Below are 144,179 nucleotides of genomic sequence, written 5' to 3' on the forward strand. Positions count from 1 at the left end.
CCATTGTTGCTAGTTTGACATGCCTGATGTAGAGCAGCATTCTAAAAATGCTTGTGTTTTTTTAAAGGCAGCCATGAGCCAACATTAAATGAATTGTTGCTGCAGTTGTAGGAGGGGGTTAATTATAAAATGTGACATTATAAAATAACCCCAGTGTGAAATCTACAGGGCTAGAATTCCTTGTAGATTATCAAAACTAAAAGTCATGTAATAAAACCAGACAATTCATTGTTGGAAGAATTGGGCAGAAAGACTGAAATATTGATCAACGCATTCTATAAGAACAACAACAAAAAAAAGGATTGTCAGAGCAGTACACTCAGGATTGTACTGTTATTTACAGGTAAGGAACAGTGCTCATAATATACAAATCAATGTATCGAAATTAAGCTTGCTCCTGTCACTGAAATTTAGACAGACAGAATCCCACCTTTAATATTTTAACAAATACCTTGAGGTGGCAAACATATCCAACACACGTTTTATTTTCTCCACAATGACAACAACCTTTTGAGGTGAGTTGGGCTGAGAGAGAGTGGCTGGCCCAAAATCATCCAACTGGCCTTCATGGCTAAGGCAGGACTAGAACTCACCAACTCCCAATTTCTAACCTGGTGCCTTAACCACTAGATCCAACTGGTTCTCATAGTCAACACTTGCTTCTGTTGCTTGAGTCTGTTAGAGCCATGGTGGCACAGCGGTTAGAATGCAGCATTGCAGGCTAACTCACAACTCACTGCCAGGAGTTCAATTCCTTCCATCTTCATTGGCTCAAGGTTTATTCAACCTCCCAACCTTCCAAGGTCGGTAAAATGAGGGCCCAGATGGGTGGGGGTAACAGGCTGACATTTGTAAACTGCTCAGAGAGTGATGTAAAGCACTATGAAGTAGTATATACAGGGCTTTTTTCCTCATAGAACGCTCAGAACGGAGTTCCGGCACCTTTTTTGGATGGAACCTTGTAGGGTAGGCAAGGCGGGTTGTATGACATATGTGAGTTCCGGCACCTTTTTCTTTTACAAAAAAAGCACTGAGTATATAACTTATAAGTCTAGGTGCTATTGTTACCCTAATATATGGCTCCTCTTTGGGGGTTGCCAATGCTCACTTCCTTAGAGCCTTGCTCTAAGCCTGAGTGCCTATTGCCTTGCAGCTTGCCAATCCAGGTTCACGAAGGTTACCACCTTCAACACTGAATTAGGAAAGACTCAGATTTTTAAGGAAAAGAATAATAAGGCTCTGCTGCCTGCCTGCCTCCCCACCCATTACAGCAAGTGGAGATATATTAAAAATAGGAGCACCAATCTCGGCAAAGATGTGTGTTTTATTATTCCAAGCTGCCTGCTGATAGCTATCTGTGTTGTTCCCTGCTCGCACCACCATAGATCATTTTGTTTCTTTGCTCTCTTTTGCAGGCTTGCAGCTGTCTCCGAAGGTGCCTGCGTTTCCATTTACCTTCATGAGTCTTTTGTTTCTTTCTTTTTTGTTGTTGTTGTAATATGGCTCTTCTTTCTGACACCTGAATTCCAGACAACCATCCCCAAGCAGGCTACATTTCATCTCGAGCTATAAAGTATCTCTGATGCTTCTGATGATAGTGCAGTTGAGTAATCCTTTGCACAAGGCAAGCTGGAGCTGTAGATTCCAGCTGAGGAAAGTAATACAAAATGGTAAAAAAAAAAAAAAAGCCAAAGACATCGTGAATGTCAGGGCTTGCTGGCAATTGCAGACTGTGGAATATGGCTTTGTTTTTGTTTTATTATCTCTTGCTGTAACTGTAGTTTGGTGTTACAGATCAGCTGACAAGAAAGATTTACTTCTTTTGGGGTGCTTCCCTTCCCCCTCCCTTTGTATTTGATATGAAAGCTCGCTTATCTCTAATGAAAACAAGCTTCTTAAATGCGCTACTGTCTTCCAGTCAAACATTGCACCAAATGGATTCTAGAAGCAAGGAATGAGACAGAAAATACCTTCCCTTCTCCTCCAATAGGAAGTAAAAAGACCCAATAATAGATGAGATTTCTTGTTACTCTAGTCTTATGACAAGAAACTGGAGAGAACCCTGTTAACATTTCTTTAAAACTAATACTCCCCAAATTCCACTTCCTTAAATAGTCTTTCTTGGAGCACTTCAGGTTTCTGTGATAGATTTTTTTATCTTTTAAATATCCCCAGGAGCTAAAAGCAAGACGAGTATTATTTTAAAGCACAATTTGTTCCTTTCTTGGAGAAACACTGCAGATTTATTTGTTTAGCTAGGGCAGCCTCTCAGTATCTCAAGTAATTGCTCGTAAATTACGGCATCATTTTTTAAAAAAAAGAGAGAGAAAGAGGGCTAAAACTTGGAGGGCCTTTGGTGATGAACTCTAAACATTTTGCAAATGTTGTTTACTTAAATTAGAGATCTGCCAACAGCGGAGAACTTCAGAAATATAATGGGCTTGACTGCTGCATGCCTATGTTTAAAAAGAAAAAAAGGTCCTTATGTTATTTTGTGAACTCAGTTACAAATTAGTTTGCCAAGAACAGTAGTGTGGGAAGTCAGCACTCCCCACCCCAGGGAAAGAAATATTTTGGGGAATATTAAAAATCAGATTATTATATTTCTCCAAAGGATCTTAAAGGCAGACCCCCCTGCCCCCCAAGTCTCTCTGTCCCAAACAGAAACCAGGTCTGCAGAAATGCAGATGTGATAATCATGTCAGAAAGATTGGAGCCAGGAAGCTGGGATTAGAAAGACAAAGATCCCTAGAATCAACAATCCCTCACACCAAAAAAATCCAACACTCATCAGCCCCAGCCCCAGGGAAACAGGATATCATCTTTGGGACATAATAGGATTAACCCACCACCATCAGAATAACAGAAAGGCACACTCAGACTCAGGTCAAAGTTCATGCCACAGGAACGACTCCAAACAAAAGCTCAAGAAGGTATAAAAACCCACCACTCCCTACTACATGTGGCCAGTTTTTCCAGAGCCATCTTTCTGTCTGGCTCTCCTCTTCAATAAACTACAACTGTTATGTATGCAGGCATCTGCATAGCAACAGCCATCAGGGGGCGTTGGCCTGGACAGTTTCGGCGGGAAACCTAGGGCCAACCCCATTGGCTGTTAGCTTACCTGGCCAGGTATATAAGGAGGCCAGGTAGCCCTCATTCCTCAGTTCACTTCCCCTTCCAATAAAGAGCTGAACTCACACACCGGCTGGCGTCTCTCTTGCGTCGGACCCACTACACAATAACAACCTTCTTTCTAAAGATGTCTCCATGTTGTTTATTCCTAGCTTGAACTGGACCCCGATGAAGATTTTTCTTTCGACAGTAGCATGGACACTAATCTGTCCTTTAATAATGCTGGGTGTTCAAAAAATGTTTGGCCAAGTGGGCCAGAACTTTCAGCAAGGCCGACTCTTGATGAAATTCAATAAAAAAAATGTTAATTTATTATGCTGCCCAATTCCCAGTGACTCTGGGCAATTGCAGCAAGGACTGCATTATACGTTAATGTTCACTTTTGTTTTTTTAAAGCAAGCATTCTGTTTTATTATATGTATAGCGGTATTATTAAAAACAGGAGCATGGGAGTCGACAATTTTGTTTTTGCTAGGAGAGTAATTATGCACCTGAGCACATGCAGGGTGCCTTTTTCTTTTTCTTTTCCCTTGAGCAAATGCACTTTATCCTATCCTTTGCCCACTGAATGAAGACTGGAAACATTGAACAAAGTGCTAAATCCAAAATCTAGGATCAGGGTTTACCTGGAAATGAAATTAAGGAATAGTATTTTTATGAGCACATTCTCAGCTGTCTCTCTGTGTGTGTGTGGGGTGGTGGTGGTGTCTTCATTTAGAACTGACATTATAGGATCCTTCACACAATTCATTCCTTGCTGTGTTCTGCCCCTCCCCCAATTCCTCAGCATTTCTTCATTCCAGCAGCCTCAGTTAAATAGAGTTAGACTTTGTTGCAAACTTCACACTAAAATAATACTGTTTGTAAATATACTGGAAATCACTATGAGACACTTTATCAGCCTTGCTGTGTTTTGTTCTTTAGTGTTATATGAAATTTAAAGGTCATGTCTGAGAGTGATGGGCACCAGTGGCTTCTACTAATGGGGGGCAAATAAAGTCAAAATGGCTGCCACAGTGGTATGATCAAAGTTCTGCCTTTTTGCACAAGCACCAACATCAAACACCAAAAGGCAGAACTTTGATCATACCACTGTGGCAGCCATTTTGACTTTATTTGCCCCCATTAGTAGAAGCCACTGGTGCCCATCACTCTCAGACATGACCTTTAAATTTCATATAACACTTCAGAGCAAAACACAGTAAGAATGATAAAGCGTCTCATAGTGATTTCCAGTATATTTACAAACAATATTTTTTTAGTGCGAAGTTTCAGTTGATTGCATGGCTGTGACTTCCATCTTGACTTGATGAATACTATGTCAAAAGTCTTATACTTGAAACTGTCACTTCATATACCTCATTCTCCCATTAGCTGTTGCAGTTTCAAAAAACAAAAACAAAACTCCAAACCAATACCATTCTGATGAATATGAAATACTACTATTTTAGGTACGATGACTGACAGTGTATACTTTCTCAGATTCTGGAACTTCAGGAAATGAAGTTTCAGGGTATGAAACACTGAGTTCAAATTACATGTATTTGTATCTTTGTTACCTGCTGCTTATTAGGAATCTGTGATGTTTCCCTTGGATGACTCCCCAGACTCCTCCTCAGATGTCAGCTCAGTGGAGGATGAGGCTGTTCCTGGCACATCAGGAGCTGAATTGATTGATGGCTCTGAATGGCCTTCCGGAAGAGATTTGGAGGAGGCTTCAGCTGGGGAAAGTTTGCAGTGGCAGACAGCCAGTGAAGAGGAGGAAGAACTGCCTTCTGCACCTGATCCGAGAACACAGAGGGCAGAGAAAAGGAAGGAGCAGCAGAGGTCAGCCAGACTACTTGAGAGGAGAAAGCCACACCCATCTTGATGGGCTGCACCAGTAAGCTGGCTATTTATAACAACAGAAAGATGAAGGTGTTGCTGAGAACATCTTTGTTTTCTAGCTGTGTGTTTTTGGTCATCGTGTTTCCTGCTTGACTCTGGATTGGCACTGTTTGGAATTGATTTGTGCCTTGTAGAGTCTGGACTTTTCTTGCCTTGTGAGCTCTCTTATGTGTGGATTTTAAGTTTGTCTGGTGGAGTTATTTTGTTTGAGCAACTTTCCATTGCTTTGTGGACTGTTAGGCCATTGTTCTGTGGACTAATCTAGGCCTGCTCATGGCTGAACTTAATTGGGACAGTTCTGAGTTTCGGTGAAGGGAATTGCTGGGGAATATTAATAAACCATAGGGGTGTGTGCGTGTGTGTGTGGCAGCACAGTATCAGATGCAGATGGATGGCACTAACAGTGGCCTGAAGGAATTAAAGTCTTCCTGTCTTGCTAAGATATGTGTTTGCTTCCTTTGCACTTCTGTTTGCAAAGGTAAATTAGGCAGATCAATTAAATTGAATAAAAGAAATTAAACCAATTAAAGCAAATAATAAAAAAGGAACCTTAGGCAAGCAAAAAGTAAATCAAATGAAGCTTAATTAAAGTATTACAAATCAGAGTTTAATTTCTCAAAGGATAAAAAGCAATATTATTATATGAATATTGGTGAAGAGATCAGAACTTTCCAATGGTATCACTGAGCTGCAAAAACCCTATTTATGTCATGGTTAAAGCAAGCCGTTTGTGGATTAGAGCGCTTGTTACATGAAAACAAAATGAAACCATTCTCACCAACACTGACAAGGCAACCCGTAGAATACAAACTGAGAGCAAATCCCACTCCTTAATAGCACTGATGATATTTCCTAGTTTGAGTAATGAAACATCTTCAAAAAAACAACCAAGCTCAGAAAGCACCAAGAATCCCTCAAAATAAGGCCTACCTTTTTCCTCCAGATTTTAAAAATCAAGAGATGAACTGGTGACCTTCCAGATGTTGTTGATCTACAATTTGAGTAATTTGTCACTATCAGTCATTAGATCAGGGGTGTCAAACTGCCGGCCTGCAGGCTGGATGCATCATGTGGAAGCTGCACCCACCCCATTGCAGGCAATGGCAAAACCGTCCCAATGTGTCTCGCGATGTCATGTGATGTCATGAGTTTAACATGTCTGCATTAGATTCCTGGGAGTTGTTCAGCAAAAGCTGAAGAGGTGGCCACAGATTCCTCATTCCTGATTTTGAGTTGTACAACTCCAAGTTGATATCATTGAATAAAGGCATTTTTCATCAACATTTAAAATTAGATGTACATATTTCTTTAACCATTTGTGAACTTTAAATGAAATATAAATGTAACATCCATAGAAGCTATAAAGTCAATTAAGAATATTACTACCTATGAATGTCAGAAGAAGCCAGGAGCAGAAATTGGGTGAGGACCATACCGATAGCTTGGGATTAAAGATATAGTTTCTGAATCTTCCTTCTTAGCCCCTGGGGCAATTTTGTATAAACATGTATATTAAACTTTGGTGGGTTTTTTGTTGAACATGATACTGCTATTAGAACACCTCTGATCTGTGATCCCTATCCCATTCCATCAGAAAACATAAGGAGAACATTTAGTATGAAAAGTATAGTATTTATGAAAAGCAGTGATATTTTGCCAGTCCATGGTGCTAGCTCCCCAACTGATTTTTAAAAACCCAAAGTACTCAGAAAGTGGGAGGGCTATATAGGAAAGCAATGACATTGCCTGAAATTCATTTAAAATTGAATTAATTAAGGATAACATTCCAAACTAATGAGCTAGAGAGCAAGTAATCTTTGCAAAGTGAGCTTAACGATCAAGTTGTTTGAAGAGAGTTCTTATTGCTGAAATCAACACTGATTTCTACATCTTTGTGTGGAAGAAATCCTTTGTTCAATTAAATTTACTCTTAGCAGTTAAGACGCTGGGCTTGTCGACTGGAAGATCGGCAGTTCAAAACCCAAGTATTAAAACCCAAGTATGATGGGGTGAGCTCCTGTTCCTGCCCCAGCTCCTGCCAACCTAGCAGTTTGAAAGCATGCAAATGCAAGTATATAACAGCTGTCCATGTGCCTCAGTGTATAATCATGCCAGCCACATGACCACAGAAGAATCTTTGGAAAATCGCTGGCTCCCTCAGCTAAGAAACGCACACACCTATAGTTGGACATGACTGGTCAGGGGAAACCTTTACCTTTTTAAGGCACTCATATCATGCAATGTAAAGGTTTTGAAGAGGCTAGGTAGGTCAGGAGTCTTCAAACGTGGCCCTTTTATGACTTGTGGACTTCAACTCCCAGAATTCCTCAGCCAACATGCTTAGTTCAGGAATTGTGGGAGTTGAAGTCCACAAGTCATAAAAGGGCCACGTTTGAAGACCCCTGGGCTAGATTGTATTGGAAATTCAACGCATCTGTAATGTTTGGAATATATCCTTAATAGAAAAAATGTACAAACTTAAAAACCTTGTGTGGCAATCTGAAAGCCGCCATCAGTCATACTTTTCTTATCTGCTGAAACACTGTCAAGCTTATGTTTGAAGTGTGTGTGTGTGTGTGTGTGTGTGTGTGTGTGTGTGTGTGTGTGTGTAGGGATTTCTCACTCAAGGAATTTGCTATTTAATATCCATTTTAAGATTTAAACAAACAGATGTGGAAGACTAAAGTCAGATTTCACCCTGATGGCAATTTTGGAATGACAACTATAGCTAAATATTAGACAGGAAGGCAGAAAAAGCCTCGTCAATCTCACTAAAACTATTGCGGGTCCACTGAGCTCTCAGCTAATGAGCCAACTGGTTCAAAGCTTTATAATCATACTTGAACGTTGTCTATTCTCTCAGCAGGCTCAGCAACTACTTTGGATGGGCTGAGTTGCTATCCTATCATTCCTCCTTGACTTGAGAGAAGGAAAAGCCTGCCTATTTGGCTGCCTAAAGCACAGGTCACACAATTCGGGGTATGCTCACACATGTATGCTACATGCTTACACAATTTGGGGTATGTGTGAAAAAATGTTTGTTTTGCATCTCAGTTGAGAACTTTTAACCATCTGCAAGAAGTATTACCCTTTTAACTGTAGCAATCATCAATTAAAATCATTATTCATCTATATATGATATTTGTCCTTTGGTTCATTCATTCCTTTTGTTGAGAGGTGTAAATCTGGAGGGACAAGAAGATTTGAAGGAGGGTTCAAAGTAAGAGTGGGAAGCTTCAGTCAGGTACAGGCCAATGAAAGTGGCCTTCTTATGGCCCCAGAGTTGTTTGGTGCTGGATATCCTGCCTTGCATTGTTCCCCATTATGTAACCTTCAGGCAATTACTCAAAATATGACATACAGTATGTAAACTTCCTGCAAGGACTGCCTCTGACAGTTTCTTGCTTCAAAAAGTAAAAGGAATTTAGCTGATTATGGGGTTTATTTTACATACAAGTAGGTGGGCAGGGCAAAGACCAGACAAAAATAGATGTGATTAAAATGTAATCAATTAAATTAGCGACCCCCCCAAGACTTTTGGGCACCGTGGACCAGTTCCATGGAGAGAGGGTTTTTCCGTGGACTGGAGGGGTATGTGGTTTCATATGTGGTCTGCACCCCACGGATGGGGCTTTGCTTGTTTACGTGGCTCAGTTTCTGGTATGCCACGGACTGGTACCAATTCATGGACCAGGGGTTGGGGACCCCTGAATTAAATGCAGGATATTGGATTAATTAATCTTTAGTTAGGAAATTTCAGAGGATCTTCAACATTTGCATCCAAAGCTTGAATGGTAAATTTATATTGTTCTAAGTTTGTTGTTGGATGGTAGGAGAAAAACCCATTCTCCCACAGTGATACCTTCTGCCAAAATGATCATGTTCACATAGGAGATAAGTATCTGCAAGTTGGAGATTTCCCTTACACGCAGCACCCATTACTGGGAGAGCACTTTAGAAAACAACAAGGACTACTTTTTAGGACATATGAACAAACGCTCCATTAACCAAGATTGTGATACTGTGAGGATAATTTAGAGCTCATATTTTAGAGATCACAACAAGGTTGAGTTTGCTCTGATATGATCTTTAATACAACAGCATCTGTCTGACGTTAGTGGAGAAATATCAGAAAAATGATTTTTTTTGATTAAGTGGGCCAACTTACAATAGGTTCATTGCCTTCCCTTACATTATTGTCAACAGTATTTTTTTCTCTGTGTAATCACATTAAAGCTAATAAAAGTTTTGATACTACGAATTAGTTTCAATACAATAGAAATTTATATTTATTTTTGTGGGAGAGGGGATCAGTAATGCCTAGAGGATTGCAACTGCCTATTAATTGAATTTTCTGATTTTTGCTGGGAAACCCAAAACTTTGCTCATGTATACTCAATAGGGAAGTGCTGAAGATTTTCAGAAATTATAAATTCCGAAATATATTGTCTATTTTACTATTATAAGCTATTGATCAACCTAAATTACTGAAGTTTTTTGGAAAGTGTAAATCCTGAAATACATTACTCTAAGATAAAGTGATCAGCTTTGAGAGTGGTTAATGAAACTCTTCCTTGATTAATGGGAGCAACTAAAGAGACGTTTGCTTAAAATATTGAATGTACTTTGAGATTTCTATAAATCAGGAAAAAGTAAGCAAATCTATCTCATTTGTTCCTATTGAAGTGCTAGGTCAGGTTTATCTAGCAATATTAAAAGTTATTAAACATACACCAGTATCTGTCAATCCATATGTAGTGTGTAGCTTATTTCTAGGCTTAAATTATTTTGCTCTGCACATCAGATTACCGTATTTTCCGGCGTATAAGATGACTGGGCGTATAAGACGACCCCCCAACTTTTGAGATGATTTTCAAGATTTTTCGTCTTATACACCGGAAAATCAGCGAGCCCGGGAAGGCACGCCCTCCCCTCTCACTGTGGAGGAAGCAGGGCAGGCTGGCGTCTAGCGGGAGCTGGCAGGGCAGTCCTGCGCTCTTCCCTCTTGAGGCAGCATCGCTCCCCGGCTCCTAAGGAGTCCTCGGGGATGCTGCCTCAAGAGGGAAGAGCATCAGGCGGGAGCCGGCAGGGCAGTCCTGCACATGCGCGCACTCCCCGGCTGCTAAGGAGTGCTCCTTAACAGCCGGGGAGCGCGCACGTGCGCAGGACTGCCCTGCCGGCTCCCGCCAGACGCCAGCCTGCCCTGCTTCCTCCACAGTGAGAGGGGAGGGCATGCCTTCCCGGGCTCACTGATTTTCCGGCGTATAAGACGACTGGGCGTATAAGACGACCACCCAACTTTTGAGATAATTTTCATGGGTTAAAAAGTCATCTTATACACCGGAAAATACGGTAATAAAGAAAGTGAATCAGTGAAGAGTTCCTTACAGTCCTTTGGGAACACCAAAAGTTTGCATCTTTATGCTCTTCATAGGGCTATTAAATAATACTTTGTTGTCTTTTTGACAATACTTTTAACCTGACCCATTTATAAGAAGCTATAATAATCTGCTTGATCAGCACCATTATAATAATTTGTAGCTTTAAATAGCTTTATTAATAAATATGTTTTATTGATTTTTCAATTTCATATATTTAGGAACATCGGTATGAAACATATTAAAGCTATGGAAGCAATGAACTTCATTTTGCCCTGTAATGTAATTTTTATACAAATGCAGTTAAGAGTTTTACAGTAACATTTGTGATCAATGATATTTCTTCAGGTAAATGTAATAAAATATACAAAGCCTATTAAGACATGCAATGTATTTGTGTACATCCTTTTCTTCCTAGGCTCAGTTAAACCTTTATTTTAGTCATAGACCTGCACGAGGGGGATCAGATGCAACTTCCTAGACTAGTCTCTCCTTGCTACCTTCTCTTCCACTCTTTATCTCAGACTCACCAGAGATCCTTCCTCAAACACTTTCCAAACTCTCAGAACCAGCCTCAAAATTGCCCCAATACAACAGTTGTAAGAACTCAAGATGAGCTAATCATAACTTACCACCATTCTTCCCAGCTGCCCAGTAAGGAAATACTGAGGTTGATCTCCACTCTGGTTTGCCAGTGTGACTTTATAATAGTAAAGGAGTAGATCTGCTGAACCATCTCAATCCCTGTTAAAGCATCTTCATTATGGAGCAGAGTTTATGACACATCTTTTCATTTTAACGTACCTTCCACTGAAAACAATATGATGGGACATTAACACTAGCACTAGCACTTTGACTTAAATACCAATTCACAGTGCTTCGCAGCGCTTTCTAAGAGCCAGCCTATTGCCCCCAACAATCTGGACCCTCATTTTACTGACCTTAGAAGAATGGAAGGCTGAGTCAACCTTGAGCTGGCCAGAATCAAACTCCTGGCAGTGAGCAGAGAGTTAGCCTGCAATATTGCATTCTAACTACTGTGTCACCACATCTCCTAGCTTATGTAGGTTATATGGATATAAGTAAGCATTTGGAGGATCAAATTTGGTTTCTTATTCAGTATTGCCAAAGTCAGTGATGCAATTCATCCCCATCCCTAGCATTCTTCTTTTGAGGATCATGTACAGCACTTTCTGTCGTATGTAGAAACACAACCACTGATAGCTGACAGTGAGAAAAAGTACATCTCTGGGGCAGATGCACTTCATCTGCAGCAAGATAGTTGCTGAATTTTGTTAGTAGCATGGCATTTCTACTTTAACCCTCTGCCAAAGAGTGGATCTAAAGTAGTGGTGTCCTGGAGGTAGCTAAATTTTCCTAATTTTGTGAGCTCGTTTATAGCAGAGATAAACCTCTTGAATCCGTTGTTCCATGGCTAGCAAGCAGTAGTGGCAACGAAGCCAGTGGAGACATTTCTTAAACATTTAGCAACACACTACTAATGAGACAACTTTTCAGATGTGTAAACCTCAACTCCCAGAACTCCCCAGCCAGCTGTTGTACAATTCCAATCAAATGCAGAGTTAACCCTCTTGAGCTTGATGCATCTCTGGATGATCTTAGAGACTTCAGGTGAACAGCCAGTGAGCCAATTGCACGACAGAATCATTTACAAAAACCCCCAAATACTGTGGATTTAATAATACTTCTACTTAAGGGCATTTAATTTAGTTTTAGTTCATCATAGATTCATTCCACTGCAGTTTGATTGACTCTAACATGGCTATCAAAGGCTAAGTGGTATATGGTGTACAGCTCATTTCTTCAGCACAATAACTCACTGTTTTAACCACAAAGTGAAGTATTTGCACTGGGACTATAAGATTGTGAAGTAGCCATTAAAACCTGGAATCTTATCACAAACAGAGGAACATAAATTACAATACCTGTTAGCTTAAAATGTGATTATGCTTATTACTATTTAATCAATCAGGGATTTATTGCTTCTCTCACATCCCATTCCATTTACAGGCACATAGACAAGAGGCAAGATTAAATAACAAAACCTGGTGTGCTTTATTAGCATTTGCCTTGGCAGAATTTAATGTGTTTCATTTAAAGCCTTTATGAGTAGGTCTAATGCATTCTTTTTCTTTTAAAGACCCTATAACTCCTTGCATCAGGGTGGAGTTGGGGTGACTGATTGGAACTGAGTTTTTACTAACTGGATGCCCTTCCTGACACCTACATGGAGTTCACAGCAGATATGTTTTCTTTGTCCAAAGAGAAAGGATCAAACTCATAGCCTCCTGATTGTGAGGCAAGGGCTCCAGCTCTAGGCCACCACTCTTCTCTGAGTAGGTCTAAAATGGATAAGAGCAGAAATTTTCTGGAGGTAATCATCCTAGTTAACTCCATTGTCCATAAGAGTGAGCATGCAGGAAGACCCTTGGAACTAATAGTAGCTAGCATCATGCCCAGAAGATGTTTTCACCCAATTTTGACTATCAGTCCATTTTCTATATGTCCTCACTTGAAGAATTTTGCAAAGTAATATTTCAAAAGAGCTGTTTAGGGGAGTGAGGAAATCTCATTCTATCTGCCAGCTACTGTAGATTCACTTCTTAATAGAGCTGGCAAAAAAATGCCCTTTCAAAATCCTGTAGCAAGTTTGAGTGAACAATTCCTCTTAAGTTGCTCCACAGCAGTGAAAAAAATTTCAACCATTTCTCAAGAGTAGATCTCTCCTTTAACAGGAACTGTTTACTTATCCATCGATCAAGCTTTCAGACACCAAAACAAGCATCAAGCTCACCTGGGCATCCCAGGGTTCAGATGTAAATCTGTGTATTGTTCACATATTGATTATGACCCCACGCCCATGGGGGCTTATTGGAATTGTTAAAAGGGAAATATTGATTTCTCCTATGAATGCTAACTTGAACTGATCTTGGAAGAGGAATGAGGGTCCCCAAAATCCACTTTTTCTCAGTGTTGTGTGGAATTGCAGTCTTACCACTTTCTATCATTTCTGAACCTAGTAGCAGCAGTGCTGAAAAAAAACCCCTTCATGGGTTGTGTTTCCTCATGCTGTCTTCCCTTGAGCATTGTTGTTGTTGTTAACTGCGAAGTCGTGTCCGACCCATCGCGACCCTATGGACAACATTCCTCCAGGCCTTCCTGTCCTCCCCCATCTTCTGGAGTCCATTTAGGCTCACGCCTACTGCTTCAGTGACTCCATCCAGCCACCTCATTCTCTGTCGTCCCCTTCTTCTATTGCCCTCGATCTTTCCCAGCATCAGGCTCTTCTCGAGTGAGTCCTTCCTTCTCATTAGGTGGCCAAAGTATTTGAGTTTTAGCTTCAGGATCTGGCCTTCTAAAGAGCAGTCAGGGTTGATCTCCTCTAGGACTGACCGGTTTGATCGCCTTACAGTCCAAGGGACTCGCAGGAGTCTTCTCCAGCATGGTAGAGTTCAAATAGCTGGATAAATGTTTGCACAATGAAAGGTAGGATATTCACATCCCACTCATCAGCTACCTCATGATTAAATAAAGTTAAGCACCCCACCTGTGGGAGCTTTTCCTCTCCTTTGAAAGTATGTCTGAGGCAAATTCTTGTTCATCAAAGTGAATGAGAATTATAGAAAAATTCAGGAACATTCTCTGCCTGGTCCTAGGCTTTAATAACAATAATATTGTAATTGTGAAATGCCTAAGATGGCTGGTTAAGTTGAGGCCTGCATATCGAAGAGAGGAGAAAGAACAGTGGGAGCCCAAATCCTACATGACATTATGAAGTACCCACTTTATTGGATAGAACTGAGAATTCTTGTTCTGAACTGAAGCCTCCAGGCAAAAACTGGGATTAAAATTGCAGCTTTCTTACAGCAACAACAACCATATGCAATGAGACAAAATCTTAGCCTAATTGCTGCCTACTGGTACCTCTGACTTGTGGGGATTTGTTTTGGGATAGTTTTGGCAGGGTTTTTTTTCTCATAGAACGCTCAGAACGGAGTTCCGGCACCTTTTTTGGATGGAACCTTGTAGGGTAGGCAAGGCGGGTTGTATGACATGTGTGAGTTCCGGCACCTTTTTCTTTTACAAAAAAAGCACTAAGTTTTGGAGATAGCACTTGCTGCTTTTGGTATTTAACCTCTACTACTACCAATAGTACTCTTCTCTACTGCTTGTTTGTTAGTAGCTGCTTTTTAATTTTGTATTTAATTGAATTTTATAGTGTTTGTTCTATTGAGCTTTGGTTATGTAGAGTGTCAACAATGGCATGAATTAAAATGTGGGTGCCATCTGGAGCATTATAAATTGAAAGATGTGGTTGATGTGGTGTTAGATTTTTTTATTTGAAAAAAATAAATATATATATGTTTTCTGAGGTTTTCGCGGGTGTTCGTATGTGGATCTTTGGTTATTCGGGTTTTTCCCCGCGTAGAACTAAAGGTGTAGGCGCAAGGTTGCGCCTACACCTTTAGTTCTACGCGGGGAAAAACCCGAATAACCAAAGATCCATATATATATATATATATATATATATATATATATATATATATATATATATATATATATATATATATATATATATTGGGTGTGTGTGTGTGTGTGTGAAAGCTGAGAAACATTCTTGTTATAGAAATAAAATAAGCCATAGGTGTTTCCCACTCCTTTTCTATGAAGAATTGTGGAAAGTTCAAGTGCAGTTGTGGGAATAATAGACTAATCAGGAATTAAGGATGTAGTTGTTGATTTTTTAATGAAATGGCAAAGATGTCTCTTTGATGCAGGCTCATCCCAGAATCCTTTGCAATGTGCCTTCTGGGGTGCATATATTTGCACATATATCACAGGCACTTCCCTATAGAAGACTTTTTATGGACTGTATCCAAAACAGCCCTTCTGTCAGGTTCCAAAAACCAGAAAAGGCATGCCGAATTTCTTCTAAGCAATATACTCGGAAAACTCCTAGGGAGGAGTTATTTTGACTTTCTTTGTCCCAACCAACCTATCTAAACTTTGCTGTCTCCTGTTCCTCTTCAATGCAGCCCCTCCCTCCTGGGAATTCCTTCACACCTTCCATATTTAAAAGGCTTCTGATCCACGGATATTCCAATTTATAACAGAAAAAATATTTGCTAATATCCCTTCCAACCTATAGATGCCTGTACATGAATACCAAAGAAAGTAGAACTTAGGTCTGCAAAAAAATGGAAGAAATGTGAAATGGTAAAACTAGCCTCCTACTTTGTTTCAGTGGGAATCTTCCTTCAGGCCAGGGCTTTTTTCCTCATAGAACGCTCAGAACGGAGTTCCGGCACCTTTTTTGGATGGAACCTTGTAGGGTAGGCAAGGCGGGTTGTATGACATGTGTGAGTTCCGGCACCTTTTTCTTTTACAAAAAAAGCACTGCTCCAGGCAAATTCTCCAGTCCCCACCTTCTGTACATGGAAGCGCTCCTTCCATTGTAGAAAGCCACCTTTACAAAAGTTTTGTCTCCATGCTTAGCTGGAGAGTCCGTTGTACTAGCAATGGATTATTCCAGGGAGCGGAAACAATCTACCACTGGAGCAATAGATGGAAAATGAGAATGTCTGCTAAAGCCAACTTCACTCCCTCAAACAGAGTATATGAATAAAAATAGTATCTATAAAATATTCATATAAAGATGTAGCCAAGATGAGAATTTCAGGAAACTGCAGTTTCAGTTCCTGGCCACAGATAGTCTAGGAATTCTTCCACCTCAGTAGAGTCACTGCTATGTATATCTCACAAAGTCATCATGGCAATGGTCTTTGGAAAAGGCTGAGACAATTTATGCTAAGGAATACTTTCAAAAATTCAAATGCTTCAGAAGTTCAGGAGCTCACAGGAGCTCACAGGAAATTAATGCTTATGATCCTCCAATGCAGATCAGACCCCTCTATGGAAAAAGAAATGCCAGATGTTCAAGCTGGTTTGAGAGAAAGCAAAGGAACATAAGACATTATTGTTGATAGACGTTGGATAGCAAAAAGAAGCCAGAATGCATTTCATTTGATTATAGAAAGACCTTAAATTGTGTCAATGTATCAGGTTGTGCAAAATGCACAGAAAGATGGGAATCCCAGAGCATCTCGTAGTTCTTATGAGAAACTTATATACATGTCAAGAAGCCACAATACAAACCAAATATGATGAAACAAACTGCCTGCAGGTTTGCAAGGGAATTTGATAAGACTGTGTAGTTTTCTCTGTTTATTTTTCCTTGCCATATATGTTATAGCTATGTCTCTAAAGTACGCTTTAGCTGTATCCCATACATTTTGTACTGTTGTATCTTCCTTTTTATTTTCTTTGAAGAAAAATTTCATTTCTTTTTTCGCTAACTCTATGAATTCTTTTTTTAAATATGGATTGATTTAAAGTCCATCTTGGTCTTTTTTGCATTCCTTTCCTGGTCACTTTCAGAGGATTATGATTTGCCCATGTGCCTATTTCTATCTCAATATCCTGTATGTTCATTCTCACATCAGCAGTCATCCAAATCATATCAATCCTTGACCAAGACTTTTGACTATTTGAATAAAAGTTGTATTTCAATTTTTGTGGATTAATCTCCCTCCAGATGTCTTGGATTCCAATTTCCTTCGCCATATCAAAAAATGTCTTAGGTAACCTTGTTCTTCCAGTTTTTCCTGTTTTATTACTTTTATAATCAATTTTTCCATCTATTATTGCGTTGAAATCTCCTAGTAGGCAGATATTTTGGTACTCCATTTCTATTATTTTTCTATGTAAGTTTTTTTTTCTTGATTGTTGTTTGGTGGGTAAATTGCCACTAACAGTATTTGCTTTTGTTACAGATGTATTTCTACCATTAAGATTCTTCCTTCTTTATCTGAATATGCCAATTTAGAAGCTATTGTCTCTTAATATATACAGAGACCCTTCTTTTTTTCTGATGCATTGATGCATAGTAAAGTTTCCCAATTTTTGGGTATTCCAATAATTTATGATGTTCTTTTATATGTGTTTCTTGTAGTCAAATTATATCTAGATTCAATTTCTGTAACTTCCTTACAGAATTCCGTGGGGAATTTAGTCCATTTATATTTACTGAAAAGATTCCGTTTTCTTTCAGAGAAAACAGCAATATGTATTATTAAAAGAAAAATTTGGAAAGTTAGAATTGATAAGGCTGTGTAGGATCAGTGTGGTTTTAAAATTGGAGGAAAAAATATCAATAACCTATGACATGATAAATATACCATTCTGAGAGCTAAAGATGAAAAAGATCTGTAAACTCTAGTAATAAAATTCAAAGATCACAAAAGGGGAAAAATGTGACTAAGATTAAACGTAAAGACCAAACTAATGACAACAGGTACTAGCCTTAAAAATCACAATAAAGATATTAAAGGGTGGATAGTTTCTGCCTTTTGAGATCAACCATCAACAGTACAGGGTAAAGCAGTCAAAAAATATCCTGCAGACTAGCACTTGTTACAGCAGTCTTGAAGGCCTTAGGAAAGATATTTATATGTCGTGATGAGTTTATGACCCTTTATGGAAGCAAAAGTGGGACTTTGAAGAAGCAAGATAAGTAAAATATCCACACCTTTACTCTTTAGTGCTGGAAAGACTCTTAAGAATACAATAGACAGCGCGAAGAACAAACCGATGAATCATTGAACAAAACAACCCAGAGTTGTCCCTCAAGGCCCAAATAACCAAGCTCCAATTATCCTACTTTGGTCCCATTTTGCATAAACTTAGCTTTGTGGAGAAGGCACAAATGCTAGGAAAGGTAAAAGATGACCAGCAACAAAGTAGATGGACACATTTACAGTGGCGATGAGTAAAACATTGGGAGTCCTGAAAGAACAGGTTAGAGATAGATCACCACAGAGAAAATCTATCTATATGGTCATGAGGATCTGAAAACAACTTGATGACACATAATTAATCAGTAATGAATCTGTCGAAGCAGAATGGAAAACTCCCAGCTCCAAACCACAGCAAGAGTCTGGATTATAAAATTAATGGAGCTCACTGAAATAGGAAATCTGGCTGATTTGGTCAAGAAAACCCCCCCCAATAAAGATGCTTTTTTAAAGACCAGAACTTTTATATGGACTTTATATGGACTTTTTGCTGAAAGGAAAGACCAAGCTGATAATTTATACATTTGGCAATTAAAAAGGTTTAAATAGGGAGAAGAAAGACTAAGATGGCAATTCGAAAGACAGAAGAAGGGTAGTGAAAATTCTATATTTCCTTTTTTCTTTCTTTACTTCATCTTTTCTTTTTCTTATATTTTCTTTTCATTTTTATGCTTTTATTATAGTGTAAAATTCTAACAAAACATGTTTCCTTTAAAAAAAAGCACTCATCTCCAGTAAAGGCCAGCAGTACCCAAGGCCAACCAGATTATGAAGAAAAAATGGAGAGCAAACCTCTCCCTTACTACAATAACACGACACTAAATGAAATAACTAAGAAGTTGCTATTCTCTCTTGATTGTCCCAAATTAACTGCTTGAAGCACCTCTATTGCTGTACCGAATGACAGGCCTGGCCCTGCTATAGCTTCAGTTATATTGTTCTCCCAACTTTTTCTATACCCTGCACACCTAGAATGCTTCTGATACATTCTCGCTCCCCTTGTAAAAGTTCAAAATAATGGCAACGAATTATGCATATACACTATAATTTTGAAAACCCAAGTTTTTGTACCCCCTGGAATATTGTCTCGCACCCCCAGTTGGGAACCCGTTCTATATATATCCTTAGTATCCTTTCTTCTTCCTTTCTACCAGGCAGAGCAGTATTTGAAGCATAGTAACTACTAGCAACATACTGTTGCTCTTCATATTACAACATATATGTGATGTGACAAATTAAAGATTAAATTAAGGAGCCTTAGAATGGTATCAGGAGCTCAAAAACCTATTAGGAGTTGGATTTGGAGGGATAACTTTCAAGTCAGCATCAGTTTCTGGAGACTGCCTGGACAAGTCCCTGCAGTTTTCTTGACAAGGTTTAGAAATGTTTTGACATTGCTTCCTTCTAAGAGCTGAGAATGAATGACTGGCCCAAAGTCACCCAGTTGGCTTTGTGCCTAAGATGGGACTGGAGTTCACAGTCTCCCAGTTTCTAGTCTGCGGCCTTCACCATTACACCAAACTAGCTCTCCATTTTGAGTTTGTCAATTCAATATTTTTAGTATGGAAGAGAGCCTTCTTATGCAAAGTTGCAATGACCAAAAGGTTCATTAAAAAATATAGAGTGTTTAGAAATCAGTTGTAGTTGTTTTGGCAATAGTAGGGAAGTAGTTTGCCCTTGATTTTACCAGGCTGTTGTTTTTTTTAACTTTGCAGTCTAGCTTTCCACTTTTGAATTTTGTGGTAATTTTCCATCCCAGCTGTTACGTACTGAGCTTTTTGGGGTTTAATCACGTGTGCTGCTGGAGAACTAATGGTTCTCCAGCAACCCAGACAGGACGTCTCCAGTCCTGGCAGCAGTTAATGTGGCGGGAATAATGAGTTCAATCTGATTGGTTGTTCAGAGCATGTGGACTATATATATTGTGCAATGTTACCTTAAAGCCTCAGTACAGTACAGGCTGAGTTACAATAAAGCTATGATTCTTCTGTACTCATCTGCCTGGCATCTTTCCTGCTCTTCAGAACTCACAACACAACACCATCCCTGGCCCTGTTTAACTTCTAAAACCAGACAAGGTTCCCGAGGTTAATTCTTAGAAGCCCCCAGCTGCAATCACTAATCCAGTTTTTTGCATGCTGGCTGGGGAATTCTGGGAGTTGAAGTTCACAGAGCTTAAAGTGCCCAAATTTGAGATACTAATGTGTTCTCTTGGGCAATTTCGGCTTCCCTATTCTGAATAAGATATTAACAAGCAGCTGAGTTTCTTTAAAGACTATGTTTTTTATTTTTATTTTAAATCATTACACTTAGAATTTCAACTAACAATTGGCATGGAACTTATTTCTATGCCTGAACGTATGGTGGTTTTGTCTCTCTGGATAATAGCTTGTAATGCTTCATTTGAATTATGGATTAACTAAGCTATCAGCACGTGACTGCTCATACTTTTTTCTTTTCAAAATTTCTCAACTGAATTACTTCAGAAGCACTGATGCACATTTCAAATCTTTGAGATCTGAAACATTTCTATGATAACAATTAACTCCAATTTATTTAACCCCAATACTAAACACTCCAGAGAAATATTAGACAAATTCAAACTCATCGCTCTGGGAAATGTTATGCTGAATGACCAATCTGTTTATCTCTGTAATCTTTTTTTATAGACAAATGTCTCCAAAGCTTAAACTGTCACATTTCCAATTAACAAAGATTTTTTTTCCAAAACTGTATTACATTTTTTAGAAAAGTATAAAATACAAACAAGCAAAGAAAAAAGTTAAAAGAAAGGGAGATGTTAGGGGAAAAGCAAAATTGGGAGTGCAAACTAAAGGGAAAAAAGCTACCTAAAATCTAAAAATCAATGACACATTGAACTAGAATGAACCATAACAAACAGTATAGACAAACATTTAATAAAGAAATCCCTGATCTAAGGATGAAGTTCATTGGCCTCCTCAAGGTAAGTTTTTTAAAAGTTGTATATTAGATTTCTTATTTTGGTGTTACAAGAAACCTATACAGGTTGAAAAGTATTTACACACCAGTTATATTTTCTTTCTTATATTTTATTGTTGTTTTTTTTAAAAATAGAACAAAGAAATTCTGTTGGCCTCATTAGAAAATTCCTTTAATTTACTAAACAGTCATAAATTACATAGATTAGAGTTTACTGTGAAAAAAAATATCTCATACTGGAGCTTTAATTTGGTGAAACTTCGCCATTCATTTCAACACACTGAAATGTCTCATGAATAGCTGCCTCCTTGCAAGGAGTTGACAATAGAAGTATCTGTCTCTTATGAATTCAAAAATGATGTTTATTACAAATAAGAAAAAGAAAGAATAAAACTTTCTTTTAGCTTCAGGTAATCAGATGCCCCAAACAATTTTAGTTGGACGGTAGCAAGTCTCCTGGTTTTATTTAGAATGTTTGCCTCCTTTCTGCTCTTCCAGGTCTCTTTTTTTTTATTCCACCTTCATTATTTTAGGCGGCAAACATACCCGATATTCCTTCCTCCTCCTATTTGCCCCCTCCCCATAATAACCCTGTGAGGTGGATTGGGCTGAGAAAGAGTGTCTGGCCCAAAATCACCTAGCTGGCTTTCATTTCTAATGCAGGACTAGAACTCACCATCTCCTGATGTGTAGCCTAGTGCCTAGTGATCTTGGCTCTGATTCAGCAGCCTTCCTCACTTTCAGCCCCAGAGAAGATTAGTTTTGCTCTTACTAGAGTTCCTTCTCTCTGGAGCACCACTTAGTTCTCTGCTTCTCTGAAAAGCTAACTCAGCAAAATTGTGTGGCTGCTTCCAGGCTCCATCTTGCCTACTTTTTTCAGCCATCTCTCAGTCATCCAGGCCTTCTTTCTCTTTGGTCCCTCTCTGGTAATTGGTTTCCTTTTGCATCTCTGGGCCATCTTCCAGAAATCTTCCTCCCTTTGCCAAACCACAAAGGGCTACCTAAGCAAGACTGAACTTGTTTTCCTGTTCCTGGATTAAGTGTTCCAAGCCCTTGCTGTTAATCCTGTGGTAGCTGGGCTGAACAAATCTAGTGAAAGGGGGTGGCAGTGGTTGCCTAACAATGTCTGTGTCTGCTTTCTTATTCACTACAAGGATGCTTTTTATTTTTAGTTTGTGGGACTTCTGCCTGTGTGTTATGCACACACAGAAGTCCCTAAATAATAGTTGTTGTGTAGCCAGTTCTTTGCAAGCAATAATGGAAGGTTGCAAACAGGAACATGCTTTATTGAAGTCAAGTAGAACAGAATTGAAACAGTGGCTGCCGCGCAGCTACTTACATAGTTGGCCACTAGGCAGCAGCCAATAGTTTTAAAAGAACCCATTCCTGCCCCAAATCTACCAATGATCTTCTTGGAGACAAGAAGTCTGGCTTAGTCAGTGACCGTTACACAGACACACCATTGAGCAACCTTTAAGCAGCATTTAAACAGACACATTAATCAGTACGAAGTAAAAATCCCAATACATTGCAAATTGCCTTTGAAGGATTGTGTTGCTCAAGCTGTCTAAGTGTTGCTTAAACTGCACAACCCAAATCTCATGTGGTCATATATTTGCATACTCATCCAATCTTCTCACAAGCAGATTAGGAAGATTATGTATCTATCATTCCCTTGATAGCGACTGGCAATCACAGAGTTGAAAAACACACAAAGGTTGGAGGTAATCTATAGAAATGGGTATCAGCAAGAAAAAAATGATATTTTTTTTAAACAGACATCAGGAAGAGCCTTGGCTAATATCATATTAAAAACAACTACTAATTTCAAGAAATGAAAAAAGGAAAGAGGAAAAGGTGTAGCTGAATAATAGGAAACATGAGCTCTTTAAGTTCAAGGAACAACTGCAGACTTTTTTAGGCAGGACCAGAAAAGTCATTGGCCATATGTCTTCATGTTGAAGTCAGAATTACTGTAAAAAAAGGGAGGAATTTTCTTTATAATTGGAGACAGGAATCCTATGCGGATACATAGGATTGTATGATACACCAAAGGCGTGATGGAGCAGTGGTTAGAACACAGCATTGCAGGCTAACTCTGCCCACTGTCAGGAGTTTGGTTCTGGCTGGCTCAAGGTTGATTCAACCTTCTGTCTTTCCGAGGTCGGTAAAATGAGAACCCAGATTGTTGGGGGCAATATGCTCTCTGTAAACCACTCAGCTGTAAAGCACTGTGAAGTGCTATATAAGTCTAAGTGCTATTGCTACAGTTGATTCCCTTTGACCATCTTTCTTGTTACTATCAAAGCGGCATTGTCGAGCATCTGACCACTATTGATATCTTCCAGGTAGAGATATAGCAGGTCCCAACTCTTCCTCCTTTTTTTTACACGCATGCATTGAATGTTTGAGAAGGTTTATAAAAATAGTCCTCAGACTTTTATATGCTTTGAATACCCGTCGGTCTGTCTGTCTCTCTTATAAAGGAAAGAAAATCATAGTGATCAACAATGAATCCTTCCCCCTTTTCTCAATGAAAGAAAGAAATGCTAGCAACAGCACAAGATCATTAAATTACAATTCTTGCTATTCAATTTAGTTTAGTTCTATATTTTCACATCAAAGAATGGTTTCCTAGTAGTTCAAGGATCTTTGGAACCTATATGGGAAAAAAAGAGGTATGTAGCACACAGGTGTTCCAAGCAGAAAGTCCTAAATTCCATGCCTGGCTCTTCCAGGTACTAGGAGATAAAGCCTTCATATTTTTCAAGTGAAATAAGCCTCTGCCCTGTGATTTAGTGGAGTCATACATTTGACTCTCTTCATTCTTTCTGACAAGAAAAGTCAGAAAGACTCGACAGAACTGGCTGCTCTTGAAAGCCTGGGCTACATTATACCTTCATTCTAGGGACAATCTTGTGTACTCTTGCTTTGCGCACCCCCTCTCCCTATCCAGCTATTATGCCAGCTTTCTAGCATTTTTAAGAGAAGAGAGGATTAATACCATGCCAGACTTTTCTTTTTTCTTATTTTTAACCTAGAAAAAAGAGTCCACATTTGAACAGGTGAGTCAGTTTTTGACTACATTTTTTGTGCTGTCTAAAAAGGACAACTGCTGAACTGACTGGCAATTGCCTAAACTTGCAAAAATAAATGTGGCAGTTGCTACAGGATGCTTTCCTGCAAAGATTAAACCAGGTAATTTAGACTTTGCCTAGTCTCAGATGAGTTTTAAAATAGATTCAAAATGGTTTATTCAGATGAAAAACACAGTGGTCTGAAATGCCCCATTAGAAATCTCTTCAAAAAGAAATTGTTTTTTGTAAACAATTATGAAAACTATATGATAGTACAATTAGTACTATCTAAGTTTTTATACTCTTGTAACATAAAGGATTAATGAAAGAAAACATTGTACCTTTAATGGGCTAAAATGTCTGTTAATCTGTTATTCATTTGTTTCTTATCTTCCTATTAAATGGGAAGAAAATGGAGAGTAGTGAGATCAGTTTAATAATTTCAAGATAAAATGGATTTCTATAGCGGCAATGATAGCAATATGGGCAGCATGGAATATAAAATGATTAGAATGAGTTGTATGAGGAGAGAGTAAATCCATTTCACAAAGTGTGTTATCTAGTTCAAAGCAGCCACCCGTGAGTATCTTAGTGCGGTCTTTTACCCACTATCAATAGATCAAGCTCCTCAGTAGATATGCAAAAGAACGCCTTTTTGTGATAGATATAAGAATAAAAAGATCTGTTTATAATGTGTTCTTAAATGGGATTTTCTGTAAAATATTAGGAGAGGGTATAAACACAAATGCTTTAGCTGAGTCAAAAAAGAAAATTAAAAATAAGAAACATATGGAATTATAAAGAAAGAAAAGTCAAACGAAACAGAAGTTTACAGGACATATCTTCACAGATATACAAAAGCTACATAAGCATTTCAGAAATGATAGCCACTTGTCATTATAGCATTAGCTAATGTACCTCGTTTAGTAGTTCTTTTATAGGTTGCTAATAACATTAGCTCTGCAGACTGTTGAATACTTGGGTCCATATGTTTATCTTCCCTATTCCAAAGAATGAACTTGGTTGTATAAAATCTCCACTTAAAGGAAATATTGCAGAGAACTTTACACCTGAAGTCAGTTATAATGTTCATCTCTTCTACTGATGTGTATGTGTGTTTGTGTGTATGCATACAGTTTGATCTAGTGGTTACGGCACCAGACTGGAAAACAAGAGACCATGAGTTCAATGCCATGAAAGTCGGATGGGTGACTTTGGGCTAGTCAATCTCTCTCACCCCAACCCACCTTAAAAGATTATTGTTGTGGGGAAAATAAGAGGGGGAAGTATGTTGGATATATTCATCACCTTTAGTTATTTGGTAAAATAATAAATGTAGGAAACAAACAAACAAATAAACAACAGAGATGAACATCCATATGAGACTTGTTTCTGCCAACTAAATCTCCAAACTCAAGTGCAGTTTAGGGTCACTCATTCACCCACTCACAGTGTTGCTCTTGTAAGCCCCCCTTCCTTTCTACCTGGGTTTTCCAGATAGGCGCTGCTAGAGCAGAAATAATTAAGGACACATCCAAATCACTTTGAACTTAACACTAAGGCACAGCATTCTTTGAGATACAAGGATACCAAAAGAATTTTAAGTACCAAACTTTAATGGATACAGTGTACATTTATTTATTTATTTTATTTTATTTTAATTCCATTTATATCCCGCCCTTCTCCGAAGACTCAGGGCGGCTTACAAGCTTAGCATTTGCTCTTTTTCATACATACACACCTCATCCACCAACCACTAGCTAGAGGAATAGGAGTGCCAAGTATGGATCCAAAGATGACTCAAGAGTTGGGGGTGGGGCTTCAGGATCCCTTTTCGTTTCCCAAAGTTTTTGTTTTGTTGATTAGTATGTTGTTGTTGTTAGCTGCAAAGTCGTGTCTGACCCATCACAACCCCATGGACAACGTTCCTCCAGGTTCCTCCATTAGTATGTACTCAGGCCCAATTTCCTTTGTTTGATTCAGGTTATATTTATCCTTTTGTTCCTTAATTAGTTGTTTCCTTCTTTTCCATCTTCCTAAAGGGATATTTTACACAAGATTCCAAGCTTTTTGTCTTCTCTAATTATGTTTCTGCTTCATCTTTAGTTATGGCAGCTTCAGCACCACCTCACAAAGTCATTTTACCAGTTTAACCCAACAAATAGGAACACTTTCTTTGAATTATATGTCTGTGTGCTTTATACTTTATGCCACTAAACTGTACCAATAAAGGACTGTAATTTTTCAATGGGATCAGCAATTGAATGAATGGGAGATGCTATTAGGATAAAGTAAATATTGGGTGTTTAAACTTAAAAAAATAGTTTTGTCATGCCTCTCGGAATATTGTCAGAAGAAAGAAAAAAACACAATGCTTATTTTTTAAAAAGAGAGATATGGGACTCAGCTGCACTTCCACAGGAAACTATGCAGCTTGTAGCAATATAATACTTTCAATGATAAAGGAAAGAAATCCTGTATGCACTCAGCATTTTGTTTAACATGTATTATTCTTTCAGGTGTAGATGTATTTAAAGGGTTGTGACCATAGATGAAAAGCTAAATGTACTTTATTAATCAAAAGTGGAATGGGCTACAACAAGAAACAACAATACAATCATAGAGCAAGATAATTTTGTAATCATATGCATATTTGCTGCAAAGGAAATAGGAAGCTTGTTTCTATTTCTTTTTTTCTTTCTGTGTTTTTCTTTCTCCTTTAATTCTGTGTTGGTTTTTATTTGCTCTTTAAAACATTTAATAAAATTTATGTAAAATAGTAAGAAACAACAACGAAAAATGTAATAAAAAAGAAATTAGATTAAAGAGGCCATTTGTTTAATAAAAGCTGTAACAAATATGGCTGTCACAAGTACAACTCCGTGAACAAAAGAACGTCTCACAAAAATTTAATAGCATAATAAAGTACTATAGAAGTGAAGGTAGTTCAAGCTGAAGAACGAGATGATTGCAGCTGTTTGATAGAGAACAAGCAAATGTGGCAAATATTACCATCTGGTAGAGAGATTGGAGTAATCAGGGACTAGCAAAGTGTGGCCTATTTCCTGCTGACTGCTGGGAAGGAAGATGCAGCACTCCAGGGTGTATGCTGTCTTGTCCAAAGGCTGAAATGCAAGGCCTCGGTTTTGAAGTTTATGAATCTTGGATGAGATGGCAGGCCTACTCTGTGGCAGCCACTGTATTATGGAATATGTTACCCTTCACAGAGGCTCAAATACATCTTGTAGTAAGAACTATGGTGAAAAATCTATCTGATCCCTCTTTCATGTTTGCTACCCTGTGTCATTTGGCTATATAAATTTGAAAAATAAATAAATGTGTCAATATATGTTATATTTCTTAATTCGTTTTTAATTTTTATGTCATTTCTGATTTGTTTGTTGTATGTGTTCAGAGTTGTAAGTTTTGAGCAATTAATGAATGTAGTAAATGAATAAATAACTAATGTGGGTTTTCTTTGTGGAATAATTTGTATAGCAATATTATCCTGAAACAATAAATGCTATGGCTTTTTAGCCTAATTTGCTATTCAGAAAACCCACAAGAAATTATAACCATACTCTTCTTTCCTTTTAACTTATTTTATGTGGTTACATTTTTACTTAACTGATTTAAAAGTAGAAAAAACAAAAATTTAATAATTCTCAGATAATTTCAGTTTAATTTCTAAAATAGTCATGCATATATCACAACTGGACTGTAGTGTTTTGGATTTTGTATTGACTTATTTATGTTTTTAATTTATATAGTTTTCTTTTTTTATGATTGTAAGTCCAGAGTTACTTTGAGTAAGATTGGCGGCCCATAAATTTTATAAACAAATAATAAAGTGTTACACATCTTTCCTTCGAATACTTCAGATATTTTGTTCTAGAGTTTTAAGTTAACTTCAGCTTCATTTCTTCAAAAGTTAGAGACAATGAAACAATAATGTTAATATCTATTAGTATTTGCAAAATACTGTTTCAAATATGGGCTTTGTTGGGGGTTGGAAAAGAAATAAGCTGATAGAATGCCAGTTAGTTGTCTCTCTGCAAGGTCTTTGGGAAAGCATAATTTTTAAGCATTGTGTTAAGTATTCAGTTCTTACAGGCATTGAGTGAGATGCTTTATTGAGCGTCTAGACATAACAGAAGCAAGTTACCAACTGCTGTGCAGCTTTTATACGCTTGGCCACTAGGCGGTGACCAATAGATTTAAAATGGCGCCCAAACCTACTAACCTTCCCGCCCAAACCTACTAACAGGCTGGAGACAACAAGTCTAACTCAGCCAGCAACCGTTATATAATACACAAGAAATAGGTCAGACATTTAGCAAACAGTTATACATAAAGCAGTGAGTTAACAAGTAATGCCAATACATTACACATTGGAAGTCCTTTTAAATTCCACAGTATGGATATCTATGTATCTAGCCTATTGGAGAATCTAGTTTTTCTTATATCTATGGTCCAAACTTGGCCTTGATAGTGTATTTCAACCTGGATAATCTACCGTATTTTCCGGCGTATAAGACGACCCGGCGTATAAGACGACCCCTGACTTTTGAGAAGATTTTTTAAGGTTTTTCGTCTTATACGCTGGAAAATACTTACATGCCAGTTGCCAAGTGTCCAACACAAGCCCGATTCAGATTCAGCCCCGTCTGATGCAAATGGTGCAAAGCCACGCACTCTTCCAGGCCAGACTCTGCAAACAGCGCGCCAGAAGCCGCAACCACCGCGGGAACTCTGAGTCCCCGCCTTTCGGCAGCCTGCACAGCCAAGCGTGTTTCGGCTTTGAGATAGCATTTGCAGACGGAGCAGCCGCCGCGTCTGGAACAAAGCCCCGCCCAGGAGACGGTTGGGCAGGCGGGCCCGGAAGATGGGCTAGAGAGCCGGGCTTGGGGCGGCCATGCCGAGGCCGGCTGGCGAGGGCCGCTGCATGGTCTGCGGGCAAGAGGGGCGCCAAGTACCGCTGTTCCGCACTCCGTGACCAGGCAAGCGATTCTTCTGGTCGGCGTGGGTCAGGCGGTGCCTCGGCAGGAGCAAAGGTGCTCCCTTCCTACTGTCTCTCGCGGCCTATGGGCGCGACATTCAGCGGGGCCCCTCTTTGCAGCACGCCGCACGGGCCTCACCCGTCTCCCCATGGACACGCCTCCTTCGCTACGGGAGCCACCCCCGCCATCCCTGCACGCCACAGACGCAGGCCCACCTCGACTCGTCGTGAGCCTGTTTTCCGTGCGTCGGCTGGTTCTTCTGACCGTCCGACGCCGCGTCCGTCCCTCCAGCGATCGCTGGCCTGGCTCGGAGGCAGGGGAGGCTCGCAAAGAGGAGGCTTCTCCCTCCCGTCCAAACCCCGGTGGTGACGGCGACAGCGGTGGCTCATCTCCAAGCCGTTCCATCCCCTCCCCCGATCCGATGAGTGATTGACACACCGATGCCTGGCAGCTGGCCAGCGCGCGCACGTGCAGGACAACTCTGCCAGGTCTCGCCCGGTGCCAGCGGGCTCCGCGGCGTCCTTGACCGGGACCGGACCCATCTGGGCTGCAGTGCCTAGACGCGGTGTGGGCTGGGAAGTTTGGCGGCAACATGCTGGCTGGGAGGCGGCTTCGGAGCGCATTGCCGGGAACTGCAGATCAGAGAGGTGAATAATATTTTCCGGCGTATAAGACGACCCGGCGTATAAGACGACCCCCCAACTTTTGAGACGATTTTCATGGGTTAAAAAGTCATCTTATACGCCGGAAAATACGGTAGCAGAAATTCCACACACCATAACCTGGTCACTTATCTTGTGCAGGTTGTATATTAAATCTAGTTCACATTTCTGCTGAACTGATTATCAGGGCATTAAAGGGAATAATCTGATAAAAAGCAATATTCTCAAAATTTCAATAAAAGTTCAATTTTTTTTACTGAATTCTTCAGTTCATGTATAATGTCTATCTGTACTGAGTTTCACATTAGTTTCATTTGTATTTGTTTGGTTTTCCTCTCCTAACAAAATTCTAGCTGGAAAACTAGTCAAAGAAAAAAAAATCCGGGTACCATTCTACTTGGTTGTAAAGCTATGAATCAATCCTCAGACTTTCATTGGAGTTGCAAGGGGCAGGAAGTAGCAATGTTCATTTCAGACTGAATGTCAAAGTTCCAGCAAGCAATCCACATCCAGCATCAAGATATAAAGAGTTTGATCTAGAGATCAAGGAATTTACAGAGGGAAGCACAAGATACATAGCTTCCAGTAAACCTGCTACTGAATTTATTCCAACAAGAAATCTATCTTCTGAGGCATCCTTAAACACTCACATCTTCTGCCCTATGCAGTGGGTGCCATTAAAGCTCTGCAGCTTTACTTCCTAGTGTTCAGTTCTGCAAAACCTCAGCTCTTATTGGGGACATTCTCTTTGCCTCCAATTTTAAATCAGTATCATTTGCTATGGTCTCCAATTGGTTATTCACTCACTAGCCCTGGCTGTCATTTCTGGCTTGTCAATTTCTCAGGCTAATCCTTTCAAAAAAAAAAAAGAATCTGTTTATCTGCACCCTGATGGTGGCTTTACATTTATAGCCCTCACCTGCATTTATTTTCACCTTAAGTTTTAATATTTACATTGGTTTCAGAAACGTGAGCTTCAAAAAAACTGTAAATAGTGAAGTACAAAAATACTACAGCGCCACCACCAAAAAAGCCATGATTAAACGGTGAAAAAAATGAAATCTAAATATATTGCTATTATTAAAATAAATGAAAAGCGACAAAAATACAAACACCGTAATTGAGAAGATATAAAGATCTATATAAGAATGACAGTGATGTGAAGTTGGAATCCTTAAGCTTATCATTAAATTTAGATCATAGGGAGATATAACTTATGTTCTGCTGCTTCAGGGCAAGAAATGACAAATCACAGGTACATTGGCTAAGCAATTATAAAAAAAATGGCAAAAGCCTATAATTTGCTTTCTGTGGTGGTCCATCTTTTTATTATATTCTCAAGCTTGCTTATTTTGTCTTTATAAATACTGTAGAACAATACGGTCATGCATTCTATTCCCCCTTCAAGGGATGCTAATATTTCTGACAGGCTGAACAGATAGTATACACTTTTAGAAAAATACCCAAGTACAGCAAGCAGGATAACTCTATTGCTAACATCCCGAAGCAAGTGAAATTGCAGAGGTGACTAGGTGCCTAATAAGTATAAATGTTTCCTATTGTCCCCTCCACATACTTGCAAGGCTCCTGAGTAGAGAGTGGATTAACCAGGGCTTTTTTTCTCATAGAACACTCAGAACGGAGTTCCGGCACCTTTTTTGGATGGAACCTTGTAGGGTAGTCAAGGTGGTTTGTATGACATGTGTGAGTTCCGGCACCTTTTTCTTTTACAAAAAAAAGCACTGGGATTAACAAATATCAAATTCTTGATAATTTTGTAGGACACTGGAATTAATGTTCTTTTGCTTCAGCCTGGAGAACTGGCATATAAATGCTTTCTATAAAGTATTGTAGGAATGTATCCATTTGAAACATCATGAGAAATTGGTATGAGAAACAAAGAAAGAAAATGAATAAATAATTCCAATTTCACTTCTCAACTAGTTTAAGTGTTCACATTAGCTTGAGGCTGAAACAAGTGTGAAATGGTTTTGGAGCTTAACCATTTTTTCCAACTTTCTTTCCATAAAGTCTGTTGGTTGAGCAGGCTTCATCATCTGGGGCTTATTCTGTGTAGCCCACCAACTATCGCCTGTTGCAAATTGTCACTTTCAGAATGACCTCTGAATCCAAGGCTTTGTTATAAACCCAAGAAGTGAATGGATTTTACCACCCGTCCACATAAAAGTTCACTTATGGGTACCCCAAACATTTTTCATTTCAGCAGTATGGTTTATGAAGGAGATGTTATGTTATTGCTATGAATGGGGAGAATCAAAAATCCCTTCAGCAAATCAAACAATGATGGACTAGCAGATCTAAATACATTCTGCTAACTCCATTATTAAATGGAAGCACATAAGTGTTTCTATTTGAACTATCATGAATGAATATGATAGAACATAGTAAGAGAGCAGTAGAACAGCATAACCACGGCACCCTTAGGTAACTGATGAGGGCTCAGTATGGTCCTAAGGTAATGCCGATGTTTGTCCTGGCCTCATCCACACTATATGATGAGTGCCTACAAGGTACAAGATATGGTGCTATTTCAAAGGGACAGTATGTTGGAATTAGGAAATTTAAAACAAATGTTTTAGAGTTGCCTGTCATCATGGCCATGCAGGAACTTCAGTCTGAAGTCAGTTCTGCACATCTAAGATTCATTTGGTAGGGGAATAGAATGGACAGAGCAGACTCAACTTTGAATATGACCTGTTCTTTAGCCAATTCAGGTATTATGCATGCAGTATATAGGAACAGTTTTGCAACAGTCAATGCAGTCAGTTGCAGGAGAACATTGGTAATGAATACAGCTTGCCTTAAGTAACATTTAACTACCCTGCAGCATTTCCAGACTCAAATTTCTATGTAGTGAAGATAAATTAAATCAAGATCAATAAGATAAATTAAATACATCAATAAGATAAATTAAATCACCCTAGAAGGTCAACTTGTACAGGGTAGAATGAAAAAAATGCCTCTATAGCTTTAGCTTAAATATGGATATTTTAATAAATGAAATGAGAAAATCCCTGAGATGAATTATTCAGTTAATGGCATTTACATCTCCACATAATTACTGCCTTTCTCTGAATATTACTGCCAATGATGACAAGCTTTTTAAAGCTGTCCTAAAAGAAGTCCACACTTTGTCTTTCCAGCCAGTACATTTCACCTCTTTATTTGGGTTAAGTAGATGCCCATGAAGCTATATCTTCACTTTTGGGAAACGATGGAAGTTGTATGATGTCAATCAGGACCATATGGTGGATGGGATAAGATAGTGTGATACAACTCTTGGGTGGCTTATGTTGTGTGAGACCTAGTGTTGCCATGTTGCATCAAAATGTCTTATGCTTCTAAGCAGCTCTGTGCTGCTGAGAGTTGGTTTTGAAGTTTCATCTGTGAAACTTGTCATAGTCACCCACTTTGTTCTAGATTAGGGGTCTCCAACCCCCGGCCTGTGGACCGGTACCAGGCCACAGCATGCCAGCAACTGGTCTGCACAAACAAGCAAAGCCCCATCCATGGGATGCAGGCAGCACACAAAACTGGTCTGTGGAAAAACCGTTCCCCTTGGAACCGGTCCCTGGTGCCCAAAAGGTCGTGGACCTCTGCTCTAGATCACCCAAATCAGCTCTTTCCAGGTCTCTTTACATTTGGATCCAGCAACACATAGTGCTCACATTACCACAGTCATCACCATAAACCACCTACGTTTGATGATGAATTTCAGTAGAAGGAACTCCTTCAGCAGTCAAAAATTCAGCCATGGACAATTGCTTAAAGTGCACAGATGAGCACTTAACTGTAGGCCTCAGTTTCACAAATAATAGCAACATAGTCTTTTTTCACAGGGACGTCTTGCTAACTGATATTGGAGAACAGAAACTAAAGTAGGCCTCAGAGTTTATAGTTCATTTGTAGTGCCATCTATTGATGACTGTCTTACAACATAGGAGGCATTATTTTTCATTTGACTCTCTCCATAACATTCATTTTTAATCATGCTTTAAACATATATTCCATTTATTTCAGCTTAAAGGAAACAGAGTACCAAAATCACAGTGTAATTGTAGCACGTACATTGAAGCAGTTTAAAAACACAAACACACAACCACCCTGTAGAAAACAGTGTTTATTGAGTGCTTAAATTTTGTCTCAAGGTGATATAGACCAAAATACTTTTCAGATAGGTATCCTACTTTTTCCTCCTAAGTAGGTTACTGCTTTAATTCCTAATCCATTTTGCATTGTAGAAATTTATCATTTCCAAAACTCCAGAGTGCTTCATAAATTTTAGCCCATTTCTTTGGATAGAGGTGTAATTGTAAAATGAAATCAGGTTTTGTTAAGAAGTTACGTTCAGAATACTTAAAAGATCATTAAAGCAAAGAACCCATTGCACATTTTGCATTGGCTTATTCATTTTGTATCATTATTTCCAGCGCTTGGGATTATAGTGTATTTTACAATTTTGGAATTGCTTTATGAGAATTTTATTGTAGGAAAGTTTTAATAATTAAGATTTCAGGCTATATATATATATATATATATATATATATATATATCCTCTTGTTCACGTAAATCCTAAATTTAGTTGATCCCAACTTTTTGTATCCCAATAGGCATCATTTTACTATAACTGTCTGTACTGTCTGTCCGTAATTGCTTCTTTGAGTTCTTTTAAGCTCCTGCTTCTGTCACTGGGGATAGTATTCATCTACTGTACCGTATCCTCTTCTGGCTTCTTTTTTTGACTGCCTTTGCTTTTGAACTTGGTGGAGTATATCTCTGTTGACAGCATGTAAAGCTAACATAAGAGCTTATCTCAAAAGGGATACCTTTTTTGATAATTAGGTGAAGGCCCAGAGAAGGGAAGAATACACAGTTGGGCAAATAATGAAAGCATCATTGCAGCGCATGCTCTGCCTCTTTCTTACATGTGTTATGACTTTGCACACATATACAAATGAGGTGGAGCTTGTCTTGTAATGCTGGGATGTTGCTTTTGATGAAAAGCTTTGATTCTATGATGCCTCTGATACTACAGCATTCCACGCATAATTATTCAGAAGCAACATCCTACAATTTTAATGCATTTCAATACAGACTAAGCAGAATGCATCTATCTCTGGTGTTATTCCATTATTTCCTCTTTCATTCATGTCTGACTTCAAGAAAGCAATGAATGAAAATCAAAGTCTTGTGCAGCCTAAGCCTTGTGGATATGTCAATAGATATGAGAAAAGCAGAAATAGTCAAAATCTAGATTTTCTTTTTTTTTTAATTTTGCTAAAGGTGATTGCCTCCTGCAGTGGCAATCTCTTTTCTACCTCATAGAGTCCTAAAATTACTACACTGGATTTCCAGTGGAATCTGGATATTACAGAAAAAATAGGAACTTCCTCTGTTACTGCACCTACATTATGGAGCTGCATTCCATGGAGATACAGATGGCCCCAATCCTGTTGACTTTTCACAAGATGTTAAAGATCTGGAATTCGTACATTTTGGCATTTGGCCTGCAAGATTTAATGAGGCTTATTGGTTGGTTGTTAGTTGTTTCAGTGACTAAAAAAAATGATTTTTTTTCAATTCCAGGCATTTGGTGTTTGTGTGTGTGTTTGTGTGTATGTGTTTTATGAACTGTATTTTGTTCTTGGGTTTTCATTGATTGTTAGCTGCCTAGAGTCACTGCAGTGAGATGGGAAATTATAAAAAAATGTAGAATGAATGGGTGAATAAATAAACGTTATGCCACAGAATCATAGAGTTGGAAAAGACGTTATAGGTGATCTAATCCAGCCCACTGCTCAGTGCAGGGCATCTGATAGATGACCACACTCCCTCTGTGTTGATCTCATAGATATAGCATATTTTTAAATGAGTTTCAATGTTGTGGCTTAGAAATAGAGAGCTAACTTGCTATTACTATGCAGCTAAAAGTGGTAAAAAAACAATAAGGGACTGTGAAGAGCTTTAAAGTGGGAAGTGGCTGTCAAAATGGCAAAATTCACTTGACATGAGCAAGTGTAAAGTGATGCACTTTGGTGCCTAAAATCCTAACAACTCATACAGAGCTAGCAATAACTGAAAAGGCAAAAGATCTTGGACTAAAGCTAAACAGTTCAATGAAGGTGTTGTCACAGTGTTAATCCACTGTAAAAAAAAAAGGCTACAGCACATTAGGGATAATAGGAAATGATATTGAAAATAGAGATACCAATATCTTCGTGCCCTTATATAAATCAATGTTGCGATGGAATACCGGGTGCAGTTTTGGTCATTACACATCAGAAAGGATATAGCGTACATTATATTTTGGGTTGTTATATTTCACCCATAAAATATATGTTTTAAAAAAGGATATAATGGAGCTAGAGAAAGTAAAAAAAGGCAACTTTGTTTTTGATCAAAAGGTTGATCAAAAAACCTTTTTAATCAAAAGGTTACAGCAGCTTCTCTATGAAGAAAGGTTGCAATACTTGGGGACTTTTAATCTAGGAAAAAAATGATTGAGAGGAGACATTATTTGGGGGTGTAGAAAATTATATCTACTGTGTATAAAGCGAACAAGAAGAAGCTATTTTCTCATTCCTAATTTACTGGAACCAGAGGTCACACAATGAAATTGATTCTTGAAAGAATCATGACAGAAAAAAGGATTATTTTTTTTAACACAACATGTAATTAAACTCTGGAATTCACTATCACAAAATGTGGTGCTGACTACCAGCTTGGCTGCTTTGGAAAAAAGTTGGCCTAATCCATGGAAGCCATGGGGATTCATGGCTATTGTTGTGTCCGGTTGGTCGACGGATAACACGGAGATGGTTCAGGGTTTAGACTGTTTATTCTAGCTGCACGTGGTAGAACTGAACTCACATGGCCCTGTGTTGCTTATATGTCCGGCAAGTGCCGGACGCTAGCCAACCACCCGACTGGAATCTCCCACCTTGCCTCAGGCACCCAACCCGGTGTCCAGGAATTCCCGCCGGCTGGATTAGCCAATCACAAGGCTGTGCAATTGTGTACAGAACAGCTATTAGCCTTGATGGGGAGTATGACTGCCTCTGAAGGCCATCTGATGAGAGATAGTAGGCTTCCTTGGGCAGTTGGATGGACAGTATGAGGACAGACTGCTGGATGAGATGGGCCAGCAGTCAGATCCAGCAGAGCACTGCTTATGGATTTACATTCTTAATTCGTATTGAAGTACTGTTGCCTAGCTGATAATAGTTTCAAACAGGGGTCTCTTCTTGAATGCTGGATATCGAAACGGGGACCTACTTACCAGAGGTAAACCACATGTTCTGGACCTAAATTACAGCTCAAATAATTTGAGTTGTGTTATTTGGTTAAGAGAACATAATGTCCATTTCTCTCTCATAAAGCAACAGTTTCTCATTATTCCTGGGGAAAATATCAATGTCAGACTCTGCTTGTGCATTTGCTAGATACCATTTCCTTGCTTTGCCCCCCCTCCCCCCACTTCCCCTGAGTTTTTCTTGTCCAATATGAACTTCTCTGGCTTTCCTCACTAACCTCTATCTCTTCTTACCTATCTGTCATTTTACCTAGCAGCTACTGCTCCCGTTGCTACTGAGCTCTAAAGTAAGTCCCGATGAAGTGTCACTCCTAAGACTGTAGCTCAGCTCTCATGATTCACAGGCAAGAGCGATTGGTTACAGATGAAACTAAGAGATACAATATACTGGCGTATTTTTTCCCCATTAACTGACAAGCAGGGAGAAGAATGGGATTGCAACATTCATGATTATCACCTTCACCTTGAGAAAGAGCCATTCTACTCTAGACTGTTTTATTTGCAAATGTTTTCCTAGCTGAGGTTCAAAATCTATGTGCCACTATTCAAGAAAAAAAAAGAAGCAAAAGGATTTGAAAATTAAACAACAGCAAGAACTCAGTCGTTCAGTCTGTCAATCCAGTCAATCAATTGTCCTTCTGCTATTGTTTGTCATTTGTTTTCCTTTCACAGGGAGTTTCTGCACCTTTGTTAAATAGCTGGAAATACCACCCTAAAGGTCTCCTTTTTGCTTTATCTACTAGAAAAGGGCTACTGAAGTTCGTAATCAGGACTGTGTGAAAGATTCACAGAAAAGATAATCTGAAGCCATGATCTGTTGATTCTATAAAAGAATCATCTTATTTCTTTATATAGTCACAGTCACTCATGCGCTCGTGACCTCCCGTTTAGACTACTGCAACACTCTCTACATGGGGCTGCCCTTGAAGACCACTCGGAGGCTTCAGCTGGGGCAGAATGCGGCCACGCGAGTTGTGATGGGGGTTTCCCGATACTCCCATGTAACACTTCTACTCCACGAGCTGCATTGGCTCCCGGTTGCCCTCCAGGTGAGATTCAAGGTGCTGGTGATTACCTATAAAGTCCTAAATGGCTTGGGTCCGGGATATCTGAGGGAACACCTGCTGCCGGCATCAAGCTCCCTTCGTCCTGTGCGCTCCCACAGGGAGGGTCTTCTCAGGGTGCCACCGGTAAGAGATTGCCGGCGGGTAACACCCAGGGGGCACCTGCCCTTTGGAACCAGCTGCCAGTGGAGCTGAGGACTGCCCCCGACCTCCGTTCATTCCGCCGGGGCCTGAAGACCTGGCTATTCGAGCTCTCTGGCCCAGGCTGAGGATTAACCTTATTTTAACTGGGGTTTTATTTAGACAGGGACACATATAATTTCTTTTAAAATTTGTTTTTAACTTTTGTATTTTGGTTTTTTAATCACCCTGTAAACCGCCCTGAGTCCTTCGGGAAAGGGCGGTATATAAATGTAATAAAATAAATAAAATAAAATAAATATGATATACAAAATACTTGCAAATTCCAGAAAACTTGATGTGATTTTCCAGATGATTGAAAACGTTAACCTTCTCTGATTTTTTTAACTATCCAGACAGTCTAATGCAGTTTAGTATATTTTATAAATTCATTTAATAATATATTAGTATTTTCTAATACTGCTAACCTTGGCATTCCTGCAGATTGACTGCCTAAACTGAATGCTTGGGATCTGCTATACAATTATTCTTGCAATTATTATTGCCTTCCTTTTGTGGAAATATGTAAATAATATTTTTATTCCATTCTCATAACTGAAAGCATTGTGCGTATTTGTAGCCCAAGGTAAGAGTTACTTTGCTAAGACAAGCTCATAATAAATTTCAACAGCTAGTTCACTGGCTGCACTATTCAAGACCTTAGCACTGGGGGTGTGTCTTTATGCAGGAGAAAAACCTTGTATATTTATTTATTAAATTTATTTGCCGCCTATCTTGTTTCAGAGCAACTTGGAGAGCGTACAGCATTAAAAAACCGTTATGAGAAGAAGCTGCCTTATGGCAGGTCAGGCTATTGCTTCATCTACTCAGTACCTTTCTCCAGTGGAAAGTCGGTGGATTTTGCACAGTGTGATAAGTCACCATTTGCTCTATGGAACAAGAAAGAACTGAGGTCACCTTAAGACATGAACTCTGCTTTTGTATATTAAAACACAAACCATGGCTTACAAGAATATGCACAACTTTCACACTTGTGAGATTCTTTTATTATAGCCCTTACGATAAAGTAATATTTTTCCTGTTTGGTCTACTTGGGAGGCTGACATCAATCTTGCAAGTCTAAAACTACAAATCCCCTGCTGTCTCTTGTTACTACCTGATTAGTTAGAGCAGATTCTTCCTAATTTTCTTTATCTACCCATTACTTGGTTGAGGTCTCCTTCCTGTTTTATCTGATTGTTCTCAAGGGCTAGGCAGCATCTCTTCCCCTCATCTTCCAGGTCATTGTCACATTCCATTATAGTAATATAAGCCTCCCTCATCTACAATCAAATCATGAATTAGGTGGGATGTATTGCAAATCACTCTAGCATTAAGCAGCAGCAACCAGAGATCAGGGCCACTAAAATTCCAGAAACCAGGAGTCTTCGGATCATGCACAGAAGATTGATATTAAATACAGGGTATGTCTTCCCTGCGAACAGCTTGCTCCCTGTCTACCACCATTCCTCCCTGTGCCCTTCACCACTACAATGCCCTCCCCTGTCATCTCTCCCCATTCCCTATATGGCTCCTCCCCTCCCTCCAAGCCTCAGGGCACTGGGAACCATCTGCATCCAACTTTACAATCTAGGTGTCAACGCTGCTAACATCGGATGTTTTCACATTGACAACAGATGGAGATGCAACCATTTTCTCCTTTTGCTTTTGCTTAGAGTTAGAGCTAGATGATGCTGGGGGCAGGACTGTGCATGAGAGTTTAGCTAGACATAACAATACTGAACCTAGTGTGAGAAACAAGGTTATTGCAATAAGAGATGATAAAGAATTGGCAGGCTGGAGAGCTAGAGGGGAAGGCTGCATTTCAAACTAAATGGGGAATGTGATTTATGACTGTTAATTGGGGGAGGGAATTGTGCTTTGATACTATGTGCTCAGGGGAGGGGAACTCAAGTTTTTGGCTTCGATTATGTTAGTGCCGATGCTATGCCACTCAAATGAAGATTCTCTAAGGTAAATAATGCCTTGAAGTTCTTTGGAGAGTTTCATCTGTCGGAACCATGACACTAGGCAGACAGGGTCTGTGCAGATTTTGGTGCTTCTGGCAAACATTCAGCATGTCCATTACATTTTTCTAATATTTGTTTTATTTCTATAAAAATAGTAAAGTTTTACAGTTCTCATTATTCATGGAGAAGTCAGTGTGTATGAGTTGGGTGGCTGTATAAATTTGTTTAATAAATAAATATTATGGAATTTATCAATAAATAACATCAGCTGGTGGATCACGACAAGGTTCAGAAATCAAATATAGTCAGGCATAGTGGGAGACTACTAGGGAATCCTAGAACTATAGGCAACATAACATAAACATAAAATAAAATAAAATTCCAGAAATCAAAAACCCTACCTTGTCAATTAGAGGATTCTTGGGAACAGAATGGGATGTGGCATATGGGCTTGGAAGTAATCAAAATACAGTGAAAATGGAAGGCTTGTTCTGGGTGAGGGTAGCATACTTTTACCAAAACCAAGTCACCACTGGGGAATTAGGGAGGAATCTTAAGACAGTCTATATATATTTACATACAGTATGCCATTTAGAATGGGAATCTTTTTAAAAAAACATATTTTGGATTCAACTCATTATTATGCAGCTCATGATGAACTATGCAAAATCAGATTTTTATTTTAAAACATTCAGAAACACTTATTATATTGCAAAACATTTTTCCATCTCAAATATCACAAAAGGTTTTAACCTTCAACAGCATTTAGTTTTAATGGCATACATGAAAGAGAGTGACATTACACTTCAAAGCTGCTGAGATGATGCATTTGCAATCATAGTGTCATAGAGAGATCTATAAACAACAGTGAGGAGACTTAAAGTGCTTCTGCATTTCCCCCCATTTTTCAATCACAGTTCCACTTTCAGTAATAGCCATCTCTGGGAACAACCCATCATTGGAAGGCCATGGCAACTTTATGCTATAGTATGAATGGAGGGTTAAATTCAGTATTTGCCTATCTTCCTTCAACAACAACAATAATAACCACCACAAATACTGAGATGAATATTATAGTGAGATCAAAGCAAGATGCTGCATACAATTACTTGGAGGTAAGTCTCACTGAAATCAATGGAGCAAATTTTTGAATAAATATCAAAATTATGCAATCTAAATGTCTATCGAGATTCTCAGTCATCCAGGTCATGGTTGTCCCAAAGATACTTTTTCAAAAGGCAACTGGACTGTTTAATTTCTCATCCAAGAAGATTCTTCAGTTCTGACTGGATGGTGAAGGGTGAAAGGAATTATATTCCTTGCAGCCATCTGATTGTTAGCACTCTTTCTGAGAGTCATTGAGGCCACTTGGAGGTTTATTCTGCAATCTAGGATCAACTTTTAGACAAGCAATTGACTTTAACCTATGTCAGCGCAGCTCATTTGAAGATGTAAATTAAGTATATGCTTCATCTTTTCCTGCTCACACCAACAGAATGCTAGAATTTAGCCCAAGATACCGATTAAGACAGGGGTCTTCAAACTTGGCCCTTTTATGACTTTTATGACTTGGCCCTTTTATGACGCTGGCTGAGGAATTCTGGGAGTTGAAGTCCACAAGTCATGAAAGGGCCAAGTTTGAAGACCCCTGGTCTAGAATCTCTCCAAATTAGTTGGAAAGTTATAGCTTCAGTTTGGCAAGATTTTTCTGTTAGATGGAAGCTAATAAAGGATTGAGAGGGACGCGGTGGCTCAGTGGGTTAGGACGCTGAGCTTGTCGATCAGAAGGTTGGCAGTTTGGCGGGTCGAATCCCAAGTGCCGCGTAACAGAGTGAGCGCCTGTTACTTGTCCCAGCTTCTGCCAACCTAGCAGTTCGAAAGCACGTAAAAAATGCAAGTAGAAAAATAGGGACCGCTCCGGTGGGAAGGTAACAGCGTTCCGTGCGCCTTTGGTGTCTAGTCATGCCGGCCACATGACCACGGAGACGTCCTCGGACAAGCGCTGGCTCTTCGGCTTTGAAACGGAGATGAGCACCGGCCCCTAGAGTCGGAAATGACTAGCATGCATGTGCGGGGGAACCTTTACCTTTAATAAAGGATTGAACTGTCATTTCTCTAGGTTTGGACCTGATATGAACGCTGTACAATTAACATTCATTTTGAAGATTCTCCTTTGAAGGAAAACAAGTGACAGAGTGCACTAAATCAGATAGAAAGTTTGTGCTAATTTTCTATTAGAAACTGTTCAGTGGCTACTTCTTGCCCTTGTAGATACTATTATATCAATGAAGCATCATAAAGGGGAAAGGAACAAATAACTAGCATATGTTGTGACATCACAGCATAGACTCTACACCCTTTGAGCTTGCATCGGGACATCTCACACAAGTTGGTAAGGAGAAGAACTTGCATTGTGATGTCAGAATGTACGTTTCACTGTTTTGACAAAAGCTCTGTTTTTGTAGTTCTACAGGGTATAAAAGAGCCTTTGTAGTTCTACAGGGTATAAAAGAGCCTTTGTAGTTCTACAGGGTATAAAAGAGCCTTGGTGGAGCAGTGGGCTAATGCCTCCTTAAGTAACACCAGCTGCCTGCAATTAGTGCAGGTTCTCATCCCACCAGGCTCAAGGTTGACTCAGCCTTCCATCCTTCCGAGGTAGGTTAAATGAGGACCCAGATTGTTGGGGGCAATAAGCTGACTTTGTAAAAATGCCGCTTGGGGGGGCCTGAAAGCCCTAATAAGCAGGTATATACATAGAATGAAGGCTATTGCTAAGCACATTGTGCTTTAGATTGTAAGCCGCCCTGAGTCTTCGGAAAAGGGCGGGATATAAATGGGATTTTAAAAAAAAGATGGAGGAGAAAATTGCAAAGGGCTTGATAACAAGGAAAGGATAAGGTTTGTCCATCACAATCCTCACCACTATTCTGCCAAAACTTTTCCTGGGATTGCCCCACTTTCTTTCTGTGTTTAGGGGTGACTGAGTGTAGCTCTTCTACCTAGGTCAGGTAATTAAACTCATCAGAGGTATATTTCACAGAGTAGAGAAATTAATTCTGTACTGATGGTGTAATTCAGAAATTAACTTGCACTTTCATTTTAAATGTGTCATTGTTAATCATTTTTTTAAAGCTCACTTCAGATTTGGGCATGATTAACTTGAAAAGCTGAAACTGTCTCTTGTTCTCTTTCAGACCTTTTGAGTCTTGAGCTCCAAAGAACTATCAAGGAAACTAACCTCTCTTAGTTTTGAATTGGGCAATGCAATAAATACAAAGCCACTAGTATATAAAGGCAGAGCAAAACCCACTCCCTTCTAGCACTGATGACGTTACCTAGTTTGATAATTAAACATCTGCAAGAAAAAAACCAAACTCTGAGAGACCAAGGGCCTCACGGTTATGTGGTTCCTTTACCTTGGCAAAGCCTGAACCCTGATTAAAAGACACATAGATAATTATCATTCAGTTCCTGTCACTGATCATACAATATATACATATACAAGATGGTGTAAATCAGCATAAAATATATCTAAACCTAAAATGGTAAAAGAAATTGATTTTAAAATTGAGAAACTGCTTACTGTCTTATCAAGGGACTGTGATACATTTTTCTTCTCTGAGTCTACAGATCATTCCACAACATTCTCAGTCTTTCTTTTTGTCTCTTGGGACCTGAAACAAAAAGTGGTTTGTCCACATCATAGAAACTCTGGCAAGACTTCAGTACTAGAGTGTTGTATATCTTTACAAATACTTAATTTAGGAGGATGTGTGCTATCAATCAACATCCCAGACCCTCCAAGATAAACTCTCTTTTACAGTTTCCAAAATAAACTGCTTTTGGTAAGGGCTTTGCAACTTGTCACTGTGAAAATTCTTCTGAAATTGGGATGTGTTCTTCTATTGAATAGCTAATCTGCTGGCTTCAAGGAAAATGGATTCTATACACATAATGACTCAGAACCAGTTACATATCTAATCCATGATTTTATTCATGTCCATTATCCTCCATTTAATATTGGCTCTGATGCTTTCTAACCTTAATGAAAATTACTTGATCTAGAAATTATCTGACCAGGAAAATGAGGTATTTACTATTTACTATTAACTCCTCATCTTCTCTTTAAACTCTGTGACTCACATAATAGTAGCATTTTACGATGAACATACTAGTACAATTTTGGGGTGAAAAGCTCATTGTGGCAGTGCACACAAACAATATGCACAGACCTGCATATACAACCCATGCCAAATAACAATAGTACATAGCGTGATGCTTCATTTCTTCGGGTAGCATGTACTCAGTCTTTTATATGAATATGTGTAAGTAAATATCACCAAACTCAGCAGAGCTTACAAAGGATGACATAAGTTCAACTGGAGAAGCATGCAAAACTTTAAAGAAAGATTTTTGTTCAGCCAGAATGCAGCCTTTCAACATTAGAGAAGAAAGACAAACAATTATGTGTACTCTGTTTGAAAGTGTAAGCCACCTTCCGTGCTCAAGTCAAACAAAAATACAGCATACCCATTAAATTACAAAAATACTACAGTTTCCACTGAATCTGGGTAACTGCTGGCATTTCTGAAATTACATAATTAGAAATGCCCATCTGACTGAACCATCAGATCTCCTGGAGTTACTCTGATCACAGCAATTTCTTTCTGTTTTGCAGGGGTCACCCAGCAGGGAGTAGCCTGCAAGCAAGATCTTTTATCCAAAAAGTATTTAAGAAGTATGCATCCTAAAGCAAAGAAAAACCTGAAAAATGGCAACCAGAAGCCTCTGGGAAAGGGGCTGGATTTTACCGAGGAGCTACACAAAGAAAGCCTGTTAGTGGGAAATGGCAGTGAAGGAGAAAGAAGTGATCACTGGGGAAGCAACATGAATGGGGAATAGGCTTTAAAACAACTAATAATGTTAAGGGAATAGCAATGAAAACAAGAAAAACATCCACAAAGCACTCAGTGGGGGAAAATAGCAGTGGGGAGAAAATGGCTATGAGCGGGGAAAATAACAGCCACTGGAGGAATAGCACCTGATGGGGATAGAGCACATTTAAGAAGAGGGAATAGCCATGAAGAATCCCTGGAGGCTAATGATGGAACACTATGAACATTGCAGTGTTTAGGGATGAGGGCAAGTCTGGGGTCTGCCCACTCCAAGCCTTTTTCTTGGCTTCAGAAGCAAGTTTGGGCAAGCAGGATGCTGGTGGGCAAGCCTTGGTTGGGGAGTCAGGAGTTCAGCAGCAGGAAAAGGAGGACGTAAAAGGAAAAGGGGGACTGAAAAGTCAACCTGTGAGTAAGTGAAGGAAAAAGGAGGAGAAAGCTGAAAGCTACACAGATAAGGCAAGGCGATCAAACCGGTCAGTCCTAGAGGAGATCAACCCTGACTGCTCTTTAGAAGGCCAGATCCTGAAGTTGAAACTCAAATACTTTGGCCACCTAATGAGAAGGAAGGACTCACTGGAGAAGAGCCTAATGCTGGGAAAGATTGAGGGCAATAGAAGAAGGGGACGACAGAGAATGAGGGGGCTGGATGGAGTCACTGAAGCAGTAGGCGTGAGCTTAAATGGACTCCAGAAGATGGTAGAGGACAGGAAGGCCTGGAGGAATGTTGTCCATGGGGTCGCGATGGGTCGGACACGACTTCGCAGCTAACAACAACAACACACAGATAATTGGATAATTGGGGGGGGGGAGAAGAAGGAGAACCAAAGCATCAGGTGGTGGTGCTTTCCTACTCATCAAAGTCTTGAGTTAATGATGGTGGATAGAACTTCCAGCAGCTCACTGAAAGATGGAAAGAAGGGAAGGGGTCCTATCAATGTTGCTCACCAGTGCTTTGGGGCTGGCTTACTTTTGAAGCCAGCCTTCCTCGGGAGCTGGGCATTCAAAGCAATTCAGGGATGGACATTGGAATATTCTTGCTATGCAGTTGATTAAGCAAGATCACCTGTTTTTTCCAGGCTTCCCTGATCCAGACCACACACTGGAGGGACTAAGCTCAGCTCCCAGAAGTCAAAACAGCATTTGACTAGATCCAATTGACTCCCTTCTGTGGTGATTGATAGTAAATACTCAAAATTTCCCTTCCATGAATGATTTTGCCCTTGTGACTCCAATGCCATAGGGGAGGTGCAGATGTCCTGTTGCTGTTTTTTCCCCCTATTTGACCTTGCACAATGTACTAATTTGGAATAATGAATGGTATCTCTCCTACATTCTAGCAAATCATAAAATCACTGTTACCCATATGTAGTCAAATTTTGTTTTGCTTCTGTCAGGATGAAAGTTAGCCCTTTGAGGCAGACCAGATTAGGAACCGAGGTTATTGATGCTAATTCTATTTATCTTGCAAGTCTGAATGTACCTCCCTCTCCCTCCCCTCTTCCTAAAATCACATAAGTTTAACCAGCTTTGACCAATTGACCAAATCAATCAAACCAATTAAAAACTGATTTGAAAACCATGCACTTGAAGAAAGTGTCATACAATATATGCATATCAGAAGTACTTTCTCCTCTGAATTTGAGAAAACAGGACTTCTTTTCTCTCTTAGTGCCACCCACCCACAGTTCATTTCAAACAATTACAAACTCGTGTAAAAATCTACCACTACTTGATGTTTATTGATGGCTTTTTGACTGATTTTTAAGTCAAGCCAAATACCAAATATATGGTATTACAGAATACAACTTACAAATGCTGTATATATTAGATGAACACCTGAGTCCATCTAGTTTCCCGATAACCTGATTATCTCAAGCAGAAATTGACATAAGTGTAGGTGGCTGGTACAGTCCATGAAGATGTCATATGCATCATGAGATCGTTGTGCTAATGATATAAATTATGAATCTGTGTCACTTGCATCATGATGCAAATGACACATGCTGCCTAATTAATGTCATTAATGCAATCATGTCCAGATAAATGGGGAGTTAGTTGCTGACCCCCACTGATTCTCATGGGCATATATGAATTCCTTGAAGAATCTAAGCAATTTGTTCCCATGGTTTTCTTATGCAGACAAGTGAAAGCCAGCTACCTTCAGGTTTATTATTAAGACCGACAGTCACAGAGAATTTCTTATTTAATCAAAACATGAAAAGAACACTCCAGTATATAAGCCCAGATACTGACTAAATGATTAAAATTTGATTAGAAGAATGGAAGAGAAAAAAAAATAGCCACTCAGAATCATTGAAAGTTGGGCAGTCATTATTAGGGTTCATCACACAGTCAGCCAGATGTTCAGAGTGGATTTGGCATTTCCATCAACCATTATTGCTCTTTGCACAGTCACCCAAATGTATGATTATTATAATATTAAGTTCATCACACAGTCAGCCAGATGTTCAGACAGGTTTTGGACATTTTTGTCTACTTATCAAGTCTTTTCTAAGGACCTGGGATAGGCAGATCTGGATGTTTGATGGCGTTACAGACATCATCACAGGATGGAAGCTGTTCTGGGTAAAGCCGCCTTTTGCAATTGACTGATGGTGAATTTGTCAATGCCAATGGTATTCAAGTGGTGCTCCAGTTGTTTTGGGATTGGACCCCAGGCCCAGTGGTGGGATTCAAATATGTGAACAACCAGTTCTCTGTGTGGATGCCACTTTTTGGAAGTCCATTCTGGGCCTGGGCAACAAAAAATTAGCTACCAGTTCTGCTGAAGTGGTGTGAACCAGCTGAATCCCACCACTGCCCAGCCCCCTATTACTATTGATTGGTCACATAGTCAGATGGTTAGATTGGATTTGGCATTTTTACTGAGTCCTTCCCAAGGGTCTGAGATAGATGGATGTGGATGCTTGATGGCATTAAGATATCATTACAGAATGTAAGCTGTTAACAATAACAACAACAACAACAACAACAACAACAATAAACAGCATACATCAAAATGAAATGTTCCAAGTAAAGTTTCCTTTTTCAATTGACTGATGATTATTTTTATCAGTGCTGATGGTGTTAAAGTGGTGCTTCAGGTGTTTTAAGATTGATCTTCTCCGATTCTTTGTCTCATTATTTTGGATGGGGCAAGAAGAGAGAGAAAAGTTCACTTCTTACTTACTTGCTTGTATGGAGAACATGCTTTTATGAAAACATGGAATTTCTCTAAACTATGAATTAGTAACACTATGTGAGAACAGAATCTTTTATGGAAGCTATTCTTCAATTTGTTTTAGTTTTCATTTTATATGCTGTTTTCTTCCTTGGTACGTATTGATATTAACTTTAATTTTATAGCAGAATACTAAATAATGATAGAAAAGAAGTCACATATATAATTAGCTTTACTGATATTCTTTGGAGTGTGGGATTCCCTAATCTGCCCTATTCTGAGATCCTGAATAAAGGTCAAGGCCTTACCTTTCCTACATTTACACAATGTAGACTTAATTGGTCTATAATAAAGTTAGTCAGAAATAACCCATGTTTACAACCCAGTGTTAGAAAAACCTTAGGAGAAACAAACATAAAAAATGTTTTGTCATTGCCTTTCAAAAATGCTTTTCAGTAAGATAAAGAAATCAAAGCAATAGCAATAGCACTTAGACTTATATACCACTTCACAAGGCTTTACAGCCCTCTCTGAGTGGTTTACAGAGTCAGTATATTGCCCCAACAATCTGGGTCCTCATTTTACCTACTTCAGAAGAGTGGAAGGCTGAGTCAACCTCGAGCCAGTGAGGATCGAACCCCAAAGAGTAAGCTTCCAGTTTTAGATTATTAATGTAGCATTGTTAGCTAATGATTTGGCACTATGAGTCAGTTTTGGCACATCTGGATCAGTATGCCAGAAGCATAATCAAAGACCAATTTTATCCCATCCATACTGGTGTTGTTCTCTGAAAACTAGGACATCACATTTTTACACTACCTTAAAAGCCAAGCTATTTTTGCTCATCTACTGTACTCCAAACATGTACTGATAGTTGGCTTTGAACACATTGATTAAGCATAATATTCACAGGCACACATGAAAAATGAATAAGTATGAACATGAAGGCATAACTAATTTGTTCATTTCTTGATCATCTACAAGTTTTAAACACAAGGATATATAAAACTAATTCTAAGAATGGGAAATTGGAAGACATAGTAAGATTAGAGATTTGGCTGTTAGAAAATTATTTCTGTTGAATATATTCCAACAATATATATTCTGGGCTGGTTTCATAGAAGACAAAATGAAATCAGTTTTATTAGCTCATCAGATCTTACTCAATAAGAACATTAAGAATGTGTAAAGAAAATAAAATCAAAAAAATCTTTAGGATAATTTGAAATCTAATAAATACAATGTGTTATCTCAAAAGTGGTTATGGTATACATTTTCTTTTAAATCTACTTGAGCAAGTTTTGTAATTAACCCTACAGTAAGAATAATTCATACATGATACTAACAGTGGCTATAAATGGCAGCATATTATTTCAAATCATTTAAAATTCTGTGGGTGAGGTTATAATCCAATTGATACATATTACCACATCTGTGGATAATTCCCACTTTGGGGTTGATTATTTGACGCGGGATTTGGAAATACTAGTCTTCAGTAATTAACATTATTATAGCATTGTTTCTTGTTTCCCTAGGACTTATAAAATCCTGGAACAGAAGTTAGCTGAGTTTAAATTGTTGGTTGCTAGATTTAGAAAAGCAAAGCATTTGGGGGGAGATGAAATGGATACTGAAAAATTAACATAACAGGAATATAGCTTTATTCACACTGAACTTCATATGATAATTTTTTTTCACACTATATTTATGGGAAAGTACTTTTGAAGAAAATATTAAATATAGATATTTGAGCATATCTTTTTAAAGTTTATAAATGATGTATATATTTGCATACTCTGCAGATTATTTTGTGGTTGAATGAGTGATGGGTTGGTGTATGAATGTTTTTATATTCTTTGCTTTTTTATTTTTATTGAAAAGTTTTATAAAAGTTACAATATTATCCCATCCCCAACCCACCCCTAAACCCCCTCCCCCTCCCCCACTTCCCAAAGCTGATTACAGGGTTACAAATAAATAATAATCATAATCTAACTAACATTTGTTAAGGAATTTGTTGTGCAGAGATCTCCTTGTGCTATCAAAGAGTTGCACAGACAAGGAAGGGTACTGAGAGCAGCAAGAGTCACACAAGAGTACACTGAGTTGTAAAAGCAAAAACTATTTTACTTTGAGGTGGTGTAAGAACAAAAATGCACAGTCAAAAATAAACAGTCCAGGTCATAAACAAAAGCAACAGTCCAAGGAGTAATCCAAACTACAAAGTCTTCTTACCGGTCCAGAGGTCAATACACAGTTCAGGTAACAGAGCAAAAACAGTAATAGTAGAGAGCAGTGAATTCAGAGAGAGAGAGAAGCTACATTACTAGCTTCCTCTTATGGCCATGAGAACACTTACACACCCATTGGCCAATTAACTTCTTAAAGACACAGCATTATGGTTAATATATTTTCAACCCAACATTGTAGGCTAACACCATATGCCTAACAACATTAACCAACTATATACAGTAAATAACCAAATACATAATGCACTTTAACCGGCCTATAACATAATTACAAACAATCTAAAAGTATCCAACTTATACTAATACAATAATAATACCATATAATATATATATTATTATCACTAATAATAAAAAAGAAAAAAGAAAAATTTCCAGTATAATAAATTATAATAATCTAAACTTTACTCATAAGCTAAATGGAACTTTTTAGTCCCATATTTTTTCTGAATATAATCAATCCATCTTCTCCAAACCGAAATGTATCTTTCTTGTGAATGATCCTTCAAATAAGCAGAAATCTTAGCCATTTCTGCTAAATTTGACACTTTAAGCATCCATTCCTCTATAGTAGGCAGGCAATCCTTCTTCCAATATCGCCCTACCAATAACCTTGCAGCTGTTATCAAATTCAACATCAAGTTAATTTCTTTAGTATCACAATCTGTAATAACACCCAATAAAAATAATTGTGGGGTAAACTATCTTTCTCTTAAAAATCTTTTGGATGTTCCACCAAATTTTAATCCAAAAAGCTTTTATATTTCTACAAGTCCACCAAATATGAAAATAAGTCCAAACTACTACATCTCCAACATTTGGGCTGTAAATTGGAATACATACAAGACAGTTTTTTAGGATCCAAATGCCATCTATAAAACATTTTATAAAAATTTTCTCTTAAATTTTGGGCTTGAGTAAATGTTACATTTCTAACCCAAATTACTTCCCATACATCCAATGGGATTGGTTCTTGAATATTTTGAGCCCACTTTACCATGCAATCTTTCACTAATTCCATTTCTGAATCCAACTCTATTAAAGCATTATAAATTCTCTTTATATGCGCTCGAGTTTGATCTTTAATCTGTTTTACCAAATTTTCATCCATCAGTGTCAAACCAACCTTCTGATCTAACTTCCACCTAGCTTGCAATTGAGTATACTGGAACCAAGACTGTACAATATTTTCTTGTTTTAACTCAGCTAACGACCTTAATTGCCAATCATTCCCTACCAATCTAAGTAATTGCTTATAAGAAATCATATCCAAGTTCACACCCATAGATACACCCTCTATTGCGTGTCCAGGAATCCCCCAAATTGGTATTTTATAATTCAACTTATAATAATACTTTTTCCAAACACGCAATAAAGCACTTCTTAAAATATGAAATTTAAAAGCCTTGTCAACTTTTTTTTATCATAAATCAAATATGCATGCCACCCATATAATAAGTCCCATCCCTCAAGATGAAGTATACTTTTATTTGTTAAATTAAACCACCGCATCATAATATAATTTCAAATTAGGCACCTTAAGTCCTCCTCTTTCCCGAGCGTCTTGTAAAATCTTAAGTTTAACTCTCGGTTTTTTCCCCGCCCAAATAAATTTATTAATACCCTTCTGCCAATCATCCAAATTAGCATCCTTTTTCAAAATAGGTATCATTTGAAACAAAAAGAGAAACTTTGGTAAAACATTCATTTTAACAGCTGCAATTTTTCCCAACAAAGATAATTGTAATTTTTTCCAATTATTTAAATCCTTTTGTACTTCTAACCATAACATCTCATAATTATTCTTATATAATTTCACATTAGAAGCTGTAATATATACTCCCAAATATTTAACCTTTTTCACTATTTCATAACCTGTCAATTTTACTAACATTTCCTTTCCATTCATGGCCATATTTTTAGATAATATTTTAGTCTTATTATTATTTACCTTAAAACCCAAAACTTTCCCATATTGAATTATAATTTCCATCAAATCTATAAACGATTGAATCGGTTGAGATAATGTAACAACCAAGTCATCCGCAAATGCTCTTAACCTATAATCATTCTGCTTTATTTTTATTCTCTTTATTTTAGTTGATTCCCGAATTTTAATCAATAAAATCTCCAATGTTAAGACAAACAGTAGTGGTGACAGGGGACACCCCTGTCTCGTACCTTTTTCAATTTTAAATGCATCTGTTAGTGCCCCATTAATTATAATTTGTGCCAATTGTTGTTGATATATGGCCCTAATAGATTGCAAAAATTTATCCCCAAAATTCATCTTATCCACAACTTTCAATAGAAATTGCCAATTCAACTGATCAAAAGCTTTTTCAGCATCCAAAAATATCAATACCGCAGGGACTTGGTTGTTCTTATCCAAATATTCAATTAAGTTAACTATTTGTCTTACATTATATTTCATATATCTTCCAGTTATAAATCCAGACTGATCAGTATGAACTATTTGTTTCAAGACTTGCATTAATCTATTTGCCAATATTTTTGCAAAAAATCTTATAGTCTGTGTTTAAAAGCGATATAAGTCTATAATTCTTAGGCTGAGTAAGATCTTGATCTTCCTTTGGGATCAACGATATAAAAGCCCTTCTCCAGGATGGAGGCACTTCCCCTCCACCCTGGATATTATTAAATAATTCCTTTAAAGGTTCTACCATCTCTGTAAGTAAGGTTTTATAATAAATTGCTGTTAAGCCATCTGTACCAGGAGCCTTACCCACTTTTAACTGTTTAATTGCTAATATAATTTCCTCAGAAGTAATTAAACGATTCATCCTTTCCCGTTGTTCATATGAAAGCATAGGAATATGCGATTCCTGTAAATATTTATCTATATCTAAGGCTATATTTATCTATATCTAAGAAATTAAAAGACGCTTGCTCCTCGGGAGGAAAGCCATGGCAAATCTAGACAGCACACTAAAAAGCAGAGACATCACCCTGTCAGCAAAAGTGCGTATAGTCAAGGCTATGGTCTTCCCAGTTACAATGTATGGCAGTGAAAGTTGGACCATAAGAAAGGCTGAGCGCAGAAGAATTGAGGCCTTTGAACTCTGGTGCTGGAGAAGACTCCTGCGAGTCCCTTGGACTGCAAGGCGATCAAACCGGTCAGTCCTAGAGGAGATCAACCCTGACTGCTCTTTAGAAGGCCAGATCCTGAAGCTAAAACTCAAATACTTTGGCCACCTAATGAGGAGGAAGGACTCACTGGAGAAGAGCCTAATGCTGGGAAAGATTGAGGGCAATAGAAGAAGGGGACGACAGAGAATGAGGTGGCTGGATGGAGTCACTGAAGCAGTAGGCGTGAGTTTAGATGGACTCCAGAAGATGGTAGAGGACAGGAAAGCCTGGAGGAACATTGTCCATAGGGTCGCGATGGGTCGGACACGACTTCGCAACTAACAACAACAACAACAAAGGCTTGTATATTCTCGCTAGCATATAACTTTACATAAAAATCCAAAAAACCCTTTTTAATTAAATAATAATAATAATAATAATAATAATAATAATAATAATAATAATAATAATAATAATAATAATAATAATAATAATATGATTTCTATACCGTCCTTCTCCCGAAGGACTCAGGGTGGTGTACAGGGCAAATACAATAAAAATACAGTGTATAAAAGTTAAAAAAGAATTAAATAATGCAGCCCAATTACAATAAAATTAATACAATAATATTAAAATACCCCAAACCCATCAGACCAGGCCGGCTTGTTCAAATAAGTATGTTTTTAGGTCACGGTGGAAGGAGCGAAGGTCGGGAGCCATCCGGAGCTCAACCGGTAAACGGTTCCAAAGGTCTGGAGCACCCACAGAGAATGCCCTCCCCCTGGGGGTTGCCAGTCGACACTCTTTGAGCGACGGCACCCTAAGGAGGCCCTCTCTGTGGGAGCACACTGGACGAAGGGAAGTTGATGCTGGCAACAGGTGCTCCTGTAAGTAATCCGGACCCATGCCATTTAGGGCTTTATAGGTCATTACCAGCACCTTGAATCTTACCCAGAGGGCAACCAGAAGCCAATGCAGTTCTCAGAGTAGAGGTGTTACATGGGAGTATCGGGAAACCCCCACCACCACTCGCGCGGCTGTATTCTGCACCAGCTGAAGCCTCCGAGTAGTCCTCAAGGACAGCCCCATGTAGAGAGCATTGCAATAGTCCAAACAGGAGGTTACGAGCGCATGAGTGACTGTATGCAATGCATCCCGGTCCAGATAGGGCCGCAACTGGTGCACCAGGCGAACCTGGGCGAAGGCCCCCCTAGTCACAGCTTCTATATGATCTTCCAAGGAGAGCTGTGAGTCTAGGAGGACACCCAAGTTGCGAGCCCTATCTACGGGGGGGAATATCTCACCCCCCATGATTAGAGATGGAATAATCTGAATTTCCCAAGATGCCGGCACGTACAGCCACTCAGTCTTGTCGGGGTTGAGCCGAAGCCTGTTCCTCCCCATCCAGACCTGAACCGCCTCCAGGCAACGGGACATCACATCGAGGGCATCACTGGGGTGGTTTGGGGTAGAGATGAAAAGCTGGGTATCATCAGCATATTGATGATACCCAACCCCAAAACCACGAATGATCTCACCCAGCGGCTTCATATAGATGTTGAACAGGAGAGGCGAGAGGACCGACCCCTGAGGAACTCCACAAACGAAAGGCCTCGAGGCCGACCTCTGCCCTCCTGCCAACACCGACTGTGAACATCCCAGGAGGTAGGAGGAGAACCACTGTAAAACGGTGCCTCCCACTCCCAACCCTCTGAGATGCTGCAGTAAGATACCATGGTCGATGGTATCAAAAGCCGTTGAGAGATCTAATAGGACTAGAACAGAGGAACAACCCCTGTCCCGAGCCCCCCAGAGATCATTCACCAGCGCGACAAATGCCATCTCCGTGCTGTGCCCGGGCCTGAAGCCCGATTGGTACGGGTCCAGATAATCAGCTTCCTCCAGGAACAAAGGAAGCTGATGCGCCACCACGCTCTCAACAACCTTCGCAAGAAAGCGAAGGTTGGAGACCGGACGATAGTTGTTTAAAACAGCTGGGTCCAGGGCAGGCTTCTTGAGGAGGGGTCTCACCACCGCCTCCTTCAAGGCGGCAGGAAAACTGCCCTCACTCAAAGAAGCAGTTATCACTGCCTGAAGCCAGCCTCGTGTCCCCTCCCGAGCCACATAAACCAGCCAGGAGGGGCACGGGTCCAATAAACACGTGGTGGAGCTCACCTTCCCCATAATTCTGTCCACCTCTTCCAGAGTCACAGGATGGAACTCCTCCCAGATGACATCACCAAGACCGCCCATGTCCTCACCGTCAGACTCTGCCCAGAGTCCAAACCGGTCCGGATCCGAGCGATTTTGTCTGACAGATGTTGGTTAAACTCCTTGGCATGACCCTGCAAGCGCTCCTCCCTCACCTCCTGATTAAGGAGGGAACGGGTCACCCTAAACAGGGCGGCCGGGTGATTATCTGCGGACACGATGAGGGTAGCAAAGGAGTTAGACCTTGCCATCCTCATCGCCGCAAGATAAGACCTCAAAGAGGACCTTAGTCACAATCGGTAGGATTCAGACCGGCTGGACCTCCAACAGCTCTCTAGGCCCCGTCTCTGACGCTTCATCTCCCGGAGCTCCATGGAAAACCACGGAGCCCACTGGGATCTGCACCGGGTCAGGGGCCACATGGGTACAACTTGGTCGAGTGCCTCCATGGCTGTCTTTTTCCAGGCTTCCACTAAGGCATCGGCCGAGCTGTGAGCAAAGGCGGCAGGTGGGGACCCCAGCGCCACCTGGAACCGCTCAGGGTCCATTAAGCGCCTAGGGCAGAACCATCTTGTTGGTTCAACAACCCCATGATGGGGAGTGGCAAATTTTGTTGATATGTTTCTTTACCCTTATATTCTATTTTCTCTATAGTACGTAACTTCTGTTTTTTCCTTAATTGATAAGCTAGCCACCTACCAGGCTTATTTGCATTACAAAAAGTATTATGTTTCGCATATCACAAATTAGTTGCAACCTGATCCGCCATTAACATATTAAATTGCTCTTTCAACAAATTTATTGAAATCCTTAGTCTCTTGTCTGATGGATTCAAAATAAAAGCTTTCTCCTTCAATTTAATCTCTTCTTCCAATTCTTTATGTTTTTGCATCTGCTTACACCTATGACCATTATTCATATGAATCAAAATCCCCCTCATATAAGCTTTTCTAGCATCCCAAACCATTTCAATCGGTGTTCCTTTATGCATGTTCAAAACAAAAAACTCTTTCAAATAATCTTTACATTTCTCTGAAAGTACAACATATCTAAATAGATTTTCATTCAATCTCCAAGATCTTCTGATCCCATCTTCCCTAAGTAGCTCCATCCATACAGGACTATGATCCGACAATGTTCTAGGAAAAATCTTGACATTCTTGACCTTGGAAATTAGATCACCAGTAATAAAAAAAATCAATTCTGGAAAACTATTGATGCCTGTCTGAAAAAAAAAGTAAAATCTCTGTCCTCCAAGTTTCGCTCTCGCCAAATATCTCTTAATTCCAAGTCATCTTTCAAATAAAAAAAAACTTTAGGCAATCTAGAATAATTAGGAGAGTTTTTAGAAGATCCCTTCTTGTCCTTGCTTGAATCCAAAACACTGTTCCAATCACCCATCAAAATAACAGATTTATAATCCAATTGAGTTAATTTATCATGTAAAAACTTATAAAACTTTCTTTGCTGTTGATTAAGAGCATATAATCCAATAATAAGAATTTTCTTGCCTTGTAACAATAATTCAATAATAACATATCTTCCCTGTGGATCAGACTCAATTAATGTAGCAGATAAGTCTCTTCTTAGATAAATAACCACCCCACTCTTTTTATCTGGAGCAGATGCTATAAAGTGTAATCCCAACTGGGAATTAATCAAGTACTTTTGATCTTTTGCAAAAATATGAGTTTCTTGTAAACAAACAATATCATTTTTATGTTGTTTCAGGTAGTGAAATTCTTTCTTTTTTGTGGTGAATTCAAGCCATTAACATTCCACGTTAGAAACTTTATTGCCATTCTTAGCGACCTGGAGCCTCTGGAACACCACCTGAAGATCCGCAGTTGGTCTCTTCGGTCGCGCCCCTCCCACCGGCTCTGTAGTAACAGGGCCTTGTATCATAGGCCCAGAGTCCATCTTCTGTTTCAATTGCTCCTTTTCTTTACGTTTATGCGCAGCACGCGTCATTCTCTGTTCTTTTGGATCACCCTTTAACAGCAAACTCTGTTCAGTAGATTCAGCCAATTGTGCCTCTCCAACAAACTCTGATGTTGCCCCTTCAACTTGTTGTTTATCTTCCAAAGTCTCTTCTGTTCTTTTAAGTAGTGGAGATGGTGGTGAACCTGCTTTCAGGACATAGGTATAAAAATCTTTTGCCTTTGCAATCGTATTAAGTCTATATCGTGTCCCTGCATAGTTTACCACTATTCCAATAGGTATCTCCCATCTGAACTGAATCTGTCGGTTTTTAAGCTCATCAGACAAAAAAACAAAATTCTTCCTTTTTCTCAACATTTTAGGAGGTATTTCTTTCAGAATTATGATATATTGACCTGCAATTTGAAATCTCTGTTGATAGAAGGCCTGGATGGTTGCATTTCGAAGTGACCTCTTAGAAAAATAAATCACCACATCTCTAGGTAAAATTTCTGCCTCGCAATCCAGGAATTGACCCTGAAAATTTTATCCACCTCCCTTGATAACTCCTTAGGATCCCATCCCAAGATGAGAGCAATAACTTTAATCACCTCCTCTTGTAAATCCTCTTGAGGGTTTTCTTTCAACCCCCTTATTGTCAAAGCAAATTCCATGTCTCTATATTGTGAAATAATCACCTCATCCTCAGTTTTATCAATTTTATTTTCTGCTTTAGCAATTCTATTTTCAAGTTTTTCACTATTTTCCACAACCTCATCCACACGATCATCTAAACGTTCAATATGTGCAGCCCTTGAAGTGCAAGCAAAATGTCTTCTCTCATCTCTCTATTTTTACACTAAAGAAGATCAGCCACCTCTTCCTTTATTTGTTGAGTCGTTTGTTGTGCTTGAAGCTTCAAAGCATCCTGCAGGTCTTTAAGTGTAAATGCTGGTGGTGGAGGAGAGGGTGGAGGGGATCTGGACTTTGAAGTGGATTGCGTTGCAGACTGTGTTACGGGAGAGGAAATTAAAGTTTTAGAAACAACAGGAATTGCTTGCCGTCTTGAAGCCATTTTCAAACTTGCTACAATTCACTTTCTCTTATCACTTTCACTTTCCCTCTGCACTTCAGGATAAAGATAAAATCAAAAAAAAAAGGAAAAAAGAGGAACCTTTAATAATTTTTTTACACTCTAAAATCCAATGTATTGTTTAAACTTTAACAGAATCCTCACACTTTATTCTTTCAAAGAAAAAGAAAAAACATTTCGGCGCCATCTTTTCTCTTTCGAAGTCAAATTTGTGTATGGTGAAGATTAAAGCACCCTGAGTTAAAGTTTTAAACACTTGCAAATTTACTCCTCCTGGTCAGCTCTGTGTGTTTTAAGATCAATCATAAATCACTATAATCCGCAGATGTGAATGCAGCATCTGGCTTCGCCCCTGCTTCGGAGCAAAGGTGTCCTTTACTCAGAGAAAGCCTCGGGCTCCGTGGGAGCTCTCACCCTCCAACCCCCAGATATTTCTGGGAGGTCTTGGGGAGCAGAATATTTTTTCAAATGAAAATAATATACCAACTCTGAAATAGAATGAATTCAAAACTGAAAACAAAACCAGCCTGCTTTCAACATTGTTGTTGTTAGTTGCAAAGTCATGTCGGAACCATCATGATCCTGTGGACAACGTTCCTCCAGGACTTCCTGTCCTCTACAATCTTCTGGAGACCATTTAGGCTCACGCCTACTGCTTCAGTGACTTCATCCAGCCACCTCATTCTCTGTCGTGACCTTCTTCTATTGCCTTCACCCTTTCCCAGAATTAGCCTCTTCTCCAGTGAATCCTTCCTTCTCATTAGGTGGCCAAAGTATTTGAGTTTTAACTTCAGGATCTGGCCTTCTAAAGAGCAGTCAGGGTTGATGTCCTCCAGGACTGACCGGTTTGATCACCTTGCAGTCCAAGGGACTCACAGGAGTCTTCTCCAGCACCATAGTTCAAAGGCCTCAATTCTTTGGTGTTCAGGATTTCTTATGGTCCAACTTTCACAGCCATACATTGCAACTGGGAAGACCATAGCTGTTGTGGCCCCGACCCCCAAGCCTGTCCTATTTGAGGAAGAGGACTCTGAGGATGATGGAGAGGAACTGGCAAGGCCTCCCTCTCCGGGACCCTCCCCTCTGGCTAGGCCTCCATCTCCATCTGAAGGCCGACAGGAGCAGCCTGTGATTAGCCAGGCTGGGAGTGAGCCAGAGCAGCTGCAGCAGATGGAGCTGCAGCAGATGGAGGGCAGCGGAGATGAATCATGGCTAGATCCCCAAGAACAGCGCAGAGCCAAGTGTGTACAGCAGCGTAGGAAGAGTAGGAGGGTCAGGGATTAGCTGAGTCACTGAGCCACACCCCACAAGGTACAAAAGGGGGTGTGGCTGCTCTCAGGACTTTGTGACAAACAATAATTTAATCAAATTCTGGTCACATCTTCGGAAGTCTGTTGGACTTATTACCTGTTTGAAACCCTGGCCTGAATTCTTGACAACGCTTCTGTACTTCTGTTTCTGGACTGTTTGCTTGGACTCATTTTGAGTAATGGTTTGGAAGTTATCTCATTCCAGTGGACGCTTGAGGTAATTAGCATATTTTGGCTGACTGTTTGTATTTTGCTGCCAAGGCCTTATCAGAAGGCAATTACTAAAGCCTGAGGAATTAACCCTTGCTAGTCGTGCCTGCTTGTCTGTCTGTTTGTACCCGGGGGGGGGGGGAAACAGAACAATAGCTTTGACTATACGCACTTTTGTTGACAGGGTGATGTCTCTGCTTTTTAGTGTGCTGTCTAGATTTGCCATGGCTTTCCTCCCCAGGAGCAAGCATCTTTTAATTTCTTGGCTGCGGTCCCCATCTATGGTGATCTTGGAGCCCAGGAAAATAAAATATGTCACTAGCTCCATTTCTTCCCCATTTATTTGTCAGGAATTGAGAGGGCTGGATGCTATGATCTTGGTTTTCTTAATGTTCAGTTTCAACCCAACTTTTGCACTCTCCTTCTTCACTCCTAACAAGAGGCTCTTTAGTTCCTCTTCACTTTCTGCCATTAGAGTGGTATCATCTGCATATTTTAGGTTGTTGATGTTTCTTCTGGCAATCTTAATTCCAACTTTTGATTCATCTAGCCCTGCCTTTCTCATGATGTGCTCTGCATATAAGTTAAATAGGCAAGGCAACAGTATACAGCCTTGCCGGACTCCTTTCCCAATCTTGAACCAATCAGTGGTTCCGTGTCCAGTTCTCACTGTTGCTTCTTGACCCACATATAGGTTTCTCAAGAGACAAATAAGATGGTCTGATATTCCCATCTCTTTAAGAACTTGCCACAGTTTGTTGTGATTCACACAATCAAAGGCTTTTGCATAGTCAATGAAGCAGAAGTAGATATTTTTCTGGAACTCACTAGCTTTCTCCATGATCCAGCGTATGTTGGCAATTTGATCTCTAGTTCCTCTGCCTCTTCGAAATCCTGCCTGTACTACTGGTAGTTCTCGATCCACATACTGCTGGAGTCTAGCTTGTAGGATTTTAAGCATAACTTTACTGGCATGTGAAATGAGTGCAATGGTGTAATAATTTGAACATTCTTTGGCACTGCCTTTCTTTGGAATTGGAATGTAAACTGATCTTTTCCAATCCTGTGGCCACTGTTGAGTTTTCCAAATTTGTTGGCAAATTGAGTGTAGCACTTTTACTGCATCGTCTTTTAAGATTTTGAATAGCTCAGCTGGAATACTGTCACCTCCATTAGCTTTGTTGTTGCTCAGCTTTTCTAAGGCCCACTTCACTTCATATTCTAGGATGTCTGGCTCGAGGTCAGTAACCCCCTCATCATGGTTATCAGGGACATTAAGCTCGTTCTTGTATAGTTCTTCTGTGTAATTTTGCCACCTCTTCTTAATCTCTTCTGCCTCTGTTAGGTCCCTGCCATTTTGGTCCTTTATCATGCCAATTTTTGCATGAAACGTTCCCTTCATCTCTCCCGTTTTCTTGAAGAGATCTCTGGTCCTCCCTATTCTATTGTTTTCTTCTATTTCTTTGCACTGTTCATTTAAGAAGGCATTCTTATCTCTTCTAGCTAGCTTCTCTCCTTTCTATTTGCAAAGCTTCCTCAGACAACCATTTTGCTTTCTTGCATTTCTTTTTCTTTGGGATGGTTTTAGTTGCTACCTCTTGTATAATGTTGTGAACCTCCATCCATAGTTCTTCAGGCACTCTGTCTATCTGATCTAGTTCCTTAAATCTATTTGTCACCTCTGTTGTATATTCATCAGGGATATGATTTAATTCATACCTGAATGGCCTAGTGCTTTTCCCTACTTTCTTCAGTTTAAGCCTAAATTTTGCAACGAGAAGCTCATGGTCTGAGCCACAGTCAGTTCCTGGTCTTGTTTTTACTGACTGTATAGAGCTTCTCCATCTTTGGCTGCAGAGCACATAGTCAATCTGATTTCTGTGTTGACCATCTGGTGATGTCCATGTGCAGAGCTGTCTCTTGGGTTGTTGGAAAAGACTGTTTGCTATGACCATCGTATTCTCTTGACAAAATTCTGTCAGCCTGTGCCCTGCTTCATTTTGTACTCCAAGGCCAAACTTGCCTGTTATTCCAGTTATCTTTTGGTTTCCTACTTTAGCATTCCAATCCCCCATGATGATAAGGACATCATTCTTTGGTGTTAGTTCTATAAGGTGCTGTAGGGCTTCATAGAACCGGTCAATTTCATCCTCTTCAGCACTGGTGGTTGGGGCATAGACTTGGACTACTGTGATATTGAATGGTTTGCCTTGGATTTGAACTGAGATCATTCTGTCAGTTTGGGGATTTTTATTCCAATATTGCTTTTCCTACTCTTTTATTGACTCCATTTCTTCTGAGGGATTCTTGCCCGCAGTAGTATACCTGATGGTCATCTGAATTAAATTCACCCATTCCTGTCCATTTTAGTTCGCTGATTCCTAACATGTCGATGTTTAGTCTTGTCATCTTTTGTTTGATCATGTCCAGCTTTCCTTGATTCATGGATCTTACATTCCAGGTTCCTATGGAGAAAAAATCTTTACAGCATCGGACTTTCCATTCATCACCAGATACATCCACAGCTGAGCGTCCTTTCGGCTTTAGCCCAGTCACTTCATTCTTTCTGGTGCTACTAGTATAGCCCTCTGCTCTTCCCCAGCAGCATATTGGACGCCTTCTGACCTGAGGGGCTCATCTTCCAGTGTCATATCTTTTTGCTTTTTGGTACTGTCCATGGGGTTTTCATGGCAAAGATACTGGAGTGGGTTGCCATTTCCTTCTCCAGTGGATCACGTTTTGTCAGAACTCTCTGCTGTGACCTGTCCGTCTTGGGTGGCCCTGCACGGCATAGCTCATAGTTTCATTGAATTACACAAGCCCCTTCGCCACGACAAGGCAGTAATCCATGAAGGGGCTTTTAACATTAAAATCTCTGCAAATAACAGCATACTGCAAATATCTGGGTCATTTATTTTTCTCATTAAGAAATTACTCTGATTGGAAAAAGTGAAACAAATTTGGAGATGATAAAAAGGAAACCATATATAGGTTTGTCCAAGGTAGTAGAACCCTAATTTAAACTGGATTTTTAGACTTCCGAGCAATTTTCCATATGAATGATAATACTTTTATCTTGGAAGTTTTTGATTAAAAGTAAAAAGAAAAGGATGGAAAAATTGAAGATTTACTTTTGCAAAAACATATGCTTTTGCTTTTGCAAGTTATTTTTTTAAATAACTCTGTTGTTATGTGAACTGCACTGGTTGCTGGTTTGTTTATGGGTCTAATTCAAGATATTGGTCATTACCTTTAAAGTCCTTAATGGCACACATTCAGGGTATCTGAGGAGCCATCTCATCCCAAAGATATTGGCCTGCCCCACTCACTCCAGTGGAAGAGACCTACATCCGATCCTATGTGCCAAATAATTTTGACTGGTGGGCAGTGGTGGGATTCAGCTGGTTCGCACCACTTCAACAGAACCTGTAGCTAATTTTTTGTTACCCAGGCCCAGAATGCACTTCTGGAAGTGGCATCCACACAGAGAACTGTTTGTTCACATATTTGAATCCCACCACTGCAGGTGGGGTCCAGGAGAAGAGTCTTTTGATGGCCTCTGTCCTTTGGGATATTCTACAGTTCAAGATGAGATTGGCCCCCAACCCCCTGACCTTTCAGAAGAACTTTAAAATATGACTCTGCTGGCTGGCCTGGGGCTGCAATAGGGGCCTTCTATGCTGGGGTGGCTGATGGAATAGAGAGAAGATTCCCTATCCCATGCTGCCTAACCTCTTCATTTTTAGTTTCTTATTTAATCTTAATTTTAATCATTTTGTGTTATTTTTTTACCTTTTTATCATTTTGTAAGCTGCCTGGAGTCACTGTAACAGTGAGATATGTAGCATGTAAATTTAATTAATAAATAAAAATAGTAAAATATTTTTTGGTCATAAAGGAGTTGACAGTTCCCAGAAATTGAACCTACTCCTATTATGGAGAGCAATAGTATGTTGTTTGCTATAAGTTCCTTTTTATTCTAGTTCAGACCTGAGTCCAAGATGATGTTAATGAACAGTCAGTTCATCCTTGTATTACTGTCTCCTCCTAAATGAGCAACACAAGCAGTATCAAACCTGTCAATCACCCGGGAAGCTGGGAAGAGATGAACAAGTTCTTCTATTAGAAACAGTTTTGTAATACCCATTACCACTAGATTAAATGGCTTTTTCTAGACAGGGCCTAAACAACTGTTTAAGACACCTAACATTTTTCTCCCTTGTAAGAACTAAACTTGGTCAAAAATAGCCCAAAGACCATTTGGGATTCCACTGAAACTTGTATTTCCTGAAGGATATTGGGAAATGAGCAATATAACTTTGGTGAAAAGACAAGCCAGCTTTCCAATGAAGAATATACATACAGTATTTCTGGCTACAAGTGGAACCTTGTCTGTTGAGGAAAAATCTCCAGTAAATTCACTTGGACCTCTTTGTAGGTTAATGGGTGTAGATTTCAGAGTTAACATTTTTAGAAGAAAATGCATTCCTCCGGTTCCCTGCCAGAACAACAGCTAAGCAAATGGAAGAGGATTGGCACAGGCTCTTGCCCCTCATATTATGAAATATGTCATTACAAAAATCTCACATAGATCCCCTGTCATAGTCTAAGAAATATTGCTGGAAAATAAAGATGGTTGTATCAATGTCATATACATTTGTTCTTATGTCCATTCTATACTCTTTCCCTGCTGAATAGCTTCATTGACAGTCGATTTGGTATAAAAGTTATGGCATCAGGCTAGAAAATGGGAGATCATGAGTTCTAGTTCTGCCTTATCCACATAGCCAGATGGGTTATCTTGGTCCAGTCACACTCTCTCACTCCAGGAAAGAGATAATGGCAAATCTGAAAAACCTTGCCAAGAAAACTGCAGGGAGTTGTCCAGGCAGTCTCTGAGAATCAGAGAATCAACTGAATAGAATAAACATAACTCTTGTTAGATTTATATCCTGCTTTTATCTTGTACAACCCAATGAGATGTATATGGTATTTCCTTGTGCCTTCTATTTTCCTCGTAACAATAATCTTGGTATGCTTTTGCGAACTGAGAACAGGATAAAAAAATTCAGTGAAGAAGAATTCTCCAATAATAGTTATTATTTTTAGAATTAAGGTTATGTTACCTATGTAGGACTTTGTGCTTTTTATAGGTTATTACAATCCTTCTGACAATTGCTGTCAGTTCCTTTAAGCATCTTTTTCAGATGAAAAGCCCGGCACATATCAAATATATAATATTAATAATAAAGCTAATGTTTGCTCTGGGAGATGCCAATCAAACTATGTGAAAAACAGTGCAAACAAAATTCTAAGGCACTCTTTTATCAGTTAATATTATTAAATAAAAAGCGCATATCAGTAGAATTTCTTCCATCGATCAAAGTTGCTCCAATATTTTATAAACATTCCCTTAGATCTTTTTGTTTACTGTGTTATCGGAGCAAGACCAAACAATTAGTGGCCTTGGATAAACTAATGTTTATGTTTGATAAAGCAGGACCAATCAATTCTCTTCAAAAGATGCTGCTATTTTTGCTAAGAATGATGGAATAAATAAAATCTGTTCTATTTCACTGTGCCCTTGAGGCCTGACTTTGTAATGGTTTCTTCTCCCTTTCTTTTTTTTTTTTTGGGGGGGGTAAAGTTTAAAATTTGAAGGCAAAAAATGGTGGAGCAGCACTGTTCACACAATTAAGTTGAACTTACTTTATTGTATGAGGCAGCAGAGATGGGGTCATTTCTATTAATCTTCTAAATGAACAAATTGATACCAGAGTGACAGGCCATTTGACCAGATTCTTACAATGCCCCCTGGATCAAGCACAAACACAAGATGAGCAGCATATAAATTTAATAAATAATAAAATCATCATCACCATCACCATCAGAGAGAGTCTCCAGAAGGAAAACAACAACAAATGAACATGAACAAGAGAGGCAATACTTGGCTTAGCAATAGCACTTGTGAGAAAAATCTGGGGGTCATGGTAGACCCCAGAATAAGCATGAATCAGCAATTTGCCACAGCTGGCAAAGCAACTAGAGCAATTTGGGATTGCATCAACAAAGGCAGAACATCAAAATCATGGGAAGTGATAGCATGCTTATGCTGCACTGGTCAGCCCGTACCCAGAATATTGTGTCCAGTTCTGGTTGCCACAATACAAAAAGGATGCTGAAGATCTGAAAATGATGCAGAGAAGAGCCAGAAAGATGGCGAAGTGGCTAAATCCTACAAAGAGGAGATAAAGGCACTTGGTACGTTTAGCCCACGGGTCGGCAACCCGCGGCTCCGGAGCCGCATGCGGCTCTTTGAGCCGTCCCCTGCGGCTCCCAGCCGCCCGGTGCGCGCGCACCTCTTCGAACGGGCAGTGGTGCGCGCACACCTCTCCAAATGGAGAGTGGCACCGCCCGTTTGGAGAGGTGCGCGCGCACCTCTCCGAATGGGTGCAGGTGCGCGCGCACCTCCCCAAACCTTTGGAGAGGTGCGCGCGGACCTCCGCGCGAATGGGCGGCGGTGCCGCTCGTTGGGAAAGCTGCCGCGGCCCGTTTGCAGGCTGCCGAAAGCGGCAGCTCTGCAAACGGGCCATGGCAGCTTTCCCAACAAGTGGCGCCGCTGCCCATTCCGAGAGGTGCGCACGCACCTCTCCAAACGAGTGGAGGTGCGCGCGCACCTCCCCAAACCTTTGGAGAGGTGCGCGCGGACCTCCGTGCAAACGGGCAGCAGCGCCGCTCATTGGGAAAGCTGCCGCGGCCCGTTTGCACCTCTCCGAACGAGCGGAGGTGCGCGCGCACCTCCCCAAAACTCCGCGTGAACGGGCAGCGGCGCCGCTGTTAAGTGGTGAGAGGGCAGATGAAAGAAAGCATGCTGTATTCTCATCTTCGCCGTTTCAAAATCCCTGAATCTCTCTTCTTCCACCGACCCCCCCCGCCCCCGGGCACGCCAAAGAAACCAAACAGAGCCAAATCAGAACCTCGTTAAAACGGGATAGAAAACCAAAAAAGTCCCAAAAAGTTGAAACGATTCGCCTTTTAAAAGACACACGTTCCTCAAGCCCAGCTTTAAAGCGGTCTCAGCCTCACCGAGTATATCGGGGGACGCTCTCTCCCCTCCCTCTTGTGTGAATCCTTTATCATCAGGACGCGATTACATGCGAGTCGTTCGAGGCGGGCAAAAAAAAAACAAACCCGACGCGGCCTCGGGACGGTGAGGCCGGTCCAAAGCTGACAGGTCGGCTCCCTCAACCCTGTAACGCAATCAAGGGGAAGCAGGAGATCATAAAGGCTGCGGTCCTACATTGCTCAGTCGACCCAAAGCCCTATCAACCATTTTATGGCTGGCGACGAGCGGGAACGCAGCTGGAGCGTGGAAAGCAGCTTTGCAACTGACAAAAATATTCCCCAGTAACCGAAGCGCCATGAACTGCAGTCCCCGACACTATTAACATGCAACCAGTGTGGGTGCAACTACTGCCCTTCCCCCTCTCCCCACCCCGTATCGCGGATCTCTTTTCCTTGGCGGAGTTATCTTGGGAGTCGCTGCAAGCAGCAAATCTTTTTAAGATGTTTCTGACAGAGGCTTGAGAGTGGGGATGGGGAGAGGAACTACACCTGGGGTGTTGGGAATTATTTTCTCCTTTATTCAGAATTACGGATCCATTTACTTCCAGATCAGTGGTGCCACCGCCGTTGCCATGACAGCAGGAGGGGCAGGGCCTCCGCGATTTACAACCCCCCCCTTCCCCACCCAAACGAGCAGCCCCGGGAAAGTGGCTTCGGGACTTCTTTTTCTTGCTTCTAAGCATAGGCACCAATCTGGGAAAAGTAACGCGCGCGTCTTTCTCGTCTCCCGCCACGCCTCCCATTGGCGTCTGCTACGGCATACATAGGAAAAGCGAAGTTAGCTGGGGCGGTTCCCCGCGGCGGAGAGATTCTTGAACGGGATTCTTGAACCCGCGGTCCATCTTGGCTCCTCTCGGGGAGGGGGGAGGCGGCTGTGTAGCCAGCACCATGGACGAGGCCTACGACGTGATCGTGCTGGGCACCGGCTTGACCGTGAGTCCTTCGGAGCCACTCACCCTGCCTCTTCCTCTCCCCATCCCGGCATCTTCCACCCCTTGCGCCCCTCCATGCAATTTTGCATTCCTTTCCCTCCGGCTCCTGCATCCATGTCCGTCATCAGCAAACCATCACACATTAAAAAAAATGGCAACCGCGTGCGTCCTCGCATGCACAAGAAAAACCCGTTTTGCACATGCGCAAAATGTTTTTTGCGCATGCGCATGCATGGACGCACGCATGCGGCTCCCAGTTTCTTTTATGTGTCATGGAACCGGTTCCCAGTGGCTCATTACCTTTTTTAGGTTGCCGACCCCTGGTTTAGCCCAAAGAAGGGAGGGCTAAAGGAAGACATGAGATGGTCTTCTAATACATGAAGAGATGTCAAGGGGAGAAGGTGTAGATTTATGCTCCACAGAACGTGAAGGTAAAATAAGAACCAATGGGTAGAAGCTTTACAATGAGAGATCTAATCTTGAAATAAGGAGGAATCTCCTGACTCTGAGAACTATTAAGAAGTGGACCAGCATGTCTCCTGAACTCATTGATGCTCTATCCCTTAATGGTTCAAGGTAAAATTGGGCAGATGGTCTGGAGATTCCTGCGCTAGGCAGGGGGCTGGAGTAGAAGAACTCCGAGTCCCTTCCAATCTATGATTTTACATCATTCTATGAATGCCTCACAGAGGGCCTTTCCCACTCTCACATAAATGCATGCATACACACACACACACACACACACACACATCTTTGCATCATTTTTTTTTTGCTGTATCCTCATGATATTTTCATCATCTTGTCCCCAGTTTACGCTCTTTGTTGCATTGGTTTTAAAGTAGTATAGGTAGTCTGAAACTTACAATCACTAGTTTTATGACCATTCAGAGTTTATTTATTTAAATTTATATACTGCCCTATTCCCGTAGGACTCAGGGCGGTTTTCAGGGAAAATTAAAAGTTAAAATACATCACATACAATTAAAAACGATTAAAACTAAGATTAAATTAATCCCTGAACTTAACTAAAACCCCATTAATTAAATAATTAAAACCCCTCAGTCTGGGCCAAACAAGGGCCTTGGAACAGGTGCCGCATGACTCCTAAAACACTTTCAGCTATTGTAGATTGTCGCATTCCTGATGGTCCCAGGATTGCATCTTGGACACTTGTTTGCCTTTATGACCTGTTTCAGCATACTGCAGTCACATGATGATGATTTGTAACATTTTTGTGGGTATTTAAGAAAAACTGTTATTCAGAAGAAGGAGTTCACTTAACGACTGAGCAGTGGTTCACTTAATAACTGTCACAAAAGTGTCAATAAAACAGGTGAAGTGACATGAGTGCCTTTATGTCCGAATTTCTGGTCCCACTTGTGGACATAAGTCGAGAACTACCTGTATTTTTTTCTTTATTCTGAAACCATCCTAGAACACCCTCAAAATGTGTAAAATCGTGCAGGTCACACATTCCTTGAATGGAAGTGAACTGATTGCAGTATCTGGCAACATAGACAACAGTGACAGGGAAGGGGTTAGCAACAAGGAATAGTCAATTTTATGTTGGTATAGTATTCTCCTAACTTATCTGCTAGGGAAAGGCCCCAAACTCTACTTCTATCAATAGTGTTTTTTAAAAGTTTATATGTCCTCCAATTTTCAAATTTATTGTTTTTTTTTTCTAAATTTCATGTTCCAGTATCCAGTAAGTTTAGATTGGAATGCTTGCTGCTTTTTTTCACTGGAACTTCGGTGATTTCTTTTTTATTTTATTCTTTTAAGGATATCATTTTTGTTTGTTGGATTAATAGTGTATTATATGTCACATAAAATAAGTACCCCTGGCATATTTGTTAATTTCATTTAGAAGCATACCAATTTTTATGTTACCCAAAACAATAAGGATTTATTTCATTTGTGTACTATTTTTTTTCTTTCCAGGGAACTTTGAATGGTGTATGAGAGTAAACCCAATAAGACAATTTAGATGGGGATAACTTTAAGAATAAGTCTTACAGAACTCAGTAGGATACATTTTAGAAGGAACATGCCTCAACTAGAATATGTCGCACAGCAGAATAGTATTATGTATACTGACCAAGTTATATTGATCCAGTTAATAGATATGTGCAGTGCTTTAGATCTAACAGCCCCCAAAACTGACCAAGGTCAGGTTTCTTTACTTTGCTTCAGGGCCTGTCTCTCTAATACAGTCTGTCTGGGAAAACATAGTATTTATATTGTTTTGATATATTATGAACCACCTGGAATTGTTTGGAGTTTGGTGGCATGAATGGAATGGAATAGAATAGAATAGAATAGAATAGAATAGAATAGAATAGAATAGAATAGAATAGAATAGAACAGAATAGAATAGAATCTACACTGTAAAGTTTTATACCACAGATAGTGAGGGTTTAACTGACTCATTACTCCACACAAAAATGTCTCACCACAGAGAAATCTAAATCTGAAGGGAAAACATTCTACCATTGTTGTCACATTTGGGGAAAAAACGTAATTTAGCTGTGTGGTACCAAGAATCATTTAAATTGCATTTCTCCACCAGCCTGAAAATAGAGGAAGTTGTATGACCAGAAGAAAAGAAGGGAACCTATTGTCTGATTAAAATCAGACTAATTCTAGAAAGCTCTCTGAGAGCTGTCCATCAATTACCAAAAGGTTCCACCTTAGGCCCAGTCCTCTTCAATATCTTCATAAATGACTTAGATGAGGGAATAGAAGCGGAACTCATCAAATCTGCAAATGACAATAATAATAATAATAATAATAATAATAATAATAATAATAATAATAATAATAATAATAATAATAATAAAAAAGTTGGAAAGGGACCTTGGAGGTCATCTAGTCGAACCCCTTGCTCAGGCAGGAAACCCTATACCATTTCAGGCAAATGGCTGTCCAGTCTCTTCTTAAAAACTTCCACTGTTGGAACATTCATCACTTCTGGAGGCAGGTTGTTCCACTGGTTAATTGTTCTAACTGTCAGGAAGTTTCTCCTTAGTTCTAGGTTGCTTCTCTCCTTGACTAGTTGTCAGGAATAGCCAACACCCCAAAAGACAAGTTCAGGATCCAAAAGGTTCTCGACAGACTTGAACAACGGGCCCTATCTAACAACATGAAATTCAATGTGGAAAAAAGCAAGGTTTTACACCTAGAGAGGAAAACCAAAGGTACAAGTACAGATTAGGAGAAACCTGGCTCAAAAACAGTAACTGTGAGAGGGACCTTGGAGTCCTAGTGGATGATCATTTAAACATGAGCCAGCAGTATGCAGTAGCAGCCAAAATAGCTAATACAATCCTTGGTTGTGTAAACAGAGGCACAGAATCAAAATCACATGATGTATTACCACTTTATAAATCCTCAGTAAGACCATCCCTCGAATACTGCATCTGGTCACCGCTTTACAAAAAATATGTTGAGACTTTGGAAAAAAAAGTGCAAAGAAGAGCAACTAAGATGATTAAAAGCCTGGAGACAAAAACATATGAAGAATGGTTGCAGGCATTGGGCATGGCTAGTCTAGACAAAAGAAGGACTAGGGGTGACATGATAGCAGTATTCCAGTATTTGAGGGGTTGCCACAAAGAAGAGGAGTCAACTTGTTTTCCAAAGCACCAACCTGGAAATAAAGAGAAACTTTCTAACAGAACAATTAACCAGTGGAACAGCTTGCCTTCAGATGTTGTAGGTGCTGCATCACTGGTTTTTAAGAAAAGACTGGATAGCCACCTGCCTGAAATGGTATAGGGTCTCCTGCTTGAGCAGGGGGCTGGACTAGTAGACCTCCAAGGTCCCTTCCAGCTCTATTCTGATTCTGATCAGAATTCAGATGCTTGGCAAACTAATGAAATAAAAATTGCTAGGGTTTTGTTTGCACCTATGCGACCTCTTCTCCAGTTTGTTAATAACTTTCTTTTTAAAAAGCCATAACTAACATTTTCAAAACAAGCAGATATTTTTTTTCCAGTTCCAAAAGGCCAAAGGATATAAGACACAATACATGCAATTATGATTTTTTTTGTAAAAATAAAATATAGACACAGACCTAGCTTTAATATGTGATTGTGAGATAATTAGAAAATAAAATACAGAGATGCAAAAAGCAAAAGATAAATAGAAACATTTGAGTTCAAGGAAATATGCTTCACATGGAGTAAAAAATCAACTTGCAGCTGAGGCACAAGGATTACTTTCATTTATCTTTAGGGCTCAAAGCTCACTCAGAATTTTGGGTGAGAGGCCTTGAATTTAATTGTAAGTCAGGATATCAAAACTGTAAGAAGTTTAACCTGTTTCATTATAAAGTAAATTCAATGCAAAGATTGTGAACCTCAGTGTTCTCAATTATAAATGATTTTTAAAACCACTGAAACAATCTTGCTAAATATTCAATTGGCTTGAAAATTAGAGTGATCAATGAAGTCTGGCAATAATTTATTTCTAAGATTTCATTTTTGCTTTTCTGATTGTAGAAAGCATATTGTCACAATAAACATCTCATAAAACCAGTTTAGCACTTAATTTAGCTTTGACTAAAAGGGCAGGTTGTGAAAAGGATGGTGAAATCAGAAATAAGGAGATTTACACAATTCCTGAAGAAAGACAATCCATAGTTTAAAAATAAATAAATAAATAAATAAATAAATAAACAACAATGAAAGTCCTCATCTGTGAGCCTGAGAAAATGACTTCATAAAATGAGGATATCTTTAAGAGGCTCACTCCAGCTCACTGTAACATCAGTATTAATGCTTATATCAAGAGAAGCAATACTTCAGAAAGTCAGGCCCCAAATCTTAGGTTAAAATTAACACCTTAAATTAAATCTGGAAAGTGATTAGCAATTAATTATCACTGTGATTCCCATCAGATTTTATTCACTTTTTTATTGGATGACTACATTTATACTTCATAAATGTTCTGATTAACCTCTAGGAACCAGACTAGAAAAAGTAATATTCAGCACCATTTCAAACAAATTAGACCAGGGGTGTCAAACTCAATTTCATTGAGGGCCGCATCAGCATTGCGGTTGCCCTCAGGGGGCTGGGTGGGTATGGCCAGGGTGGGTGTGGCCTACTGGGTGGGCATGGCTAGAGTGCGTGTGGCCTACTGGGTGGGCGTGGCCAGCTCTACATGGTTCACATCAAGGGTGCCTATGGGGGCCTGGGCAGGAGTGGGACAGATCTGGGGGTCTCTGGAAGAAGGAGGGTCTCTGGGCCAGGGCCAAGGCAGTGGGGGCTGTTCCCTCACTGTTTCCAGGATGGCTTCACGGGCTGCATGAAACCACTTCGTGGGCCACATCTGGTCCCCGGGCCTTGTGTTTGACATGTCTGAATTAGAACAATAAAATTAATAAATATTTGGATGTCATACGTATGCAAAACTATACAGCAACTATTTAAGTAAAACAGTTTAAAATTTTACCCCAATATAGTACTTAATCAGGATTTTTTTAAATATTGAGAATAACATATACTTCTTAGCAAACACAGTCTTTTGCTGATATATTCTACATCAGGAGTCCTCAACCTTGGCAACTTTAAAACTTGTGGACTTCAACTCCCAGAATTCCTCAGCCAGCTTTGAGGACCCCTGTTCTATATTGTGGAAAATAAGCCTCTATTGTTTTTTAAAGCACTTGTACAAGGAATCAAGATATAGAACAAGAAAAAAAACCCTATAAAATTAGTAAAATGTTAATAAGGCACATGCCCTTTTTTTTACTTTATACATACCTACGCTGAGTTTTGAAAAGTTGTAAGTTTTCAGATTGGCCCAATGTATACTTATGCAATGAAAAGAACAGTGAGATTGCCAAGAGCACTGAATTCTTCCTCCCCAAACACTTTAAGCATTTACAATGAAGGGTGTTCACATCGATCAAATCTTGTTCCCTGTGAATTTTCTGCATTGTCTGCATGTATTTGCTCACATTAAAAAACCAACTTTAAAAAAAACCAACAACAAAAGCTTTAAAATCTACAACATTTGTCATAAATGTAAATACACATACATAATGCGCTATTCCTTTTTGGCCTAAGGAACATTTATAAATCACAGGAAAAAAGGGGAAGAAGTAGAAAGTAAAACACATGAAAAACAGGAATTAAAAGCAGTCAGTGTTGGTGGAAGGTGGAGGTTGAGCCCTTGCCCGCCCCCCCACCCTTTTCTGTGAGACTTATTGCTCTCCCCACTCCTACTTAACATATCTATGAAGCTGCTGGCTGATATTATTAGATGTATCATCGTTATGCTGATTCTACTCAGTTGTATATCTCGGGGCCCAACAAGTAATGCTGTGAAGGTTCTGTGGCTGTGGGGATTGGAATGGGGAAGAATAGGCATCGGTTCAATCCTAGGAATGTGGTATGACTTTGGATTTTAGGGCCTCCTGGGTCAGGTGATCAAATATCTTTATTTCTAGATGGGGGCTACACTATACCATGCAGAATTTGTATAGAGTAGATTCACAGCTCTTGTTCGAGGTGTGACAGTTGTGGCCAAGGAGACTTTTCCCCAGCTTCATTTTATGTGTCAACTGTGCCCTTTTTTACATTAGGAGGTGCTCTGTATGGTCGCTTGTGTTTTGGTCAGCTGATGTCAGCTGAGATCTAACTGAGAAACCTGTTAGAACCTTGTAGTTTTAATACTACTTTTATTAGAATAGCAATAAATAATAGACTCTTGCAAGTCCCCTTGCCTATTCTCAAATAAAAGGACTACATTTCAGGTTTACATATGTGTGCGACAGCACTTCTCATACGTGTTTTTTTTTTGCAGAGTATTATTTCTTTTCTTATTTTGAGCCATGCATTGGGCCCTCTTATGGAAAGATTAATTAAAATGCATAATTAAAATGTATAACTCAGATAACATTCTAAGTAGCAAAGAAGGAATCTTCCATAGTTACTGTACTGCTTTCTATGCCAAGTTCTATACTGTTTGGGGCATATAGTGTATTTGCATTTCCACTGTCTTTCCCATTTTAAATCTTACAGATATTATCAGGTGCAAAACTAATATTAGCCAGATGTGCAGATAGTATCACTCACCTGATGGAAAGGATTTTTTTTTATTACAGAAAATAATAATAATAGTATGCCCCAATAAAAATGCCTGCCTAAGGTCTATGGAGATTGTCAGTGATCCAAGTCACGATTGCCCCAAAGGTGCTTTTTCAAGAGGCAACTGGATTTTCTTGTTTTTCTTTGAAGAGGTTTTGCTTCTCATCCAAGAAGCTTCTTAATGAGAAGCAAAATGTCTTCAAAGAAAAACAAAGTCCAGCTGCCTCTTTAAAAAAAGCACCTTTGCGACTGCCTGCCTAACGGTTTTTTCTCCTTCACAATAATCAATTCCAATCACTCACCTGATGGAAAGGATTTTTTTTTTATTACAGAAAATATAATATTTAAAGAATTAAGAAATATGTTTCCAAACAACATGGAGTGGAAGGGAAATTATTTTGAATAGAAACTGGACAAATAGGCAAGTAAAATCTAGAAAGTTAAATACACAAATTGTACAATTCTTCAGTAATAGGTAATAGAATCTTTCCCCATTCAGCTACACCATTTTCTTGATACTTTTTTTTTAAAAAAAATAATAATAATAAAACACAAAACATTGATCACTGACACCCATTTTCTTTTATCTTCCAAAAGATAGAAAACCTATCAGGTTGGTGTTATTATGGTTAAAATATGATTGGGAAGAAAAATTGATTCCTGCCCTTTGCTTTTTATTGTAATTTACAGTTTGAAACATTTCATTACCTTCCCAGAGAAGCAATTCTTTACTATTATTTCTGCTTCTATTTTATGCCACAAATCACTACAGTCTATACATAAGAGATGGCCAATAAGCTTTCGTGAGTGTATTCATTTGTGTGGACATATATGGATTTTTCAAGAGATGAAAAATTATCCAGTAATTTTCTTGCTGTGCACTTGGTGTGTGCTGTTCATTTAACATTCTATATTAAAAATTATAAGACTGTGTATTAGAAAATATGTTATTAATAATCCATATTTAGAAGTTTTCTATGAGAAATCTAATATAAATGAACAGAAAGCATTAAAACATTTGTGGAAAAAAATCAATTGGATTAGAAAATTATTTCCAATTTGGAGGAGGAAATAAAATAGGCCAAAGTACACCAGTTGCAGCGAAGTCTCCCTTTCCTTTTTTTAAAAAAAAGTAATGTATATTTTTGACTTCTTTCTAAATGTCAATTTTGTGGCTGGATTATGGAGTGCTGTAATCTGATCCTGAAACATCCGACAGTGCATAGAAGAATTTCTGAAGTGTTTCTATTGGAAAATATGGCATCTTATGCTCCTCCATTGAAGTCTTTTCACAAATAGGTCATAAAGCCATAAATATATTTATATTTCTAGTTTGTCTAATTCACTTATCACAGATATAGTGTTATCATCTAGGTACCTCAGATGTTTTAATGTGCTAGGGCAGGGATCCCCAACCCCCGCTCCGTGGACCAGTACCGGGCCTCAGCATGCCAGCAACTGCTCTACACAAACAAGCAAAGCCCCATCTCTGGGATGCAGGCAGCACACAAAACCACGCTCTCTCCGGTCCATGGAAACACCTTTCTCCACAGAACGGTCTCTGGTGCCCAGAAGGTTGGGGACCTCTGTGCCCTTAGGGCATTAGAGGGAAGAAAATGGTGAAAAAAAATTGTATGAGTAAGAGTCATTTGTTCTGGATTTTATTGCATTATATCCCTCTATTTTTTCAGGAGCTCAAGGCAACATATATAGTGTTCCTTTCTTAAACTACAAACTTGTGAGGTAGATTAGGCTGAAAGAGAGTGAGTGACTGACCCAAAGTCATTTACTGAAATTCCATGGCTAAGGAGAGATCAGACGTTGGGTCTTTTTTCTCCCACTTCAACAATGTAACCACTATGGCACATTTTGTAGCAGATGCTATTGGATGTGACTCCCTTCCTATGCTCAGATAGCAGAGTGGACCCATTGTGAAAACTTACATTAGGAGCCTTGGGAAGACCATAGCCTTGACTATACGCACTTTTGTTGACAGGGTGATGTCTCTGCTTTTTAGTGTGCTGTCTAGATTTGCCATGGCTTTCCTCCCAAGGAGCAAGCGTCTTTTAATTTCTTGGCTACAGTCCCCATCTGCAGTGATCTTGGAGCCCAGGAAAATAAAATCTTTCACTACCTCCATTTCTTCCCCATCTATTTGCCAGGAATTGAGAGGGCCAGATGCCATGATCTTGGTTTTTTTAATGTTAAGTTTCAACCCAACTTTTGCACTATACTTCTTTACCTGCAACAAGAGGCTCTTTAGTTCTTCTTCACTTTCTGCCATTAGAGTGGTATCATCTGCATATCTAAGGTTGTTGATATTTCTTCCAGCAATCTTAATTCCAACTTTTGAACCAATCAGTGGTTCCGTGTCCAGTTCTCACTGTCTTTAAGAACTTGCCAGTTTGAGTTTTCCAAATTTGCTGGCAAATTGAGTAATCCATGAAGGGGTTGTCCACCCTAGACAAGTTCAAATCACCAGGACCAGATGGATTACACCCCAAGGTTCTGAAGGAACTGGCAGATGTGATCTCAGAACTATTGAACTCGAAAAGTTAGAATATTGTGCAAAAGTTCATTTATTTCAATAATGCAGCTTAAAAGGGGAAACTAATATATGAGATAGACTCATTACATGCAAAGCAAGATAGTTCAAGCCATGATTTGTCATAATTGTGATGATTATGGCTTACAACTCATGAAAACCCCAAATCCACAATCTCAGAAAATTAGAATATTACATGCAATCAATAAAACAAGGAGTCTACATAGAACAATATTGGACCTCTGAAAAGTATAAGAATATATATGTACTCAGTACTTGGTCTGGGCCCCTTTTGCAGCAATTACTGCCTCAATGCGGCGTGGCATGGAAGCTATCAGCCTGTGGCACTGCTGAGGTGTTATGGAAGACCAGGATGCTTCAATAGCGGCCTTTAGCTCTTCTGCATTGTTCGGTCTCATGTCTCTCATCTTTCTCTTGGCAATGCCCCATAAATTCTCTATGAGGTTCAGGTCAGGCGAGTTTGCTGACCAATCATGCACAGTAATCCCATGGTCATTGAACCAGGTTTTGGTGCTTTTGGCAGTGTGGGCAGGTGCCAAGTCCTGCTGGAAAATGAAGTCAGCATCCCCATAAAGCTCATCTGCAGAAGGAAGCATGAAGTGCTCCAAAATCTCCTGGTAGACGGCTGCGTTGACCCTGGACTTAATGAAGCACAGTGGACCAACACCAGCAGATGACATGGCTCCCCAAATCAACACAGACTGTGGAAACTTCACACTGGACTTCAAGCATCTTGCAGTGTGTGCCTCTCCATTCTTCCTCCAGACTCTGGGTCCTTGGTTTCCAAATGAGATGCAAAAGTTGATCTCATCAGAAAAGAGGACTTTGGACCACTGAGCAACAGACCAGGTCTGTTTTTCTTTAGCCCAGGTAAGACGCTTCTGACGTTGTTTGTTGTTCAGGAGCGGCTTGACAAGAGGAATACGACATTTGAAGCCCATGAACAGGATCCGTCTGTGTGTGGTGGCTCTTGATGCACTGACTCCAGCCTCAGTCCACTCCTTGTGAAAGTCCCCAACACTTTTGAATGGCCTTTTCCTGACAATCCTCTCCAGGCTGCGGTCATCCCTGCTGCTTGTGCACCTTTTTCTTCCACACTTTTCCCTTCCACATAACTTTCTATTAATGTGCTTTGATACAGCACTTTGGGAACATCCAACTTCTTTTGCAATTACCTTTTGAGGCTTTCCCTCCTTATGGAGGGTGTCAGTGATGGTTTTCTGCACAACTGTCAGGTCAGCAGTCTTCCCCATGATTGTGATTCCTACTGAACCAGACTGAGAGACCATTTAAAAGCTCAGGAACCCTTTGCAGGTGTTATGGCTTAATTAGCTGATTAGAGTGGGACACTTTGAGTTTAGAATATTGCACCTTTTCACAATATTCTAATTTTCTGAGATTGTGGATTTGGGGTTGTCATGAGCTGTAAGCCATAATCATCATAATTATGACAAATCACGGCTTGAACTATCTTGCTTTGCATGTAATGAGTCTATCTCATATATTAGTTTCCCCTTTTAAGTTGCATTACTGAAATAAATGAACTTTTGCACGATATTCTAATTTTTTGAGTTTCACCTGTGTATCTTTCAAAGATCCTGGAGCACTGGGGAACTACCAGAGGACTGGAAAAGAACTGATGTAGTTCACATCTTCAAAAAGGGGAAAAAATGGATCCAGGAAGCTACAGGTCTATCAGCTTCATCTCAATAGCTGAGAAGATTCTGGAAAAGATAATCAAGCAACGAATCAGCGAACACCTAGAGGCAAACAAAGTCATTACAAAAGCCAACTTGGGTTTGTCAAAAACAGATCATATGAGACAAATCTTATTGCATTCTTTGACCAAGTGACAAAATTAGTGGAACAGAGGAATACCGTGGATATAATTTACTTGGACTTCAGTAAGGCATTTGATAAAGTAGACCACAACCTACTACACAATAAGATAGAAAAATGTGAGTTAGACATCACCACCAGATGGATTCGTAGCTGGCTGACCAGCCATAGTCAGTGTGTGGTCCTCTATGGAACTGCATCTACATGGAGGAAAGAGTGTAGTGGGGAGCCCCAGGGCTCTGTTCTGGGCCCAGTGCTCTTCAACATCTTCATCAATGATTTGGATGAGGGGATACATGGGGAAGTCATCAACTTTGCAGATGATACCAAGCTGGCAGGAATAGCCAGCACTCCAGAAGATAGGCTTAAGATAGAGAAGGATCTTGACAGAATTGAACATTGGGTGCTATCTAACAAAATTAAATTCAGTGGGGAAAAAAGTAAGGTTCTACATTTAGGCAAGAAAAACCAAATGCACAGGTATAGTACCACAGGTGGTACCTTGCTCAATAGTAGTAAGTATGAGAGGGATCTCGGAGTCCTAGTGGACAATCACTTAAATATGAACCAGCATACGATTAGGGACTGGAGGCTAAAATATATAAGGAACGGTTGCTGGAATTGGGTATGTGTAGTTTAATGAAGCAGGGGACCTGGTGGCTCAGTGGGTTAAGATGCTGAGCTTGTCGATCAGAAGGTCGACAGTTTGACAGGTCAAATCCCGAGTGCCATGTAACAGAGTGAGCGCCTGTTACTCGTCCCAGCTTCTGCCAACCTAGCAGTTCGAAAGCACGTAAAAATGCAAGCGATATCTATCTATCACTAGAAGAAGTGAACTATTGCAGGGGACAAGTGAACATACTTTTTCTCGGTCTAGGGGATGTTCTTTGCCGAGCCACATATTCTTTCATTGAAATTATGTTTGAAGAGCTTTTAGGATGTCTGATGTCCCAGGCCTTTATATTGTTGCAACCAAAGTAGAGACCCTTATGTTTATTCAGATCAGGAACTGACAATCAGACACCCAGGGGCAACCTGAAGCTTTGGAGTGGGCCTCTTGGCAATCCTCCTCATTTAGTGCTCAAAGTGAGGCAAACCCAGTGGTGGGATTCAAATATGTGAGCATCCGGTTCTCTGTGTAGATGCTGCTTCCGGAAGTCCATTCTGGGCATGGGCAACAAAAAATTAGCTACCAGTTCTGCCGAAGTGGTGCGAACTGGCTGAATCCCATCACTGGGCAAACGCCAGGAAAAGAGTCCCCCTGCTGTCTCCCTCCCTCCCCTCTCTTGCATGCTTAAGACAAAAATGGACAAATGAAAAATACACAGGAGGCTCTATGAATTTAATAAGCACAGATGACTTGTATACGTATGAAGCTAAACTTCTGGAATAATTTGCTAATTGTTTTGCTTATGGAAGGTATGTCTTGTCTTCAAATGCCTCTCTTTGTGATAAAAGAGTGCGTATTTGTACCATATTTATGTCTGCATCTAAATGTAGAGGATTATGAACAGTTATCTACAAAAATATGCAAAGGTTAAAAAAAGATATAGCAGAATGTACAGTAATATACTAAATTGGCCAGAAGTAAATACAATATTTATTGTAATTATTCTTTTAATAAATGTACTGTATGTCTGTCCTGCCTGCTTTGCTCTGTCACGCTTTTTCTCAATGTAGTCCTTAGTTTGTCATAGAAATATGAATATGGTCTTCAGATTCCTCAAATTCAGGAAAAAAGATGTGCAACCTGGAACTCTAGAAATATATCTCAGCACCCTCTAGAAGAGGGGTGTCAAACTTGGCACGTCATGTGATGTGTTGCAACATATCACAACTTTTTCCCCCTTGCTGGAGCTGGGATGGGTGCGGCTTCTGCGCGACGCATCTGGCCCGTGGGCCAGCAGCTTGACACCCCTGCTCTAGAAAAAGTTGGGTGAAGCCCCAAAAGCCTTTCAAAAATGTTCATAAAATGCAACTTTTAAATTAGGCTGAACAGGAACTGCTATATATCTAAGGAGGATTCATATCAATTGCATTTCATTAATTTTAGTCTTTATCCTACTTTTTCCTACTGCTTCGTTTGGTCCTACATCTTTGAGGGACCGTTGCCAGAAAGAAATTCTCTGCTATGCAGACCAGTTTACGATGCCATTTAAAACCTAGAACAAACGTAAAATGTTGAAACAACAAAAACAAACTTACGAATCCATAAAACAAATGGAAGGGCTTACAACTCACAAGGGAACAGGGAATCCATATAATACCATTTATTTCTATTCTTCCCTTTGGAGGGCATAATTAGCTGATGCTTCACTTGAAGCTCATTGGCCTGGTTTGCATGAAAGGTCACACACTGAAACAAAAACACTTAAATCAACTCCAGGAATCAATAACTATCTGATAGTGGTTCTTTGTCAAATGCTGGGCGCATACAATGATTGTATTTATAGCAATAGGATATAAGCTACTGTACATCAATATAAATAAAGAGAGACATTGTGGTAAGTGGTTAAGGTACTAGACCACAATGGAATGCCTCAGCTTCAAGTCCATCTTTATCCACAAAAGCTGATTGGGTGATTTTGAATCGGTCACCTCTCTCAGCTCACTCTACCTGAGAGTAGACATTAGGTTGTTGTTGTTGTGGAGATAAAAAGACCCCCCCACACATACTTAAAAAAACACACAACAAACCTGACATAGGATCCAAATCTGCTTTGGAGTGAAGCCTGAAGCTTACTGAGCTACGAATTCCAGAAGCTCCAGCAGTCTGGTACATGGTGAAATACTGGAAATTATACTTCAGTATTCCCTGGAGTAGCACAGAATTTGACAGAGGAGAATATTTGTAGCTCAGGGTTGAATTGTGGGGTCTCTGTTGCTCTCTGAACTTGTTTTTTTTCTTGCAGACCTTTAATCAGTGCACTGATAATGTTTCCTAGTTTGAGCATGAAACATCTGTAAGAAAACCAAGCTTCAGAAAGCATCTGAAGGACCCCAAAAAACTTGACACCTGGGTGTGCCTGAAAGCACTGAACTTTCATTGCTATCCATGATCCGGGATGACTCTAGGCTGAGACCAAGTAGGCACCACTCTAGGGGCATCAATTTTTAAGGGGTGCCAAAATGGAAAAAGGCTTCCAAAAAGGCAGTAAAAGAAACAAAAATTAGTAAAAGCAAGCGCCCGCTAGTGGATTAAATAAAATTTTGCAGAATTGTTGTCCTATGACAACTTGCGCTGATGTAATTAAAATTACTTACGTGAATTGAGGGGAAATGTCCGCCTTCCCCCCCAAAAAGGGGGGGAGAAACAAAAAAGTTGGGCTGAAAATGTTATGTGTAAAGCTCAAAAACCTGAAGGAAAAGAGAAACAAGAGAGCCCCTTTTGAAAGTTTTAACAAAATTAGAAGACGAGCCAAACCATAAGGGGATGGTGGTGGTGCCAGAATATTATCTTGTGTAGGACGGCAAAATATCTAATGCTGGTCCTGTCCATGATTTCACATCCAAGCATATATTCCAGTGTTTATCCACCTCAGCTATTTCAGGGTGATCGGACTACAACTCCCAGATGAAAAGTCTGGGAAATGAAGTCCACTCATTTTAAAATGGCTGAAAAACACTGGTCTGTTCCTTATAGTTTGGAATGATTATTGTCCATTAAACAGCTGCTAGAGCTATAAAGCCTAATGGTGTTTGATGGGCTTTTAAAAACAAAACAAAACCAAACCAAACCAGGCAAATTTAGAACTATATAACTGAGCTTTCCTACCTTATCCTCTTTTTAAAAGCTCCTTCTTTCCCCAATTTTCCTAATGGCAGACTGTTCTCTGGGCAATACATGAGAACAAATGTCGTGGATCTCCTGTACGTGAGAGTGGAATGAGGGAGAAATACGAAAGAGCTAAAAATGATGAATCTCCTCTTGAAAGAAGAGGGTCGCGATGAGAGACTTTCTGTAGTGTTGGCAACCGGGGGAAATGCTTCCTAAGTAGACACAACAATATTGAATCTGTCGCTTTCATTTTAACAGAGCAACTATCATCACTGTAGGAGCAAACAGAAAAATAGCTGGGCTTACTTTTTTTAACTTTTTTTCTTTTAAGAGTAATTCTTTCTTTTTGCTAGGCTTGCTTCGAATGAAACAATATTAGACTGTAAGGTGATGGGCCCTTAAACCTTTTGCTGAAGTGACCTGGTTACATGCTCTAAAATCTGCTTTAAAGGCTCTTGTAGCATTTAAGTTTTTTTAAAAAAAATCTACTGTTTTTTGAATATAGCTGAAATCAGCACAAAAAAGGGGGAAAAGCCACTTCTTTATTAGCCCCAGGAAAAAGTAATTCCCCCCCCCAATACTACACTGATGCTCAGAAAACAGGGCAGTGATCATTTGTTGATTTTCCTTTTCTACATTCACAGGTGGATGGGTGGTCAATCAAGCAATACACTCTTATCTGCTCAAAAGTCCTCTTTGCTCCATTCCTCCTTTCTTTCCTGAAGAACAGAACTGCTGAGCAAGGACATATTGCCACAGTGGCCAGACTTACCCATCACATTAAGTCATGGCTTTCTTAATCCATACTTTGATGGATAATTCAGAAATAATTGGGTTCACACATAGTTTGCATTTCAACTGGGTTTTTCCCAGTTGCAATGTATGGCTGTGAAAGTTGGACCATAAGAAAGGCTGATACTTAGCATATGTTTGCATAAGATTGCTATATGTAATACCCTGTATTCTGCTTTGGGAAGTCCGGGGGGGGGAGGGAAGGGGGGAGGGTTGATGGGGGGGTTATTATTAAAATTTTGGAAAACTTTTCAATAATAAAAAAAGAAAGGCTGAGCGCCAAAGAATTGAGGCCTTTGAACTATAGTGCTGGAGAAGACTCCTGCGAGTCCCTTGGACTGCAAGGCGATCAAACCGGTCAGTCCTAGAGGAATCAACCCTGACTGCTCTTTAGAAGGCCAGATCCTGAAGTTGAAACTCAAATACTTTGGCCACCTAATGAAAAGGAAGAACTCACTGGAGAAGAGCCTAATGCTGGGAAAGACTGAGGGCAATAGAAGAAGGGGACGACAGAGAATCAGGTGGCTGAATGGAGTCACTGAAGCAGTAGGCGTGAGCTTAAATGGACTTCAGAAGATGGCAGAGGACAGGAAGGCCTGGAGGAACATTGTCCATGGGATTGTGATGGGTCAGACATGACTTCGCAACTAGCGACAACAACAACATAGTTTGCAAAACACATAGTGCATTGATTATATAGCATGCTACAGAGAATTCTTGTCTTACAACCATAGTGGAGTCTGCCCATCAAGATTGTCAGTTGTGACAATTGTAAAATAGGTTATCCACATGACCAATCTGATTTTCGATCTTTTTTGTAATGGTTGCTAAGTGAGCTATTGATTTGCTCTGGTCCAGCTTTGCCAAAAACTGCTAGTAAATGCTGGTTTTCAGCAAAATCATTGTAAAATGCAATCACGTGACTACGGGATGCTGCAAATGGCCATAAATGCAGGCCAGTTGCTGAGCACTCAACATGAGTTCACATGTCATAACTCTAAAACTGGATTATAACTATCTCTGGTGAGATCCATCATAAATCTGAATGGTTGCTAAGCATTTGGTCATGCATTGAGAATGCCAAAATTAGACAAAGCAAGTTATGATTCTCATCATGAAGTTAATGGATGGGTTACAACTATCTAATATTTAACTATTGTTCATTAGTTATTATATTTTCTTTAATGATGGAATGGCACAATGCAATAAACATGACTAATGTATAATTCTTGCCCACCACTCAAATTAATACAAAACAGTATATACTTGGAGAGAATGTGTCCAAAAAATATACTAACAAGCGTCTAACTAATAAACAAGTGTTTAGAAGAAAATGTCAACCAGTTTGAACATGTAATGTAATTTATATGAGAAAGTTTCTGTGGGGCCTGACATTTGGTATATCCTATATAACAGAAACTTGCATATATTTTTTTTTAAAAAATGCATTTTTAAAAAAAAAGATTCATACAAGATTTAATGCAATTTATGTATTTATTTTATTTATATCCCACCTTTATTATTTTTATAAATAGCTCAGGGCAGCAAGTATCTAATATTCCTTCCACTTCCTATTTTCGCCACAACAACAACAACACTGAGAGGTGAGTTAGGTTTAGAGCAGGCATGGCAAACTGCCGGCCCACGGGCTGGATGCATCACGATGAAACCGCGCCCTCCTCATTGCCGGCAATGGGGAAAAAGTCATGATACGTCACACGACGTCACATGATGTCGCAAGTTTGACATGCCTGGCTTAGAGAAAGGGACTGTCCGAAGGTCATCCAGTCTGCTTTCATGTCTAAGACAGAACTAGAATTCACGTCTCCCATTTTCTAGCCTGATCACTTAACCTCTAGACTAAACCGGATCTAAATGAAAATGAAATAATAACTCAATACATGCATATTGTCTTCATACATCCTGACTTGGGCTTATACAATTGCTTTCTATTAAAAGCCAGTTTTATGACAATAAATAGGGATTAATACAGAGTGAAGTAAAATCCTGTTATATAATATTATTTAGCTGGGAGAAGAAGAAAAAAGTATCCCTTAACTTAAACTCACCTATTCATTTGTAGGAGAGGGTTAGGACGCTTCCTCCTCATAGCTCAGTTAATCCTGAAGTCGTCTGAAAAGCATCTATTTCTTGAATTTCTCAACCACCAATCTTCAAAAATGATACTGATTGATTAGCTGCCATCCAAAGGGTAATATTTTTAATGACCACACGGATAGACTTTCTTCAGGGTGGATCTGGCCCCTCAGTGGTCTGCTCATTGCTGTTGTAATTGAATCCATTCTCTTACTGCTGGTCATCTTTTTTCTTTTTCTCTTTTCACTTTTCTCAGCATTTTGGATTTCTCTGGGGAGCTGGATCTTTGCATATGTCTAAAATGTCCAGGAATGTTATAACTAAGCCTGGTCATTTGTGTCTCAAGAATTCTGGATCAATTTGTTCTATGATCTATTGGTTTGTTTTCCTGGTTATCCATTCAAGAGCCTTCTCCGACCCCAAAGTACAAATGTATCAAGTCAGCCCTCCGGGATAAACCAGACAGGAAACACAACTAAATGAGCTAGTATTCTAATTCTACTATATTCGCCTGCTGCACCAGTTGCGACCCTATTTGGACCAAGATGCCCTACGCACAGTCACTCATGCTCTCGTTACCTCCCGGTTAGACTACTGCAACGCTCTCTACATGGGACTGCCCTTGAGGACCACTCGGAGGCTTCAGCTGGTGCAAAATGCAGCTGCGTGAGTAGTAATGGGAGTTTCCCGATACTCTCATGTGACACCTCTTCTCTGCAATCTGCATTGGCTTCCAATTCTCCTCTGGGTGAGATTCAAGGTGCTGGTGATGACCTATAAAAGCCCTAAATGGCATGGGTCCGGATTATCTCAGGGAGCACCTACTGCCAGCATCAGCCTCCCAGCATCCTGTGCACTTCTTAGGATTCCGCTGGTTAGGGAATGCTGACGGATGGTTCCAAGGGGGAGGGCATTCTCTGTGGGCACGCCTGCCCTATGGAATAAACTGCCGGTAGAACTTTGGACTGCCCCAGACCTTCGCTTGTTTCGCTGGGACCTTAAAACCTGGTTGTTTGATCTTGCTGGCCTGGACTGAGGGGGTTTTATTTTTATTTTAATTTTAATTTTAATTTGTTTAATTGTGGGCTAGTCTTATTTAATTCTATTTTAAAGTGTACTTATTTGTATTGTTTTAACTCGCCCTGTAAACCGCCCTGAGTCCTTCAGGAATAGGGCGGTATATAAAATCAATAAAATAAATAAATAAATAAATAAATAAATAAATAAATAAATAAATAAATAAATAAATATTGTAGTAGAATTAGAATACTATAGCTACATTAACAGAGTCTTGCAAATCTGAAGGTACAAACCTTCACCACCATTTTTAACTGCTAGATCAGTTAGGATGGGTCCTATCTAGGTTTCTACTTTTGACTATTAAGCGACTCTAGGCTTCCCTTCTCTTGCCTATTGTTTCCTAGGTAGCATCTCTTTCCCTCATCACCTTCAAGGTCATCCACACATTCCATTGCAATACTTATTATTATCCTGCTTCTTTAAAGTCCAATTTTAGCATCCATAGAGTGTCACAGGGAAAACCATTTTTTGTACAATTCTAATCTTTGTAGGCAGACACGTCACAACATTTGAGTATTTCCTTGAATACCTTCATTTCTACTCTGCATGTGCTGGTTTATGGCATATTTATTTTCTCTAAATTCTGGTTCACTGGTAAAGGCAGCAAATAATCCTGTCCTTATATTTTAATGCTAAGGCAGATAAGGGCAACAGTCTCCCCTATCTTCCAAGTGAACCAAACCCTAACCAATACTTTCAAAAAATGTCAAGCTGCTCTTTCAAATAGTGATAAATCCATATAGGAAAGGAACCAATGAAACACTTCAATACTTCAGAAAGTGCCAGAAGCTCTCCAAAAGCTACACCAGGAGTCCAATCATTTGTGATATCCAAACCAAAATAACCATGGAGGATAGTACCTAGCAACCACAGGAGAGGGTGTGTGTGTGTCTGCAGTAGCATAAAGTGGCCAATAAGAACTGGATAGTTTCAAGCACCTGACCACGCCATCAACCACTGTGTTAACAAAGTTTCTAAGATCATGTCTATATGTTGGGAGAAAGCGAAAACACTACAATAAAACTGGAACAGCTCAATATGACCTTAAGTTGTCTCTGCAATTAAGTGGTCTCTATGTGTGAAATGCACATAAAGCCCACTGGGGACAGTTTTCAGAGGATTTGTTGTTGAGGGCTCTAGAAAATCTGGCTGCTGTAACAATTTAAAGAGGGATGCTTTGGAATTCAGAAAAAAAACCTTTCTAGTGCTTTGCACAGTCCTGATAGTTAATCCTATCAGTTTATGTACTGGGTAAGCCAAGCAAAAACATCCATTTTATAGGCTGTTCAAGCAACATTATATTGATTATTAATATAGTACAGTAAGATGGCAGTTTACTGCTGATATGAAGTGCTGGTATCTGATGTGGATTACTCATGACTTACCCAGGATTTTGTTGATTTACTGCCCACTCCATTGGCAGTCTTCCTGCCTGAACTGTGAGAAGTGATCCTAGTTTTGGTGCTGAGGACTCCTAGAAAGATGGTGTTAGAGACTTTCAATATCTATGTTGGAATTACCAAGCTTAAAGCAATTAAAGATTTCATAAAAGTGCATTTACCAACTTGTTATTGAACAAACATCCAGATATATTCTGGGTTTGGACTATATTTGTACTGAACAAGAGGATGTGGTTTGAAACTGGATTTTATTTTTAGTACCTCATCATGGTCATATCACTTCATGTTGGGATTAGGTTTATAACATTTATTCCTCTATGTAGGGTAAAGGACCAATTAGGTTAAATATTCTCAATGGATTAAAGAGATCCTTGGGGGAATCTCCCATCTAATGTGAAACTCATATGTGCTCATGTCAAAGCCTTGATTATTGTACAGAGTTTGGTGATCTCTCACACAATTGATGCAATCTCTAAGAGTGCTTTTTTGCACTATACAGATGTCATTAAGCTCTTTGGTATACTCTTAAAATAAGTGAAGTGCAACCAACTAGTCAACGACTAAAAAAACCGGTGGAGGAAAACACAACCATTTGTCTGAAATGGTATAGGGTTTCCTGCCTGAGTAGGAGGTTGGACTAGAAGACCTCCAAGGTCCCTTCCAACTACTGCTACTACTACTACTACTACTTCTTCTTCTTCCTCTTCTTCTTCTTCTTGTTCTTCTTCTTCTTGTTCTTCTTGTTCTTCTTGTTCTTCTTCTTCTTCTTCTTCTTCTTCTTCTTCTTCTTCTTATTATTATTATTATTATTATTATTATTATTATTATTATTATTGTTATTATTTCTGAAATTTGATGGGGAATATTTTTCTTCTTTCAGGTGTGGATGTATCTGGTGGTGAAAGGAAAGTCGGATGCTGTAAAGATTTTTTCTCCATAGGAACCTGGAATGTAAGATCCATGAATCAAGGAAAGCTGGACATGGTCAAACAAAAGATGACAAGACTAAACATCGACATGTTAGGAATCAGCGAACTAAAATGGACAGGAATGGGTGAATTTAATTCAGATGACCATCAGGTATACTACTGCGGGCAAGAATCCCTCAGAAGAAATGGAGTAGCCTTCATAGTCAATAAAAGAGTAGGAAAAGCAATATTGGAATAAAAATCCCCAAACTGACAGAATGATCTCAGTTCAAATCCAAGGCAAACCACTCAATATCACAGTAGTCCAAGTCTATGCCCCAACCACCAGTGCTGAAGAGGATGAAATTGACCGGTTCTATGAAGCCCTACAGCACCTTATAGAACTAACACCAAAGAATGATGTCCTTATCATCATGGGGGATTGGAATGCTAAAGTAGGAAACCAAAAGATAACTGGAATAACAGGCAAGTTTGGCCTTGGAGTACAAAATGAAGCAGGGCACCTGCTGATAGAATTTTGTCAAGAGAATACGATGGTCGTAGCAAACACTCTCTTCCAACAACCCAAGAGACGGCTATACACATGGACATCAGCAGATGGTCAACACAGAAATCAGATTGACTATGTGCTCTGGAGCCAAAGATGGAGAAGCTCTATAAAGTCAGTAAAAACAAGACCAGGAGCTGACTGTGGCTCAGACCATGAGCTTCTCATTACAAAGTTTAGGTTTAAACTGAAGAAAGTAGGGAAACACACTAGGCCACTCAGGTATGAATTAAATCATATCCCTGTTGAATATACAGTAGAGGTGTCAAATAGATTTAAGGAATTAGATCTGATAGACAGAGTGCCTGAAGAACTATGGACAGAGGTTCACAACATTGTACAACAGGTAGCAACCAAAACCATCCCAAAGAAAAAGAAATGCAAGAAAGCAAAATGGCTGTCTGAGGAAACTTTGCAAATAGCTGAGGAAAGGAGGGAAGCGAAAGGCAAGGGAGAAAAAGAAAGATACACCCAATTGAATGCAGAATTCCAGAGAATAGCTAGAAGAGATAAGAATGCCTTCTTAAATGAACAGTGCAAAGAAATAGAAGAAAATAATAGAATAGGGAGGACCAGAGATCTTTTCAAGAAAATTGGAGAGATGAAGGGAACGTTTCATGCAAAAATGGGCATGATAAAGGACCAAAATGGCAGGGACCTAACAGAGGCAGAAGAGATTAAGAAGAGGTGGCCAAATTACACAGAAGAACTATACAAGAATGAGCTTAATGTCCCTGATAATCACAATGAGGTGGACACTGACCTCGAGCCAGACATCCTAGAATGTGAAGTGAAGTGGGCCTTAGAAAAGCTGAGCAACAACAAAGCTAGTGGAGGTGACAGTATTCCAGCTGAGCTTAAAAGACGATGCAGTAAAAGTGCTACACTCAATTTGCCAACAAATTTGGAAAACTCAACAGTGGCCACAGTATTGGAAAAGATCAGTTTACATTCCAATTCCAAAGAAAGGCAGTGCCAAAGAATGTTCAAACTATCGCACTATTGCACTCATTTCTCATGCTAGTAAAGTTATGCTTAAAATCCTACAAGGTAGACTCCAGCAGTATGTGGATGGAGAACTACCAGAAGTACAGGCAGGATTTCAAAGAGGCAGAGGAACTAGAGCTCAAATTGGCAACATACGCTGGATCATGGAGAAAGCTAGAGAGTTCCAGAAAAACATCTACTTCTGCTTCAATGGCTATGCTAAAGCCTTTGATTGTGTGGATCATAACAAACTGTGGCAAGTTCTTAAAGACATGGGAATATTAGACCATCTTATTTGTCTCTTGAGAAACCTATATGTGGGCCAAGAAGCAACAGTGAGAACTGGACACGGAACCACTGATTGGTTCAAAATTGGGAGAGGAGTCCGGCAAGGCTGTATACTGTTGCCCTGTCTATTTAACTTATATGCAGAGCACATCATGAGAAAGGCAGGGCTAGATGAATCAAAAGTTGGAATTAAGATTGCCAGAAGAAATATCAACAACCTAAGATATGCAGATGATACCACTCTAATGGCAGAAAGTGAAGAAGAACTAAAGAGCCTCTTGTTGCGAGTGAAGAAGGAGAGTGCAAAAGTTGGGTTGAAACTTAACATTAAGAAAACCAAGATCATGGCATCCAGCCCTCTCAATTCCTGGCAAATAGATGGGGAAGAAATGGAGGCAGTGACAGATTTTATTTTCCTGGGCTCCAAGATCACCGCAGATGGGGACTGTAGCCAAGAAATTAAAAGACGCTTGCTCCTGGGGAGGAAAGCCATGGCAAATCTAGACAGCACACTAAAAAGCAGAGACATCACCCTGTCAACAAAAGTGCGTATAGTTAAGGCTATGGTCTTCCCAGTTGCAATGTATGGCAGTGAAAGCTGGACCATAAAAAAGGCTGAGCGCCAAAGAATTGAGGCCTTTGAACTATGGTGCTGGAGAAGACTCCTGCGAGTCCCTTGGAGTGCAAGGCAATCAAACCGGTCAGTTCTAGAGGAGATCAACCCTGACTGCTCTTTAGAAGGCCATATCCTGAAGTTGAAACTCAAATACTTTGGCCACTTAATGAGAAGGAAGGACTCACTGGAGAAAAGCTTAATGCTGGGAAAGATTGAGGGCAATAGAAGAAAGGGATGACAGAAAATGAGGTGGCTGGATGGAGTCATTGAAGCAGTAGGCATGAGCTTAAATGGACTCCAGAAGATGGTAAAGGACAGGAATGCCTGGAGGAACATTGTCCATAGGGTCGCGATGGGTCGTACACGACTTCACAGCTAACAACAACAAGAACAACATTTTTCTTCTTGACCATTTTATCATTTCTCTTGTACAGATTTTCTGAGTGGTTTGGAGATCTATCCCATTACATAGCTATGACATATGGTTAACAACTAGAGTATAAAATCAGTCAAGCCTGTCATGACTTAGATTGCAGCCTTAGAAATATGCAGAAGTATCTAGGACATTGTCTGATCTGATTCTGTTGGATGACTTTTAAAGCCTGAAGTCATGGAGTTTACAATGTGTTCTTTGAACACGTGACTTACAGCCCCAGACTCTCTTGACACTCACCTAGATTAGGAAAGTCTTCCACCTAGTTCTCAAGAATGCTGGTGTCTAAAAAAGAGTAACAAAAGACTGATGTGTGAATTGGACTTGGTTGTTTACTCAGGAACAGCCAATTGAAGGAGGCTACATCTTGTTGAGGCCAATTATGCTTTGGTAGGATGAAAGGTGGTTAGAATTTAGGTTGCAACTCTGGATTGTTATCCTATAATGCCTAACTGCCAAGATTTTTCTTAGAATTTGATTCAGTTTGTTTTCATATCCTCAGTCTCTTAATATTCTTGAAACAGTTTCTGTGGTGTGTTTCAGAGGTCCCCAACCTTGTGGGCACCAGGGACCAGTTCCATGGAGAAAGATTTTTCCATGGATCAGAGAGTGCGTGGTTTTGTGTGCTGCCTGCATTCTTCAGATGAGGCTTTGCTTGTTTGTGGAGACCAGTTGCCGGCATGCTGTGGCCCAGTACCGGTCCACAGATTGAGGTTTGGGGACCCCTGGTGTATCTGATTATATGTACACAAAATCTTAAACAAGATAAGCCCTGCTACTCTTCAAGCCAGAACATTGCCCCCATTAGTTCAAAGACATCTTCACTGCTGACTACAGACTCTCCAACCTTACTGCGTTTTCCCCCAGCACTACCTGGAGATGGTTTGGACTGAATTTGTTTGCTACTGACATGGGTTTAAGTATTTTGAGAAACAATTCTTTGGCAAAAAGAAGAATAGAATAAATGTCATCTGACAATATATAGCAAATGAATATCCATTCTGTTTCTCAGCTGTAGACTATTAACAAAATAATTGCAAGTTTTGGAATATGCATGATAAAAATATATACCTACTTTCAGTGCATTATCTAAATTGTTTATCTACTGACTGATGCCAATACATCAGTAGGTAACAACAACATTTTGTCTTCCATTTTTCAATAACACCAATCACCACAGATTTATATTAGGGTAGAACATGTTTAGAATTGCAAGACGCAGGGACAAAGATTTGGATTTTATTGTCTTCTGTTGAATTCACTGTGGTTCAGGATGGGTCATGGCAGCACATATAAACATTTCATCAATAGCACAGACATGTGCCTAACACAACCAAGTCCCGTCACAGGCCAAGGTGTTGTATTACCACAATACTGTACTAGTCAAAGTACTCAGCTGCTGATCTGACTGAGGCAGTGTCATCCCTGTATAAATCAACTTTAAATTGTCTTTGGCTCAAGCAAACCAGTGAAAAGGGCTAGAGGCTCATTCCTTATTCTATCATTAAATAAGGAACAATACACCTTTTTGCCTTAATCTCACCGGGGAGATTATTGAAATAAATCAAAACCCATGAAGCCATCTGAAGAACAAGAAGATAAATAACACTGCTTTGATATATGCTTGGCTATTCCATTCTGTTTCAGCTTGGTTTAGATGAAAAGCAATTGGTGTAACATTTGCAAAATGACTCATGGCTGCAGGCTATCACTGGCATTCCAGGCCCAGCTGTCAGTGACATGAACCACAGTAAAAGAAAACCCTGATCATTTCTTCAAAAAGCTTTCCTGTACCTATGGAAAAGGCTGGGTAGCAGTCTCAGATAAGAGAGGCAGGCCATTTGATCATTTATTTTCATGAGAAACACTTGAAATGTCCTTACTGCAGCCCCCAAAGAGTCACACCAACAGTATGACAATGCACAAATGCTAAAAAACTGCAAAATGATACACTGCGATCTCAGAACGGTTTTTATTTCTCCTGCAGTAATCTAAATCTGTGATGAATACAGCATTTAAAAAGCAAACTGAACCAAAGCTGCCTGGGTTACTGGTGCCTAGGGATGTTGTTTCTATAAGTAGAATAGTTTTTAGTACAAACTCTGGAACCTTTTAAAAAAACAAAAAACAAAAACACCACTCTTCTTCCTCTTTGCTCATAATGCCTATACAGCTACGTGACTAGCATGAAAGTTGAAGCTGAATTGCATATCCTGGTTTTTAAAGCAGTGATGGAAAACCATTTGGGCTCAATGAGTCAAAAATTGGGAAAATGCCTAACCTGCCTCTGCTAGACTGTCACCTCTCTCCCCAACAAAAGAGAATAAATTCTTTACATATTAATGTTTAAAAGAAACAATACAGTTCAATCATGTGTGGGATCCCCAAGATCTGTTGTATGCTGCTCACCTTCAGGCGATATTCTGTTCACAGAACCTTGCGGCCTACCTGAGGCTGCTCTGGGTCACATGAGGCTCTTCCACAGGCTCTGGAGCCTCCAAAAACCATGTGAAGGCACACCCCATTCTCACATGATTTTCAGAGTTTCAGAGGTCAAGCAAGAGCACAATCCTCTCACAGAATTTCTGGAGGCTCCCGAGGCTATTGAGAGCACAACCTGTTCCCACATGGCCTCCACAGCCTCTGAAAATTATCCGGAAGTACGCCCCATTCTCACATAATTTTTGAGCCCTGGAGGCTGCGTAAGAGCATGGCACTCTCAGAAAACTTCTGGAGGGTCAGGAAGACTCACACAAGCACACCCCATTCTGCCTGTCCCACACAGCCTCTGTGAGAACAGGGTATGCTTTTGAGAATAATTGTTGTCAGGTGTTGGTGAACACAGGCATGTCATCCAAAAAGTCATAGTGTGTCACCTTTGACATGTATGTCATAGGTCTGTCCTCATTGCTTTAGAGACACACCTTACACCACATGACTAGCATGAACCAAAAACAATTTAGGCATTATTTAAGAACAGCAAAACAGAAAGTTTTCTAGTAATGGTTCCCAAGATCACTCTAAGGAACATACATATAAAGTGAAAATGGATGCAGCTAGGCACTTTGGTGTGCTGAGCAAAGTGCTAACAACATGTCAGGGCTAACATGGCATTACATTATGTTGTTGCTCAGCCAATATCAAAATAGCATAATTTGTTAGGGATTAATATGTTCTTCAAAGCTACCTCCACAGTAGAGGGAATTCTTCAACCTCTCAGGCATTATGGATGCTCTCAGCCCAGGCTACAGTCAGAGAAATGACTAGGAGTACTTCACTGTAGAGAGAATGTGAATTCTCCCTCCTAGGCTTTTATTAGATTTTTATACCACCTTTATTATTTTTATAAAATAACTTAAGGTAATGAAATACCTAATACTCTTTCCCCTTCCTGTTTTCCCCACAACCACAACCTTGTGAGGTAGATTGGGCTAAGAGACAATCCCACCTAGCAAGGATTCAAGCCAAATTTTCTTGAGCTTTTTATGAGTATGTATTTTCACACTTCTCTCTCTCTTGTCATCAGAGAGGCCCAAGAGCACCGCACTCTACATTCTCTGTTTATCATTTGAAGAGGAATGAAAAATGGGAGGGGGAAATGATAGTCATGTGACAATGAGATGGCTGCCCTATAAATGTAATAGATAAATAGCTATATGATAGCTATATGATAGATAGACAGCCAGACAGACAGACAGATAGATAGATAGATAGATAGATAGATAGATAGATAGATAGATAGATAGAGTTGAAAGAAAAATCTTCATCAGGGTCCAGTCCAAGCTGGGAATAAACAAAATGGAGACTGCTTTAGAAAGAAGGTTGTAGTTTATTGAAGAGCAAAACCACAAGACACGAGGCTCTGGATCAACTGACCACATATTGCTGGGTGTGGTGGGTTTTTATACCTTCTTGAGCTTTTGTGTTTGGAGTTGTTCTTCCTGTTCCTGTGGCATGAACTTTGACCTGAGCTTTTGAGCATGTCTTTTTTGGTATTTTGATGGTGGTGGATTAATCCTACTATGTCCTGAAGGTCATGTCTCTAGAGTTTGGGTGGGTATGTAGATTTTAGGGCTCTTTGTCTTTCTAATCTCATCAGCTTCTAGCTTCCTGGCTCCAACCGTTCTGAATAGAATTATCAAATTTTTAGTATTTCCTTCTCTGGTGGGGCGGGGCTGACTTCCCATGATAGCTAGCTGGATGGATGGATGGATGGATGGATGGATGGACGGACAGACAGACAGACAGACAGACAGACAGACAGACAGACAGACAGACAGACAGACAGACAGACAGACAGACAGAAATGCAAGTCAGTTTCTTTGCCCAGCGGGATACCAAGCAGAATATCATGGAGAATTCTTGCTTTCAATGCTTGCTGCATTTCCATCAGTGGTGGGATTCAGAACGGACTTCCGGAAGTGGCATCCACACAGATTGTTCACATATTTGAATCCCACCACTGATTTTCATCCCACCGTTTCTCCAGTAGCAACAATGACTTAATAGAGTATGCTGAGTGGAAGTTTCTGCTGTTGCACACCAGGTTTGGAAACATGAAAACATCCACCATCAAAAACTTAATCATAGTTAATTTTTTGACTAAATTGGGCAAAACTATGAAAATTACCTCTCTTAGCTTTGTCTTCCAAGTTTCTTTATTGCATGAATCAAGGGGATTTATGCTTCTGAAGTCAAATCCAGAAGTAATTGAATAAAACTATACTGTGCTTATTTCATTTCATCTTACAGTACACACACACACACACACACGTGTGTGTGGGTATACACACACACACACACACTTTAACATGAAATGAAATAAGCACAGTATAGCTTTATTTGCTATACTCCCCGTGTGCCATCTCCCACCCTCCAGAAACAATTTAGGAATGGGATCATTCCGCAAAACTATGTAATATTGAAAACCTGTATTTTCTGCAATAAGATTAGGTTTACTACTAGCAAAATCTTCACTGACATCTGAAATACAATACTGTGTATAATGTATTTACAAAGATTTAATCCAGCAGCTGCCATTTAGTTTAAACTGTCAGCTTGCAGACCCATAATACTGTTTCCTTTAGTCATTTTTAATAAAGCTGGGGCACATATTGTGAACATTTTATGGTTTTCATGATCCCCAGAGTCAAACAAAGAGAATTATATACATAAATGCTATACTGATTCAAAATTTCATGTGGCTTAGTTAGCTAAATTTAGCATACTGTACAAACACCAGCTTCATCTGCCTCTCTCCCCAAAATCCTAAAACTACAACTGCTTTTATTCCCTGACCTCAGTCCCCAGTTTCTTCCAGAAGAGCTAAACCAAAGTCCAACAGGTGCATGTCACACTCCAATGGGGATGGACCTTGTAGGTGCCATGACTGCATTTTTCCTTATAGGCAGTCCTTGGCTTGCAATCATAATTAGGACCAGAATTTCTGCTGCTAAACAGGGCAGTTATTAAGTAAGTCACACCCAATTTTATGACCTCTTTGTAATTGTGGTTAAACAAATAACTGAAGTTGTTAAGTGAATAATGTGGTTATTAAGTGAATCTGGCTTCCCCCATTGTCTTTGCAATGGCAATCACATGACCATGGGTTGCTGCAACCATTGCAAATCCATGCCAGTTGCCAAGTGCTCCAATTTTGATCATGTGACTGTGGGGAGAGCCACCCCGAATTGTCCCATTCTGCTGTGGGGATGTTATGATAGTTTGTAAGCATTAGGACTGGTTGTAAGTCATTTTTTCAGTGCCATTGTAACTTCAAACAGCTGCTAAATGAATAGTTGTAGGATGACTGTAACAAGCAGTGTAATGTAGCACTAATTAAGTGGAGGGCTGCCTAGTGGGGGCAGCAGCAGAGAAGACTCTCTTCCTAGACCCTCTCAGTTGAAATACTTTAACTGAGGGGGTCTATCATACCTTCCCCGCCTAACTGGGTGGGATGGGTCAATATGATGGGGGCAAGATAGTTCCTCAGATAACATTGTCCCACGCCATGTAAGACTTTAACCACTTCAAATGGGACTGAAACAAATCAGCACCCAATGGAGTTCATGCATCAGTGTGTTATATGCACCATCCTTGGGATGCCCAAAATTGTTCATGTGGCCGTGTTCTGCACCAGCTGAATACTCTTCAAGGGGAGCCCATGTATAGACATTGCAATAGTCCATACAAGACAGGACCAGGGTATGAATGACTGAAAGAGATTTGAATGGTGGATTTGGAAGACTGGTTTTCCTGTGGGGATAAAATCAAGGGAGGTCCTCGTGTCTATAGTGCATAGATTAGAATACCTTGGATAGATGGATAGATGATTAACCAATAGACTGACTGATTTATGGACTAAGTTAAAATACCAGGCTCAATTGCCAAACTGTGAAGAAATATGTAATTAGATATACAGTATGAATGAAATAAGGAAGAAAATCCATAACAGTCTGTATATACTGAAGGACATTTTCTGAAATCTCTTTAGGAGTATTTCAGACTACAGAGCATTTCGGAATAAAAGATGTTTGGTAAATTTACATTCTTTTGTCAACTGAGAATGTTAATCACTTTAGTATAAAGGCCATTTATGCTATAGAAATAATATACTGCAATAACAATCAAAAAAGCAATGAATCTTCAGTAAGGCCATAAAAAAAACTCACATCTTCTTTTTGCACTGCCAGAAATGTCAGATGAGACTAATAGATCATCTGCAGCTCCTGAAAACCTATGAAATCTACATCTACATCTCAGTAGGAAATTCCTTTCAGATCCTTAGGAAGATTTAATTATTATAATCTAATATAACTCATACAGATTGTTTCTTTCTCTATTAAGCAACATCTTTCCCCAGAACAGGCAAGTAAACAAGTGAATGGGACTCATCAAATAGATGTTTATTATTATTATGGCTTAGTATGGTTGGTTGAACAGTCAGCCAGATGTTTAGATTGGATTTGGCATCTTTTCCACCTAGTGAATCCTTCCTAAGGACCTGGGATAGCAGATGTTGATTGATGGTGTTAAAGGTATCATTGCAGGATGCAAGCTGTTCCAAGTAAAGCTGCCTTTTGCAATTGGCTGATGGCGATTTTGTCATGTCAGCCAGATGTTTACACTGAATTTGGCACTTTTGTTCACTTATTGAGTCTTTCCCAAGTACCTGGGATAGACCGCTGTTGTTTGATGTTGTCAAAGTCATAGGATGTTAGGTATTCCAAGTAAAGCTATTGGTATTATTTTGGAACTAGAACTTCGAGCTGACTTGATAAATAATTGAAAGCTACTGCTATTATGACTGTATACCTTTTGCAAAATTATCAGGTATGAAGGTTTTTCCTTTATTTTAATCATAATTTATGGCTACTGCTTCAAGAAATTTTAACAAAGAAATGCAGTGTATACTGTTTATATGTAGATTAAAATAATAATTAGGAGGGCATTGTTGTTTATATTATAACATTCTATTAGTTATAAACACTTTTATGAATCATACATTTCAGGTTTATTATGAGACTTGGAATATAGCAAATCCTGGATCACTTTGAACAGCTTGCCAGATTTCATGATGATTGGATTATTTTATGGCCAATAAAAGGCAGCTTAATGTGAGTCCAATGTGAGTCCAGGGATGACTGGTTGACAAATTTAGGAAGAGATAGATATTACATTTTGTTTTTGCCATGTGAATTTGCATCAAAGATTAAGGCTGGTTCCACACAGGTGCCACTTTAAAAATGAAAATGGGTAGAAGTGGGGAACTCATTATTACATGACCAACACAGAAGATTTTCCACTTTTCAATGGTTGATATAAACCTCCTGATTCATAACATTGTCAGTGGATCATAAAGAATGGCATTTGTTCTGGCTAAATTACAGATAGCCAGCAAAGTGTTGGACTAGGAGTGGTGAAATCCAGATTCGAGTTAGGCATCAGTAAACTTTGTGCCAGTAAGTAACTCTCTCTCAATCCAACCCACCTGTCATGATTGAAGCCCTCACTTTTTGATGTTCATTGTAGGTAAAGAGAGGGTGTGGCTTCAACTGGGTGGTTGCAGCCTTTTTTGACAACCCCATACAACATACAGTACCATTTTCCATACCTGTCTCGTCCTATCTTCCATATCTCCCCTCTTCTCTACTTTAATAAACTAGTCCAATATCTTTAACAATAAGTAGAAGGAAACAAAGTATGCCCCCTTTGTGAAGTCAGTCGTTCTTTTTTCTCTCCCCACACATACACAAACACACTTCCCCCCCCCCTGGCATATTCATTATAGGATATATTGGTGATGTAGTAAAATTCTAGCCTTGGCTACTCCTCTTGCATAGTGAGATTGCTGTCTTGTAGAAAATAGCAGAAGGATTGTTTGTGTACATCTTCTCTCATACAGGTTCATCCTATGGAATGCAACACTTATCTCTTTCTTGTTATGGGCTAAAACCTCAATTTATGATCCATGTCTGTGACATTACGTAGTTGCTTGCCTGAGGACACTAAGCAGAACTGATGAAAGCAGAGATGGATCACTTTGGATAATTTTTCCAGAATAGATGATTCACCTCATTATGACTATTTCAACAACTTTTCATATGTAGGAAGCATGCAGAGAAAGTACTAATCCATTTTCTGGCCTTTTGCTTGCACCTATTTCTACTCATAGATAAAGACACCCCAAAGGGGCATCAAATAACCAATCTGACATGTGCAAGTTCCGGCTCTTCTGTATGTTGTGGCAATGTCAGACACACATATAAAAGGGGTGTCTTACAATGTGATGCTGTGATATGATGATGTTCTCTTTATTTTGAGGAAGACACTAGATCTTGAAGATGCTTTTGTGCATAGGGTTGCTACACTTATTTTAGATTCCTTCTGGTCTCTTTATTGGCATTAGTGTCCACTGGAGAACAATTAGAAGAACACAGAATCCTTAGCACATTCAAATGTTTTTGGCAGATTCTGCATGTTATTTTATAATAAATTAAATTTTATCCTCCTTTAAGGATCCCCTTCACATTGCTGCCAGCCACTAGTGGTCCATGTTCCAACACTTAGCAGTCCTGAAGATCAGACCAAGTCCAGAACTTCTAAAGTACAGTCATAGCTGTTTGTTGAAATTAATGGCAAGTCTTCAGCAGTCTGCAACGTTCTTTATAGAGTGATGCATTTGTGCCAAAGGATGTTTACCCATAATGCTAATAGAAGCTTTATTTTTTGTGTAGTATATTCACTGGAGGTAGTTTAGGATTTACAAAGCCAAAAAAAAGCATTTTCCCCCCAAAGAATTTAATTTTTAAAGAGCAATTTCCAAGTGCTATTTTATTCCTTTGTGGAACAAAATAATTCTAATTAGGTTGCTCTAGCCTTCGGTGAAATTGCTTGAATAATCCCTGTACTACATTTCTACATAGGAAAAAAATATATGAGATAGTCTGCACTTAGCATTAGGTCAACGTCTGTTTTGACTAAAACATATTCCATTCTGTCTATACTGGAAGATGATGTACCCTATTATTATGGCAATTTTTTCTATGTAAACAGTGCTTAATTAAATTAAGTATCCTCGCTATTGGCTCTTAGAATTAATTACTTTACACCTAGGTAAGACCAGGTATCCTCCTTATTATAGGTTCAGTTTGGACTAGAATACTGAAATTCAACAGAGACACTAATATTAACATTGAGAAATGTATGGAATCAATATTCAGTCTAATTGACAGAAGTGTATTTCATGAACATGGAAGAATAAGCTAAAGCTGAGTAAAACTAGGACAGGAAAGAGTAATAATAATAATATATTATACTTTGAATGTAGCTAATCATATGTTCAGATACAACCTGATGACACTGGAAAATGTAATCTAATCCAAAGCCAGATTATCCCCCCCACACCAATTATTTTAGAACAGTAGTTTATATTAGAAAAGGGGATAGAAAGTCCCAGCTGCCCCCTCCCCCCGTTTCTCATCTCAGTAGAAATTAAAAAATGATATAGATATGAAATAATACTTTCAGACTTGCAACTCAAATGGATTTTTAAGCTACTTCTCCATAATATATACATAACATTTATCCATTTTGTTTAAGTATAGTCCCTGAATCTGTTTTGTATGTGACACTCCTCTGGAAGAGAAATTTTGTTTCTACATCTGTGAGATTCTCTGTGTATATGAATGGAAAATATAGAAAAATTTAACAGAGCAAATAGGAAGAATTATTTGAAAATTTTCCCGCTCAGTGACATCTCAGTCAAAATTTCCCTTTTCAGGCTGCATTCATAATTCATCTTGGGAAAAATCCTTCTGTTGGTATCAATGACCATCAAGAATTTATTGGGTTAGTTTTCTCTAGTTTCACACCGAAGATTTCACACTGAAGATTTTTAAATAACGTTTCTACCATGATACATGTACAATTGATAATTTTATATGCTGGAACATTCTATGTGTTGGTATTGAAATTTTAAAACCATTGGTTTTTAATAAGAACCTTAAAATGCTATCTTGTGATCAAGATAATTTGATGTGATGTATATCGTCCCCCGCCCCCAGTCTAGTGAACATTCATGGAGGCTAGCAAAAATGTTAACACGCAAGAATCTAAATGATCAAAAGCATTAGTACTAAAATTAATTACCAGTTAAATGTTGATAAAACAGATGCATCCTTATTGGGCCATGAAAGGAATTATTCCATAGCTTGAGAACAATGTATGAAAAAAATCCTCTCCTGTCTGCCTCAAAAATGGGTGTCTGGATGTACACAAGTTGTATGCATGTTGTGTGTCTGCAGGTGTAGCTGATTTTATTGTTTGATTGATTGGTTCAATGAGTATAGCAAATACTGTCCTTGTCGTTATTTCCAAAAATAATCCTGCATTCAGAAAGTGTTGCACTTTTAAAGGAGAATATCTAAACAGAGAAGGATAAAAAATTAAATAAAATGAGCGAAAAAGCTAATTCAAAATAGGAATTATCTGTAACTGAACAGAAATCAAAGATAAGGAAAACAATGTAATTGTAAATAACATTATGCAGCAAATGTTCTTCCAGGTATTTCAAATATACAATTTCCTTCCTTCCTTCCTTCCTTCCTTCCTTCCTTCCTTCCTTCCTTCCTTCCTTCCTTCCTTCCTTCCTTCCTTTGCTTTAGGATTTGTTTTCTCTCTGCCATGATAAGCAGCTAAGTTAACTATTTCTTTACAGTGCTATCAATAGATGTGGAGATTTATATGTATGATATATGTGTATATACATACAAATACTGTAAAGAAATAGCTTGAATAGTTCAACTTTAGTTTAGTTACTCTTTTCCAGTGAAAACACTGTTATTAAATCCATCATCTTATGCAATTGTAGCCATCAAAGTTTAGCCAAAGAGGGAGAAAGCATGGATAGAGATTTGTCTCAATTCTTTTTTTATTGCTCACACAGTTAAAAAAAACACAACAACCCCTAATGAAATTTCAACATAAATAAAAAGCTTTTAAGAAATGCTTCTTAAAAGCAGCTGATGTATTCACCGAATTAACTACTAAAACATCAACACTGATGGCAAAAAGATGATGGTATTTTATCTTCTATTATAGGGGGAAATTTCAAGAGTTGAAGTATAAAAATTGTTTGTGTGCTTCCAATGTCCGGTGTGTTTCAATATTTTCCCAGGACGGCCATAGAACAATGTTATATCCTGGGTAGGCAGAGTTTCAGGAAACATTTGTGTATAGGAAATGTTCCCTAACATCTATACAGAAAAAAGAAAATGGCACTTGTTGTAGCTATAGAACTTTCAATGAGTCAAAAGATACAGACACACACACACACACAAAGTGAACCTTGGTAGGGGCACATAGAGGAGCATTTTTTTTAAAAAAAAATCCATTTATATCCCGCCCTTCTCCAAAGACTCAGGGCGGCTTTACAAACTTAGCAGCAGTAATCAGCCATGGGGCTGATTAGCGCCATGAAAGCCTTCCCCTCTGTCTTTTAATTAATGTTTAACATCAATTGCCTTTAAAAAAAGGTTGTTTATGTTTATAACATTTTATTTGTATACCCCCTGAGTTCCTCTGCGAGGGAGGTAGGAAGGTTTAAAATGAGACAGAAACAGAGACAGAGATTTTGATGCTGCACTTGAAAAGGAGAAGGATCAGGATCAAATTGTCATATTTTTCAACCTATTATATGAAGACTTAACTATAATCAGGGCTTTTTTTCTCATTGAACGCTCAGAACGGAGTTCCAGCACCTTTTTTGGATGGAACCTTGTAGGGTAGGCAAGGCGGGTTGTATGACACGTGTGAGTTCCGGTACCTTTTTCTTTTACAAAAAAAGCACTGGCTATAATGAATCTATAATGGAAAGAAATGGAAAGAAAAAGGAAAAGAGGACAACCAACAGCAAGGAAGACTGGAAAATCTGAAAAATTAAACTGGAAAATCTGAAAAATCAATTTGGAGACAAGTCATCCTGGAAAAAATCTATGTGGTTGCTAAAGTTTAACAAAAATTTGGTGGCACATTGTCAATCAATCAATTATTTGAGCATAAATTCTAGGTTGATCAATTATATTGAACTATCTAGTATGGCTTTACCAATCGAGGGCGAGAAGAGAGAGAGAAAAAAAGGCTGGTTGGTATTACCATATATAAGAGGCCAATTCAAAGCTGTACCCAATTATTAAATGAATATTGTGGCCTAATTATCATCTCCCAGAAGCAACAGTTTTAACATTTTTTTTAAAAACAAATGTACGCAACAACTAAGGTATTTGACATTATTAAGCAAAGTTGTTCTTACATCGTGATTTTTTTTAAATGAAAAACAAATCAACTTTTTTCTTCCTATGATGGTCTAAACAGCATCCTGGGTAATTGTTCAGGAGCCATAAGGAAACCTAAATTTGTTACCATCTTCTTTGTAATTGTTTGACCCAAGCAGCATTCCATCTTGAATTATGCAGCTGCACAGTTGTTGTTGTTTTGCTCAGTAATGCCCAATAATGCATCTTGGGCTTTGTCTTGCATGTCTTGGCACAGCACTATGTCAACAAGATCTCATTTTGTTAGAAGTTATTAACATACAAGCCTATATATAACATTGTACCTCCCTGTAATTATAGCTTTTGAATTATAGCTCAGATCGTGTGGGAAAAGACAGAGACAAAGGGTCTGTGTCTAGCTTTATCAGTAAGCCTTGACTTTCTTTAAAATGTTTTTGAACCCTATCTTATCTGTCTTTTTTTTTTTAATTCCATTTATATCCCGCCCTTCTCCGAAGACTCAGGGTGGCTTACAAGCTTAGCAGTGTTTTATGTGGAGTTTTTGCATGTGACATTTTAAAGTATTCTTCCTATGCTCAGGACACCCACAGTTTCTCTGATCTGAGCCCTCCAACTCTGTCTCCTGAATATCTGAATATGAGAGGAGGGCTTTCATCTATCTTGACTCTGGTGCACATCTACAGACCAGCACATCTCAGAGGACATGGACGTTGCATGCCGAAGATCCAAAATCTAGTCCAGAACATTCATTTGCTGCAAATTTCCATTTAAAATGGAGCTTTTCGTGACACGTTGCAGACTATTTCAGAAATGGGTGAGAGCAGATGGGTGGGACAATTTTTTATTTCACTTTATCAAGGGGAAGCAGACTGTCTGCTTAGTGGGCCAATGATGGCCTATGTAGATAAGGCTAATATCGAGGAAAAAATTATTTGCCCTGGCTTAAGATACCGTATTTTCCGGTGTATAAGATGACTGGGCGTATAAGACGACCCCTGACTTTTGAGAAGATTTTCAAGATTTTTTGTCTTATACGCCGGAAAATACTTACATGCCAGTTGCCAAGTGTCCGACCGTCTGATGAGATGGTGCAAAGCCCTGCCGGTTCCCGCCCGACGCCGGACGGCTCCGCCGGTGCCGCCTCGAGAGGGAAGGGTGTGAGGTGCCTGCCACGGCTCCCCGAGGACTCCTTAGCAGCCGGGGAGCGTACGCGTGCGCAGGACTGCCCTGCCGGCTCCCGCCCAATGCCAGCCTGCCCTGGTTCCTCCACAGTGAGAGGGGAGGGCGTACCTTCCCGGGCTTGCTGACTTGCAGCCACACCGGAGTCGAAAGGGGCTTTTCCTTCCACCCACCCTTTGGAATAAACACAAGAGCTGCGTTTACACGACGCGCTTTTCCAGGCCAGACTCTGCAAAAGGCATGCCAGAAGCTGCAATCACCGCGGGGACTCAGAGTCCCCACCTTTTGGCAGCCTGCACGGCCGAGCACAATCTGCTTATGCTCAGATGCCGCTTGGGTGAGGGGGAGGGGCTTCCTGCCGCTCCCGGGGTCTGGCGTTTGCAAGGGGGAGGGGAAGGGGCTTAGAGGCTCTTGGGGGTGGACTAAGGAGGCTTGAAGTTGCTTTGCAAGAATGGGGGCGCTCGATTGATTTATGTACTATTTTCTGGCGTATAAGACGACTGGGCGTATAAGACGACCCTCCAACTTTTGAGAAGATTTTCATGGGTTAAAAAGTCGTCTTATACGCTGGAAAATACGGTACTTTCCTACTTTCTAAATACAAGTAAGTAATAAACAAATATTTAGTCTTATGATAGCAGCAGGATAAAAGTACCGGTATGTTAAATAAATCAATGTTTCATGACAGCTCATTAGATTGGAATTTGTAATTGGTGCAAAATACAGCAGCAACCTGGATAATCTACTGAAAAATTTGCAGTGTTTATGAGGCTCAGTTTAAGGTATCTCTACTGACCTTTTAAGGCATGAATGGCTGAAGGTCTGAAACAGTCCCTTGTTTCTCCTTTGCAACTAGTCCTTGACTTACAACCATTCATTTAGTGACCATTCAAAATTACAATGGCACTGAAAAAAGTTATTTATGACCATTATTCACACTGACGACCATTGCAGCATCCCCGTGATTATGTGAGAAAAATTCAGATGCTTTGCAACTGGTTCATATTTATGATGGTTGCGGTGTCCCAGGGTCATGTGATCACCTTTTGCAACGTTCTGACAAGCAAAGTCAATGGATAAGCCAGATTCACTTAACAACCCTTTTTATTAAAGTAATGCTGTGATTCATTTACCAACTCTGGACAGAGAGGTCATAAAACGGGACAAAAATAACTGTCTTGCTTAGCAAAGAAATTTGGGGCTCAGTTGTGGTCATAGGTTGAGGACTACTTATACAAACCTGCTCAGGAGGTTTTTGGCAATCTTTGAAAATATTCCCACTGTCAAAGCTGACCTTCCAGCACCTTGAAGAATCTTCTTCTGTACATCCCCAATTCTATGGAATTCATATTCTCAGTAGTTACATCTGGTCCCAACTCACTTGAGGCTTAGGAAATCATTAAGATGCACCTTGTTTGCTAGACTTTTCTCTGTTAGAGGGTTTTCTCTGAGGAATTCAGTTTACGGTTATTGTTCATCGGTATTATTAATTGCTTATATTCTTTTTTAAAATGTTACCTATCTTAAATGCCTGCCAGAGCAGGAAGGCAAAATATAAATCAAAGAAATGAATAATTTCCAGTGAGCCTCCACAAGGGGCTTTGTCAATATAAAACAAAATATGTTAAATTTATTTACTAATATACACAGTCTCAGATCTGGCAAGGGCTAGCTATTACAAAATAGAAAATCTCCATCGATGTCAGATAAGAAATTTCTCAAGAAACAGAAACTTAACTAGTGAACCTTGACAATTGGGTAGGCTCACACAGACATATAACTGCCTGTTTCATTCATGAAATGTTGAAGGCCATGCATAATTCAGTAGTGTCACCTATTGTCTTGTCCTACTCACATGTGCACACACCACAAGGATTTGAAGCCTATTGAGAATTCACTGGCCCTGCATAGTACTGCCCAGGGTTCCCCACACAGGAACCAGGGCAAGACCTCAAGTCAAGAAAAACACAGAGCAAGTCCAACAAGACAAGTCCATGGTCCAAAAATACAAATCCCACAAGCCAAAATTCAATTCCAAGGTCCACAAGGCAAAGTCCAAAGTCCAGAAACAAAGTACAGGGCAAAGTTCCAAGGCAAGAGACATGGTGGCTGAACAAATCCATGATTTGAAATTGAAGAGTTATTCTCAGCATTGCTCTGCTCCTTGTGCAGGGGGAAATAGCCACCGGCTGGTACAACTCATTAGAAGGGGCCAGGCTGCCTCCTTGCAAGTAGCCTTACCTACCTCCATTGGCCTCTCTCCTCTCAGCCGTGCACAATCTGGTGGAGAGGACAGTTCCTCCTCATCCCCACTCATTGGTTGCAGCTGCATCCCTTCTCTGCTTTCTGCTTCTGGTTGGCCTTTCTAGTCTCTTGACTGCAGCTGCGTTTCTTCCCTTCCTGTTGTCAACCAGTGGCTTATCTGATCACTCCTCTGACCCTTCTGAAGTTTCTGTCTCTCCTTTTCTTCTTGCCTATCCCTCCTGGTTCAGAGGCCCCCCCTTGACTTCCAGATGTTCTGCCATTCCATGGTCCCAAGTTCCTGAAGCAGGCTGTTCCTCGTCATCCAAGCCCACTTCAGGGGCATCCATGACACCTATCCAAAGGGCTTCAAATGGTTTCCTGAAATGTGCTATACTACTTCTTCAGTGTAATACTAGATTTTGAACCAGACCCTATACAAAACAACAAAAGTGTGCCGAATCCAAGGTCTGTCTAGTTCAGCTTCCTGTTTCATGTGCTAACCAGTCTTAGGCTAGTAGCAAATGCATGTACAAGACATGCCTCTGATCACAGGGATAAAATGCCTAATAGTCACACTGTGGGTGTTTCACCTTTAAATGATGGTCCTTTCTATATATTATAACAATATATATTCTTCCAGAGGGTTAAAATGTGTATGATTCATCTTAGCATGACATGATGAGAGTGATACTTAATATATTTTATTATCAGTCAGGTATGTCAACAGTGTACAAAAACATTAAAAACTGTAATATTAAGGGCTGTTTTTTGAACACAGGGTCTTAACCCAACACAGGTTAAAATCTTCCATTCAGTGTCATAGATGCTAGAGATATAAAAGAACATTCTACTCACTTTCTAGTCAGTTGGATTCCACAGCACAGGAGTTTACAATTACCACCATCCAAATTTACAAGGTATAAAGAAGAAACAATATTCTTGGTAACATAAAGGTTGGCAGGCAAACAGATGAATGGTGCATATTACACAGAGAACCTCTTGACAGCCAATACTTAAAAGAAACATAAGCTAACCCAACAAAAACCTGGGATAAGTTAAACAAAATCAGCATTAAGGAGGGGAGTGATACTTGTTATTATGCAAAAGTATATTAAGATTCTGTTTTTCTTTCAAACACTTGAAAACCTTCATAGTGAAGATCATATGCCCTTTAAGAGATTTATCCCCAGATAATATAAATGTTTCTTGCTAAAATTTGAAGACTTCTTGACAGTGAACATGTTCTCCCCAAGTTTTTTCAACTGTAGGTATTAATAGTTTTAAAAAAAAGGTCCGCCAGAACAGCACATGGACACATGCAATCATGCACAGAGACATATACAAACGTATGTAAACCTCTATTCTTATTTTGTTTGACCTTAACATTGTTCTGGCTCAGGTCACAAAAAGATAGAGACAAAGTGGAAGCAACATAACAGTTCAGGTTGCAGAAACCATGTGCACTGGAAGATCTGCAAGAAATACCATTTACCTGCAAGGAAGAACTGGTGGCACCATAAAATAGAGAACGCCATAGAAAATGAAGATGTTAAAGTGCTCTGGGATTTTAGAATTCAAAGAGATGAGCATTTACCACATAACATCCTAGACTTAACAATTGTTGATAATAAAGACAAAAATGTCTGAATAGAGGATGTGGCAGTACTTGGAGGCAGCAGAATAAAAGAGAAAGATCTGGAGGAGATAACAAATTACAAAGACCTGCAAACAAAAATAGAATAACTAAGGTAAAAGAAAGCAAAAGTAGTACCAATAGTAATAGGTGCCTTGGGTGCAATCCTAAAACAACTGGAGCATAACTTGAATACCATCAGCACTGACAAAATTACCGTCAGTCAATTGCAAAAGACAGCTTTGCTCAGAACAATTTGCACCCTGTGACAATATCTCTAACACCATCAAACATCAACATCTGCCTAACCCAGGTCCACTCCTAACATATAATAATAAGTTTTCATAGTTCTCTTGTAATTGTATATGCTACTATTCTGCTATTTTATGAATATTTAAGTCTTGCCTACACATTTTCAACTAAAGGTGTGAAATTTATCAATCATAAAATTTATCAATCAAATAAATGTGCCATATCAAATCTGCCAATTTTGCATACCTGTAAGCCGGTTCTGTCCACTTTTTGCAGTGATCTGCTTGCCTACACATTTTCAACTAAAGGTGTGAAATTTATAAAATTTATCAATCAAATAAATGTGCCATATCAAATCTGCCAATTTTGCATACCTGTAAGCCGGTTCTGTCCACTTTTTGCAGTGATCTGCTTTTAAAAACAATTTATTTTCATATATATTTTTTCTTGATATGACTTTTCTAAACTACTATATTTTTCTATGCAACATTTCTACTGCATGCATTTTTTGTTCACTGTTCTGAACCAAAATCCACATTGCAAAATTCAGGAAAATGTGCAACTTAATGGATAACTACTTCCATTCTGACATTAGTTCAAGAAGTGCAGTAATTAATTATCTTGAACATGCGAAATTAATGATTTGTCCCTACCCCAGTGGAGATCCTTGTACAGTGTCAAAACATCTGTAGGTTCTTAAAACGCAGACAAACAATCCTATTCACTCATTGAACTTATAGAAAAATCCTCTCAGTATTTTCAAAGGGAAAGTACATCTGGAGTAAGAATTTGGACCAACACTATAGCCTTTTGGATGCTGCTCAAAATATTGCAGAATTGCAGCCTAAAACACTAATATAACTGCAAGTTACCCTGCTAAGTGAACTTTTGCTTCCCACTTGATGATTTATATTCACACTAGAATATAGACAAATCACTTCTCTACACACACACACACACAGAGAGAGAGAGAAAGAGAGAGAGAGAGAGAGAGAGAGAGAGAGAGAGAGAGAGAGAGAGAGAGAGAGAGAGAGAGAGAGAGAGAGAGAGAGAGAGAGCAGGAAGAAAATGTGCTTCAGCTTTCCTCTCTATGAGCTCGGCTGCCCACAAAAATTTCTTGGGCCTGAAATTATAACTTAGGTTTTTTGCCAGAGAAGGTGCCCTTTGCCTCATTGTGTGTATATTCACCTCAAGAGTGCTAGAAAGCAATTTATTTCAAATTTTTGTTGTTTCTGCAAAATCTGTAACTGCAGTTAATGTATCTTTTCCAGTATTTTCTATTGTTGAGTCTACCCAACTCTGTTATATACATATAGCTTATAGGATTTGGATGAATTCAGTGATCTGCTGGCTGTGCATTGGGATCCATTTAGCAAGATCATCAGAAATAAAAGTTTCTAAAATACAACTTACTGGGTTGGACTGAGCAGAAAAATTTCTTCCTACACAATTAAACAGAAGTGTGTTAAAGGGCACGTACAGAAGCTGTCTTTCTTTGGTTCTGTAAGGAGTTTCCCCTGGAGTAAAATATTTTTAGCCTTTATACCAGCTCTGACTATTGAGGATGACCTTTAAGGACTACTGAGAATTGGTCCTTAAAAGCTGGGAGTGCCAAAGAAAGCTTCCCATTTGGCTTCATATAAATAATAATAAGCTTCCTTGTCTTAGTTTAGTTTCAGTCTCCTACCACTAATCTCTAACTGCAAGGAAATATTACACATAATAGTTCCTTTTCGTTGAATTAGGACAGGTAAAAAGGTAAAGGTAAAGGTTCCCCCGCACATGCGTGCTAGTCGTTTCCGACTCTAGGGGCCGGTGCTCATCTCCGTTTCAAAGCCGAAGAGCCAGCGCTTGTCTGAGTACGTCTCTGTGGTCATGTGGCCGGCATGACTAGACGCCAAAGGCGCACGGAACGCTGTTACCTTCCCACTGTAGTGGTCCCTATTTTTCTACTTGCATTTTTACGTGCTTTCGAACTGCTAGGTTGGCAGAAGCTGGGACGAGTAACAGGCGCTCACTCTGTTACGCGGCACTCGGGATTTGACCTGCCAAACTGCCGACCTTCTGATCGACAAGCTCAGCATCCTAACCCACTGAGCCACCGCGTCCCTCTTAGGACAGGTAGCCCTTGAATTATGACCACAATTGAGTCCAAAATTTATGTTGCTAAGTGAAGGTTTTTTTAAGTGAGTTTACCCCATTTTATGGCTTTTCTTGCCACATTTGTTATGTGAATCATTGCGTTTGTCAAGTTAGTAACACGGATGTTAAACGAATCTGGCTTCCCCATTGACTTTGCTTGTCAGAAGTTAGTGAATAGCTGATCACATGACCCCAGGACACTACAACTGTCATAAATATGAGTCAGTTGCCAAGCATCCGAATTTTGATCACATGACCATGGGGATGCTGCAACAGTTGTAAGTGTGAAAAACAATCATAAGTCACTTTTTCAGTGCTGTTGTAACTTTGAGTGGTCACTAAATGAGCTGTTGTAAGTTGAGGACTACCTATTTTTTCCAATCAAGTGAACATCCCTGTATTAAAGACTTGACTGTTCCCCCAAGCGTTTTGTCCAGGAGGCTAAACAAGCTCTGATGGTTAATTTTGTTATTTTATGAGTTTGGAATTGTTATACAGGTAGTCCTCAACTTACAACCACAACTGAGCCTAAAACCTCTGTTGCTAAGCAAGACAGTCATTAAGTGAGTTTTGCCCCATTTTACAAACTTTCTTACCACAGTTGTTAAGTGAATCATTACAGTTGTTAGTAACATGGTTGTTAAGTGAACATGGCTTCCCCATTGACTTTGGTTATCAGAGGTTCACAAGATCACATGACCCTGGGGTCCTGCAACCATCATAAACATGAGTCAGTTGCCAAGCATCTGAATTTTGAACACATGACCACGGGGATCCTGCAATGGTCATAAGTGTGAAAAATGGTCATCAGTCACTTTTTCCAGTGCTATTGTAATTTCAAATGGTCACTAAATGAATGTTGATGGACTAGCTGTAGTTTGGATTGCTTAAATTGTTGTTTTTAACTTTATATACCACCCAGAGTCTCTGCCTTGAGATGGCTAGCCTTATAACTCATATAAATCAATCCATCCTTCCATCAGTCACACTCTAGACAATTACTTCCTGTAACAGAGATGATGCTGATTATTTCCCTCCCACACAAGGATGTTATCTAGATTAGGCAACAGTTGTTTGGAATGTTTGCAACTCTCTGAGCTAGGGGAAAGAGTAAAGAGTGGAGTGCATTCAACAGACAGAACATTTAGTTATTTCATCTCATTCACTTCCATGGGTGAATGTGGGGGCAGGCTGACTCGGAGAACTCCTGTCATCTACGAGGCCTGCTGCAAGCCTACCAGCACTTCCAGCCACTTCCAGTGACTCTAGTGATATGGAAAACATGGCAGAATTGATACTGTGTGGTCCTGGGAACCCTCTGAGCTTTCTTGCAGAGGTCACATTACCACGATAAGTAACATTATCAGAGCAACGAAACGTCTGCAAGAAAACAGCCAAGCTCAGAGAGCACCAATAACTCCACAGTTCAACCCTGAGCTACAAATATTCTCTTCCATCAGAATTAATACTGCTTGAAAACTGCATCAGGGTTCACTGCATCCAACCTGTTGAGGGACCAAACAGGGACCCCTTTTGCCAGAAAAGATGCCTGGCCTTGCTTCAGGTTGTCAAACTAACAACCTGTTCCAGTGAATCAGACTGAACTAGAAAACATCCCTGCTGAGTTTTAGGAGGGAAAGCAATCGCTGAAAACCGTTTGGGGGCAAATTAAGTACTATTATAAATGTGGAAAAAGAAGGGAAGGGAGTCAAATCTCTGTTATGGGAATGCTATCGTTTCTTTAAAACTTACTTGTTGAAATTATTGGGAGGAATAAAAAGTAAGCTCGGCACAATGAAAGATTTAGCATTCTCATTTGCTACTACCGATTCGCATAATCGGCATCCTACATTGATTTTTCAAAATAAATCCTTAAGTGCCATCCCACATTTAATTAGACAGTCATTCATTTTGATTATTTAGATTAGATGATATGTCTAGATGTTGCCGGAGCATGTAGAACATAATCTGAATGCTGAGTAATATTATGCCATTGGTTGGTGCTATTATTATCTTATTCACATTAGCTAAATGCTTCGCTTCAGTATTTGCAGCAGATCTGGCAGGGGAAATGGCTGAGTACAGGATTAGCACAATGACATTTAATGGGAAAGAAGAACAAATAAATACACAGCAAGAGTTTTTGTCTGGAATTCTAAAAGGATTTGGTGTGATTGCTGGGCCATCCACATCATCAGATGGAACTGGCAAATTAAAGATGGAAAGGACAAATTGAATGTTCAGGAGAAGCATCCTGACGGGACTCAAGGTTGACTCAGCCTTCCATCCTTCTGAGGTCAGTAAAATGAGGACCCAGATTGTTGGGTGCAATAGGCTGACTCTGTAAACCGCTTCAAGTGGGCTATAAAGCACTGTGAAGTGGTATATAAGTCTAAATGCTATTGCTATTGCTGTTCAGACCTGGATCCTTGTAATCACACATGCACATTGCATCATTTTGTTTCACAGGATCCGTACAACAACGAGTTTATGCACTATTGCCAAGGAGCAAGTTCTGCATCATGTCAGCCTAATGCTGTTTTCATCTTTCACCCTCATTTGCTCACCTTGAGGCTTCTGTTTGGTGGTATCCCCAGTTTGAAAACTTGCCCAGTCTAAACCCAGTGCTACACAAAGGGAGAGCAGCAGAGACAGGAATCTGCCCCTCAAAGTGCCCATAAAACAGACAGATCACCTAGGCAGTGCCTTTTCTGCAGTTGTCTTTGTACAGTTGCTTAACATTACAAAAATACACAGCATATTTCACTTTGTTTCAATTAGAATGAGTAATTAATTCAGCTGAAGGTCAAGTCTATTTTTATGGTGCTTATTCCATTAAACAAAACTAATGTAGGCATCAAAACAGAACCAAACTTAATTAAAAAAAATATTTTATGAGCCTCAGATAACTATTAATAATCAACCAATTAATCCACTCAACTCAAAATGTAACTTTCAGCAAAAACCCCAGATCATTTGTCTAACACTGAATCAGAATTTAAGGAGTGTGATTTCTATGATAACAGAATACTGACTATTATCTAAGAGGACTTCCAGAAAAGGGATTCAAAGGGGGACAGATAAATCCATTTTGTCTAACTCCATCCTGTCTGTCAATATCTTGGCAAAAATACAGTGCATACTGTGTATGCTTTAAACAGATTTTAGAAGAAGTAATCTAGACCTCTTTAAAGCAGACCAAGTTTTGTTGAGTTTTCCTGTGACTCCAAAAAACAAAACCAAAAAACAGTTACAATAACTTTAATAAGGAACAGCATCTTTTTTCAAGTGTGGACAAAAACTGAAAAAAGCCAGGCTGTTTTAAGGAGAAGAATTACTGTATTTAGGCAAAATCTGAAACACTTTTTTCACATTCAAATTACTTTAGAAGCATATGGTCCTAGTGATTTACTATAAATCAGTATAGATTTGTGAAAAACAAACTTTTTTGGATTATTGTAATGATTTTATTTTTTTTTAAAAAATGATAACTTGTTTAGTAGAGCGTGGGAAGGTAGGACATAATATACCTTGATTTTAGTACATAATACTTAAGCATGGTATAAGATTCTGATTAGTGAACTAGTTTAATATGGGCTAGGGCTAGGTGGAATGTCTACTAAGTAGACCTACAGATTACTTGAAACAGTATTTTAAGAGAGTTCAATCCTTGAATAAGTATTGATGTGATATTTATATTGCTTGTAGTCATTTTATAAGAGCTAAAGCGCGATAGACCTAATAGTTTATTGTTGTTAGCATATGGTAGTTTATGATTGTTTTTACTTTTATACCTTGTATTTAGCTCTGGGAAGTCGGGGAGGGGGGAAGGGGAGGGGGGGAGGGTTGGGTTGGGAAGGGGGGGTGGGTGGGGAGGGGTTGTTTTGTTAAAGATAAAATGTATTGAAAAACTTTTCAATAAAAAAAAGAGAGTTCAATCCAAATTCCTCATCAAATTGGAGTGACATAGCAAGTGAGGATCAAAGAAATTGGCCTTCAGCCCAGCATTTTTCAATTTTTTTCTCTGATTATTTGGATGAAGAAATGAATGCAACATTCAGTTGGGCACAAAACTAAGGCTCTAGTAGACGAACAAAATTCAAGATGATCTTGGCAATTTAGAAAAGGGCACTGAAAGCAGCAGAATGAAAATTTAATAACTGCCAAGTTCTTCACTTTGGAAAAAGAAACAGAAAGTTGGGGAATACCCTTACTGGTTATAGTACATGTGAACTTAATTTTGCAATTGTAAATAATCACAAAGCGAATATGAATCAGCAGTGTAACACGGATGGTAAATCATAAATGCAGTTTAGTTGAGGTCAATAGAAGAACCATCCCAAAATAGTTTGAGTACAATCTGTGCTGGTCAGAGTGCACCTGAGATGCTGTGTCCCTCTCTGGGTATCACACTTTTCAGAAAGATTCAGAGGAATTAGAACAGGTACAGTGATTAGGAACCCAAACATTAAATCTTAGAAAGAGAAATTGAGGGGACTGGGTATATTCTGCTTTAAGAAAAAGATGGATCAGCGTGATAAAAGATGCACCTTGTGTTGATCAATGTGTATTTTAAACAGGAACAAAATGTAATAAATAATAAATGATGCATCTCTAAAATTGCATACCTTTTCATTTTTCTTCCTTTTGCACAAAATCAATGTTAATGACAACTATTCTAATCTTCATTATAAACTCATTCAGGAGGCTAAAGCTGTAATCTCAAACACAGGGTTTTTTGTTTTTTTTTTAGTGAGGATGAAGAAGATGAAATATTTAAAAAGTCTCGAAAGCACTGTTCACCTGAAACCTTCTTCAAATCCATTGAAGTTAAGACTGGAGAAGGATGAGAAACTTTTCAGTTTGTATTTTTATGTAAATTTACCCATTTTGCATTCTCTGAACATATGCAGGAGTTGGAACAAGCAAGAATATAAAAATCTGCACTTTTCTGTGATGTAATTTTCAACTTAAAAAAGAATTACACAACAATGACTGCATTGCTGATGTGCATAAAATGCATTATAGCAGAGGGAACATGGCTTGGGAAAAAGTATATGCTAGCAAAATTGCATGTAGTGTGAGAACCTTTCACAAAATATAAATATGAGTTATACAGATTTTTTTTAAAGTATCACAGAAATGGACTGAGAGTGAGAGTGAGTGTGTGTGTGTGTGTGTGAGAGAGAGAGAGAGCAGTGGCGTAGCGTGGGTTGTCAGCACCCGGGGCAAGGCAAGTAATTTGCGCCCCCTAACCCGTGGATTTTAGTACTCGAGTCTCTTCCACTAGATTAGTTAAAGAAACCCTTACCCCCTAAGCACATGTATTGTTTGTTATGAAAATACTGATGTAATTAAAGTAAAATGCATCTAATGCGCCCCCCCAGATTTTGTGCCCGGTGCGGCCGGCCCCCCCTGCACCCCCCACGCTACGCCACTGAGAGAGAGAACTAGATTTGCCCTAGAAATAGCTTTCTCAAATAGTAGTTATCTTCCAAATGCACTGGGAAAACTACTTGAATAGGACACGAAACCAGGATTGAGTAGTTAAGGTATCTTGGAAGAAGGCAATGGCAAATCACAAAAGATTGAGCTTGAAGGAGACTCTATCCTTTCCCCACTAGTGTTGTTTACAAATTACAAATAAGAAAGAGTCAAATTTACATATATTTCTCACTGACTTTCTTACATTTAATGCTTCTCCTTTTTCCTGGTGACAAGTGAACGACATCCAAAGAAGGCACCTGAATCTCCTAGCATCTCAAATGCCCAGAGAAAGGTCTAGTGTTGCTGGTAGGTTATTTTTAAAGAAAAACATATAGATAGGCACACCATTGCTTCAGCAAAAAAATCTGCAAAAAAAGGTCTATAATAGCATTCAATTAGTTGACATATTAGAGACATAAATTAAAGCTAGCAAAATTGGACAGCTCCAATTAGATAGAGGGAAATGGGTTTTTTTCTTTATGTAGTGCATCTGTCTTTAGCTTAAATGGCAGCATCAGAGAATTGGGAGCATACAGCTTTACAAATATACAGTATATCAGAAGAGGCTTAGGTTATTAGAATGAATGCTCCAGTGTGAAAATATGAAGAGAGATTCCTGTGCAGAGGGTAAGATTCTATGGTCTATCTGTATATTTCTTGTTTCTTCTCTATCTTGTGTACATGTCTTCACTGTGAACTCTTAAGCCTCTGTTGTCTTAATGACAAACTGTCATCCTTGGTGGCAGAGTGGCTTGGAATGCAGTATTGCAGGCTAATTCTGCCAACTGCCAGCAGTTCGATCCTGACAAGGTGCAAGGTTGACTCAGCCATCCATCCTTCCAAGGTCAGTAAAATGAGGATCTAGACTGTTGGGGACAATACGCTGACTTTGTAGATCACTTAGAGAGGGCTGTAAAGCCCTGTGAAGCAGTATATAAGTCTAAGTGCTATTGCTATCCCGCATTATGTTAAAAACTGCTGATATGACTGCAGATGGAAAGGCATGCAATACATGGAACAGGTGCAGTCCTGGGGCAAAAATGGAGTCACTGAGGGCAGGAAATGCAGAACCCTTCCCATGAAAGTTCACCCTGGGAGAAAGGTTAGATTGAAGCTACTTCCTTTTTCACCTAAAGAATCTTCTTGACCCAGGAATGCGGACCTCATCTTGAAGGTATGCTCATTCTCTCACTCCTCTTAAATATGGATTTCTGTCTTAAACAAACAAAATCAATTTCTAGGCTGTTTTAGCTTGTGCAGAGTTTCTGGATAAATGCTTCTTCTTGATATACTATAGATCACACCAATATAATAGAAGAATCACTTAGTCCGGTTAATAACAAAATGTCAGATAAATCCAGCAAATATTGTTGGCCCTTTTTAAGGGTAGTCACTGGTAAACGTTTTCTAAGATTGAGCAACAAAATCTGGCTGGACTTTCCAACACATCCTTCTCTAGTTGACTGTCCCCATCCCTTTTCCTTATCTCTTGCTATCATGAGGCGAAAGAAAATTTTAGTCTGAAATTTCCTTAAGTCATTGGTGTTGCGTTGAGCGGTTGATCAGGGTTCTGGCCTCAACTCTTAGAGCCCCGTAACAGGGGTGAGAATTTAGAGGGACCCTCGCAAGGGTGAACACCTTGAATATGGAAGGATCCAGCCCTTTGCCACCGACCCAGTGTGCCGGACGTTCCGACGGTCACACTTGGGAACTGCGATGACTCAGGAACAGAATCCCAGGACAAATTGAGGCACAGACACAAGTTTGCTCAAGGTGAGAGCACAAAGTGCCCGGGGTGGATGTTATGCCCCCCGAACAGCTCCACACACCCTCCTTTTATTATGCTGTTTCATTTGGGAGGGGGAAAGTACACATGAGGAATTAACATATGTGAGGTCAAAGGGAAAACATAACTCATTGCATACATCTGCTAATGAACATATGTGAGGTCAAAGGAAACAATAAAACATAGTTTATGCTAACAGAGAACTGATAATGAAGAGGGCAAAGGTCATTACAGGAAACAATAATGCATAGCTTATCATTTACAAATGCTAACAGAGAAGACAAGAGTTGTAAAGCAAGGACAAATACAGGAGACAAGTCTTGTTATAAATGAAGCAGGGGACAAAGGTCATAATTATAATTGGGGAAAGGCAGAGGTTTTATCTTGAAGCAAGGACAATTATAAAAAAACAAGTCTTGTTAGTGTAAAGAGATTTATCACTACAACTCAAGAATGCAAAACTGTATAACTTTTAATATAGAAATTAAAAGGGTCTTTTGGAGTCTGGGGTAACTATAACTCCTCCTTTTCTGTTTTTTAAAGCCAATTACTGAGAAGGCCCCTCAATGTCCAAAACTTTCTCTTCTAGGATACTTACGCGGGAAAAAGAGAAATCCTACGATACCTCCTGTGCCTGCGCCAGTGTTCCTTTCAAAGAGTGTTGGTGTGAGGGTGCATCAGTCTCTGGGTCAGAAGTGAATTCTAAAAGAGGATGTTTGTATTCACTGTCAACAGTGTGTTTCATCAACAGAATGTCATCGCTAATGCTGCTCAGCCTTCATTGTAGAAAATCTAAAGGTTTACCCATAACACATGGGCCAATTGCACATGCAAGTAATAATAAAATTAAAGGACCAGCTATAGCTGAGAAAAGGGTGGTCAGCCAGGGAGAAAAGTTAAACATTCCTTGATACCAAGTATGATGCTGGGAGCGTTCCCCTTCTCTGTCTTTCAATCGTTTGTTTAATTCTGCCATGGAGTCAAGCACAATCAAAGAAATAATACTTCTGATAAAAATAGGCAAGACACAAGGTAAAATAATACATCCTAATACAATCATACTAATAAAAGCTACAATAGCTTGTAAACCAGATAATTTGGGAAACCAGGAGCTAAGTAATTCCTGAAAGTTGAAACCATTTCAAGTTTGGACAGGAACATGAGCTACAGAGTTCACATAGATGATGATGGTAGACTCGTTGTTAACACCAGGTTGTTCCTTCTGGGTCCATGCGATGGGCAAAAACAGTGTGAAAAGAGTCATTTTTGACTGGAACCAATGTCAAAGGTGTGAGAGGCGGCAAGACTTTGACGTCTGGGGTTAGCTTTCAGATGGAATTGTGTTTTAGTGGCATCAGTCAGTGGTGTTAAAGCTGAAAAGAGTCACAAACCATGCTGTCATCTTTAATGGGTTCTGCAGTTGTGTTTGTGGAGGCATGATACGGGAGGATGAACATGGCGACCAGGGATCCACAGCACTTTGTCTGGCAGTTGAGCAGCTGCGTAGCCTCTTCCCCAAGTGAGAAGGTCTGCAGGGCCTTTCCAAGTTAGGTCTGGAAGTTGGCGATACCACACTTTGGGTTTAGGCTGGTCTGCAACTGGAGATAAAAAATGCTGCTCTGCAGCTGTGCTTAAGGGATAGCCAGTCAAGTTGGAAAAGTTTAGAGGCAAAGATTAAGACTTTCTTGCATTGCTGGGAGGTTGGGGTTTCGTTTTCCCCTGTTCTGATTTTTATAACGATCAAGGTTTGGTTAACCCTTTCCACCAAGGCTTGGCCTTGGCTATTATATGGAATTCCAAATTTGTGTGTTATTTGCCAATGATGACAAAATTTTGCCATGGCTTGACTGCTGTAGGCAGGGCCATTATCTGTTTTGAGTTCTTTTGGACATCCCAGCACTGCAAAGGTCCGAATACAATGATTAATTACATGTTTAGTGGCTTCTCCCCTTTGGGGGGTAGCCATGATGAGCCAAACTGCTTTTGCAAAGCTTTGGAATTTTGATGAAAATATGAATGACTTTCCCAGGGGGTGAGGGGTTGCAAAGAACAGGCTGAAGGTCCGGAGGCAGCCTGATCTGCAACATTGTTTCCCTCTTGCAAAAAACCTGGAAAAGGCTGATGACTACGAATGTGAGCAACAAAAATAGGATGTTGGCGTTCAAAAAGCAAATTTTGCAAGGTTAAAAAAAGTTGTAACAAATCTGGTTGAATGGAGGGGGATAAATAAGTTCCACAAATCACTTGAATTGTGTGATAAACATAAAAGCTATCCACAATAAGATTCAAAGGTTGAAAGGAAAAAAGTTGACAAGCAAAAATTGAAGCAGCCAGTTCAGCTTTTTGAGCTGACCGCTGGGGTGTTGTTTGCTTGGTTAGTGCGAACAATTTGCATTGCAAACGATAATCGGGTGGTGGGTGGCAAGAAACCTTGCCATGCCAATCAGCTAAGGAAAATTGCACTTCACTCGAGGTTTGAAAAAATGAGTCCCAAATTTGCAAAGACATAGGCACAAAAAGAGTGTCTATCTCCAGCCCAATCAAGGCTTTCGTTCGGTGACAGATTTTAAAAATCAATTGAGCTAATTGTGCTTCTCTGGTTAAAATAGAAACTTTGGGCATGTGGGATAAATGAATCCACTCAAAATTTTCAATTGGTTAGCACATTGAACAATAGCAACAATAAATAGTCCAGGCGTGACTCCCATCATGCAACATCCACCTCTCACTTTCTTGTACTTCCCATGTTTCTCCCTATCCATATTTCTATAGTACATTCTTGTTCCTTCAGCATTCTAAGGCTTGTGTTAAGGCATACAATTCATGCATGCAATTCACAAATCTGTGCAAACCAACTTAAAAACCACTTTTCTGGTTCTCCCTTCTATTATCTATTCATTCACTGCCCTTCTGCCATTCTGGCCTAACTTCTGTCTTTTCTGCTTCCAGCTTCTATCAACTTTTGCATGAGCCAACTGTTTCTCTTAGCTATTAATCAATCCTCTACATTTCTAATCTCCAAAAGTATTGAAGATTCCATAATCATATTTGGAGTCAGTGTATATGTTCCTCCTTTCCTGTATTAACAATCTCAGAGCCTGTTGTAAGGTATAAAATCCACAGGCTAGTGCTGATTAAGGGAGGGAAATTCTTCCAGATATCACCTTCTATCAATGTGTCCTGCACACAGACACAAAAACATCAAAAACAAAAAAACAAAAACAAAAAACAACTCCACAAAAAGATCAGAGTAATTTCTTTTGGGTGATGTTTAACTAAAACTCAAAGAATTCCAAAAACTTCTTTTGGGTGATGGTTAACTAAAACTCAAAGAATTCCAAAAACTTGTCCAACAAAGAATCTCTCCTCTTTCGAGTAAAAAAATTGCAAGCTGAAACTGCAAGAGTGGGCATCAAGTTTCACATCCACCCCCCTTTCTCAGACTGGAATTCTAAGCAGAGAAAAAAAAATGGTTAAAAGGACCAGCCACCCCCCCTCCTTCTGGCTGTCTCTCCCTTTCTCACTCTTAAAGTAACAGAGCGAGGTTGGGGGGGAGTAAAAGAAACTTTTCAAAAATCTCACCACCAAAAAAATAAAAAATAAAAATAGTTTGCTCTCCTTTACATGCATTTTCTCTCACACATCATCCATGGCTTTTACAACAATAAAATCTGTAGTTTACTGTTCCTTTCACAGCTTGGGACGGGGTGGGGGGTGGTAGCTGGGCTTTACATATCAGCAAATTAACTCATTCACTTCCATTCTGACTGCTTGCATAAACAATTTCACATACAAAAATTTCATTTCATACTTTCTCCAGACAAACCATACATTACAAAAATTCCATTTCATACTTTCTCCAGACAAACCATACATTATTAAATAAGGCCTTTTTGTTTGGTGTTATCAGAGAGGATTTTGACCCTCTTCCAAGTCTTGGAAATAACACAGAACAACACAGACAGACATATATACACACATACTATTAAAACAACATTTATTTAAAACAGAACAAAACACACATAAAACATCATTTATTTAAAACAGAACAAAACACACATATCAATTTGGGGTTTTAGGCCAAAACAATAATCCAAAGAGCTAGCTAGATCTCAGGCAGGTCCAGGCAGTTGAAATCAACAGGCGCGCCCCTGGACTTTACTGAGAACAGCTCGCCCCAAGAGGCTCTTTCAAGCCCCACATAAGCCAATTTTAACAGGAGTTCATTACGGGCATATTCATTGTCTATTTGCCTTGTATTTTCTTCCTGCAATCTATCCACAAAGTCTGAATAAGCCTGATTGGGATCTTGATAAACTTTTGCAAAAAACATTTTAGCTTTTCCGTGAGGATATCTTGTGGAAAGCTGCTAAAGCCCCTTCAAATTAAAAGCCTCTCTTGGGCTTTGAGCCTGTTGGTCATTTGTAACGAATTGTCCTGTGCCAAATAATTGATCCCTATTTACTCCTTGAGGTAATCCAGCAAGAATTTTTCTCTATTTCTTTTTTATTTATATTCAGATTCCCAAACAAGATATTGTGATAGAGTAGCTTACCTATACTCATTAAAAATCCTTGCACATAGTTGATGAAGCCATGATGCAAGGGTGGATTGGTGAACCTCCGGCTGCTGGTGGCGGCAAAAAATTAACAGGATAACAAGATGACAAATCTTCCTCATAAGGAGGGGGAGGCGGAGAAACTGAAAAGGCTTAATGAAAAAGAGATTCAGTGAAAAATTCAGATGGGTTAGAAGCATTAAGAGGAAAAGAAATGTCCCGGAGGCATGAGCCATAAGCATAGAGTGAACAAAAGGTGCCTCTTGAGTGAGGAGAAAGATTTGGAGAAGGAGGAGGAGGGAAGGGGGGAGGGGGGGTTTAATGGCAACAAGCTCAGAGGCTTTTTCCTCTTTGCCAGAGGGAGAGACAGGCACAGCAGGGCAAAGAGTAGAAGGAAGATTCTCCGGAGGCAGAGCAGAGGGGGGGACATGCACAGCAATAGGAGGAAGTTTCTCTGATTTTTCATAGGGTGGGGGCGGCACGGATGAAGGCAGAAGATCAGAAGAGTGATCAAGAGGTTTAGAGATAGAAGATGTTAGATCTAAAGGCGATGGCAAAAGTTTTAATGCTGCCATCATTGCTTGCCATGCAGACAGAATGTCAGCAGGCGCCCTGGGATGATTGTGAAGATATTTACCTAGCTTTTCCCAGGTTATAACAGACAAAGTGCCTGATTCCGGATAAGCCAGACAATTTTTGTTAATATATTGTAAAAGTTTTGTTAAAAGTCTCTTTCCTACAAGATGGACCATGGTGCCATTGTGTTTTTGAACAAAATTAGCCTTCTGCATTATATTAAAAAGTTCGTCCCTATGACCTGACGAAACTTTGAAAAGTGAGGAGCCCATTACTCACGAGTAAAAGCCTTCTCCGAGGTGCGTGAGAACAGGAATGCAGGCAGCACTCCCCTGGACAGGAGTCGTACTGTGGAGTTGAAGCCGTGATCCAACGGACGAGCCCCCAGTTGTTGCGTTGAGTGGTTGATCAGGGTTCTGGCCTCAACTCTTAGAGCCCCGTAACAGGGGTGAGAATTTAGAGGGACCCTCGCAAGGGTGAACACCTTGAATATGGAAGGATCCTGCCCTTTGCCACCGACCCAGTGTGCCGGACGTTCCGACGGTCACACTTGGGAACTGCGATGACTCAGGAACAGAATCCCAGGACAAATTGAGGCACAGACACAAGTTTGCTCAAGGTGAGAGCACAAAGTGCCCGGGGTGGATGTTATGCCCCCCGAACAGCTCCACACACCCTCCTTTTATTATGCTGTTTCATTTGGGAGGGGGAAAGTACACATGAGGAATTAACATATGTGAGGTCAAAGGGAAAACATAACTCATTGCATACATCTGCTAATGAACATATGTGAGGTCAAAGGAAACAATAAAACATAGTTTATGCTAACAGAGAACTGATAATGAAGAGGGCAAAGGTCATTACAGGAAACAATAATGCATAGCTTATCATTTACAAATGCTAACAGAGAAGACAAGAGTTGTAAAGCAAGGACAAATACAGGAGACAAGTCTTGTTATAAATGAAGCAGGGGACAAAGGTCATAATTATAATTGGGGAAAGGCAGAGGTTTTATCTTGAAGCAAGGACAATTATAAAAAAACAAGTCTTGTTAGTGTAAAGAGATTTATCACTACAACTCAAGAATGCAAAACTGTATAACTTTTAATATAGAAATTAAAAGGGTCTTTTGGAGTCTGGGGTAACTATACATTGGCTATTCCTCTATAAAATAACAGAGGCACACACAGTGGCACAGCCAGGGTTGATTTTAGAATCAGGAATTACTGGGTTCTGGCTGAAATCCTTGATATGATGTTAACCATTGGAGTGAATATAATCTAATTCAAGATCGGACAGTATGTTTCTCATGGGATGGAAAGTATATCTTTCCATCTTAAGCTATCTTAAAATTGGAAACAGTACAGTAGAGTTTATTGCATGCTCAGATGTGGTCTTCTGATCCTGTTTCTTTTTCAAAATCTATTTTTAGGCGTATGGCCTACAACTGAAGTCTGTAGGAACAGTTTATTTATCTTTATTTTATTTTGTTTGTTAAATTTACTTGCTGCCTATCTTGCCATGGTACTACTCTAGGTCAGGTAGTCCTCGACTTACAACAGTTCACTTAGTGACTGTTCGAAGTTACAATGGCACTGAAAAACGTGCCCTCCAAGCCACAGCCGAGCAGGACACCTGCCTGCCCGCCCGGCGGCGTTCTTCCTCCTGTCTGAGGTTTTCATTGTTGTGAGCATTTCTGTTGAGAATTGGCAGCAGGGGTGGAGTGGGGGAGTGTTTGGTTTTTATTCCCCCCATCTGCTGGGTGGTTGCAGCAGGTTTTGGTCACTTCACATGACCCTAGGACACTGTGACCATCATAAATATGAATCAGTTGCCAAGCATCTGAATGTAAATCACAAGAACCTGGAGATGCTGCAACATTCCAGCTGATTGGTGCTTCTTCTGGGCTCAGCAGAAGCACCGGGATCAGCGCCAAGCTCCAGCTGGAGCCTGGCGCTGATCCTGGAGCTTCCGCTGTGCCCTGACAGCCCTGCAGCTCCAGCCATCTCTCGCTCAGGCTTGTGCAGTGCTGCCACTGGTTCAGCTCATTCCCCTCCCCCGCTACCACTTTTCTAGGATGGCTGCGTACCACCTTCTAGGTGCCAATGTACCACAGGTGGTACCCATACCACTGGTTGAAAAGCCCTGCTCTAGGTAACTTACAACAATAAAAAAGAAGAAATGAAAAGAGTATAAACAGAACAGAAGTAAGGTAATAGAATAATAAAATAAACAATGAAAAATAACACAATGAGAATACCTCAATATGATAACCAAAACAATAGACATGTGGAAAACAGTGAACAAGGTGGGGGGGGAATGGAGTCTGCCACCAATCCAGCAGCCAGTTTGAAAGGAAGCTTATGATTTGCTATTTGTTTGCTAATCTGAAACAAGTTTCTCTTTACAATCACATCTTATTTTAGTGAGCAACTTAACTGATTCTCTAGCTTTACAGAAATATCTTTCTTGCAAAAATAAGTTTGTTTCCCGCCCCCCAATACAGTATTAAAGACATGGGAGGCAGGCTCCTACATTACAGATACTGTCCTGGCATCCATTTCAGTTGCACTCAGTTTTCATAGCATGCTAGTCAAAGTACTTGATTTAGGTAGAAAATTGCATTTTCTCAGAATTGTGGTTTGATTGTTAGGAGGAATGCTGTTTATATGCAACCTTTATGCTGCATGATGACAGACCATTTAGAAGGATCCTGCACAAGCACTAACCAAATAACCCAAGGGGGCAGTTGCATATAAAACCTTGTGAATCTGGTCCTAATCCAACCCAATTTTGTACTTCTTCCTAACATCAGAGTTAAGCCATGACTGCCTGGTTATTATTTTTTTTACTTGCAAGATATGTTTTCTGCAACTTATTTGGATAATCAGTATGGTATAAAACAGTTGTGCTTGTGCAATAGCTATAAAAGTTGGCAAAGCAGAATCAAGGTTTCATAATAAACTTATAGCCAAACCTGGCTATTAAATATTAGCATCGGCATAAGTTTATGAGAGGTGGTGCTACAGTTGTTTTATGGTAATTGCTTTGGCCATATTCACATTACATGAGTACTATAAATACATAGGCTGATAAAATATGCCAGGCCTGTAATGAAACAGTGGTGCTCAAATGAGGAAAACTAAGTGTTCCTTGGCCCATATATGAAAAATAGCAAGGGATTCAGTTAAAGAAAGTCACACAGTAGGATTTAAGGTGATGGTAAAGATTAATGCAACAGAAACGGAACATTTCACATATACTATATAAAGTAAGGATATAAAAATGCAAAATTACTATGGATTTGTGTAGAAATAGATTTGCAAGGTATGGCAAAAAAAACCAGACTTAGCTAAAAGATGGAATAGAATCTATGTACATTTTTAAACAAATGTTTGCAAAGATGCATTTTAAAAAGCACCTACAATGTTTCTGAACATTGTACATATCTATCTATCTATCTATCTATCTATCTATCTATCTATCTATCTATCTATCTATCTATCTATTATCTATTTATCTAATTTCAAGGAAATTTGCTCCCCTCCCTACAAAAATATATCTCAGATTTATGTCAAAGATTATAGACCTTGGAGAAAGTTATTTGCAAAAGCTGTGCATGATAAAAAAAAATGAAAATGGAACATTTATCACATCTTTTAACAAGAACCCATATAAACCAAACAGATGGATTACATGATTCCCCTAAAAATATAGAACTAAAATGGAATAGATTTATATGGAACCACTTATCCCTGGTATGACAAAGGAGAAAGGACAAAGCCTTTATTATCTGTTTTGAATGGCAATGGCTCTCCCATCAATTGCTATCTGACTTTTTAAAATAATAATAATAATAATAATAATAATAATAATAATAATAATAATAATAATAATAATAATAATAAGTTGGAAGGGACCTTGGAGGTCATCTAGTCCAACCCCCTGCTAAGGCAGGAAACCCTATACCATTTCAGACAAATGGCTGTCCAGTCTCTTCTTAAAAACTTCCAGTGTTGGATCTTATGCATAGAAAGGACTAGTTCACTACAGTATTATTCCATTATTTATCAAGACGGTTATAAAGGTAGTGTTCCCCCACCACATGCTACAGAATATATGAAACTCCTATCTCTTGATCTACTCTATATTATGCCAAAGTACAGTAGAAGACTAGTTTAGGGAGGCCTGATTCTATACAGTAGAGCATCCATTATCCAAAGGCCACTTCTCGATGATAAATGTTGTATTCAGGAAACTTATTCAGCAAGCAGCAGAACACAAACAGGATCAAAATAAGTCACCACACACAATTCTTTCTGTTTTCAGGTTTGAAGAGACCCATGTAAAGCATTCTTTGATAAACCTGCCCTTGTAAGATGTGCTGAAAGGTCCACCAAAGTGTCTGAATATAATCTTCCTTTTAAGTTGTTTCCAATGTCCACTTTTTGTACTTTATTTTATCTTTCTTCTCATAAAAATATGGAGAGGGAGAGGGAGAAGATGGAAGAGAAGGAGCAGGAGGTGGTGGTTGAGGAGGAATTTTAATGGATATTCAGTATTGAGAAGAAACTCAGTCAGAATAGACAATCTGTTAATAGTCAATTATCATAACTTTAAAAACAAAAATCTTATAAGCAACGCAACATTATTTATATGTTTTTATTCTGCTTCCTATACAACTCTCTCTAGAAACTGTTTATAAAATAGAAATAATAATGCACTGAAAAGCAACAGAGAAAAAGGGGAGAACAATAGCTGAAATAAACAAGTTCTTCAGCCAAGGGCGTAATGGTTATAACAACAGGTATGTTACATATTTCAGAGGAAATAGCATTCAGAACTGTAGATACTACCATAGAGGAAAAACTACTTGTAAATGAACATAAGTAGCAAGACCTCTCTTGAACATTTCCATGATTGACTCAACCAGTAACAATGAAGACAGTCTGCCAGATATCATGGTCCCAAATAATTCAGGCTTTGTAAGTCATGTGCAATACCATGACGTTGGATAAGAAGACTAATAGTGCTAATATAGAACTAAATATCAAGGAGTATATGCCAACCACATTTTAAAATAGTCCCTTAGTTGAGACTCCTTGTACAAGAAACTCCTCATTCAAATGTGGAAGGAAAATAAGTTTTTCAGACCATTGTATAATTGATGGAGAATGGGTGTCAGTCCTCAGTCCTCTGAAATTCTAGCTGCTACTCTAGTTGCCAAATCTCTGTAGAGGTCTCAGGAATTTCCTATTATCACAGATAGTACAACAATAATACTAATAACAGCAGCAACAGGTATGAAATCAGAGATACAGGAAATCAATCCACTTCTGTATTTTGAACTATACCTCGCACAAGTAAATACACTGTCTACCAAGTTCCTGATAAGTCTTTTACACTGTGTCATTAAAAAAGAAGAACAAAACTCAGGACACTTTCAGACTGTCCTTGAAACCATGAAATTAATGAATTTTGTACAAAACCACTGTTTTGATTGACATTTGAACAATCACAAGCAGTGCCCTTGTAGCCCAAGGTCAAAGCTTTTTAATATCATTGAAGAAAGTTCTGTATGTGGATTTTATATGAGGTTCCTGTCAACCAGGTTAACAAGCTGGCCACCCCAAAAAGTGCTAACTTAATTATTTGATGGGGTTGTCATCTTATCCTATTTTAGGTTTGCTGGAGATTTTGAGACTAGGAGTCTCAGCTTAATTGACAGGCACCAGGTTGGAAAAAGCTGTCTTAATTGGAAATGGTGGGGACAGATCCACAGAATCATATTGAACTCAAACCAATTAGTCATCTTCTTCCCTAAAATTTCCTTTCCAAAGTCTGTTTACCTGGCAGGTTATCAAAAGGGGAGATGAAATAAGCAGTAAGATACTCTCCTTCAACCAGGCGAAGATGAACCTTAGGTCTGTTATGCTACATTAATATTCATTCTCCAAGGACCTATCTTAGTCTAAATTGCACAATCCATTTTCAAGAGGTTTTAGAAGAGTCATAGAACCTCAGCATGTTCAGAATAATAAAATATCTGAGGAAAGACAACTACTAAGGAGGAAGAGACCTAAACAGCCAAGTGTGCCGAGTTGTCATAGAATCTTGTTGCTGTATAGACTGTTCCTGTACAGTATCCCACTGTCCTCACTGGATAGAAGTTCTTGGAGTCCACATTCAACATATTTGGAAGGCAAAAGTTAAAGTTAGAAATAGTTAGCATATTTATTACTGTATGGCCTATGATTAAATTAGATAGTACTTTGTGAGCATAATTTAAACACCCTTATTTCTTTTTATAATATATTTTGCCGCTGGAACAAGATATTTAGGACAATATGCAAACTGAAGAAGTATCAGACACAGAACTTTGACTGCCTCTCTCTCTCTCTCTCTCTCTCTCCATATCTGTCTGTCTGTCTGTCTGTCTGTCTGTCTGTCTGTCTGTCTGTCTGTCTGTCTGTCTGTCTATCTATCTATCTATCTATCTATCTATCTATCTATCTATCTATCTATCTATCTTTCTATCTATCCATCCATTCAGACTTCCTGAGATGCATCAAAGGGTAAAGGGAGCTTGATTATAACATTTGTCTGCAATGCTTTAAACGAATTGTGTCCCCCCCCTTTTTATTCCTTGGGGGCATCCTATTTCTCTTTTATTCCATGGTTTTTGCATTGCTCATGTGTGGTGTGCATTGATTTTAATAGTTCCTACTCATATCAGTAATCATTTCTCACTTTCATGATTTCTACTAGCCATTCTTGTCCTTTGAGAATTCTTCCCCTAACATATTTCTTAATCTAAATCCCTCATGAAAGTGTTTTTTTACAAAAGACAAAACAAAAAAACAAACCAAGTTTTTCTAATCGCATTCTTTGTTTTCAGAAACAACACTGGTTTTGAAATGTAGTTTCTTTGATCAAAACATACAGTTCAGAAACATATACTGTATTCTGTTTCTGTCTCCTCTCAGAATTCAGTCAATTGATGCTTCTCTTTTGCAAAATATATGGGGTTTTTTTGGCAATTTTCACAGTTCTCTTCTCACAGAAATCCATGGAAGAGTTCCTCAATATCTTCAGTTAAAAAGGCTGAAGTTAGGAATGGCTAATGCAGATAGCCTTATGGTACAGATGGACAAGTGTCAAGATAATAAAATTTCCTATGTTTGGATTTCTTGATTCTTCGATCAAAGCTTGAAACAAAACATACAAGGACCATTTTCTTTTAGGGATGAATTTTGCTCTCTATAATTTTGGTGGAAGTGGTGGAAATATTTCTTTTCCAAATCCATTCTGACCTACATGTGTAGCAATTTGCATTTTAAAAATCCAAAGTTCACTTGAACTTTTAAATCCACACTAAACACATTTTATGGCTTGTTTGCCTTTTGAACAGAGAGCGGATACAATAATTAGAGAAATGTAAAAATAAAAAACAAAAACCTAAAGGATAATTGCATGTTGGTTATAGGTTCATTTGAAAAGGGTAAATATGTTGGTTTAGTTAAATAAAAAAAGATTATCTCCTGTGCCTACATAAATATATCCATCTTCTCCAGAGGAATGATCTCAAAATAGAAGCATTATGGTAGGTTATTTCCAAGAATTGCTTGTGTGACAGGAAACAGTAGTACTAAATTTATTGGACTTCTTAATATACTGTATATAAAAGTAGCAGCAGCCAGGGAAGGCATAAGGAATTTATGGCCTGTCACCCCATACCCTTCAGCCTGCTATTTCAATGACTTTCTCAGCTGGGAAACTATGGGAAGTGTTGATCTGGAACACCAAAGGAAAAGAGCTCCATTGATCTCCATAATTTGGTAATAAAAAGGCAAGCTATAAATTCAGAAAATAAACTGGAATGCAGAAGGAAAACATTAATTCTTCCATGGAGAACATTAAATCAGCCAACCATGCAGTTTGGGAAATTCTGAGAGTTGGTTCATATTCAGTGGGCCCCCAAGTGTTGCCATGAACTTAGCCTTAGAATTGTCCAAGGGTGTGGAAAGCTGTACTTTTCTTGACATCCTTGAACAAGAACTTGCTGCAGCCCAAATCAGCATGGTCAATAGTAAGAGGTATTCAAATTTACGATTTAACACCATCTGCAGAGCTTTTGGTTCTTCACCTTCTCTCACCATGCAGACATATTTGAAAGCAGATGGTAGCCAATCAGGACACGAGATAGGTAGTTTTAGAAGAAATCTATTGCTTTAAGTTCATGTAGCCCTAGGCTAGAGTACGTGAACACTTTCGGTGGCCTCCATTTGATGTAGAATGCTGGAATAAAAGGCCCATGGCCTGATCCAGGAGGGCTCTACTTATATCCTTGCACTCCAAAAATAGAAAGAAACAATGCAACCAACTGATAAACAAAATTTAATATCATCCCTTATGCATTGAATGGGTGCAGTGATTTTACAGTTCTTTGAATGTTTAAATACACTCAAGGAAAAGGCTTCTCTGCAACTTGCATAGCAAAAGGAATCACAGCGATAAGTCATGATTCATGGCCCAGCAAATATAAAGGCTCTTATTTCCTTTCCATTAGCAAACTTCACCCTGCCCTCTTCATCATCTCTGACAGAGATAAAATGTGATCACTGACATAGAAAATGGTGAGATACATGCAAGAATTCTTTAGGCCTGCCACTGAAATTTAGAAGTCCAAAGAAGTCATATCTGATCATGATGTCATTAAAAACCAAAATCACCCAAAAATAACATACCATTTAATTTTGTGGGTTTGTGTGTTTTGCTCCTTAAGGCTGGATAAATTACAGTTAGGGCAATTAGGGCTACCTTAATCAGCCTGCCAAAACAAAGCATTCACTCTTTCTTTCTTGCCATTCAGCACTTGCCAAGACTTTTGCAGCTCAGATGTAGTGGTTGTAATTTTAGCATGTTTGTTGTCACTGTGTGTTGGGAGGAGAGAGCAGGGGGGGGGGAGGCTCAACTAATCTCAATGTACACATGTTGTACTTTGACAATAAAGGTTGTTTATTATTATTATTTATGGAAATAGAAGTAGGGATATGTAATTGTTCAAAGTTAGTAGAGTAGAGAGGTAGTTAATGGATTCTGTATGGAATTGTGTTGCACTCCCCAATCTATTTTGTTTTGTTTCTTACTTTAGTCGCATTACAGTGTTGTTAAACAGCTCTGCTATATTATATTGGAAGGTCCCTAACCCTCACCTTGCTTCTATGTCCTGCTGCTTTCAATATCCATTGGACATGGATGACAAAGTGATTCAAAATACAGTCATTTTTTCTGTTGTTACCTCTGAAGTAATATATTAAGAAACTGGAGAATTGGAGACAAGAAATATTCTAATCAGTCACTACAGATGTGCCTGCATGGGGTTGGTGGGGGATGGGGGAGAAAATTGTGTGTGCACCCTCGTGTTTTTGAGAAATTATTTGCTCCTGGAAAAGAGATATTGCTTCCCCTGCCCCCCCCCCCCGTTTCAGAGAATGTATTTTAATTTAAAATTAAAGGTGAGCCATGCTTAACTTAAGAGCACAAGGTGACAAAGTTTTGTTTGCCTATAAATTGTATAAATCCATACATACATAAAATGTGATATGTGCAAACATAATGGTACAGGATCATGACATAGTCATAGGATAACTACAAGTAGATTTGTAAAAAAAAGAACACTATAAAGATCCAGTCTTCACATAGAAATATTTTTTTTCCTGAAAGACAATTTCCTAAATATGATTTGATTCTTCAGGATCATTAAAAAACAAACAAAACACCCCTCTGGATCCAAAGAAATTTTATGTCTAATTTCAATTTTGGAGTCAGAGAGATTCTTAGGCAAAGAATGTTGCTGTTTGAAACAGGAACAATATTTGAATAGGATCTGGACCAAAAAGATGGAGGTAGGGACCCTCTGTGATCCAGACTTTTTTAAGATTATGCTGAAATCCTCCTGAGTTAGAAACCTTTATGTGAATATACGTATGAAATTATATCTGTACTCCTAATCACACTTACTTCAAAGGAAGTCCCATGGAGTTATGTTGACCTTCTAAACAGATAGAGTAAAATGTGTTCTGTATTAGTGCAAAAATTCCCAGAGCTTTTCTTAGATTATAAAGCAAGGAGAAAATGTTTAATTTTCAACATAGTTTGATTTCAAGACTGCAAATGTCAAATTAGCACTAAATAGATTCTTATGTTTTTTAAATGGGAATTCAGTGCACTATCTATTTAAAGGTGAACAAGAGTTCATTAAAGAAACCTAAAAAGTAAGGAAGATAAATTGACTTACTTGTCCGTTTTATATTGGTTACGAACTGTCCTTTTCTGAAGAAATACTACTTGGAAATAATGAACTAAATAAATTTGTTTTGAACCTGAGAGTAGACAAGGAATTATTTTTCCCCTAACAGTAAAACTAACCAAAAGAACTAGAGAAATAAAATTAATTTAGGTTTTTAGTAGAACGAGAGGTAATCAGCTTCTGGGTGAAGAGCTATGGTGGATTAGACATCCCTGAATGAGTAGGGACAACATCATAGTAGAGATTAGGAGTCAAACAATGAATTTTGGCTAGTGGAGTCTGTCCAGGCAAGGAAAGAGCATGAGATCTCCCACTTGCCGCTCTGGACACACAATCCTTATGAAGAGACTTCAGGGATTGTGGTTTTTGTTGTTCACTCATGGAGTTGAGCAGTTGGGAGTTGAGGGATTTCTGTCAAGCTCACAGCCATAATGCAGCCTATATGGAACACGTTCACAAAAGCCTCATTTGTTAAACATTTTCAGATGTAATTAATTGACAGATAAAAAGAGATTTTCTGAGCAGAAAGTTAAAAGGTATCTACTTGGTGAGTCACCATTCTTTCTGGATTAAAAAGAAGAAAAAAAGAGTTTCAAAATTTAAAAACTTTTGGCAAATAGTTTAACAAGAAATGGATGCAGGAAGGTTTAAAAGGGATAAAGGACAATAAATATAGTGGTTTTGAAAGATTTCTGTTTGGTGAATGAGGTTTTGGCCAAATTGAATTAAAATGGACAAATGAACTGGACTTTCATGGGAATTATTTTGTTTACTATGAAAAAGTACAAAAATTGGTGGATTTAACAAAACACTAACCCTAGTGTTAAAAAAAGATAAAGGTAACATGAGCCAGACTGTGATGCTGACTGTAATTATAGAGTACCATTTGAGATGAAGTTATTAAGGATATGGGATGATAAAATGGGAGGGAGGGAAACTTGCCTTTTACTCTTTCCCTTGCAATTGAGACAGTTTTCCTATTGGATTACAATATTACAATAGCAACCCCAGAAAATTGGTACAAAACAAAACAAAGCAAAAAAAAGGGGTGGGGGTGGGGGGGAAGGAGAAGATCACTAGAACATCTTGCAGAGAAAGGAAATACACTGGATTTACTTCAGAAAATGTTTGAAGAATTGGGGAATAAATTTGGTAAATCATTTGATATTACATTGATTTCATCACTTGATACAAAATTTATACCTTTTGAAAAAAGAATCAATGAAAACCTTGTAATGAGGGGTTTTTTTGAAAAAAAAAAGTGTTAAGAAGTTGGATAGCTCTATAAAACAAGTGATTTCCCCACAACTGGATATAACTTTTCAGGAAAACATTAAATTCATTCAAGGCAAATTATCAAACTTTTTCTTTGATTTGATGCAAAATTAAGGGCTTATTGATATGGTGATGGAAAAATGGGAATTCAAGAGAAAAGGATCTATGTCTTTCTTTTCTGAAAGACATAGATCCTTTTCAAGAATAGATATGATCTGAATTTCAGAATTTTGGTTACTAAAGTTTCTAGAGATACTACCAAACACTTTTTAGATCATAATCTGGTACCTTTGGTTTATAAAAGGAAATCACAGAGGGTGGTGAGCACACCACAAAACATTGTGGGCTGTCCCCTGACACCACTGGATGACATTGCCAGGGCTCGCTGCCTTGGAAGAGTGAGGAAAATTCTCAGGGATGACTCACACCCTGGACGGTATCTCTTTACTCTCCTACCATCGGGTAGGAGATATAGGAGTATAGCCAGCCACACCAACAGGCTGAAAAACAGCTTTTATCCATGGGCTGTTAGGCTCCTGAACGGGAAATAACTTTATGTATGATTGACTTGCGAGGCCGGTGTGTTGTGCAATTAGCTCACATGGTGTAACAAGATGGTGGGTTTGTTGTCACTGTGAGTTGTGGTGGTGTGGGCACGAAGGGAGGCTCAGCCAATCTCAATGTATACATGGTTGTACTTTGACAATAAAGGTTCATTCATTCATTAAAGGAAAAGGTTTCCACTGCCAGTCATGTGTGACTCTAGGCCACGATGCTCATCTCTATTTCTTGGCCAAGGGACCCAGACTACTTCTATGGCCATGTGGCCAGCATGACTATGCACTGAAGCACATGGAACACTGATTTATTATTATTTATTTATTTATTTATTTATTTATTTATTAATCTACTTGCATTTTCATGCTTACAAAATGCTTAGGTGGGGCAAGTAACAGAGTCTCATCCTGTTACATAGTGCTCAGGTCTTGAACCTTGGCTGTCAGTGTTTAACTGCTGAGCCATCACACCTGTCTAGTTCTTTCAAATGGAGACTAATTGAAATGTTGCTATAGAAAGAAACAATAGTGAAGGAGTGTAAAAATATTTTTTTTAAAAAAATAATGTAGATAAAATAAGAGATTATTTTATACAATACAATAGTGAACTCAAAAAGAAGTGGCAAGAGAAAACACATACTATGTTGGATGAGATAAAAAGAAAAAGAAGAGGATGAAGAATTTTCCAGAGAAAATTCTAAGTATTTCTAAGTATTTCTCAACAAATTATAACGTTTTATAACGATGCTTAACTTTGTTACCAGTAAAAAGTGTAAATAAAAATAACTATGTAAAGCAAAAAATATTTTAATTTGCAAACAAATCATGGAAGTAGATAGCATATACGGTAAATTATGAAAAGAAAAAAAAAGAAATGATATTGAAAGTACAAAAGCAAGACATTGTACTAAGAGATAGCATGGCTATGGAAAAAGCATCTCATCCATATTATTTCAACTTGTATAAAGGAAGTGACATCTCTCTGGACAAAATGGATAAATATCTAAAGAAACAAAATTTACCAAGGATTACAGAGGAACAGAAACAGATTATGAATGGCCCTATAACAATAAGGGAAATTTCTGAAGCTATAAAAAAATTAAGCCACAAAAAGTACCTAGACCAGGCTATTTACTTGGTTTTTATTATAAATGTTTCAAGAATGAACCTTTACAAACTTCACAATTTTTAAAAATATAATGCTAAGATGAACTTTATTTTATAGAAAGGAAAGATGCCAGAGTGTTTGAAAGAGGCCAATATAGCACTAATACCTAAAAAGGAACAAAATTTGACATAAATGGGAAAAGGGTTTGGTACATTATCATGTTTTAAGATCAACAAAAAGAAGACGAAGATGATAAAAATATGAAAATAGAGAATCAAAAGAACTGAATAAAATGGGTTTTAAGATTGAGAAGAAAGTAAAATATTCAAGTATCACTATGACAATTATGAGTTGTATGTTATTTTAAAATAACTAGAATTTGCAAAAGATATCTTATGAGGGGAGAAACTACAGTTGTCATTGCTGGGGAGAATTTCTGTGATAAAATGAATGCCTCACCTAGAATGATGCAGCATATAAATAAAATAAATAGCTGAAGTGGAGAGCGAGTGGAATAGATGTTATATTCAAAGCAAAGTTTGCTAGTTAACATCAGCACTGAAATTAGATTCAAATGCATCAGATCAAGTGCAAATGATCATTAGAATATTGTTGGAGGATCTGGCAGGAACCCATTGGATTTAAAACGTAGACATTTAGTTGGATTTGTTATTTGTCATTGAACAGTTTGGTATCACCATGCCTTGATCAAAAGAGCTCCAAGGACTGTAAAAAGGAAGCTATTGGCACCTTTTGGGGAGTTTGAGAAAGGATTTAAAAAGCTCACCAAATAATTGGACATCAATCATTCCGCTGTCTGGTAGATCATCTACAGGGAGAAAAGATGAAGAAATTGTGGGGTGGGGTGGGGTGGAAATCCTCTCAGTTGATATCAGAGACCAATAAATTGTAAGAAAGGCCCACTTGGTGTTGTTTCTGCTAAAAGGGGCAATACCAGGCATCTCCAAACAGCCAAGGGTGTGTTAACTTATTCTCCAGAAGGAAAAAGCATATCTGTTAATTTAGGGGTTTAATAAATGATTACAAGTTCGATTTTCATTGTGTTTTTGTTCAATTACATCATATTTTACATGGAGTATGCTTACTTTTTCACATGACTATTCATTCGTACAGGCAACAGATGTCTGTTTGGATGTATGCTTTTTGTGTGAACTTTTAATGGTTGTTTGGACTAGAGAGCTATATCACAACATTTGGAAAACTGTAAATGTCTGATTTTAATGGTCTGCAACTGTTTCAGTTTGCACAGTAAAATAGTCAGTTGGAACTATTCATGTTAACATTTGAGCTGAATTAATTTCTCCCCCAAGTGTTCGGTGATGAAATGCAGAACAGTTCTCTGATACTCACTGCAAATACTTGCATGGACTCAAAGAATGAGCACTAGATTCAGTAAATGTAAAAAAAATGTTTTATGTCTTATTTCTTGGTTACAGAGAAATATCTGGCTTTCTTAATTATTCTGACCAGTAGCTGTTTGCATAAATTCTTCAAAACTGTGGAAGTTGCCTTAAATGAATGAATAAGTTATATGAATGAATGATCATATTCAATTGAATTAAATTGTTACCTGTCCATTTCATTTAGCAGTTCTAGGGTGGATATTTTAACATTTGGCATCCACCTAGAAATTGTTGTTGAAGAATTTGTCATCAAAGAATATTGAAAACAAGGAAACAAAAGAAGATAAAAGATTAACTTGTCTTGCATCATATAGTGTCTATTCTCCAAGAACTTAGCTGAAAAAGTAGTTGTGTCTTTTGCTGCTTCCCCTTTCTGAATGCTTCAAGCTCTTTCTTCCTTGCCTTTTACTTGCTGGTTACCCACCAAACTCTGCAAGAGCTCTACGGGCAAGAGACTCCCAGCTACCAGGAAAGTCTTAATTTTCCTTTGCTAAATACCAGAGCTGCACCATGGTTTTAAGGGATGCCTTGCTTCAGTGGAAAACCTCCCAATGGAAACCTGTTCTGTTATGCAAAGTCGCCTCTGGACTTCTAAGAGTGAGAAGCCAAATGTTGCTTCTCTTTGTTCTGCTCCATAGTTCTTCCCCAGCGCCCTCTGGCACTTTCCTAAACTGGAACAAGCTTCAACTTTCTTCCAGCTTTGGCAAGTCTGCAAAAGGCCATTGCTCTAGATTTTACAGTGATAGAGGGAAGAAGCTTTAAGGCAAAGTGAAGTGTTTCATTGAAGCAAATTGCCTCTTGATTTCAGAAAGAGAAATATATCATCTCTACTTTCTTTGTTGTGAGTAGATAATAATAATAATAATAATAATAATAATAATAATAATAATAATAATAATAATAATAATAATAATAATAATAATAATAATTTTATTTGTATACCGCCCTTCTCCCGAAGGACTCAGGGCAGTGAACAGGACAAACATATAAAAGTACAAAAATACAAAAATTAAGAAAGAATTAAACAAGATGCCCAAGTTACAACAATAGGTTAAAATACATTTAAAACAACAATAAAATCCAAACCCATCCCCCATCAGGCCAGGCCGGCTTGTTCGAACAAATAAGTCTTCAGATCGCGTCAGAAGGAGCGAAGGTCGGGCACCATCTGGAGCTCAACCGGCAAACGATTCCATAAATCCGGGGCACCCACAGAGAAGGACCTCCCCCTGGGGGCCACCAGAAGACATTTTCTGACCGGTGGCACCCTGAGGAGGCCCTATCTGTGGGAACGCACAGGGCGGAGGGAAGTTGACGCCGGCAGCAGGTGATCCCTAAGTTACTCCGGACCCATGCCATGTAGGGCCTTGAAAACCATTACCAGAACCTTGAATCTCACCCGGAAGACAACTGGGAGCCAATGCAGCTCACGGAGCAGAGGTGTAACATGGGAGTATCGGGAGACTCCCAACACAACTCTCGCAGCTGCATTCTGTACCAGTTGCAGCCTCCGAGTGGTCCTCAAGGGCAGCCCCATGTAGAGAGCATTGCAGTAGTCTAAATGAGAGGTCACGAGCGCATGAGTGACCGTACGCAGGGCATCCCGGTCTAGATAGGGCAACTGGCGCACCAGGCGAACCTGGGCGAAGGCCCCCCTAGTCACAGTTATTATGTGGTCTTCCAAAGAAAGCTGTGAATCTAGGAGGACTCCCAAGTTGCGAGCCCTATCTACGGGGGGTAATAGCTCACCCCCCATAGAAAAAGATGGAATGTTCTGAATATCCCAAGATGCCGGTACGCACAGCCACTCAGTCTTGTCAGGGTTGAGTTGAAGCCTGTTCCTCCCCATCCAGACCCGAACCGCTTCCAGGCAATGGGACATCACATCGAGGGCATCACTGGGGTGGTTTGGGGTCGAAATAAAAAGCTGGGTATCATCAGCATACTGATGATACCCAACTCCAAAACCACGAATGATCTCACCCAGCGGTTTCATGTAGATGTTGAACAGGAGAGGCGAGAGGACCAACCCCTGAGGAACTCCACAAGATGTGGTTTGCACCAGAGCAGGCAAGTTACAGAAATATAGAAGTAGGTAAAATGATGCCACATCCTCACCGAAGTAATAAAAGGAGTTAAAAACTACAGGCACATAAAACTTTCTTGTTGGCAGAAGATTGGTTCTGCATTCATAGGGTGTAAAGCCCAGCTTCCTTTCCTGACTTTTTTCCCCTGCAGCACAGATTAACTCCTTCTTATGATGAGATGGAGACAGCATAATAAAGACAGATCATTTTAAAAAGTCAGCGGCATATCCTTCTGTGGTGATTAGAAGGATGTGAGGAAGAAATAAATAAAACTCATATAAAATGGGAGCTGAGAGTGCTACGCTGTTTGCCAATGGGCAGCTAAGTACCCTTCAAAGTGCTGGTTATTACCTCTTAGCACCTATATGGCTTGCTGGTATTTGCAGGAGTACCTGCTTACTGAACTCCAAAGTCACCCCAGTTTAGAAGCTTAAAAGGCCTACAATCTGTCCCCCACCCCCCTGCCACCTTTTTCTTGGCATCTCACTGGCTCTGTGGGGAGATGAAAATTCCTTTGGGATGTGGGGGAGACACCAGAGATGGAGTCTGCATTTCTGAGGGCAAAGACAATCTACCTTTCCCAGATTTCACACAGGATCAAAGCTCAAAGCAGGGGCATCCCAAACTGCATAGGAAAGACATGTTGAACCCAACATATATACAAACACAGCACAAGTTCATACAAATGACCAGTCCCCCTATAAAACTAAGTCCCTGTGCCCCACCTGCTCCATAGACTACCCTTATGAACAGAGCATGTCTGGATTTCATGTTTCTTTTATTTGTTCTTGTTTCACCCCAGCTTGTGGAAATCCCAAATTATTCTCTTAGCATCAGTATATACTTCACAATTACGGATGTTAAACGTACCTCTCATGTGAAAATCAGGGTGCAGAAACAAGGAAATAATGCTCTTCAATATAAGTTGCATCCCTGTCAAGCATCTGATTTCCAGAAATTTGGATGGCATTTTTTTCCCCAAGAAAGTTCTTAGAAAAGCAGAGAAAACAAAATTGTTTTAGAGAGTATTTGGTGGTTGATGTTGCTAAGCTCATAGGCCAAGAGGGGTAATAATGTTATTAATTTGGCATGTTATTGAATTTTTTTATATTCTTGCCAGATTTTATGAAAGCTGCTGGAAATCTGTATTGTACTGGGCCACATAAACAATATAATAGCCCACCAATCAAAATTTAGGTATTTTTAGTAGCTATCAGTTGGAAAACTACTATAGAGGCTCACTGAACATGTATAAAACTGAATAACTGCAATTATCTTTTGTACTCACTTTGCAAATGACAGATTCTAATTGAAAGAGAATCTAGAGTTGTTAAGCGAAGCTTCATGTGACCGTGACTTGCAGTTCTATTGCAGGTTGCCAGAAGCCAGTTTTGAAATATGCAAATGGTGATCAGATGACTGCAGGAGATTGCAATGATCACATGACCATAGTATCATTGTGAAGATAATAAGTGTGAAGATAAGTGGTAAAGTTACTTCTTTAGTATTTTTGTAATTTCAAAGTTGTAAGCGTGGCAGTCATTAAGTAAGAACTACCTGTATCAATATTTCTTCTAATTTTAGAAGCTCTGCATTTCTGTCTTTATTAGCATAATTTTAAAGGCTCTTAACAGCGCTCTCTTTTTCAGAGCAGAGCAAGAATGTCATATGACAGGGATAGATAACTCACAATTGGCAGCTAACAGTGAAAAGAACAGATGTTTGCAGGCATCTGGCATGTGTGAGACAGATGTCAGAACTGTTAATGCATTTATAGAAATCATAGGAATTGTATTCA

This window comes from Vipera ursinii (assembly GCF_947247035.1).
Source record: "Vipera ursinii genome assembly, chromosome: 1".
Classification (NCBI taxonomy): domain Eukaryota; kingdom Metazoa; phylum Chordata; class Lepidosauria; order Squamata; family Viperidae; genus Vipera; species Vipera ursinii.